The 136,399-nt window shown below is 44.7% G+C and overlaps 1 protein-coding gene across 5 annotated transcripts; it reads right to left on the bottom strand.

Annotated features, from left to right (window-relative positions):
• Positions 1-18,010: 18,010 nt before the first annotated feature.
• Positions 18,011-116,858, bottom strand: ALMS1 (ALMS1 centrosome and basal body associated protein). Of its 5 annotated transcripts, XM_089777742.1 has the most exons (21): positions 116,695-116,858; positions 99,559-99,608; positions 98,944-99,078; positions 95,397-95,592; positions 77,653-77,773; positions 69,307-71,608; positions 66,589-66,748; positions 63,994-65,247; positions 62,372-62,502; positions 50,116-51,847; positions 48,955-49,080; positions 46,885-47,055; positions 42,070-43,250; positions 35,204-35,321; positions 33,672-33,863; positions 31,898-32,142; positions 29,763-29,943; positions 29,408-29,471; positions 25,546-25,632; positions 23,081-23,180; positions 18,011-18,317 (listed from the first exon to the last, which is right to left on the bottom strand). In XM_089777742.1, the coding sequence occupies exons 4-21, from the start codon at positions 95,587-95,589 to the stop codon at positions 18,273-18,275; spliced, it is 8,403 nt and encodes a 2,800-aa protein (XP_089633868.1). In that variant the 5' UTR covers positions 95,590-95,592; positions 98,944-99,078; positions 99,559-99,608; positions 116,695-116,858; the 3' UTR covers positions 18,011-18,272. The 5 variants fall into 5 exon arrangements, with proteins under 5 accessions (XP_089633868.1, XP_075787145.2, XP_089633866.1 ...); XM_075931030.2 differs by lacking the exon at positions 99,559-99,608 and having other exon boundaries at positions 116,695-116,827; XM_089777740.1 differs by lacking the exon at positions 99,559-99,608 and having other exon boundaries at positions 31,898-32,061; positions 116,695-116,827.
• Positions 116,859-136,399: the final 19,541 nt, after the last annotated feature.

Genomic DNA, 136,399 nt, shown 5'->3' with positions numbered 1-136,399 from the left:
AGTTTGAGGTACCCAGTCGCTTTCAAAGAGAAGGTCCCATACACAATATGTAAGCAAAGGTGAACTCTCCCCGCCCCCCCAACCCCACAGGTGCTACCTCACATCCTGGATTGAAGGGATTTCCATCATAAGCCCCTATCACTTGAGCTAAAGGAAAATATTCATTAGCACTTTGCAATAGAGGGACCGTAAGAACGGCCGTACTGGGTCAGACCAAAGGTCCATCTAGCCCAGTATCCTGTCTACCGACAGTGGCCAGCACCAGGTGCCCCAGGAGGGGTGGATCGAAGACAATGATCAAGCGATTTGTCTCCTGCCATCCCTCCCCAGCCTCTGACAAACAGAGGCCAAAGACACCATTTTATCCCCCGGCTAATAGCCTTTTATGGATCTAACCTCCATGAAATTATCTAGCTTCTCTTTTATGGACCATAACCACAAAGCTGTGCAGTTCAAATCCTCCCCAATAGCGCACGCATGCACCCCCCCCCCCTCTAAAAGTTACCCTAAGCGATACACCTGTGTAAATGTCACATGGGGCGCAGGAGGAGGTGAGAGGGGCTTCACTTAGCTTGGGTGCCTCCTGAAAGTGACCGGCACACCTCGCTGGCAGCAAGCAGCTCCTTGGCCTGAGAGGACAAGGAGTTTCTTCCCTCTGCTGACACCATCCCCATAGCTCCCATTGGCTGTGCAGTTCCCAGCCAATGGGAGCTGAAGGAGTCAGTGCTCAGGGTGGGGGTAGCGCATGAAGACACACCTCTAGGGTCCCCAGAAAAGTGCTGGCCTCTTCCAAGACTGGCCCAGAGCAAGGGTGGGCAGGAAGCCTTCCTTAGCCCCACTGCACTGCCAGCAGTGGCAGCCAGGGCCCTTTTAAACACCCTGGGCAATTGCCCCCTTTGCATGCCCCGTCGGTGGGCCTGTCTGAAGACTCCCAGGACTTTTTTGTTGGCAGAAGGGGGTCGCGGTGCAATGAAGTTTGAGATCCTTTGCTCCAGGAGACCGTCACAAAGCCTCAGGAACAGCCAGCTCCCAGGAATGAACTATTTAGGAAGTGGTGAGTTTGCTAAGCGTGAGCTGTTCATGCACATCCCCTGCCAAGCCACTGTGCTACACCCGGCCCCCCCATTGCAACACACCCTCGAGTTGCAGATGTCTCCCATCTCTCAGCTTCCTTCTTACGAGCCTCTACCGCTCCTGCAACTCAACAGGCCTGATTCTCAGCGGCTCTGCTCCAGCATCTCAGGCAAAGATGTCTATACAGACAAAAACCCACGGCTGGCCCAGGTCAGCTGATTTGGGCTCACAGGCCTTGGGCGTGAGCTGAAGAAAAACTTGGTGTAGAAGTGAGGCCTCAGCTCTGCGGCCCAGTGATAATGGAAAGGCCTCCACGCTAGGACTCCAGCCTGAGTCAGCTGACCCGAGTCAGCCATGGGTCAGCTCTTGAGCTGTGCAGGGCACTGCCTGGCCCTGGTATGCATTAGACCAGGGAAACCCTCTGTACTGAGTGCATTTTCAGGGGCTATTTCCACCTACTATAAGAGCTCTTTGTGTTGCCAGAGCAGCACAAAGAGTCTTTGTGTGACTGAGAACCAGGCCCTCCACATCCATGTCCCATTAACCTCTTGGCTTTAAGCATGGGGTGACATCAGTACTATATAAACCTACAAAACCTTCTGCCACGAGGGCAGTGTGCAGCTGGCTTATGCTGCCAGGCAGCTGTGGCACAGATCTGCATTCCCATGCAGGAGCCAACAGTGGCACATGGGCAGCGGAAGAGGGATTATTTAGAAAGGCTGCACAGAGTGAGAGAGAGCAGACTCAGGGATGGGCCAAGCACTCTTCCAGCCCTCCATGTCACTCACTCTCCACTTCTCTGCTGCTCCTCGCAATAATGATGGAGGCGATTTTCGGGCAGTGATATTAGGAAGATACCATATATACTTGATCATAACTCACCCCTTCCCCTTTTTTTGGTAAAAAATGCAGTAAAGAGCACAGGTCGGCTTATGAACAAGGCATTGCGTTTTACCAATTTTTTTTAACTTGGAGGGGGGTCGACTTATGAATGAACGGGCTTATGATCGAGTATATGAGGTTACTCCTCACCCCCGCTCTGACACTTCCTTAGCCCTCTGCACATCTCCAGCAGCGCTCAGTCCTTCGGCAGCTGGTTCTGCAAAGGACAGAGAGGACGCTCTGATGGGGTATTAGGTGTATGGCGTGCTCAGTCACTTGCAACAAACCAAGTGACATTCTTACAGAACAGCTGTGCTCGCTAGTTATATTCAGAACCAGACCTGCTAATCTTGGGAACACCAAAAAAAACCATGGCTGCTTTTGACCCCCTCCATCCCGATAGCCCTGCAGGAGCCAACACAGCTACAGAGAAGGGAGCTGGATTCCGTTCCCCTTTTTCGCATAATTGAAAAATAAAGTCTATCTAGGTCCAGTCAGTTACACCCGTGCTAGCAATGGAAAGTAAAAGGGCTGCAGAGGTGTCACTCAGAACAGGATCTGAACGCACTAGGTTGTATTCTCATCCTCCCTCATCTCTGTGGTATCTAGGAGCGTACTTATCAATATGACAAGCATCTCTTGTATGGTGTTCATTCCTTTTCCCTGAGGCCCTCACCTGGCCTTTTGATTTAACTGCAGCAAATACGACAGGAAACCCGCTTGATTCTCCAAGTTTGTTTGCATTAAGGGATTGCACTTTTCCAATGTACAGCGGCTCAGCTGAATCTGCTCAGCATGCTCACGCACCACACTCTACAGTCCTACCCTACAGTGCGGGATGTGGGGAAGTAGCAGGCCGCAACTGGAGAGGCGACTGCATTATTATACATACACAACGAGGAGTTCTGTGGCACCTTAAACACTAACAGACTGATTTGGGCATCAGCTTTCGTGAGTAAACACCATTTTGCCAGATGCTTTGGAGTGGAAATTGCAGAGGGAGGGATATATATGTACTAGTATATCAAAAAAGGGAGTTACTTATTACATGGCAGACCAATGTTAATGAGGCCAATTCAGTCAGGGTGGATGTCATCCATGCCAGTGGAGTAATTTCCACTCCAATGGATGTGACAAAGTGGGTTTTTTAAACATGAAAGCTGATGTGCTAATAAATCTGTTAGTCTCTAAGGTGCCACAGGACTCTGTGTTATTCTTGCAGATACAAACTTATACAGCTACCTCCAGAGATTGTACATATAAGCATTTTTCAGTGTGTATAATAGCACTCCACTCGGTAGCACATACAAGCTGTCTAGCTTTAAACCTTAATAATGCTGCATTACACCTTGTGCAGAAAACTCATATGCCCTGAGTTACAGAAGCTAAAAACTAAGGATGTTAAGTCTTGTTGACTAGTCAGTCGACTAGTCAACTCTCCCCCGCCCCTTGCTGCCTCTATCAGATAGAGGCAGCAAAGGAGGGTAGAAGGGGGTACTTCAAAGGGGCAGCGCTGCATAACTGAGCCTGGGCACAGCTGTGCGGGGCTGTCCCTTTGAAACACCAAGCTGGAGTTTCCAAGTAGCGGTGTGGAGCCCGGGATCAGCTGGGGGCTCCCCAGCTGACCCCAGGTTCTGGGAAAATGCTGCGCGGAACCTGGGGTCAGCTGGGGAGTCCTCAGCTGACCCTAGCTCTGCGCATTTCAAACCGGCAGCACAGCATGGAGCCCAGGGTCTGCAGAGGACTCTGAGTCCCCCGCTGACCCCAGGCTCCATGCTACGCTGTGGCTTTGAAATGCATAAGAGCCCCCACTGGGGACTCTTGTGCATTTCAAAGCTGGCACCGGCAGGTAACTTGGAGTCAGGGGGACTCTTGTGCATTTCAAAGCTGGCACCGGCGGGTAACTTGGAGTCAGGGGGACTCTTGTGCATTTCAAAGCTGGCACCGGCAGGTAACTTGGAGTCAGCGGGACTTCCTGCTGGCCCCAGGCTGCATACGCTGTTCCGCAATGCTCCTTTGAAATGTACAAGAGCCCCAGTGGGGGCTCTTGTACATTTCAAAGGAGTAATGAGGAAGTGACTATCGACTAGTCGATGGAAACTCCATCAACTACTGGTCAATTAACTGATATTTAACATCCTTACTACAAACAGATCAAGCCAAGAAAGTACCCGGTACAGAAAGACACTACACCCAGTGGTCACTGACCTGAAACAGGATTCAGTCATGGCCACTGTGGCTCCAAGCTAGCGTATTTGCATCAGTGCTGACAGAATTTATGCAGTGCTAGAAGCACATCACCGGCGGATTTGAACCTAGAATTCTGGAGCTTGGTGTCGGAGCCTCTACAGGATGAGCTATTAAGCCAGCTGGCACTCAGCTTAGGTTATAGAGCTCCCTTGTTCTTATCTCTCGCTATAAGTGGTCTAAGCACTACTCCACGGGACAGTGACCCACACTAGGTTTGTGGGTTATACATGGCATACGCCTGGCAGGTGCTTGCTAGGATTACATGCCCTGTGTTAGGCATGCAAGGCTGACATGGAGAAGAGCCACTTTAGTATTCACAAATGGAGCACAGGTAATCTAGACTAAGAATCAACGTGCATGAAATCAGCCACGACCATCCTTACAATTTGTGGAGTTACCTCAGGCCGCCCCCCTCCTTCCCTAGCATAGCACCTGCCTTACACCCCCATGCTTGCTGCACGGCCCCTGCCGGCTTGGGGCTTTCTTTGCATCGGTGGCATATACCTAAGGATGGCCCTGGAATCATCATGCCATTCTTGTTGGAATCACCGTCTAGGACAGAACAGCATTTAACAGCTACAAAAGAAAGGATGCATCTAAGGTCTTGTGCAGGGCCAGATCGGCTCACGGACCCCCTGCTGGGACCCTCAGGCAGATAGCTGCTGCAATCCCTTCTGCTCTCTGCTCTGCAAGTAGGGGGAGGCTTTGTGTGGTGATCTGGCCCCCAGCCCAATCCTCAGATCCTATAAGCTGGAAACAGCCAGTCAATAGGAATTGACCCCAGGCAATCTCTCAGCTCCTATTGGCTGGTTGTTTCCAGCCAATAGGAGCTGAGAGATTGGCCTGTGGGATGGGGGCAGCACAAGCCTCTTTCCCTTTCTGAGGCTGAGCCACATGGAAGGAACAAGTCTGCAGTTCAAAGTGATCTGGGGCTGCAGCGGGCAGGGAGCCCAGCCTGCCTTGGGGGGTCCTGAGGGCTGCTGGCTTAGGTAAGTGCCTCTGAGCCAGACCCTGCCTCTGGCACCCCTGCCCCTCCCACACCCCAACTCCCTCCCTCAGTTCACCACCCAAACCCTCTGCACCCCCCTGCCCCAGGTCACAACTCCCTCCCAGACTCTGTACCCGCTCCTACACCCTCATCCAAGCCAGAATCCTCTCCTGCACCCAAACACCCTCCCAGGACCTGCACCCTAATCCTTTGCACCAGGTCACCATCCAGACCCTCCACACACCCCTGTTCCTGGTCACAACTGCCTCCCAGACTTTGCACCTCCTCCTAGAGCCCCTTCCCAGGCCAGAATTCTCTCCAGCATCCATACTCCCTCCCCGACCCTACACCCCAATCCTCTGACGTAGGTCACTACCTCCTCCTTCACCCAAACTCCCTCTCAGACCTCACACCACCTCCTGCACCCCAGTGCCTTACCCTGTGCACCCTTCTGCACCCAACCTCCACCCTAGACCCCATATCTCCTCAACAGAAAAATGCGGCCTTTGACCACTTTCCAAAATCTTGGCGTGTGTCCCCTGCCCCACCCCCACCAACAATTATTGCCCACCCCTGGTCTTATGGAAGGGCAAACTTACCTTCTCTGCGATCACGAAGATCAGCTGCTTCCGTTTCCCCTTCTTGGGCTTTCCAGTAATGGCACAGCCATATCAGCCAAGTACACTCACCTGTGCTCACCAAGTGCTGCTAGAGATGTGCCAAGGGCCAAGGAAGTGTCAGTGTGAGGCAGGAGGAAGATCTTACTACTATCACTCCCTGAACATTGCTTCTGGCATGACTACAAAATGACAGTCCAATGACACCTCAAAGAAACCCCAGGCTCTTCCAGACTGTACAGTGCGTTCACCTCCTTACTGGTCCCAATTTCCTCCCTGAAATCCAGAGCCTGCTGCCTCTGTCCCTGTCCTTCACTGTAGTAATTCCAGCCAGCACTTTCCACCTAGCTGGTGTGGAAAGCCTGCAGGTGACTAAACAGTTTCCCTCTTATGGGAAGCCTGGATTCCTAAGAATCCAGTGACCTCATTCCTAGCCTCAAACCCATCACTGGGGAGGCAGTCAACTAGGCGAAGCTGAGCCTGAATCTCTCAGAGAAGGTCTACACTGCAGTCGAACCTCCCAGCCTGGCCCATGTCAGCTGACTTGGGGTGTGGGGCTGTAACACTGCAATGCAGATGTGCATGCACAGGCTGATGCTTATGTTCTGAGACCCAGTGAGTGGCAAGGTCCCAGAGCCCAGGTGCAAATATCGACACTGCAATTTTACAACCCCAAGAACAGGCCAGCTGTGGGTGTTTAATTGTACAGTAGACTAGTGTTATAACATAAATAGGGTCAACTGTGTTATTCTGAGTTTCTTACTACCACTTTGAGCTGGTAATGTTAAAAGGCACTAAAATGATCTGCATATACTGGGTTAGATACCAGCTCCGGTGAAGTCAATGGGAGTTTAATCCACTGATCTTTTGCTCTATTCCCATCAGGCACAGTTCTTTAGGGTGTGTCTACACAACACCCTAAACGCGAAATAAGATACACAATTTGCGCTACACAAATGGTCTATCTCATCTCAAATCTATTTCAAAATAGCTTATTTTGAAATTTGGCTCGTTTATACAGTGCCAGATTTTGAAATAATGTGCTATTTCAAGCCATCCCTTATTCCTCGTGCAATGAGGTTTACCAGGATGGTGAAATAGCGTGCCCGTTATTTCAAAAAATATTTCAAAATAACGGGTGGCTTGTGTAGATGTGGGATAGTTATTTTGGGATACCTCTGGTATCCTGAAATAGCCATGCAGTGTGCATGTACCCTCCAAGAGCATATAGACAGTGTTGTGACTGAAAGAGGGTGTTAGGTGAGACACACCTGTAAGGAAAGCAGGCTGCAGGACAATTAACCTTTGGAGAAAAAACAGGGGTAGTGTTAAAAGGGTCTGGGATCTGGGGATCCCTCTAAACCTGCTTTCCACTCCTGAACAATCATTCCCTCCTTATGCACCACATCCAGTTTCCCACCACCTCTATTCCAGCCTCATACATGTTTGATCCTCCAAAGGCAGCAAATTTGGACTGGATTTGCTAGGTGTCTAAATGCAGGGTCCTAGTTCCCATACGATCCACTCAACAATGCAAATATACACTATGTGGTAATGGCAAAAGCTGGAGGCTTCTCTCTCTCAGGCTCCAGGGATGGCAAGCTGGAACAGGTGACCATGATACCCAGGATCTCAGCTACTTTTACACATATTTCCTCTCTGCACATTGATAGGCAGTTGTCGCAAGGCAGAAGAACGGCCACACTGGATCAGACCAAAGGCCCATCTAGCCCAGTATCCTCTTTTCCCGTGGTGGCCAATGCCGGGTGCCCCAGAGGGAGTGAACAGAACAGGTGATCATCAAGTGATCCCTCCCCTGTCGTCCAGTCCCAGCTTCTGGTACTCAGAGGTTTAGGGACACCCGGTGCATGGGGTTGCATCCTTGACTCTTTTGGTTAATAGCCATTGATGGACCTATCTGCCAGGAACTGACCTAATTCTTTTTTGAACCCACTGGTTGTGCATTGTTTGTGGGGACCTGTTGACAGATATTTGGCTGGGAGTTTCCTTTGTGCACCACTCCAGCCCTACAGCTGGCACAGCACATCTCAAGCGAAGCTCCCAACAACCACAAGATCCATTAAGAGACGAAGATATCAGACCTGGGTTATTGTCAAAGCACAGAAACGGTACCTGGCAGACTAGAAGGACACTAAAACATGTATGCCCGTGACAACAGAAGCAGCTGAGTGAATGGCAGGACTTACTTCTCCCCCTCTTGGCTACACAAAGATACTCCCCTGGACACATTTCTTATACCCCAATACAAACAAGTTAGTACCACCCCATGTTGTCACCTTTTTCACGTTAGTTTGATCAGAACATCTCTGTTTAATACTATCATCCTGACTGTATCTTTTCAGAGAACTCAGCATGTTCCTGTTATTCTTGGGAAATGTTTTTGTACCATCCATATCAGGGTGTTTTGGTACTCTTAAAGTTAGGATGTGTTTGTGTACACCACCACCAGGCAGATTTGAACCTGGGACCTCTGGAATTGAGTATAGGAGCTGCTACCCTCTGAGCTAAAAGCCAGCTGGCTCCCAGCCCATTCTGAAGAGGTCTCTTGGTCTTAACTGTTGCTGTGATCTAGGTACCACTTGCATTGCCTAGTAACCACCCTAGGTGCGTGGGTTACATTTGCATACATTCTCTGGGAGCAGCTCTTCTGAGGAAAGTGTATTTCTGCAATATCAGCCCTTGACACATTCCATTCACAGGTCCTGCCTCATATCAGGCTTCTTAATACAAGGGTGTATGTGTTTTAGACTCTCTCCCTACTACAGCATGAAGCACTTCCTTTAATTTGTTTTTAACCAGCTGAGTATTATTTTCATTGGGTGGCCCCTACTTCTTGGTATATGGGAAGGAGCAAAAACCACTTCCTCATATACTTTTTTCACACTGTTCATGATTTTTAAAAAAGCAGAGAGCAAAGCATCTCAAACAAAGTAAGAGATCAGAGAAATTGTGCACAGTCTTTTGGCCACTACACAAATGCCTCTGCCCTCCATAGATGTCCAGAAGTCCACAGGAATTCCTCTCACCACACAGCATAGTAGGGAGTCAAGAATATCAAGTCCCCTGCTACTCTCACAGGCATTTACAGTTTCCCTGAGGAAATGATCACGGACACTGCACAGTGAGACTCACAAGGTTTCCTGGCCCTGCAGCATTTTTCCCCTTTGATGGAAACAAGGCAGTTCATGATTATTCACTGACCGTGTTCGGTTCTGTATGAAGCTTGGGGGAGACATTATCTCTGCCCCAAGGATCTGGAAGAAGAGAGGCCAGGTGGATTCAGAAGATGCAGGGAGTTCCAGGTGTAGGAAACAGTATAGAAGAAAATACAAAGAGCAGAGGGAAGGTCCATAAGAGAGACAGGCCTGATGAAACCCTGAATTCAAATAGATCAGAGTGTTTGGAAAGTCTGGAATTGAGCTTTGCACAGTTTGGGCCCAATTCATGATCAAATTCCCTCTACTGTTCAAACCAAAGGATTTGCTCCTCTACCTCACTCAGTTATCTATAAGGGCACTGGCCTTTCCCATCAGGGGCTGTACAAACCATTAAAATAAGAGTAAAAATTTACCACGTAAATCAGACAAAATAAAAGAAAGAGGAACATGGATTTCATACAAGAACTGATAATCAAAACACATTTTCCGGAAATGCATGTGTTTTTGGTGCTGGGAGTTGTGGGTTCCACTTCTCTGTATGTGGTTACAAAATTATAACAAGACTACTGTGAAGAACTACAAATCTAAGATACTCTGCACCAACAACGAATTCCACCTTTATCTGTGACAATCTGGGATGGATTAGTGGAGTGTGTGTTGCATACTCACTGCTCTCCATGAGGAAGCAGGAAGAGAATGGATGGTCTTGTGGTTAAAGCCACAGGATTGGAGAGACAGGAGACCGATGTTCTAACTACAGACTTGCTGTGTGACTTACAAATGACCTCACACCCACTTTCCATAGGTGTTGAGAATTTGCAGTTTAGGTTAATTTCAGGTGAAGTTGTAGGTTCTCAATCTCCATGGTGCATTTTTCATCTGGAAAACAGATATTTCTCTTTCTCCCTGGAGAACTGTAACTATTAAGAAATGGTTAAGTGGCTTGAGATCTTCAATGAACGATGCTGTACAAGGACCAAGCATAAATTCCAGATGCAACACAAACTGTATTGCAGACTCTTTGAACATTAAGTATTCCCCCAGCAAAGCTGGTGTTACCAGTTGTGGTGCTATGGTTGTTTGTTGTTAAGGCTTCAAACCTGCAGGTTCTGGAAATTCAGGGACAGCCCACAGTATTTAAGAATCACACTGCGAGTGTTTCTTTCAAAAAGAGATCATGTCTAAGTCATTCATTTCTTTACAGGTAACAAGCAATTAGCTACATGTTGCGCTATCTGTATTGGGGTAGGTACCTTGGAAAGCCTCAAACCGTTTAAGGGACAGCCTCTAGTGTTCTTTTGACTTACAAAATTTGATAGCCGTTTGCCTCTTGTGTTTTCCTGGGCAGCTCAACAGGCATAATGTAGAAATCTAAATATAAGCAAACAAAGCAGAATTAACTGAAAATAGGAAGGTTCCCAAAGCTTATCACTGGGCATTAACAGTCCATGAAAGGTCAGAGGGGAAAATGTCACCCACATGTATACCATAGGAATGGATCCAATAAACAAGGCATACACTTTAGCAAGCACTTGTTGACTCTTCTGCAGTATTTGGAAGCGATCACTTGACTCCAAATGGACACTTGGGAAGTCACTGACAGCAGCTTTCATCCCAGATAAGCCCAGGTAACAAGGATTAGTTAGATGGGCAGTTAGGGATATCTTATTAACATCTTCTTTTAAAGAGGTAAAGGGCCTAAAGAGATTGATACTCACTACCTTGACCCGCCATCCTTGCCTATTTCACAGTTCGCACCCCACCCTTTGTCTATATTTTTAGGTGTAAGCTCTTCAGCCAGCATTGTCTCTCCCTATGCTCCAACTGCAGCATTTGCTGCACATTGGGTGCTACTGTGACAAACAAACACAGGAAAAGCTTTATCATCTGGCACGTTGGGAAAATGGGGGGTGATAAGCTAAAAGAAGAAGTTACTCACCTTCGTGCAGTAACGATGTTTCTTCGAGATGTGTCCCTGTGGGTGCTCTACTGTAGGTGTCGGGCTCGTCCCGGCGCTGCAGGTTGGAGATTTTCAGTAGCCGTAGTCAGCCGGACCACACATGCGTGGTCAGCGTCTCGTGTGTTACCCACCAGCTCTGTGATTCTTGGGGAACCAGAACATGGTCACCTGTCAGCCTTGTGCTCTTGGGGAGTCAGGGAGTGACATTCATGGAAAACCATCCCCCTCCCTCAGGCCTCTGCTAGAATCAAAGACAAAGCAAAGAAAAGGCCGGGGAAGACACACCTAGCTGCTTCAGACAAGGGTGATACAATTAAGGAAACACCCCAGCCTCATTTACATTAAAGATGGAACAGAGGGACATCTCATTAGCATACAGAATGGAGAGCAGCTCTTCCAAGGCAGGAACCGCAGTGAACTATGGGACACCGAAAGCAGAGAAGCACTGCCTGATGGGAAATCCCTGCTCCAGATGCTAATGAACCTAGGCCTGCTCACACCCAGATTAGTCATTATCAGACCAATTCTAGCAACGATCCTATTGACATCTAAAATACTGAAACTGCCTAGTTGCACTGTGAGCTCGTTCAAGGAACATCACCCATAACCAGGGGTGATCAATCTCTATTGTCTCTCCTCTTTCTCTTTGAACTATCCCTATAAAAACTCCTATCTTTGCCCCAAGAAAACTGTTCTGATACCTGGACTTAAACTGCATCAGTTCCATTGAGACTTCTTCATCTCCTGTCTGATCGTGCTGGTGGCTCTGTCCTGCTTTTCTCCTGCCCTCTGAACCCCCGGCTACCATCATCATCTGGGAACCCCGATCAGTGCAAGCTCCGTGGAGTGGTGAGGTCTCTCTCTCTCTTTCTCTCTCTCTCAACTATCTCTCTAAGCATAGCCTCCTGACCCTGCCCTGTGTAAACTGTTATATGGTTACCTAACATTTGTAATCAGCTTCAATTTAGATTTAATATTGTAACTGTTTGATATCTATTCACTACTCAGAAATAAATCACTTTCATTGTTAAACTGGTTGCTTCTCTCTCTTTCTTTCTCTTTTGCTCACGCTTCCTTAAGGGGTGTTGTTTTGGCTTCCCCATTCACTCTGCAACAACGCTTCTTGTACTCAAGCAAAAGATCCCTGTAGTGCCCAAAATCCTGTGGGGTTTGCTCATCGTGTGGTTTACCTGTGAATGACTGTGGTGTGAAAGTGGGGGTAGGGGGTGCTGAACCTGGGGGCTTATGAGGATGGCAGCTTAAAGTGCTGTTTAATCCAGCCCACGGAGTCCAAAGGCACATGAGGGTGCAGTGTGGCATTGCTGTGAAACCCAGCCAGCTGAGTCCAGGGACATATGAGGGCGTCAGCTTGTGAGTGCTGAGTACCCAGTCCTCTCAGACGTGCTCTGTTAGTGGGTGTGAGTGTCTGTGTGTGTTGCTAAGGTGGGAAGAACCCCATCCTGAGGAACCTAGTTCCTGCAGGAGAGCTCCAGTGGGAGGGGGAATTGGCAGCAGGGAGAATTCAGCTCCATATGAGAGCCCAAGTAAGCACCAACAGCACACTGATAGAACTGTTAACCTTCCCCCAGTCCCATAAGGGTAACCCTGATAAATGAGCATACCCCAGAGTATTGGGCAAATCTGGTAACACGTGCCATTCGTGCCCTTTGATCGTCGCACATGGTCTGGCTCCTGCCAATTCCTCTCACCACCCAGTTATCTGTAATAAGAAAGAGACAAAGCTCCAGAGCGGGGAGGAGGGCGGGCCGTGGAGCACCCACGGGGACACATCTCAAAGAAACATCGTTACTGCACAAAGGTGAGTAACTACTACTTCTTCGAGTGGCCCCAGGGCGGGGGGGCGGGCTCCACTGTAGAGGACTACACAGCAGTACTCAGAATGCTCTCCGGAGTTAAGGTTTAACCATAATCAAAAGTACTGCAGAAGTGACAGTGGAATCAGCAGCCAAGCACTGTACGATTACATAACGATGCATGAATGTAGCATTCAATGACCAGGTAACTGCTCAACAAATATCACTCAATGCGACTCCTCACATGAAGGCTGTAGAAGTAGCTACTGCTCTCGTACAGTGGGCTTTTGGTTGGGATTGGAGAGGTTTATTGCGAATGGCATGGCAGGTTGTAATGCATGTCACTATAAGCCTTGCAATGCATTGGTTGCATAAGGCGTTGCCTTTGGATCATTCTACAATTGATACTATCAACTGATCCATGTTCTACACCATTCTCGAGTCCTGTCAATATCAAAGGAAAGCGCTCAACGTTCGTCGAGTGTATGGAGCAGAGCTTCTCATGAAGAAGAATGAGGTTTCGGATAAAAAGAGGGTAACACTATGGGTTCATTGATATGAAAATTAGAACAAACTTTGGGAATAAAAGCAGGGTGTAAATGCAATATGACAGTCTTTGGTAAACTATGTGAATGGTGGTGTTGCCATTAGAGAGGCCAACTGGCTGACTCTGTGCGCAGAAGTAGGATGCTATTAAGGTGATGTTGTTTCAAATGCATCAATTCCACAATCAGACTGCTTCTGCCACAGGGAACGTGATTGTGCACCTCCCTGCTGACTGATGCAATATATCACTGCGATGTTGCTGGACAATATTTTGATGATTGTTCCGGATATGTGAACACAGAAATGGAACACACGCATGAAAGACAGCTCTGAGCTCTAGAAGATTTATGTGACAAGCCCCTTCTGAAGCTGACCACTTGTCCTGGACTTTCATGCCATTCATGTGTGTGCCCCCGCTGGTAAGGGAGGCATCTGTAGTTAGCTGATTGGTAGGTTGCCGGCGATGGAACGGGACACCTGCTATGAGGTTGTGCGGGTTGGTCCACCACAACAGGGAACTGCGGACACAGGCTGGAGGAGCTACTGACTTTTGAATGCTGTGCTTTGTGGGAACATATACCGAAGCCAGCCAATGCTAGGCAACGGAAGTGTAGTTGGGCATGATGTACTAAAAATGTGGTAGTGGCCATGTGTCATATCAGTTGCAGGCAAGTGAGTACCGATACCATAGGGGTGTATATGAGGATGGTTACCAGCTCTTGTATTGCGTGGAATCATTCTGTCAGTAAATATGCCTGTACCAATATAGAATCTAGTCTGGCGCCTATGAAGTTTATGGTCTGAGTCGGCTCCACCGTGGAGTCGGCACACCCTCACTGACGTGGCCCAGGGAGTCGAAGCAGAACATGCTGATGGTGGCGAGGGCAACGACGGCAACGATGCCATAATATTGTCGGTTTGGGCTCCCAGTGCCGCTGAGGTAATCAACTTTTTAGATTTGGCTCTTGTAGAGGTTTTTGAGACCACAGGGGCAGTGCCGGATGTATCAAGCTTATCCCCTTTACTGACTCTGCTGACAGGTTCAGCAGGTACAGATTGCATGGGGGATGCTCTGACTTTCTTCATGGCAGTCACCCTCAGAGAAGAAGCCCTACGCTTCTGCGTCAGATGGGATTGGTCCTGCCTAGAGCGGGGGGCTGGACTTGACGACCTTCTGAGGTCTCTTCCAGTTCTATGATTCTATGATAAGGGGATGGTTGGGTGAAATAACATGATCTTGGTAACTAATTGACCATTCATTATCAGTTGGAGATAGGTCAATGGAGGGATGATAGGAGTTGCTATAGGGAACTTTCTGGGTGTCTGGCTGGTGAGTCTTGCCCACATGCTCAGGGTTTAGCTGATCGCCATATTTGGGGTCAGGAAGGAATTTTCCTCCAGGGTAGATTGGCAGAGGCCCTGGAGGTTTTTCGCCTTCCTCTGTAGCATTGGGCACAGATCACAGCTGAAGGATTCTCTGCATGTTGGGGCCTTCAAAGTATTTGAAGGCTTCAATATCTGAGACATAGGTGAGAGGATTATTCTAAGAGGGGTGGGCGAGATTCTGTGGCCTGCACTGTGCAGGGGGTCAGACTAGATGATCATAATGGTCCCTTCTGACCTTAAAGTCTATGAGTCACACCCGCCTCTGAACTCGGTGGTGGAGCGAGGTTCACAGGGTAAGGCTTTATCGAACAGGATCATTTTGAGGCACATTTCTCTGTCCCTGCACGCTCTAGCAATGAGTTTAGAGCAATGCGTGCACTTCTGTGGGACCTGCGCCTCCCCGAGACAGCAAATACACACTAAATGGCTGTTGGACGCCAGCATGACCTCGCGGCATAGGGAGCACTTTTAAAAACCTGGTGAACCAGGCAGTGTCTCCAGTTAGCTTTTAGTAAGTCTACAAGTATCCTAACTAAAAGAACTCTTTTCTTTTTTGAAGTAAAAACTGAAAAAAAAAAGCTTTGTTCTCTTAAGTACAAATGAACTATAGAACTGTAAACACACTAAAACTAACAATAACAATTTCTTAACTAACTATTGACTGGAAAACTCTGACCAGATGAGAAGAACAGAGCTCCGCCTGCGACCGAGGACGGTTGAGAGGAACTGGCGGGAGCTGGACTGCGCACGACAAAGGGTGCAAATTGCAGGAGACACTGACCACACATGTGCGGTCCAGCTGACTATGGCTACTGTGGCACCAGGACGAGCCTGACATCTACAGCGGAGCACCCATGGGGACCACTCTAAGAAGAAATTCTGGGTAATTAAGAGCAAGGATGGGGAATCTTTTTTGGGTCAGGGGCCGCTGACTCTCAGAAAAATCAGTCGGGGGGGGCCACACACTAGTGAGAAGCAAAAAACCAAAACACACCCTCACTGATGTGGCCCTGACTGAGGAGAAAGACACTCCCCAGACTCCCCTCGCACACCAGAGCCTGGGGGGCCTCAGGCTAGTAGATTGTGTGATATAGCCCTACTGGGAGGCAGCAGGGGGGCTGGAATGCCAGCCCAGGATTCCCAATGCTAGGGGGGAGCTCTGAGTCTTGGGGTACTGGATGCAGGCAAGCTGGGGGCCACATCTGGGAGGGAGGGAGTTTGGATGCAGGAGGCGTCGCAGAGCAGGGGTCAGGAAATGGGACAGGTTTCAGGATGCTGACTCTGGGCGGTGCTCACCTTGAACAACTCCTGGCAAGCAGCAGCATATTCCAGAAGCTCCTATGCATAGGCATGGCTAGGCAGGTCTGCGTGCTGCCTCCGCCCCTACAGCTCCCATTGACCATGGTTCCCAGCCAATGGGAGCTGCGGAGCCAGCGCACAGGATGCCAGCAACGCATGGAGCCCCCCTCGCCATTCCTCTATCTAGGAGCAGCAGGGACGTGTTGCTACTTCCGGGGAACCATGCAGAGCCAGGCAGGGATCTTACCAGAAAATCTGGTTAATAGAGCTTTCCAGCTGATCAAGTGCCAGATAACACCGCTTTTACTGTAACAATAAAACATTCTGAACTACATAAGAAGATGCTTTCACTCTCCATTTCATCTTGACTCTGGGTTGAGCATAACAGCTACTTAACAGCACATGGTCCTACTAGTTCAGCAGAAAAAAATATTGAGCTATATCCTGATTTGTTGTAATTCAGTGCTACTCCGTTGACTTCAATGAAACTACAACAACTTACATCAGCTGTGGATCTGGTCCCCCATCTGCAATGGAAGCTTCAGAGGGAATTTAGCTAGGCAGACTGCAGCTAGTCAGAACAACACGAACTTTCATTTCTGTTATGAAAAGCACTGTGACATTTTAATGATCACAAGAGGTTAGGACTCTCATATTTCACTCTTCTAGATGAAATGGATACAGAAATATACAAAAAAGTCTTAGACCCAAGACCATTCTTTGCAATTAATAAATATTTCAGCCATAGCTATAGTGGAGCAGATAGTATTGCAAACATAACGTATGGTTTGTATGGACTTGTTTTAGTCAGATGTCTTTCCTGTTTATACATTCATACAGTCTCTTCTGTGGCAAACAACAAAAGCCTATTCTGGGTATGAAGGTTACACTGAAAACCGCACATTTACAAAATGTCTTCTATCACTAGCACATCAGTTATGTGCATAGCTAAACATCCTGCAGAGAGCACCTCGGTAACAGAAGGTGGGTAGAGACAGATAGAAGGATCACAGCAACCAGAATTGGGATAAAAATCTTGACTCTACGATTTTCTGTTCACTGAACATTTACCAAATAAGACTTCTTTATCGTTGTCATCTTCTCCTTCCTGGAACACAAGGCCAATGTACTATAGGGACAGTTTGCTGTCTTACCTCTTCTTCTGACACTTGAAAATGGACTTGCTGATCATCTCAAAATAGACCACCAAAGTAGAAGAGCAGAGCATGTTCTTCAAAGAGCATGAGGGTAAGAAATCAATCCCTACTTGGTTTGCCCCAGTGTACATCACTGGGATCCTTTCTGGTAAGGCTTAAACATTTATTCTGTATAATTTGTGCTCATTAATGCAAATTCAGTATTGTTGGAGTGGTAGGGACAGGGATTTTTTTTCCCAAGCTGGTTAGTATTATTTGTAATTGGAACTATGGCTTTTTTATTTTAGTTACAGTTGAAACATTTTATGCCTTCAGGGTTTGAGTGCCCCCCCCCCCCCAAAAAAAAAGTCTATTATTTCTCTGGATATAGTTTAGGAATGGGATAACCCTTTGGGAATGGAAAAAATGAATTCCCAACAAAATGGAGAAATACATTTTGCACTGGCCTCTACTGCTGAGTACAACAAGGTTGTATAACTATTCAATCATTATTCAAAGAAGGCTCAAAAGCTTATCCACTCCACAGAGTGATAAAATTGTCCCACCCACCTTAAAAGATATCAATTACAGTCTTCACTTATCCTACCCAATAGAAACCTTTCATGGCTGTTTAATTGTGGATGCCATACATACCAAACTGTTGAAGAATGACTACTATAAAGTGACACTGTAAATCAGTCCGAAGCTATTTAATTTTTTTCAGCAGTACAAAATAATTACAAATATTGAGCTATGAAATAAAAAGTAAAAAATCATTCTTAAAATAGTTATAAAAATAAATAGTTAAAATCTGTTATCTACAAGAGATCATTGATTCTTAAGTATTTATAAATACTTCCAAACTAAATTAATCCGGGAAAGGCATAAAAATGCTGCTGAAATCGGTCATTTAATTTAAATATTTTTAAAAGCAATCTACATAAAATCATTGATCCTTAAATAAAAATACAAACTGTCAACATGCTAAGCACATACAACATTATTGAATTACACCAAACATTCTCTGCACACTGGAAAATTTACTATGGTTTCTCACATCACAAATGAATGTACATAGGAAAGATTCTAAAAATTCACTACGTACAATACACCTTATTTAAATAGATGCTGATTTTTCCAATCAGTTCCAAGGCACTTTTCTTCCTAAGATGCGGTTGGTGATCTTCTGTGGGAAAATATGAAGACATATAACAGATTAATTAGTATTATTTTTCTAACAATGCTACTACTTCATATTAAACTGTTCAAACACTGTCACCGGTACGTAAGTAATGATAAATCCCTTAACATATCTTATACCAACTGTGCTTTTCCCTTAGAGGGATAAGGAGAAAAAAAACCGTTGAGACACTTCCCACTAGTGGGATGTCACAAGCAGAGAACCCAGACAGGGACTAAGTGTCCATTGTTATTACAGAAGCAAATTGGGGATTAATGTGTAACTATCATTTTTCCGTATAATGGCTGATATTTCAATTCCAAACTCAAAACCTGTTTTGACTGACATAGTGGACTTATTGTGTGATGAAAGTACCAGCTGCTACTCCTCTGTTTTAATTGTATTTTAGTAAACAAAAAAAAAATTAAGCATACACCTTTCTAGAAGGCCAGATCAGAACCTTAGTTGTGCATCACTGAATAAGATAAAGAGCCCTTACTCCTCTTGCCTAGCAATGCTTTATGATTGCATACACACAAAAAACACCAGGCCCCACCCCGGACAACTCTTGTGGCTCTGCAGATGTACTGTCATAATACAATAGACAAGGGCTTACAACACAGTTAACGTGTCAAGTCATTATGTGTACAAACAGGTTCTCCACTGATTATGGGGTTTTATATAATATCTATGCTGTATTATTATTCTTTCCTGATTCAGTGACAGGCTGTCCCATATTGTGAGGCTGTTTCAGACAACTGTGATCAAGTACACAGCTCCTCTTCTCCACGTTTCTGAAAATTCAGGTTTCTCTCACTCTCTTCCCCCTCACACCTTTTTCTCACTACTACATCTCTTCTCTTTGAGCATCTGGTGAGCTGTTTCTGATATTAGGTGAGCAAACTTCAGATATAAAACAACCACACCTTTGTGCTGGTTCAATCAGCAGATGTCAGTATCGCCAAAGCATGGAGAAGTCTTGATTCTGTACACTGCACTTTACAAAGCAGAGTATCTATATGATCTCCTAACAGATAACTGACATGCCTGTTAGCATATTTGACCTACTGCCCCAAAGACAGGAAGCAGATACACACAAACACATAATACTAAACATTACAGTATGGATAACAGAAGACTCTGGGAGCAACAGAACAATCATCATCCATCTCGGTATGGAACCTGCCCTAGAATACTGCACAAATACTGCCCTAGAATACTGCTCACATGCTGCCCTATTCCATCCTGCAATTTCAAAATACTTGACATTGCATGACTACTGAAGAACAGCCCTGACTGGAATAAATTATGTCTGCCATGTGCAGCTGCACAGTAAAGGCACCAGTGTCAAAGCTTGTGTCTTGCTCTTTTCTGACAGTTTTGTAGAAAATTGGCAGAATTAACAGTCTATCAGATGGTCTCAGACGACCAGAACTCAAAAAGTTGACCAAACTGAAATGAACTCTGGTCCCAAGGATGGAAGATAAGAACTTTAACCACTGCTCCTTTGATAATTGAAACAAAAGTTTAAAAGTAACTGGTGGGAGGCAACAAAGGAGTCAAAATCAGATGAACAGATTCTCTAACAGTATCAAGTGGGAATGGCAGCTCTGAGAAGTGTATTATATGCCTCTAGAAACAACATTCTTCCTTTCCAGCTCGTGTACTGACACCTAGTGGCCAATGTCTTGCTTACACCCCCCGGCCCTGCATCCTTAAAGATATTAACAACCTCAAAAAACGGTTCATTGGTTTGGATTTTGAATACATGCATGGGCACTCACGTCTTTAAAAAGGAAAAATACGTAATCAAATTAATTTTTCCAACACCTGAGTAATTTTTCTCCTATGCTATCCAAATATGACTCATCTACAGAGCACCATCCACCCTGTGCCCTGAATGAATCAGGGATCCTATGGAAAAAACAGTAAGTTATCATATAATTAAAATCTGTATCATCTCACACACACACGAGGGTCAAATTAAAGTTACACAATCAACCTGGAACTCTCTCCCTCCTACAGTCTCAGTCTCATCTACTTCAGTGTAGCCAGGATGAGTAGGAATGTCGTCTCTGGCCTCTGTCAGGGGCTGGAAATGGGCGACAGGAGAGGGATCGCTTGATGATCCCCTGTTCTGTTCACTCCCTCTGGGGCATCTGGCATTGGCCACTGTCGGCAGACAGGACACTGGGCTAGATCAGTGGTGGGCAAAAGAGCCTCTGTGGGCTGAATCTGGCCTGCCAAGTGAGTTGATCCGGCCATTGGAGGTCCTGACACTCCATCCGCCCCAATGCCAATCAGGGCCTTGGGGATGGGGGAAAGCATGTGAAGTCTCCTTCCGTCCTGCCCCTGTCCTGCAAGGAGTGTACGGTGCTTAGAAGCACCACGCGCTCCTGGCAGGGCGGGAGGAGACTGTGCACTCCCCCCACTCAAGCCCTGATTGACCTGGCCGTGGGGGGAGCGCGCTAAGTCTCCTCTCACCCTGCAAGGGGTGCGGCTCTTCTAAGTACTGCATGCTCCTTGCAGGACAGGGGCAGGGTGGGAGGAGACTTGGCACGCTCCGTTCCCATCCCTAGGCCAATCAGAACTTGGGGGCAGAGGGAGGGCAGTTGGCTCTAAGCACATGCTCCCTTGCAGAAAGGGGGCAGGAAGCGGGACACTTCACGTGCTCCCGCTCCCCAGGCCCCTCAGGTGCACATGTTCAGAACAGCTGGTAGTTCTCTGGGAGGGGTGGGGGGGAGAGCAAAGACTTTGCGCACTCCTCCACCCCCAGACCAATCAGGAGCAGCCTGTGGCCACATCAAAAATTTCTGAAGTGGCCCCTGGTCAAAAATTATTGCCCACCCCTGGGCTAGATGGACCTTTGGTCTGACCCAGTATGGCCATTCTTACATTCTTAGTGTTTCTCAAAGTGGGACGTGGACCCACTCAGAGAAAGCTGCTAATGGGCCACTCCGCTTTGTTTACTTGCCGGCCCCACAGCCATGGAGCCTCATGGCTCCCATTGGTTGCAGTTTGCCATTTCCAGCCAAGGGGAGCTGCAGGAAGCTGCCTGGGCCACACCGCTTCCCACGGCTCCCTTTGGTTGCAAATGGCGAACTGCAGCCAATGGAAGCTGCGAGGCTCCGTGGCTGCAGAACTGGTAAGTAAACAAACTGGAGAGGCCTGTTAGCAGCTGTCTCAGAGTGGGTTCATTGCCCACTTTGAAAAACACTGATCTACCTCAACTTCCACGTTCTCACCCTCCCTGAGCCAGCCTCCAGTCTCCCTCTCCACACCAATGCTCCAATCTCCTGACCCAGGAAGCCGGGCACATGTCCCTGCTGACTCACATCAGACAGCTTCTTCCTCACCTCGGCCCGGGCAGGGAGTCATCATTGATAACATGCCAGTCAGGGTCCCTATTCTCCATTACTGCACATGCAACCCAGCACGGGCAGAGTCTACAGCAGTTCAGAGCTGCAATTGCAGGTAAAAGCCTGCTTGGCCACAGGCTGGGGCATACCCAGCCAGGACAAAATCTACAGGGAATTTTAATGCTAAAATCCAAGTAATTGCTACTGAGCATGTGCAACTCAAGTTTTTCAAAGGGTTATAATTTGGCCAAATATTGGCAGATTTTCACAGCCAAATTTTGAATTCCTACTCAAACGCATGGAGGCACCACAGCTTCTTCAAAGAAAAGGTCAAGAATTTCTTATAAATGGGCCAAACAATATATTCTTTCCTAGCCTCATTCTCGGAAATGGCAGAGTCATTTTTGCTGAAACTTAAAAGGGAGATGCATTAACACAGATGTGTCTAGGGTACTTTGTGTGACGTGTCTTTTACTATAGCTGCCTCTAAGTCACAATATGACTGCATAAAGAATTTGGAGTATTAATCTTTAACACATTAGCACTGGCCAACCTGCCAGCTAAATGAACTCCTAAGAATATATGGGATTAACAAGTCATCTTTTCAAAGTCCTCTCAAACCGTGTAGTTAAAGTTATAACCAGGTCCGTGATTCCTTGTTAAACTTATCAAACATGCTTTGCAAATACAACTAGCTTAAAGTTATATATATTCTGCACAGCAGTCCACCTTTACAGAGGTGCATACTGTAAACAAAGTATAAATAGAATAGAATAATAGAAATACGGGGCCAGGGAGGGAATCTTGAGAAATCAAGTAGTCAAACCCCCTCGATGCTGACATGAAACCAACTGTATCACGTTGTTGACTCATTTATTTTGTCATCCACTTGGATGACAAAAGCGGAACCTTTTCTGCTATACTACTGCCTGCTAGTCACTACTCACTTTGTAGCTAGGCATTTAAGTTTTCCTTTCGAAGTGTAGTCCTTCACACTTGCCTTTACTGAATTTTATCTTCTTCATTTCAGACTAATTCTCCAATTTGTCAAGGTCATTTTGAATTGTAATCCTATCTTCTAAAGTACTCGCAGCTTGCTGTCATCTACAAATTTTATAAGCATACGCTCCACTTCATTAACTAGGACATTAACAAAAATATTGAATAGTATTGAACCAAGACAGACTCGTGTGAGACACCACTAGATATAACAGTCCTTTTTGATGGTGAATCATTGATAATTACTCTGAAAAATAGTTTTTCAACCACTTCTGCACTCACTTTATAATGATTTCATGTAGAGTAAATGAATCGGAACCAAACTAAGAGATCTTAGTGTAATGTGTTTACCTGCTGTTCTCTTTTCCTTATTGACCTGTGGCAGATCGGCTTGTGAAACAGAACACCTACCGTTTTGTAAAGCTGTGCTTTCAGCCGGTATGAAGAATATTCAGATTTTCTTTTTTCTTCCTCTCGTCTCTTCTGCACCTCAGGCAGCCGTTCATAGATTCTTAGTGCAAATACAAACAGAAAAAAGTTACTTGGGAGTAAAGGAATTTGTCAATGAAAAAAGCACACTGTTCTTTATCTTCAGTTCTCTTAAAAACTTCCGGTCAAATATAGTAGAGAAAGATTATCTTTTGGGGTTTCTAGTGCCATGGAGGCCAAACGTGAAATCCATGATCATTATCAGCAAAGATACTGGAAGTCCCCACATCCCGCAATGCCACTCACTGAAGTATCACCCCCCCAAAAAAAGTATTTCTGGGTGTAATGTCAATGATATAGCAGCACTGCTTCAAAGAGTGGAAACAGAAAACAGAAATAGTACCACCAGTGGATGGGCATGTTGGGATGCAAATACCAAGTTTATTCATGAATAGTAGATATTTCTGTGATAAGAAGCACTTGAAATGCCTAAAATTTGACAGAATCATCTGTGATATTTAAAGATCTAGGCCAGATTTTGCCCTCTCCTCCTGTTGAAAATTTCCCAGGCAAGGACCGGGAATAATGGGCAGCCTTGAATTTAGGAAGCATAAGGACTCAGACCTCTGCCAGGCAGCGTTGCTGCTGCCACTTCAGGCACAGTGTTCATAATCTGAATTATCAGCCCTCTGTAATACTTAAACAAGAAAAACTATATCTTGCTTCTTTACTGAGGGTATGTCTATATTACAGCATCAATTTGAGTTATCTTAATTCAAAATAGTTCATTCGAATTAAGCTAATTCGAATTAACGCATCTACTCACAAAATGCAGCTCAAATTAGCATTTTGCTAATTCGAAATACTGCATCCACACTGACTGGACACAGAATCGGATTTAAGGCCAGCCAGAACCACGTCAGGCCCGGCATCAGGTCAGGAGTGTCTGTGTGTGCCTGCTGCCTGAGGCGGATGCCTGTGCTTAAGGGGACACCGCCCCTCCCTCCCCCTCCGGGCAGCCGGTTCTCAGGTGTCCCTGCTTGCTTGCCTGCCTCGATGAGGGACAGCAAAGCATTTGTGCCTCTGCATGCTCTTGATGCCCTCTCTTGGGACACCACAGCCCCATGGCACTCTGGTGCTTCTCGTAGACATGTTGGTGCAAGCCTGGCTGCACTTTCTGCAGGCTGCCATCCTGGAGGTCCATCGGGGGACTGTCAGTATCCAGGAGGCCCTGCAGGAGAGCTTCCACTCTGAGGAGTACTAAGAGCCTCCCTGGTGTGCTCCACTGGGGGCTTGTGCCTCATTTCTCCCTCCTTACACTTACCCCTCCCTAATCCCTCTTCCTGATGTCAAATAAAAACACATTTCTTGCCAAAAACAAACTCTCTTTATTGACCGAAACTGAGGTGGGAATGAGGGTGGGAGAGGAAAGGGGGAAACCTGGGAGGAGGGAGCTGGAAGGGGGAGTTTGGCGTTACTCTTTGTAGAATGAGGTTTACCAAACTCGAATTAAGCGCCCCGCTATTTTGAATTTAATTCAAAATAGCAGTTTGCTTGTGTAGATGCTATGGAAGTTAATTCAGAATAACAGCCGAATAGTATAGACATACCCTGAGAGATTTGGGATCAAGTGTACACTGGAGAAACATTCTATAAACACGGTGTTGTACCAAAAACACATTCTTTTAGAAGATTTATTGCGTGACTCTTTATGCAGTAGATTTAATCAGATCACTGCCTACGTTTTAGAGGGAATTAGAAGCAGATTTTCTTTTAAAAAGACATTTATTCCTTCAACGGGTATTCATTAGAAAGGGCTTCAGTGGCTTGAGGATGAGGGATACTTTCAGCTACATTTGATCCCATGTAAGTGAGTACACCTCCCATGGAAGTCTCTGTGTTAACTTCAGCAGGGACAGAATATGGTAAGATAGTCAGAAAAGAAGAGCAAGTGGCAAAGTTGTGTAACTTGCACCAATTTGATATTAAGTACCTCTGTAAAACACATCATAGGGTATGAAAGCTGGAGGTGTTAGCAGGAAAAGAAGTGGGTGTGTATAAGACAAAGCAGACTTTCACTACTTAAAATTACTCTTCCACCATCCCCAGTGGTCCCTGGCAATGAATTTGACCAGTGCTGAACATGATTCCCATCAAATATCCTAAAACTCAGACTAGAATAATCCACAAACATTTGTAAGAAGCCCAGACTACCACGTATAAACATGTTAGCTAAACATGTCTGAATTAGCAATCAGTTCACTTGAGTTAAATTCTAGAACAAACATGCCCTATATAAGCGGATTCTTGTGGTAGTAGGCAGTTACACATTAAAATAGAAAGAAAGGACTCCATTATTTAAAATATATATATATAGTAAGTACAGAGGGGAACTGTTACTGCAGTGACTAAGGTAAAGCTTTGCTACTACCTTCTCAAAGACATACCTTCTCTTTTGTCCCTGTTTTCCTACTCTGTCTGTAGCTGCTCCCAGAAGCCCAACATTTCTAAAAACTTCACTAGCAGCATTACCTCTATAGAGAAGACAAAATGAATAACTTCTAGTAAGCCTTAAATTGAAGGAGGTAGGTGGTATTTGGATTAATACATTGATCTTTTGCCTCTGAAGTCACAGGTTCAGAACTGCATCAATTCACAACTGAAAAAGCTACAGGTGATTTCATTCTCTGGGTGGATGCTTCAGGCCAACCTTCCTGATGAAGTGTTGAGGGTTTTAGCCTAGTACTTGGGAGAGGTTCGATTCCCTACTCTGACACAAACTTCCCGTGTTGACCTTGGTTAAGTCACTTAGCCTCTCTGTGCCTCAGTTCATTTATGAAATGGGAACATCGGCACCAACCTCTTTGACAGAGCTGTTGAGAGGATAAATACATTAAAGATATTAAAGACTGAAGTGCTTTGAGAACCACAGAGTCATACAACGAGAAGGGACCTCGAGAGGTTACAAGGTTATTATGGGGGGGGTGGGGGGAATTGTGGTATTACTACCCTTACTTCTGGACTGCTGCTGGCGACAATACTGCCTTCTGAGCTGAGCAGCTGGAGAGTGATGTCTACTGGCCGGAATCCTCGCTTCGAAGGCAGAGCTGCCACCCTTACTTCTGCACTGTGGCTGGCGGGATACTGTCTTCAGAGCCAAGTGCCAAGTCAACAGCTGCCACTCTCCAACTTTCCAGCTCTGAAGGCAGCACAGAAGCTAGGGTGGTAATACTGCAATCTCCCTAATATAACCTTGCAACACCCCGTAATTCCCTTTTGGGATAGGACCCACAGTGTGAGAAATGCTGGTCTTCCCCATGAAATCGGTATAGTGTAGGGACAACACACATAAAAGACTAGATTTCATGGGGGAGGGGGAGGGCAGCAAAATAAGATTTCACATGTGTTTTTCATGGTTGTGAATTTGGTAGGGCCCTACTTATTATGCATTAGCACATGCGCCTTTTGGAAGTCTCTCCCTAAGGTCATACAAGTCCTCCATTGGAAATGGCATCAAATCCCCTTCGGACCTAAATTATAAGAATGGGACAGTCCACAGAACTCTTTCAGACTACTGTCCCACTTACTCTCCACAGTTCCCTCCAGCTAGGGATGGCTGGATGTGCTGCATTAACTAGAAAGTAATCTGCTGTTCAGATATTAGGCCATTGGTGTGCCTATTTATGAAGACATTTAACATATGTAGGGCATCCATAATTGTGACTAATTCAGCACCCCGTTCCATAGTGATTTTAGAATTCTAACTAGTTTATCAAGGTGTAAGGAGAAATAGAATATTCTCCTCCCTGGAATGACCAAAAAATGTGTGCTTATTAAATAGGAAGATTTTAAAAGGCAAGTGAAAGTGATAAATTACATTCCAACTTAAACGGAGAAAAGTTATGCGTGCGGAATGAACAAATAAATGGTAATAAAAATACCACAACTGGATCCAGGTTGAGTAACTCAGAGTTAACAGACATTCTGTGAATTCAGATATTTATGAATTCTGAGTTCATAAAGATGCTGCAATTAACAGCACAGATCAAGGAGTCCTACTGACCTATGGACAGAGTTTTTTCCAGAATAGTGGAGCATTTTAAGATTTTTGCATCTGCGTTCCCGGGGCCAGAAGCAACTTTCATAAGTATGATGAACTTTCCATTTATGACCTTTGAAACAACTCTGAAATAAAATTTATCATCTTATTCAGTCTCTTTTGGCCTTTATATTAAATCACAGGGTTTATTTTGTATAGTATTTATTCTTTCTGACATGTATTTGCCCTATATATAGTACTTAGCAAAGTAATCAGCCACATAGAATCACAGAATACTAGAACTGGAAGGGACCTCGAGAGGTCATCAAGTCCAGTCCCCTGCCCTCACGGCAGGACCAAACACCATCTAGATCATCCCTCATAGATATCTGTCTAACCTGCTCTTAAATATCTCCAGTGATGGAGATTCCACAATCTCCTTAGGCAATTTATTCCAGTGATTTACCATATGTTTAAATTCCATTGACTCCATATTCCTGTGGTAGCTGTTTTGATTCTTTCAATATCTTTTGTATGGAAAGTACTCCAGAAGCAAAAGACTTAAGTACTATACAAGCTACCATGCAGATGTCTAATCCCCTCTTTTCTCACCTCCTTCCTCTTGTACCATTTTCATGATCCAGCTGAAATATCAATTTTTTCATTGCTATCTTTCACTTATTGTCCCTATCTCACCATTTTTGTATCCTTAATTCATTATCTGATTATTATGAAATCCCCCCCCCAACTTCTGCCCAATTTCTATCCTATATATAAATACAGATTGGACCTCCCTGGTCCAGCTCCCCCATGGCACCTGAGCAGTCCCAGACAAGGGAGTTTGCCGGACTAGGGAAGATCTAGGAGGAGGGGCACCAGCCTCTCCGCTCAGGTCCTCTCCCCAGCTCCCTGGCACCACTGCCCTCATCCCCCTGGCTGCAGGAGCCTTGCTGGTGCTCACAGCCCCGCTAGCTGTGGGCTCTGCAGTCCCTCCCTTCCTGGCCCCACCAGCTGCAGGCTCTGTGGTTCCCCCCACCCCATGGGCTCCAGCAGCCCTGTCGACTTCAGCCCAGCGGGCTATGGGCTCTGGTGCCCTGTGGGCTCTGCTGCCCCACCAGATGGCTCTGCTCCCAGCCACTGGCAACCTCTGTAATAAAGCTCTCTGGTCCAGCAATATCCGTGGTCTGGCAGGACCATAGAGTCCCAGAGCACAAAAGTTCAATCTTTTGTCCCAAACTTTCAAGTAGTGGTATGTTAGATGTCTGCAGCACTCCACATACCTGTAAAAGTTTTAGAGCTCTAAGGGTATGTCTACACTGCATTCCTCTTTCGAGAGAGGAATGCAAATGCAGCTGAGCAAAATTGCAGATGAAGCGCGGATTTGAATTTCCCGTGCTTCATTTGCATAATCGCTTCCGGCCGCTTTTTTTAAATACCCTATTTCAAGATAAAAAACGCTGTGTAGACGTGGTTATTTTGAAAGAAACCCCTTCTTTTGAAATAACCCTTACTCCTCAAAAAATGAGGTTTAACGGTTATTTCGAAAAAAGGGGTTTCTTTCAAAATAACCGTGTCTACACAGCAATGTTTACCTTGAAATAGGGTATTTCGAAATAGTGGCTGGATGCGATTATGCAAATGAAGCACAGGAAATTCAAATCCACGCTTCATTTGCAATTTCGCTTGGCTGCATTTGCATTCCTCTCTCGAAAGAGGAATGCAGTGTAGACATACCCTAATTTACCTTTCACTATCCATGATGCTTTATTACTTTTTGCTTTTCACTCAGTTTATGCAATGGCTAGACTATTCACAAACTAAAGGTTTATTTTTCTAGTCCATTTCAGTTATAGTGCTCTCATATTTGCAGTGAAATGTTCAGATGCAGCTAAAATAAATAATTTTCCCAAATATCAAGGGGGTAGCTATGTTAGTCTGTATCTGCAAAAATAACAAGGAGTTCTGTGTCACCTTAAAGACTAACAGATTTATTTGGGCATAAGATTTCATAGGCAAAGATCCACTTCATCAGAGACAGGAATCCTCAGAATTTTCCCAACTTTTTTTTTTTAACCAAAACATTGAAACATGTCTATTAATAACAAATCATGCTCCCCTTCTAACAGCAAACTCTACATTTTGTACTAAAACCACTTGATGTATCCTAAGCAGCCAAAACCTTCACTTGAAAGAGTGAGAATAATTTTCTATCCTTAACACCCCATTCATGTCACCCGATTTAGTTTATCTGATACAAGTCTTAGCCTTACCTTTTAGATCTCTGAACCATTTCTCTCATTGGAACTGTCCTTTCCTTCTGTTTAACCAGGTAATCTAAACAGAAAGGCAAAGTTCTGAGCATAATAAAACTCTAGCGCTTACAAAAACAGTGAACAAGTTTGTTTAGATTAGCGCACTGATCTACTATTGTAATCTCAGTCATATATACAATTCATTTATATAGAATGGATAACTACCCTATTATAAGAATCTCATGATACATATAAAATAAATGTATATAAAATGAATAATTATGTTAAAGAATCTCATTAGAAATAAAGTACACTTGAAATCATGCCAAGTAAATTCAGTATTCCCTATACAGCACGCACAAACATGAGGCACCTCTGTTATAGAGCAGGTAACTAGCATTCTTATAACCCTTCTTCTCTGGGGAATTGAACAGCTCCTCTCGCTCGTTCTGCAACACACTCTGAATCTTCCTTTCTTCCATGATGAGCTTCAGGCGCTTCATACGCTCCCCAGAGCGGGAGATGAAATCAGGACGGTGCAATACAAGCGCCTCCTATGCAGAGGGAAAAACACTCTGCGGATAAAATGGCTTTAGAATATTCCTGCAAGCTGGGAGGGGATGATCAAAATTAGTGAATAGTGGAAAGCATTCCTTTCAAAAAATCACCCTCTCACAGTACAGAATGCTGTACCCATAATGCAGAGCAGCTCTCTGGGGGTCTTGTTAACAAGTACTTTGGCATTAAACAGCATGAAAGTTAACTGGCTGGGGAAAAGAATAGCTAAAATAATTTACAAAAGAGGGTGTGAAGTTCAGTTTAAACAAGCAGTCAAAGATCAGGCAGCCACACACCCAAACCAAGATAGGAGCAATCATTGACTTAAACACTTCCATCAAAATAAAACTAAAGTCTATTACAGCTATCCATTTAAGTAGTGCATATCTCAGTGTCTACAGCAGGGGCAGGCAGTCATTTTTTTTGCCAGGGACCACTTCAAAAATTTTTGAAGTGGCCATGGGCTGCACCTGAAGGGGCAGGGTCAAGATGCTTTGGGCTTCCCCACCCACAGACCATGATTGGTCCGGAAGCCCCTTTGTTCCCCCTTCCACTAAGCACCATGCACCTGGCAGTGGGAAGAGACTTTCCGTGCTGCCCCACTCCCAGGCCAATCACAGCCTGGGGGTTGGGGAGTGTGTGAAGCCTCCTCCCGCCCTGCCAGGAGCATGCAGCACCTCTAAGTGCTGCATGCTCCTCGCAGGGCAGGGGTAGGGTGGAGGAAACTTCACACATCCTCCCACCTCCAAGCCAATCAAGGCTTGGGGGCAAGGGAGCGCGCGATGTCTCCTCCCGCCCTGCCAGAAGCATGCAGCGATTTGAAGCGCCACATGCTCCTGGCAGGGCAGAGGAAACTTTGTGCACTTTCCCCTGCCCCCAGACCCTAATTGGCCTGGGGTCGGAGGAACGGCAGAGCCTCCATTGGCCGGATTAATCCGCTTGGCGGGCCAAATCCAGCCCTTTTGCCCACCCCTGATCTAGAATATGTTGGCTTCTAAAGAAAACTTTAAAGTGGGATCTCAGCATTTCACTTTCCTTTTAACCCCAATGTTTAATAGTAATAAGCAGCTTTCAAAAAATAAAGGCAACGAGTACTGTGACTTGGCTGAGACCCCTTCCTTGAACGTCACAATGTGTGCTTATGCTGACACCACCTATCTTCATCTCTATTCTACCCCATATCACAAGGCAGCAGGTAATAATGCTCTTGCTGAAGTAGGCCATCAAGGTGTGAAACTCAATGCCCCTTGACATCAACTTCTGTCCACCAGTGTTCCCTGTAAGCTGTGCAGCAGCATGGAGCACAGCTTCACAGGTGATTGATCAGGCCTGCCCAGTCATTCCGCTCCATGCATGGAGCCCTGAGCCTCTGACTGGGTGGGGCTGATTAATCACCTGTGAAGTTGTGCTGCTGGTAGGGAACACTGCTGTCCACCTCTGCTGACTTTTGATCCTCACCATAAAACTGTATTTTTCATACCTGGTTTTGAGCACCTAAATAATTTGCCATATGGATACATGAAATCCCCATTTTAGTGTCCAATACATAGATAAATGTATTATGTTTCTGTTATATTCACTGTTTTTAAAATATCACACTGTAATCTTTATTACTTAGCATTCATGAATACTTTTGCATGGCAGCAATTAAAAAAATTTATGTTGTTACTGCTGCTGCTACATTCCTTCTGAAGTCTTGAAACATGAGATTTGATCATCCTGATTATTTTAGCTTGTATAGACATAGGTATTATAAAAAGTGTAAAATTATCCAACAGTGTTGTTATACTTGTTGACTGCATACAGCAATGAAAGTAAAATGGTGAAAATCAGGGCCACAAGTTTTGTTTTTATGAGCACCTAAACATGACTTCATCTTCTCCATCTTTTTCCCCTCACTCCTCCAAAAATTACAGTAAAACAAGAACCTCTAAAGTGGAGTGTTCTTACCTGCAGTGTCATTTTCACAAATGGTCTTGGGGGCTTGTTCTCAACATCTCTTACTGGGACCACTGGTTGAGTCTTTATGCTTCTTTGCTGCTCTTGCCAATTCCTCTCTCGGAGTGGCTCTCTCCATGGCTTTGTGCTGGTCAGTGGCTCAAACCAGGATGGACCTGGACCAGAAAAGGAGCTAAATTTGTTCTCCTTCCTAGAATCGGATTTTAAATCCTCAGCAGGAACAAACCACGAAACTCCTATTGAAAATATTTTTTAGAGCCAAAAAGTACAAATTAGAGAAAAATGTTAAAGAATATATACATTTCCCTTTTGTCTTCTCTTTTCCAGACCCTCTGTATAAACAGTGCCTCCAAACACGGAGACCTGATCCTACAGCCATTGCTCATGTCAGTAGTTCCACTGACTTCAATGGGAAGTCCTTGAATCTGTCAAAGAACATAGATAAAACCCTCTGAAATGGCTCAACTAACAACATTTCTCTTTACTTGTATAATCATTTACTAATAAGTTCACATTTCTAAAACACCTATGATCCCCAAAAGTTGAATCACTCTTTACAGATGTTTCTAAGGGGCAAGTGCTTTGTATCTTCCAAACCCCTTACATGCATGTGAGTGCTTAGCCCGCCTGAATTTGCAGCCTTCTGGAATGTAAATACAATTAAAATATACACTAGGTATGTTAAATATAGAATAATCAACTAATTGAATAGTCAATAGAATTTGCATCGACTATTCAATTAGTCCATAAGGGCACCTCTGCCTTTGAAATGTAGCAAGAGCCTCAGTAGCTCTTGCTACATTTCAAAGGCAGAAGCGCTGTGGGGAGCATGGGGCGAGAGGAGGACTCAAGCAGTCCCCAACTGGCCCTGTACTCCCTGCTTTTGAAATGTACAAGAGCCCCATTCTTGCTACATTTCAAAGGCGGAAGCACCTCCAGTTCCCCACTGTGCCCCTGCCATAGACACGGTGCTGATAGAGGCAGCAAGGAGGGGAAGCGACTACTCACTAGTTGACTATCTGATAAATATATGCTTACTGGACAGTAGACTAGTTGCTTATACCTCCAACATACACTTTAGAAGTTTTCATGTGAAGCAGATACAAGACTGTGATGAGTAGGGTTATCTGTTCCTAACCAAAACATGATGAACAACTGCATACAGGAATGGAATATAACATTTTAGGACATTTCAACAGCTATGCAGCTGAGTGTTGAAGGGAAATTCAGATTAGGAGGCTGGACCCTGTATCTTCCCAAGATACAGCCACAGCTGAAGAGGGGACAAGAACACTTCCTTCCAATATCATGACCTTCTCTTCGTCTGAAATCTCACTTATTCCATGACACCCTCAATAAATGAATCACTAAAAATAATGAACTATAAATCCTTGATGAAAGTTAGTAATTCCATTGCCTTTAAAAAAACGATAGATTTGTCAATGTTAGAGACTGTTCCTATGGGGCCAGCTAGAGATCTCCTAATTACATACATTGTGTATTGGTAACAGGGGCGGATATAGGGCAGGGCGAACAGGGCAGCCACCCTGGGCCCCGCGCTTCAAAAAGCCCTGTGCATGTGCCGTGGCGCCACTGTGCATGCGCATGGCGTCACTGCGCATGCGCCATGGCAAAGGGGGGGCCCCGCAGAATTACACTGCCGGGGGCCCCACAAAACTGTCATCTGCCCCTGATTGGTAATACATGCTGGCTGATGGGAAATGTGAGCACTTTCCCATTCCAAGGTGCAATGCTTGGGGCTCACCTTGTGATAGCTGTTTCCCCTTGCCTGCTAGGTTTGGAAAATCTGAACACACACAATTCAACTGCCCAAAACCATCATTCGCATAACTCAGGGGTTTCTGTGGCCTCGCCTGGCTAGCTCTTGGGGTGGGGAAAGTCACACCAACATCTCGAGTATTTTTCTTGGTTGCACTGTTCACAATCTCCAAGTCACCTATAGTTCAAGAGAAAGAAAAAGGAACACATTACCCCACAGCAGCAATGACTAAACACACTAAAATGTTGGGAAGTCATCCCTGGTCCTTCAAACTAAGCAAGTGGCCTACTGCCATATCCCCATGTACAATGACTTTGTCAGATATCATAAGATAAGGTGGATTGAACCAGACCAGAACCTTGATGGAAGACTTCTGAGGAACACCTCAATCATCAACATGCTCTAAGCCTTTTAGAAGATGGCACTTGTGAAGGTTGACAGTTTTTTGCCATTTTACTGTAATCTTATATATGGGGCTGGTGGACTTTAAGACTCACGCCTTTTAAGTTATCACTCCAAATCCAGCTCAAATACAGTGACCAAGGGTTGTTACTATATGATGATCTTCATGAAGTTAGTTCTGTGGCATCAGTCTGGCTCCCAGGGCAAAAAGGTGTCTACATCACACCATTAATGCAATTGGCAGTTAGAGCAAAGGTCAAGCACTGAGTGGAATGAGGGAATGAACTCCTCTCTCTCTTGTAGAGGAAGATTCCTGTTTCTGGGCTGTGTCATAAAGGCCGCTTATGTTTTACTGGATAAACAAGGGAGAACTAAATATGTGTAAAACTGAAGCTGTTAACCAAGGCTTAAGAAACTATAAGCAACCTTGGAAGAATGTCACAAACATTTACCAACCCAGACACTAAGTTTATTCACACCTCCTTATCAAAGTAATCATAATGAAAAGCAGGAATTTTCTTTGTCCATCCAAACAGTCACTCATCCCTTAAAGTAGGATTGTACAGGCCTGCTTTAACAAACTGTCACTGGAGGATGTGGGGGGTGGGGAAGGGACCTGAACCCAGGAAGCATACCAGTCAATAAATAAATCCTATCTGAAGTGGGGACAAGAGATATGCAAAGGGAGAATCCTGCCAACAGGAATAAAGACTGCAGCTGGCTGGCTGACTAGACTGGTAGAATAGTGAGTGCTTATAAAGATATTCAGTAACTTGCACACAAAGGACCTCGGGACTTTTAGAACTCTTACAAGAGAAAAGTAACATGGAATCTAGTGTAATCAGTTATTTGATACTGAAACGGATTAAAGGTCTGAGATAGCAGAATTCACAGATGAACAAACACCTGGGCCAGTAGCATGGTGGGAGCCAACAAATGCAAGTGTCTGATTTTAACACTTTATTCTGAAAGGATCAAAGCAGTACAATTTGTAGGCAGCGAATGCCCAGTGTACTTTCCTGTCAGTGAAGACCTGCATTAAACTCTGAAACAGCCCTGAGATGAAAGCCAGAAGTGAATAAGAAGAGATGAAGATCAGACCTAAGGAAACTCACCTGCTTGGATGCCCTTGTTTAACATCCGTGTGTGTCGCTTGTTATTGAGGGCAGAGCTTGGTCTCCAGGAACTGCTGATTGTAGCAGAAGATTCTGATGAAATAACAGAGTCTGTCATCTAGAAAAAGCATAACAGGTTCTTGGGGATCTCTATTCAACTCAAGTCAGCCTGGGGGCAGGGGTGAGGGATCAAGCTGCAAGGGAACAATAGCCACAAGTTCAGTTCTTACTGATTCTTTTATGGGCTCAAGCCAAAGGGTTGCAGGTAACCAAAGCATATATCTCCTGGCAATGAGGAGAGTTGAGGACAGAGCATGTTTAACATGGTTCAATAGTACTATTATATGTAAGTGCACCAGGAACTGTACGTTTAGCTGAGCACTTTGTGAACAAAGTCAGAAGAAGAACCTGAGAGAGAAGGCGCTGAGCAATTTCAAGGCAGAACATCTGGACCAAGGTACCTGAACGCTGCAAGAGAAAGGGATTATGCTGGAAGGCTGCTGGGTTCCCTTTCTGCTCAGTAATGATTTCTGTTTCTACAGTACCAGAAAGAAAGCAAAGGACTTTCCAAAAGGCACCAGTAAAAAATTCTCCCACTTTTTTCATGCCCCCCAAAAATCAGTGTTCTCTACTGAGGCGAAACCTGTTGAGAAAACTGCAACTTAGAGGAGGTAAGAAACAAGGAGCTAAGTACCATGAGTGGGAGGTTATACAGGCACTTGTACCTCTTAGTTCATCATAAAAATAGAACTAGCTGTGCTCATAGATCTAATATTGAATGGAGCTGCTTTGTAAATTTGTGTAATGATCTTATTGCCCTTTAAAATTGTAGGGCATTTTGTCTGTGAATACAATGCACCTCTTTACGCAAGATTTGTATTCTGATTATGTAAATAGGGATATGTTGGTGTTTAAATAACTCAGCAGTTATTGACAATGCTTCTACAGCCCTCAATTTTGACAATGTGGCGTCAAACAGCTGCTAGAATGAAGTTAGTTGTGCTTCATTTTAATTAGGAAACAGATTTTTCACACCTATTACAGTAATCAGTATTCTATTAATACCTCATAATACTAAATCTGATGGGCGCAACAGGAGCTATATTTTATTGCTCAGGAACTATTGTACCTTCATTGTCATCAATTCAACAATGCATAATTTCAATCACCGCATTTAAAAGACCTGGCTTTTATTCTCAGAAATACAAGAATGCGTCACTTTGCGTCTTGTAAAATCAATTACAGCTCTGGCAGATTTTACATGATAGATATGGCAGACATGCACCTGCACATCTGAGAACCGAATCAAAATGCATATACACATTCTGGAAAAACAAAATCCTTATTCTATATGCAGAGAAAATTGATTTCCCTCCCTCCCAAACAAGCATTTCAGCATTCAAGCAGGTTAGATATACGCAGTCATTCAGCAATTAATATATACATACTTATTTCCATTCAAACCAACTTCAATGCAAACTCTGGTTTTGCAGCTGGTGCCAGATATAACTTCAAGAGTACCTGAGAAGTACAAATTATATTTGATAGTAAACACCTTAAAGGAAGCGTCCAGCATTTGTATACTGTTGAGCAGAAAATAAAAAAATCCAGAACAGGGTTCTGTGGAGGCAGAGCTGACAATATTACTCAGATAAACCAGAAATTTAATAAAAACTGAGTATAAAAAGGGTGCCACTTTCTTATATAGGTTGGACCTCCCTGGTCCGGCACCCTTGAGACCTGAGTGGTCCCAAACCTGGGAGTTTGCTGGGCATGGGGAGGTCAATGCTCCCCCTACTGGCTGCCCCTCTCCCATCTTTTCCTATCAACATCTTTTGTTGCAGACTACTGGGACATTTTCTGAACTTACACTCACTTACACTCCAGACTTGCCGGACACTAAATCTCCATGAAGATCTGTCAGACCTGTCAACACTCATGGTGCCACATGGTGCTGAGGGGCTGACAATGGGAATGGTTCCAAGATATCCCTCATCAATGGTGTCTGCACATTCAGTAACAGCACTGCCAATGCAGGAAGCTGCAATGCCAGTCTGTAGCACCAGACTATGGGGTACCAGGTCATTCTTCAGTAGTGCCAATGCTGAAGAGTTGGAAGTTTAAAGAACCAAGTTCCTCTACACAGGAAGTCTTGGCAGTGCTTTTTGTGAAACCTCTTCAGAGAAGCCTCTTCTTGATAAAAATGCGCTGGCACTATGAGGAGACTAAGCAGAGTGATCTCGAGGAGATACCCTTTTCTTCTTTTAGGTGATCTTAAGAGATCTGCCTCTGGAATATGTGCCCTGTATCTTTTCGGACAATGAGTGTCAAATTAGGTTGATCTTGGTGCTGAAACAGACGGAGCCAATTGGGCCAAAGAGCCAGTTCTCACATTTGTTAGTGATGGAAGATACAGGTAGGTCATATAACCCAGCGTCCAATAACTTAATGGACTTGCTCATAAGGTAGATCTGCAGCTACATTTCCCTATTCTTTACACTTACGATGGGTGAAGCACTTGCAAATGGCACAATTTCCAAGACTTTCCCCAAACAAAATAAATGTTTTAAGGGCCTATAATTAAAGAGCACAATACTCTCACAGGAGATTTGGTTGAGGCCAATCTCATAAAAGAAAAATTTTAGTTCTGGTAAAACAAAACTAATAAAATGAATACAATGCTAACAAGGCAATTACTATCACCAATTATGCTCTAAACAAGTTTGAAAAAAGGTGCTAGAAAGTTCACTAACCACCGACAGTAAACTAACCACGGACAGCAGGAGGCAATGAGAAGAACCGCAGTGGCAGGTGGTGTGACCAACTCTTTCATGTCTTCAAATCATGATACAAAGACACCATACAGCCCAGTGGGCCATCTTATCTCTATTACATTAACTGCTTTGCATTATATAATCAGGCTACAACTGAGAGGGCATGCATAGCCTATGAAAAGACCAAAAGACTCCAAATTCAAGTGTACAGCTTGCATACACATCATTAGTAGAATGCACATATGGACAATCAGTGATAGTTATTGTCTACTGCCCGTCTACCTTTAACTCCTGCATACCTTAATTACAACAAACAAATCATCTGAAGAAGTGGGTTGTGCCCTCAAAAGCTCATGATACTATACATATATTTTTGTTAGTCTCTAAGGTGCCACCAGACTACTTGGTTTTTTTTAAAAGTTGTTTATAACAAACAAAAAGCTATTGTTGGCACTACACAGACAAAGCTGTAGAAAGCCACGCTGGATTGCTATATTCTACATAAAGATTCAAAGAAACCACACCTCCATTTTTTATTATATACATGCCAAATATTACAAAATATGCATAGTACTTAAAAATAGAATAATTGAACCAACTTTCTTTTACCCTTATTTGAAGTAGAACAGCATTCTTATCCCTATTTTATACAGGGGGACACTTCATCAAAGAGATCAACTTACTTTCCCAAAAGCACAGTATCAGAGTTAGAATTAAAACTCAAGAGTTCGTAGCTCCTAGTCCCAGGCTCCTAACACTCCCCTCTCTGGGGATGGTTAATAACCAGAAAGAACAAAAAACCTGGGTGCAGTTTGCTGAGCTGGTAGTTGAGAGGGGACAAGAAGGGAATCAGTTCCTAACCTGTAAACCATGCATATTTGATCTAAAAAAGTTACTGAGTATCAGAAAATAAACAATCTGAATGTCACTTTTACAGAAGTCACTTTTCTGACTATAACTGCAACTTCAGGATCATTTGCAGTAATTTTATATATTTTAGACAAGCTAAAAATCAAGAGTCTCATTTACTCCCAAACACCTAATAACCTACTTACCCTACATTAAATGTTTTGATTTATTAACTGCTTTCATCAAAGATCAACAGTATATCTTAAAATAGAAATGTAGATGAGCACTGATACACTACCATTTTGTTCTCTCAAATATTAAACAGAGAGTACTAACATTTAAAAATACAAGAACCAGAAAGATGTACTATGCAAACACTAGAACATATCACATTCAATACTGTATCTTCATCAAACCCAAGCTCATGCCACATTTTGATAATTATCCTTCATTTATCCTCCTAACTATGGTCAAGGTCTATCATCCATTTAAATCAATAGAAAGATTTCCATTGATTTCAGTGAATTTTGAATCAGGCCTTTAGACAGTTTGAGAGAGATTTTCAGGGCAAACTTTACAGTTTAAAGTGCCATCTATAACCACATTTCTACAGATACAAATAAATCAGAAAAGTCCAGAAGTTCTCATCTAAATATAACCCCATGACTAACACAATAATTAATATTAATTACAATTGTACAAAGTAGGTTTGCTCAGACCAGCTAGAGCCAAAGTACACAGTCCCGCTTTCCCAGTTTTATCTGAAGAAATATGGAACCAGGGAATATTTAAGTGATTGCAGAGCAGGTATATTTTGAACTTATTGCTCTACAAAGTCTACAGGATCTCCGACAGACAAATTAGGAGGAAAAGGAAGGAAGTGAATGAAGGGGTGTGATGGGGCTTAATTTCTCATGGCTTGTAAGACAAGGGAAAGAACCTTGTCCTCCTGGCCAGAGGAGATGAAGCTAAACTGTACAAGAGGTTGATGCAGCTCAGTAGAGAGGAAAAGATCCAGAAGAGAGAAGGTAGAGAGAGTTCCCTCTTCCTCGGAAGAACCTGGAAGAAGGTCCAATAGGTTGGGAGTGGCTAGGGACAGGAAGCAGAGCTACAGGAGTAGGCTTAATTCCTATGGTTGGGCCCTAGAGCAGCAAAGGGCAGCCTAGTCTAATGAGTGGGTGACATAAGAAGCATTCCATCTCAGTGGACCCCAAGATTGTTGGAACCAAGACTGTCACCTGGGTGGGGTAGTTTTGCTAACTGCGCTTGTGTACCTAGAATTTGCGGAGTGTGTTGCTTGAACCATAGCAGTGCTCTGATTAGATGCAGTGGGAGCACATGGCTCTCACAGTCAATGCTCTGTGCAATCAGCACACACCTCACTTCACGTGCCCTTGCTTTACATGCGCGTCACTTTAACACTGACAGGAAAAAATCTACAGTCAACCATTCTTTACATAAGGAACAGTTACTAAGTTTTCCACTCAGTCTCATGCAGCATCAGCAAAGCTATTTAAAAAACTGTTCATTTTATGACATTATTGTATTTTTATATGAACATTGTTGCAACCACCGTTATATATTTGCATCAAATTTTGTACAAAGTGGGTTAAGTGAGATATCTATAAAAAGTTAAGCAAAATCTTAAAGACTAATAAAACATGTAGATGGTATCATGAGCTTTCGTGCATACCCCATAGTTGTACCCACGAAAGCTCATGAAACCATCTACATGTTTTATTAATCTTTTAAGGTGCTGCTAGACTATTCGTTGTTTTTTTAAGTTTTTCCAGTTACAGACTAACTTGGCTACCCCTCTGAAGCTTCAGAAAGTTTATAATTCACTGAAATGTATCATTTCTGTATCTGAAGTAATGAGTATTGGCTAAGCACTTGTATTTCAAATGTTTGCTTCTGGAAAACATTAATGAACTTGGCCAACCTGTCGTAAAAGGGTTGCTAGTCAAGTGAATAATAGTTCTTCACCGACAATGCACCTCAAGTGGTACCAATACACATCTAAAGAACTTTGCTGTGAATGTTCAGACTAGCATATAAGCAATGGCTGTTAAGGAATCGTGCATCAACAGGTGACTTGCAATGCTAATATGACAAACTTCACCTGGGGCTTATTTTCACACAAGGAGAACAATGGAATTCCCTCCACAGCTATGTCTACACTGCACAGTTACTTCAGAATAAGCTATTCTGGAATAGTTATTCCGAAATAGCTTATTTCAAAATAGCACGTCTAACACTGCAGAGAAGCCTCAAAATTAGTCCGAGGCAGGCTTCCCTAATGTAGATGTGCTATCTTGATTTAGAGCCCCAAGAGGAATAACTTAGAACGGCCCTGGTGAGGGGCTATTTCAAAATAGCAGAAGTGGAGTGTCTACACATGCCATATTTCAAAATAGCTCTTTCAGAATAGGTGTTGTTCTTCATAGAACAAGGTTTACAGAAGTCGGAACAAGCCATCCGTTTTTTCAAAATTATTTTAAAATAATGGAATTGCTCTCATAGTTATTTCAGAATAACGGCCGTTATGCCGAAATAATTTTGCTGTGAAGACACACCCCACGTGGGCAAAGGTATAAAGAGGGGGCAGGTTTAACTGATCACATTCTCCATCTTTGGTTTCATTCCAGCTCATCACTTCTGAAGCATCTTTGCTATGAATTGTGCCCAAAAGGATTGATGACCCATCCTAACAGCGGATTTATTCCAGAAACTTATAAAACAGTAGATAATCCATCACTGCTATAAGCCTGCACCAAAAACTTTGTAGTGTACATCATTTTATTCCTTTAACAATTTACTCTCAATTTTTTAAAATTAAACCTTTTGATGTCAGATTCTGAAGTACTAGCACAGTGTACTCCTTTTGGGTAAGATCTGAGGTATAAATTGACCTGGGGATGTGGCTGGTCCTTTGTAATGGGGCGAATCGGTTTGGATTTAGTGAGATTGGTTTTCATAACCTTTCATCTGTGTAAGGGGTGGCATTGGTTGTGGCACCAAAGAAGCTGGAATGTCAAAGGGCTTGTGTGACTTCTTGCTGGCCAGTGTGGCAAACTGAAGTGCTCTGTGTGACAGGTTTGGTGTGCCTTATTTTGGAGGACTCCCAGTCATGGGCTGTGAGTAGCCCTGTTTCTAAGCAATTTACCCTGTTTTGACCCTCTCAGTAGTACCCAGAAACCCTCCAATATTACAATTTGCCTCTTGGTTTAACTGATCACATACCTGGATATCTTTTCTTTTTCTATGTCGCTCAGACGCCATGTTAAGATCTTTCAGGCCCACTTTACTTCTTTCCTCGTTCCACTTCTCAGAGCGACTTTTCTGCTGACCGATGGTGCAATATAGTTTGGACAGTCTTGGTGACAAGTACACTCTTTCATGACCAAAAGCCCTGATCAGTCTGGCAGTGTCAATGGTGGAAATGGAACTGCTCACCTCAGTTTGAGAAGTTGTCTCCATCTCTGTTTGGGTCACCACGTCTGATTCAGAGGTGGTAGAATCTGTCACCACAATGTGGTCTTTAGTAGGCATGGTCTCTGAAGAGGTGTCACTCAAGGGATCTGAATATTTCTGTTTCAAGAACCTCTTCGTGTGATTGATAGCTCTTTCTCCTGCCCTTTGCTGTCTAGACTCAGCTTGGCTTTTTTTCTCACAACTGGTTTCTGATGTTTCTCCAGCATTCAATAAATTCCTATAAGAGTGTAGGTTTCTTTCATGTATCTTCTTGTCATGCAATCTTACTTTCTTCTGCTCTCGACCCCTAGTTTTCTCTCCAGTATTGCTCTTCTCATTCTCTTCAGGCATTAATGAATGCCTAATGGGATTCTGAAGGACTCTGGCCAGTCGATCAAGACGTTCAACTAGGGACAGCTCATTGCCATGCTTACGATTATGGAGATGGTGCTTCTTTTGACGCTCTAAAAACTTAGTCCAAAGCTCATCTAAACTACCAGTAGAATAGGTACTCTGTTGCAGTGGCAGATCCATCTTCTGTCTCCTGCTTAAGTCAGTCCTTTGGCTGCTTGGTAGCAGATAGTCTCTGACCTTCTTTTGGTCTTCACGTACACGCTCTTTCCCTGAAACTTCATTTTCTAAAGATGCACTAATTCTCAAGTCTTCAATCTTGCTATAATCCACTTCTGCAGTTAGTGGAGAGAATTCATCCTCCTCATGCTCTTGATGGTAAACAAAGGCATTTTGGTCTTTCTTTGTAGCTCTCCAGTTCTGGAAAAAATTTCTTGAAGAAGGTTCAGGGTGTCCAGCATCAGTGCACTTCTTTGAAGTTGCATCATTAGAGAAGAAGTAATTCTCATGTTGCAGGGGCACTGGATGGTGAAGATAAAACTGGGCCGACTTGAAAACAGAATGAGACTTTTTTACAGATTCCAAATGATTCATGGACTCTGGAACAGAAAGATAACTTTTATTTCCCCCCCCAATGATGGCTACCAGCTTCTTCAGAAATAAACGGTCTCCTATAAATGGGGCAACTCTGATTCCAAAAAATTCCCAACTACAAATATGAGTCACTTCGCATACCACTGAAATACAGCCACCTCTGCGACAGAGTCTGAAATTTTTACCTCTCTTCTAAAGGACAATATCGCTAGCCTACAGTACCATGCTACTAACTTAAAAGAATGCCACTTATAAGTGATGCTACTTCCAGTATCACCCTGTGAATATCTTAGAAGTTTCACACACAAATACTGAATAAGTCTGACCCTCTTTACCTTGTAAAATTTGATCGGATTACTCAGCCCAAAAGTAGAATGGCTGCAAGTGAGTCCCACCAAAAGATGTGTAGAATAACTTATGTTTTCAAATCACTGCACACTATATTATAAATGAGATTATAATTATTTCATAGGCATGCACTGTATTCTAATAGGAACGTGCACTTCAATCAAAAAGAGTCAATGCTTGGAGGGGAAGACTCCAGACTTGTATTACAGAGCTTGCAAAGGATTAAACAGGGGATGGCTCAGCAAAGAAAGATACAGTAAAACTCCAGTGGTCCGGCATCTAATGGTCCAGCACTCCTGATGGTCCGGCACCAACTGGAACCCGGAAGTGCTCCGGACAGCCGGACAATTGGAGCTGCTCTGCCCCGGCTTCTCCGATTCAGCCGCTGCTGAAACTGACCAGCAGCTGACTCAGGGAAGCCTAGGGCAGAGCAGTTGGGGTACTGCTGGGTTGGTCCCGTATTGCCGCCCCTCGGCGCTGCGGGACCAACCCGGCAGCACCCCAGCTGCTCTGCCCCCGACTTCCCCAAGTCTGCCACTGCTGAAACTGACCAGCGGCTGACTCCGGGAAGCCCGGGGCAGAGCCTGCTGTGCCAGGGGCTTCCCAGAGTCAACCGCTGGTCAGTTTCAGCAACGGCTGACTTGGGGAAGTCTGGGGCAGAGCAGCTGGGGTGCTGCCAGGTTGGTCCCACAGCGCCAAGGGGCGCATCCCCCCACTCCACCCCAGACCACTCATAGCCCCCCTTCCTATAGTCCAGCATATTTGATAATCCGGCACCCCCTGGGTCCTAAAGGTGCCGGATTATCGGAAGTTTACTGTACCTCTTAGAGGTCAAAAAATGCAGGGTTACCTTGAACATTTCCAAAAGTCAACCTGAGTTAGACTTTGCAAAGGAAATTAAAATAAACAGTGCAAAAGGTTCTTTAGCCATATAAATAAAAAGAAGAAGAAAAAAGAAAAAGTAACGTGTAATGAGAATGGAAAAGAAATGAGAGATAATCTAGGTACGTTTTCCCAAAACTAAATGTTTATTTTGCCGGTTTTCAATAAGATGATAATGTAGAACATGTGGGCAAAGGCAAGATGGCTAATGGGAAGGATTGTGTAAAAACAGAAATCACTATATCTGAAGTGGAAACAAAACTCAAAAAGCTTAATGTACTCAGGTCTGGAGAAATGGGGGATGTGATGTTGTACCCTTGTATTTCTTTATGGAAATATGCCTTTGAATAGGAATATGCGTAACCCAAATATGCTTTACGCAAAATGTGGCATGTAACCTGTGATTGAAAAGCTTGTAATCCACTGAATGTATATATTCTATTTGTGTTCATGTATCATTCCTGTATTTGAAGTTAAAAATCTATATTTCTAGATGTGCTAATGAAGGCCATTAGTAATACTCGAGGAATTTAATGGCCTGGTACTCATGATAATAATCTGTGAATGCTCTTGCTTTTCCTATAAACCTGGACTATGATTGGTCCTGCCAAGACATATGGTCATGTCACCTGATATTTGAACCCATTTTGGATGTGGTACTTTTCTGTGGGGGCGTGAAAGGATTGAAATTGAGCACAAAGGATTCTCACCTATAGTATAATCTACTTATAAGCAGGAAACCAAACAATTGGGACATTTGCCGGACACCAAGACACTCCCTCCTTCCCACTCAGATGACTGTTGGAAATAGCTAAGACTGAACAGGGGGAAGGATCAGGCCCAAGCTAAGAGGATGCCTAGCTTGTGAGAAAACCTTCTGCACTGCTGACTATCAGAGTGACCAAAATCTGGCCACAAGAGCATAAGAAAGATGTGACAAAGGATGGTGTTACAAAAACTGATTGCTATGTCCTGTTCAAAGGTATAAGATATTCTGTTGTAATATCTCTTCCTAAATATGCCCTAGCACAAGGATGGGGAATCATTTTTGGTGGGGGGCCACACCAAGATTTTTGAAAGTGGTTGAAAGCCGCACACTTCCATGATATTAATGGAGGAAGTGGGAGGTCTGGGATGGAGGTTGAGTGCAGAGGGAGCCTTGAATAAGGGATTGGGGTGCAAGAAGGCGAGTGGGGTCTGGGAAGGAGTTTGGGTGAAGGAGGCAGTTGTGACCTGGGGCACTAGACTGGGGTGTAGGGATGTGGGTTGGAATTGGGGTGCCAGATCTGGAAGGGGATATGGGTGCAGGAGGGGGAAGAGGGTTTGGGTATGTGGAGTTGGGGGGGGCAGGAGTGGAGGGGCAGAGGGTTGGGGAAGAGAGGGGCTGGGGTGTCAGAGGCAGGCTCTGGCCAGGAGACTTACCTCAGTGACTCGCGGACAGCAGCTCAGCACATTTCTGAAGCAACCTCCCTGCCTTTGCCTGCCCTGCCCCCACACAGGCTACAGGGCCATGTGCGTGTGTGAATAACTACGAGACGGAGGGGAGGGCACCCAGTTGCTTCTTTTGCTACCTGTTATTAAAACAGGCAGCTCTTATTGGCCAGTTTCTGGAAAGAAACCAGCCAATGGGATTGTGCTGGGGGTGGGGGCAGCGCCTGAAGTCTTCCCCCCTCCACTCCAGGCTCACAGTTTTGAAAGAGAAATGGCTAGGCAGCTCTTTTCTGAGCAGTGTGCGGGTGGGACATGGCAAGCAGGGAGCCTGCCTGGGGCTCCCTGCTGCATCCATAGGCCAGGTCTGGTGGTTTGGCGGGTCGGATCTGGCCTGGGGGCTGTATTTGTCCCATACCTAATATAAGGGTATATTTTGTGTGTGGATGCTAATGAGAAGAAAACAACACATAAAAAACTGGGCACCCCAATATTCTTGGGGAGCATAATACAGATAAGAAAAATGAGTGCTGACACCTTCATGCATATGCAACCTGGATTAGGTGTACAGAGAATCATATGACAAGTGAGGGTGCCTGTAAAACCCCAGCAGGAACCATCTCTCTCATGATGATCAATTGGCAAAGCATGCATCAAACCCTAAGAATATCACTGAGGATGTAAGAACGACTATCATTATAATTATTACATAGCTCACCATGGGATTTCTATGTGCAAAGATGACTGTAACTTTACTTATTGCTTTGATAAAACTTGTAAAACAGACATGACCTTACAGGTGTGGTCACCATCCTTGGTCTTCATGTGTTCCTAGAGGCTCTAAATCTGAAGCAAGTAGCAGAGGTAACTTTCACTCTGTTGAGCTTGAAACTGTAGCAACCAGAGCTGAACCCATGAACATCACTAAATTCACTTTAAATAGATACAGAAAAAAGAAATGCTCATGGGCAACCTACTTACCTGTAGTAGCTTTCTGAGGTGTCTTTTTTTCATTTGCCCAGGCTACCTTAGGCTCAGCCCTCTTACTGTAGATGCCCTCTTTATGTTTAACAGCTACAATGTCTAGAGGATTCTCATCCATGGAACCAAGTATCTTTGCTGGAAAATTTGGAGGAATAGCATCATTTGAGCCTACAAAGAAAGCAAACAACATGGCAAGAGTTGTTTATCATAATGAATACGAGAATAAAGTGAAACAGCATGAAGAAAGCACCTTTAAACCAAGCCGCAACCTAGAGCTGAAGCAAATCACTGAAGACCAGCTAACACAAGGAGTTTAATTTACTGCCTGAGTAAAGAATTATTAGTTGTTCATTCAGCTAATGAACAACAGAGTTCTAGTGAAATAATACCAGCAACTTACCATTACATAATTTTTCGATAACACCTCTGATCTCAAGATCAAGATACTTCCCTCTGACGTAGACAAGTATTATACCCATTTTTCTACAGATAGGAGGCATGGGGAGATCAAGGTCACATACTCAGAAGACTAGACTACCCTTTGCTGATCTTCATATTCAATTTTAGCTATTTTCACTGACGGATGCAGACAGCCATTTTCTGGGATTTGACTAAGGAAGTGAGGAAGCACGTTGGCAAACGTATGAAACAGCAGTCAGAGGGATTTATTTAGTGGTAACGAATGTTTCTTAGTTATATAACTAGGACTGCATAGCCTCTAAACAACAGCTCAAGACAACAATATCTTTTTCCTGATCAGCTGTCACAGCACTATATTTTTGTGTCTCATGAGTTTGAAAGCCTAAAGGACAGTAAACTGATTTATATTCTGTAGCAACACTATGCAATTATGTTCAGTGGCCTTATTCAACTCAATTTCTCTCAGATATTTCTCATGAACGACGAATCCTAACTACAACAGGAAATTTAAAACCATATGTTTTAAAACACTGTGAATTTACACTGCTAGCATCATGGTTCCTGTAAAGCACACATCCTCTCTTGCCTCTATCTCTTCCTTACATTACAGCAGGCAGAATGGGCAAAGATTAGGAAGCATGTGGAAATGGATTTGGAAACCTAACCTTTGCTTTTGCTCCTATAATTTTTCAGATGAAAACTGTGTGGACAGTTATAGCTATTATTATTATCCAGTGTACCTGTGCATCAGGGAGTCAAGACAACATCTTTATAACATTAGCTGTCTACAAATAACTGTGGGTGCCAGAAGGAAGACCAGGTTAAAGGAAATCTGAAAAAAAATCAAGCCTAGAATGTCTGTTATGAGCAGCATATTCTGAACATAATCATATTTAGAGAGAAGTGGGGCACAATATGTGAGGAATCATCCTCTTTCTTCCACTCCCCTAGTGTTTTCAAAAACTGCAATTATAAATCACTTTTAAAAATCCACACATTTCTAAACTGAACTCACCTAACTTGGGGTTACCCTTAAAAACTCTACATATTACACTTTATTCTGATATATGTTCCTTAACACATGATATCCCATTACACTTCAGAATGCATCCATAAAAAATTCCTTTTCTCTTGAACCTGTTAAGAGGAGATTCAAAGCAGGAAATTACATCAGGATGGATAGGAGGATCGCTGGAGAAGTGACACAGGTCCAAAAGAAGAAGGAATTTGAAATGGAAAGAAGAGAACTAAAGGTAAATCTGTCAGGTTGTGTGAAACACACACTCATTTCTCCTTTCAGTACCAACAGACAAAGGTAAAGAAGTCTCTGACTGGAAAAGTCTAGAGTACCTCTTTCAAATCCAGGATATTATATATTTATGTCACAAAGCTAGAAACATAAGAGGCATAAAAAATGTACTGGGACAAGATCCTACACAGTTACACAAAGTAAATCCAGAGTAAAAATAAGTGGAGTTACTCAAGATTTGCATGTTGTAACAGAGCTGAATTTAACTCATGGGGACATTCTGCAACTGGATTATGAATAGTTGACCCTAGTGATTACAGCAAGAGCTCAGAACTATGCATTCAAACTCAGGATAGAATCTGACTCAATTTTGTAAATATTTTGAGAAATATAAATACCTGAGTGAGAGCTCTCAATAGTGGTCTCTGACCTGACACGAGATATTTTGGGTCCTTTCATTGGATGGGGAACATAGTACATCTTGGAACTTCCAGAAGGCTTATAGGGCAACAATAGAGGCTGATCTGCAGGAATGGAGAGCAATGCAGTTAACAAAAATCAGTAACGCCTAATATGCTACTGAAGCAGAAGTCATAGATAAGAACTCAAAGAGATCCCGGAAGATATTCTGTAGAGAGTATATTCAGTTTGCTTTTCCCTAGAGAACATGCTCAATTAAAGAGAATGTTCAGAAAGAAGTCTAACTGTTGGAAAGTTGACCTGCTAATAGCGAGAAGGGGTGGCTTAATCATTTAACACATTCCTTAAAGATTAATAAAATGTGTGACTAGTCACAGCTGTAATAAATAAAAAAAAAATCTCATTTGCATACCAACACTGCCCACAGTGAACAACAGCTAATGAAATCATTTCTAATCGATTACAGAAACCTGCCTGTGCTTAGATCAGCAAACAACTTGCAATTACAGCACCACTCCACTGGAGGATTGTTTGTTGCAGGTGGCAAAAGAGCTAGCAGACTTAGTGCTTCTTAATAGTAAAGATAAACAATTGCTCAAGTAACTGAAAAGAGATCTTTGTATTGCCATTTAAACTGAGCTGGAGGTCTTCATACACAAGGGATCTGATCTCTTCTCACACCATATGCACACGACTGACTGAGGTTGCTTTACACACTCCTCAGAGAGAAATACAGAGTTTGGAACAGAGAAAATATTAGAGAAACTGAAAGTCTACATACACCAGTAGTGTGCAGCACTGTTCACTGGTGCAGAGAGATACAATTTGCATCAAAGTGAGTTAATCTGCCATATGTGTTCTAATTTTATTGGGGTGTATATCATTGCTAACACATTCCCTTTCAGCAGCTGTATAAATTATTTTGCCCACAGAGTAATTTCAGGTTGGTTACCTGCCAACTCATAAGCCCCCTAATGATTTCTAATATGCATAATTTTAAATATCAATATTAAAAATAAGTGCATTAAAAACACTTTGTGTTTTCTCACAAAGTGCACAAGAAGCAAAACATTTTACTTGATAGAATGTGCGGAAGAGGAAAGATTATAGGTTCATGGAAGGCACTTTGAGCTTCTCACCAAGTGGCCTGAGAGAAGATGAAATGTGGTTCAGAGACGAAGTAGCTAGGTTGGGGATTTCACCCGCCTTCTGGTGAGAGGACCCAAAGGTACTGGCTTCACCATCTTCTGTACTAACATATATCTCTGCTGAAAATGTTGTCTTTTCAGGACTTTCTGTTGTTATCTGAGTTATGGCATCAGATGTTGCCTTTCCAGTTTGCGCAGAAACAGTGGACTTGAAATTCTCCTGCAAATTAAGTTCACATGAAGCCTGCCTTGAAAATGGCATCCTCAGGCTACTTTCCAGAGACATATATGTAGGATGCTGTGAAGATACTGATTTTGGGAAGTATAAAGAACCTTGATCATTTGGGATAGATTCAGCAGTTAATAGCTTAGAGGCAGATTCTAATAAAATCTGGGGGGGAGAGCTTAAAAGTATTTGTTGAGCGTCAGTCTTAAGACTGTCATTAGATCTTGCTTCAGCTTCGGTGTCCAATATACTGAATGGTTCTGCATTATTACGTTTTGGAGAGAGTGTTATGCGTACACAAGACAGTGCTTTCCTGGTTGGAGATGAAGGCAATATAGGCACAGTGGTTAAAGTTTTATCTGGGGAGGAACAATTTTTCACATTGGCATATCTTGTCTCAACATTTGCCTGACTGACGGAGAACATATCAGAACAAAGTTTATCCTTTTCCAACAAATTACCATGGTCTTTAAGCAGAAGGGTTCGTAGGCTATGCACTGGATCTTCTGAGCTATCTGCAAATGGAACTTGGCTGTACTGACTCATCTTTTCCTGCTGAGGAGGACTCCTGGAAAGAGGTTGATGAAGCATATTTACTTCTTGATCAAATTTGATCAGATCATGGTCAATCCCAGAAAATCTGGCACTATGTCTGCCCAAACCAAGAGCATCGTGAGTGAAAGGTTCAGCTTCCTCAACTAGGGTCAGTCCCTGATCAGTGTAAGTGGTTTTAGAACCTTGACCTGATAAAATATCTTCTTCTCGGGAAGTTCCATGTTTGCCAATAGCAAAGGGCACATGCTGAAACCTGTCTTTATTGGCCTCAAACTTAATATCATTATCAATTAAGTCAGTGGCTGTCAGGTTTGATGAAGGACATGATTTAAGACCTTCCACCTGTTGCTTGCCAGATCTAAGCTCTTTCACGCTAATAGATCCAGTTTCAGAAGGCAGTATACCATGAAGAGTATCTTCACTGAGACTGGCACTAAGGACCACGGAAGCTGATGGAGACTGAGAACGTTTACGAGATGCAAAAGTGATGGAAGTAATTTGCTTGACAACTTCTACCGAAGGTTTTTCTGTAGATGACAACTTCTGAGCTGAAAGAAACACATCCTCCTCTGTTGGTACACTGGAGGCATTCTCCAATTCCACCGAACATTTGTCCATATCTTTATGCAAAAGTGTGCAAAGCCCACTGTCCACATCCAAAAGATTAGCTGTGAGTGTCTGCAGCTGAGGGTGGATATGTGTTTGGATGTTATTCAAAGCTTTAAACTGTACATCCCCTAGAGACGAGTAATCAGCAGGGTCACTTCTATATATTGGTGTAACCTCTCTTGTGTTTGACTGTGGAGGGTCATTTAGTTTGAAATCTTGTGTCTGGCTGTCAATTTGGAACTGTTTGACAATTGGAGATTTGAAGTGTTCTGTGTTCTGCCTCTGACTATGGCGGTGACTAGATGTAGCCTCTGCACTGTTTCCCAATGGATCCTGTAAATGCAAAACACCACAAAGATTATTGAAAAAAATAAGTTTTGTGATAAGAACTTAACAATTCAAGTAAGGACTACAGGTGACAATCTTATTTTTGCCATTACACAGAAAATACACACATTTTGGAACACAACTGCTAATATGATTATAAATATTACAACACTAGTCTTCACATGTGCCAGAAAAACAGCCAGTACAGTCCCAAAACCACAATATACACTACTACCACTATAATTTATCTTCCTAAAAGCATTCTTCAGGGTTTGGTTTTATTGTAATAAAACAGACTATAGTTTTTCTTGAGATAGGGAGAGGGTAAGTCAGTGTTGGGCAAAATATGGCTCATGGGCTAGATCCGGCCCACCAAGCCACTGGATCGGGCCCATGGGACTCTCTGCCAGGCTTCTTGCTTGCCTTGCCCCTGCTCTGCACTCAGAGGATCCCTCTGAATGCTGCAAGTCCAAGGCGGAGGAAGGGGGGGAAGCTTCATATGCTGCCCCCACCCACAGCAAAATCTTGCATCTGCCATTAACTGGTTTCCAGCCAATGGGAGCTGCCTGTTTGCTGGACAGGCAGTGCATGAAGTATCCCTCCCCACTCCAGGCTCAGAACATTCAGAATAAGCCACACATGGCCCCTGCATCTGACGCAGGGACCCTAGCTGAGGAACCTGCTTGGCTGCTGATGGGGAGCTAACCAAGTGTCTCCTGGCCAGAGCTTGCCTCCCCTCAACCCTCTGCTCCACTCCTATCCTATGTACCCAAACTCTCTTAGCCCTTGCTCCTATACCCATAACCCCTCCCAGACTCTGCACCTCCTCCTCCAGGTCACAAACCCCTCCCAGACCTTGCACTCCAAACTCCTACCACCAGTCACAACCTAAATGTCTACAACCCCTCCTGTACTTCTGCTCCAGATCACAACCCGCTCCTAGACCCTGCACTCTCTCCTCCACCAGAGTCCCCTGCCTCAGGTCTCAACCCCCTCCTTCCCCCTCAGATCCCACACCCCCTCCTGCATCCCAATCCCTTACACCATGTTCCCTTCTGCACCCAACCTCCATCCCAGGATCTGTACCTCCTCCATTAATATTATGGAAGAGTAGGGCCCTTGACCACTTACCAAATCCTTGGAGTTCCCCGCCACCACCAAAAATCATTGCACACTCCTGCTGTAAGTACTTTTTCAAACAAACCTTATTCACTTCATTCACTGGGATCTTGTTCTCCCATTTTGCACACCACCAGCTATTTGTTTCATCTATCCTGTTCCATCTTGTTATAAACCTAGATTGTAAAGTGTTGTAACAGAGATTGTCTTTTTAGTTCCGGTTTGTAGGGTTCAGATCCCCACTTGGGGACTTCAGACATTAAAGAAATGACAAATATCGATATGGTGAGGCCAATAGCTACTTGGGACCCAAATGGATACTACTGCTCCATAGACTTGTGCTACTGAAGGACTATCTCCACCACTTCAGGTGAAAAGGAAACACAACAGTCCCATCTACAATTACTCATGGCCTCTAGAGGATTACTGAATTAAAAACTGGGGTTATATGAAAACAAATACATAGAAGCACCTGGCAAGTATGCCACAGAGACCAAATTCAGAGCTATCAAACAAAAACCTTTATAAAATCAGAAGGGATAGTGCAATTTTGAAGAATATGGAACTCTACTTGTCAGACATTTTTCTTTGCCATAGCTGTCACTGTAAGAAATAAAACTGGTCACATTAAAAATTATCCCTTGCTTCACTCCAACAGAATTTAAGAAACCAAGCACACATCTGTTTCACACACAAATCAAAGAAAGCCTCAATTACTGATAAAAACAAAGCAAAAAGCTGTTCTTTATACCGATACATGACAAAAATCTTTAATTAAGTTTGTTGGTTTTAATTCTCAAATTCAATAGTTCCCTTTTTCCCCATTAGGAAACAAATCTTTCCAAGAGAGCAAACTAAGCATTAGACCTACAACAGTATTATTTCTGAAAGCCAATGTCATACTGACAAGAAAATTAAAACAGAATTAAAAAAAATCCAGAGCTTAAAAAAGCAACCATTAATTAGCAACAGCTTTTTACTCTCCAGACATACCTCATCTTTTTCCATATTAAAATATGCATAGCTATACCATGGGAGCATTCTTTTGTTTTACAAAAACTGGTAAGACTGCTTGTTATTGTACTTGAAGTAAGGGGGGGGGGGGGGTCTTATGATTTTTAAAACCAGACTAGTTACTAACCATTAAAGACATCAGGGGCGGAACAGCTTTCTTTAATGTTTTCATCACTTATAAAAGTTAGTGTTATTTGTCATAATAATCCTCCACTTACAGAACACCTTTAATCCCAAAGAATTTAAAAAAATGTAAATTAGCACTAAACTATACACAGGAAATTACTTAATCCACCTCAAACGCTGGCACCTCTGGTATGAAACATGCAATTGCACAATAATTCACAACAATGTATAAATAAAGTCTTGCCTTGGTAGGTGAATAAAACTATTCATGGTATAGCCCATCAATTAATCCGAAAATAAGTGCTGCCCTACATTCTGATGATTTTCTCTCCTGGTCTCAGAGGATATTCTGTTTGTCAGATCTTGTGTCTTTCATCTGTCTATTAGCAAGCTATCTTGCTAGCACGGGCAGCTAAAATAAATGACAGAACTCCCATTCACTTAAATGGCAGGATTTTTCCTTTCAATTGTTAACTCCTTGGGATACAGACTGCATCTTCCTCTATATTCTGCCCTTTAATTTCTAAGCAAAAAAAAGGAAGCAATTTTTTGTGACAGTTTCAAGGTCTCATGATAAACAATGTATATTTTAAGATGGCAACATCTACCCCTGTATGGTAGTCAATGTATGCGCAGACTTACTAAGAACAACAAACACCCAAAAGAAGGCTTTTTTAGCTGCATCTCTTGCAGGGTATGTTGATTCATTTAGTTTAACAGAAGAGTGGGGAAAAGGATGTTCCCAAGAATATCCTTATTAGCGAAGAAGCACCAAACAGGATCAAAGGACCGAAAGGGTCCTCGAGAGGTCGTTTAGTCCAGTCCCCTGCCCTCATACCAGGAATAAGTTATTATCTAGACACAAGAGCAGATGCTTGTCTAACCTGCTCTTAAAGATCTCCAGCGTTGGAGATTCTACAATCTCCCGTTCCATGAACAATTGTTGTTTGGAGCAGCTTACCTGACAGAGCAATAGGGGCATCTTTAAAAGAAAAACTAGAAATAAAATACACCTCTACAGAGCAGATCACACTGCAAACAAGTTGACAGATAAGTAAACAAACGCGAGACACCCAGATGCATGCAGAAAATTCTCTACTACTGTCTAAAATTCCCTCAAAGAGGTATACTAGCTAATGAGAAGTCACACTGTTTAACCCCACTGCAGACAGCACTGAAATGCATCAATCACGCTCCACACAGCATGCTAGAAAACCACTCTCTGTTACATCACTTGAGCCCATTACCTTTAGTAACAAATTAGCATCAGAGGAAGAGACATATACTGGAAATAGACAAGACATTTTTGATCAGCAAATTTTACATCAGTCTCACTAGAGACCATATTTGCTTCATAAAAATCTTAATCCCTGTCCAATTTCTTTAGAAACAGAATTCCACTGACCAAGACAAAAGTAAAAATGTAAACATCAAATAGGCTGGAAGCACTTTATAGACTAACAAAACATGTACATTGGGTATGTCAAACTGGCATTTGGCGGGCTGCATGTGGCCTGATCTAATTTTTTTGCCACCTGCCACTATATTTTTATAAAGGAATAAAGTGCGGCCTGCTGGCCGCTCAGAGCAAGTGGCCGAGTGCAGATCACAGCTGGCAGATCCCTGTCTGGGATCCTCTGCCTCCTATCCAATACCCCTTCTTCCTGCCCCCCGACCATGCTCCCTGGAGCAGCCAGACTGTCACCAACTGCAACTGCTCACGGTCAGGGCCGCTCTGCACATGACACCCAGCATGTGCTCACAGCTGGCCGGGCCGCTCTGCGCTGGGCGCTCTGCACACGCACTCACAGCCTGTCAGGCCGCTCTGTGGTGCTGGGCGCCCAGCATGCGCTCACAGCTGGCCACTGTGCTCATGCCGCCCCAGTGAGCCTGAGGAAGAAATGTGTGGCGGCGGCAACAGCAACTCTGGGTCCGAGGTATTAGGTTGGGGGAGCTGGGAGTGCCTGGCTGTGGGGGAGGGAGGAGACATTGGGTTGGGGGTGTCTGGCTCTGGGGAAGGGAGGAAACATGGGGTGGGGGACCTGCTCTGGAGGTGTGGGTTAGAATGGCAGTATGGGAGTACCTGTCTCTGGGGGAAAAGAAGGGAGCTATTTTGTTAATATTTTGTTTTTTATTTATTTATTCCCAAATAAAATCACAAAATGTATATTAATTTTATATCAATAAATGTGTCAATTTTTTGCAACTGCATGGATAATTATATGTTTATGCAATATCTCAAATTTACAAAGTATCTGAAATTTTCACAGAAGCGTGTACTATTTGATTAACCAGTCTATACCTGTTTTCATTTCAACAAAACAAGTTATGTATCATATAAAAAATTTAAAAGTACCTTAAATTTACATTTAAATTAAAAATTATTTTATATGAGCAAACAATAATTTTACTCATCAAATTATTGTATATATTAAAACAAGACCTGAAAAGTTTATAAAATATACCTAAAGCAATCTATAATAATAAATAATTATGACTTTCTGATACAGTATATTTTCTTTGGTGGCCCTGAAAGCTATCAGTTTTCCTTTGTGCGGCCCTCGGCAGGCTTCGAGTTTGACATGCCTGACGTAGATAGTATCATGAGCTTTTGTTGGCACAGCTCAATTCTTCAGATCACGTGGGCTGTATCCACAAAAACTCATGATACCATCTACATGTTTTGTTAGTCTATTAAGTGCTACCAGACTATTTGTTGTTTTTTAAGTTTATCCCATACAGACCAATTCAGCTACCCCCTGAAGCTTCAAGTGTATTTTATTTTTATCATACCAGTATTTGCAGTCCTTTAACTTAGAGTCAAAATTGACAGACTTTCCACTGATGCTGTGAAGAGCTCATGAGAAATAAATTATACTGATTTAGACATTTAGATAAGATTTTCTAGCCCAAAACTGGACTATGTAGTCTATTTATCTTCTGATTTGTACAACTAGGAAAAAATGCAATCTTACATTTCATTAGTACAAGGCTATGTGGACATGTTAATAACTACTCAACCAACAACTAGGCTACGTCTACATTGGCAAGATTTTGCGCAAATACTTTTAACCCAAGAGTTTTTGCGTTAAAGTATTTGCACAAGAGAGCGTCTACACTGGCATGTGCTTTTGTGCAAAAGCATCCGTGCCAATGTAGATGCTCTCTTGCGCAAGAAAGCTCTGATGGCCATTTTAGCCATCGGGCTTTCTTGCGCAAGACATTCATGTTGCCTGTCTACACCGGTCTCTTGTGCAACATCAGTTGCGCAAGAGGGCTTATTCCTGAGCGGGAGCACCATAGTTCTTGCACAAGAAGCCCTGATTTCACACATTAGAACATCAGTGTTCTTGCGCAAGAACTCCCCACCAGTGTAGACAGGCAGCATGTTTTTGTGCAAAAGCAGGTGCTTTTGCACAAAATCATGCCAATGTAGACACAGCCCTACAGTAAAGGAATTAGCAAATAAAGCCAGTCACAATAGAATAAGAAATGATTTTGTATAAGCCATGAGTTAAATAGATAACCCTGGACAACTGGTTTTTGACAACTCCGCCCAGGTGGAGAGGGGATAAGGGACACCTAGAAGGTAAGGTGGTGGGGTAGGCTCTGGCGTAGCCTGGGGACTAGGGTGTTCACCTGAGGTGGGGGGGTGACAGGACAGGCAACACCCAGGCGGACCTGGAGGGCAGCAGGATTTAAATCAGTTTAATCTTTACCTCTATCAATTTAGCTTAAATCAGTAACTTATCAAACCTAAATCAACTTAAGCAAGAAATAAATCAACTTAAATGGGCAATACTAAAAGCATTTGCACCAGATTAACCACAAAACATTAAAAATCTATTGAGTTAAACTGGTGCATTTTTCTACAAGAGAGATGGGCTTAGGCTAAGACTACATTGCCACTTTGCTGTACTGCAGCTTTCTAGCAAGGGGTGAGAAAAAGCAGCCCTGCACCCCAAGCGCAGCAGGTTACAGCACTGTAAAGTACCAGTGTAAATGAGCTCCCAGTGCTTGTTAGCCGGGCATCTACCACTGTTAGCCTCTGCTCCTGGAGGTAGTTTACATAGAGTGCTGAGAAAGCTCTCTTCTCCCAGAGCTCCTGCTGTGGCCAAACTTTCACTTTAAAGCACAGCTCGGCACTTTAATTTTAAAAGTGTAGACAAAGCCTTAGGAATTCCCCTTGAACAGGAATGCCAGGGTTCTCCCTCCAGCCAGTTCAGTTAACAGCTTGCAGTATTGTCTGAAGACAAACATGCTACAGCAGCAGTTCTCAAACTCTGGGCTGAGACCCCAATTGGGTTGTCACTATTTTGATGGGTCACCAGGGCTGCCTTAGACTTGCTGAGGCCCAGAGCTGAAGCCAAAGCCGAAGCCTGAGCCCCACTACCTGGAGCCGAAGCCTAAAGGTTTCAGCCCTGAGTACTGGGACTCGGGTTACAGGGCCTCTCTCCCCCCACAATGCCTGGGGCTAAAGCCCTTGGGCTTCAGTTTTGTTCTTCAATCCCCTCTCTTCTCCCCAGCAGGGTAGTTGGCTCAGTAATAATTAAAATCAGAAAGGGGCTGTAGTGCAATGAAGATTGAGAACTCCTGTAATAAAGCATGAGAACCAGAAACAAACTGACCAGCATTATAGTTTCATTGTCCAAGTTAAGCAAATTGAAAAAAAAAGTGAACAAACAGCAAAAATGGTGAAAAATAGGCACTCACATACCATGACAATTAAAGTACTACAAAAAACACACAAATCACATTTTGCAACATTTCCATTTTAGTAATTTCAAGTGCTATTAGTAACAGATATAAGGGTTTTTTAATTGTATGCTAACGATGATGATAATAATAATGATAATATGGAGATATACCATCTCAACTGGAAGGGACCTTGAGAGGTCATTGAGTCCAGTCCCCTGCCCTCACAGCAGGGCCAAGTACCATCCCTGACAGATTTGCACCAGATCCCTAATATGGCCCCCCTCAAGGATTGAATTCACAACCCTGGGTTTAACAGGCCAATGCTCAAACCACTGAACTATCCCTCCCCCCGATAGTCCTTTAAATACAATAGTCCTTTAAAAATGCAATCACCATGACAACCCAAATTAAACTAGTGACGGCAAGAAAACAGTTACAAACAAAAATACATACACTCTTCCCCATTGTGTCAAAGTATCCAAAAGTTAAATCTTAACGATCCTGTATTTTGAAAAACAAAGGAAATAGAAGCCCAGACTCAGCAAAAGGCTTAAATACATGCTTAAGTCCCACAAAAGACAATAACAATTAAGTACATTTACATACAGAATCAGGATCTCCAATCACTTTTTCAGGAGTGTTTCCTCAAACATTTTTAATGGTGACAAATTTTAAAAACTGTTTCAGACTCTCCTACTACAAACCTAAAACTGCTATATTGTTTTTTTAATTAGAACAATCCCATACACTATAAACCAGATTGGAGGTGTGCAAGGGTGATGCAGGGGAGGTATCTCTGGTGACTCAGTGACCACTGGTGCCAGCTGGCAGAGGACACAGAGAAGCAGAGTGTTTGAGGGATCATATGGGTCAGATATATGTATAATTCACCAAAGGGTGGTATGCGAGGTCTTTAATGAGCAAAGAACCCACTGGTCAACAATCGTTGTGAAATGTATGCCTGGATGATATTTAAGGAATTATGTATCTATACTAAAAGTATGTTTTGAAGGTCTAGAACAGTGTTTCTCAACTAGGGGTACTCGAGAGAACTCTGGGGGGTACGTCAACACAACTGAAAATTGGAGAAAGCTGAATTTTTGTTGTAAGTTTTACAGTGCTTGATTATTTTTGTAGGATGAAGGCATGTCTATGCCTGCTGGAAGCCAGCACCAAACTCCGAGGATTTCCCTGGAGATTCCAATCTTGGCTCCTCTGGACACACACACTATTCACAGATCTGCTACTTCCAAAGAAATGGTACACCCCAGCTTGCCATTTCCACCACAGATCAAGAAACGTATGCAGGAGTTCTCAAACTTCACTGCACTGCGATGCCCGTCTGACAATAAAAATTATGACATGACCCCAGGAGTGGGAATCAAAGCCTGGGCCCAAGGGCTTTGACCATGGACAGAGGTCCTGTAACCTGAGCCCTGCTGCCCAGGGCTGAAGCGCTTGTGGTTTGGTTCTGGGCAGTAAGGCTTGGGTTTTGGGTTTGGTCTATCAGCAAGTCTAACACCAGCCCTGGAAACCCCATTTTGAGAGCTACTGGTATAAAGTAAAATCATAAAATGCATTCTAGAGCCTAGATTTAATTAACTAGATAATCCTGTATTTAAAAAAAATATTGCTCACCAGCACTTTTTGTGAGATGCAGTATGCTGCCAACTTGCCTTCACCATCTAGGATCCCGAGTTTTATTTTTATCTTTGTTAATCAGGCTAATCCTTTGATCTTTGTCATAAACAAGATATTCTCTGCTGGTCCCTCTTGCCCCTGTTGATTTTTCTCTTATAGATTTTGCAATCTTTTGACTTGTGTCTCAGTGTGAAAATAAGTGTAATGCCGATGCACCCTGTTCATTGGCAGGCAAGATTGAACTAGGGATGTAAGTGACTAATCCACTAGTTGACTTAGAGGCAGCAAGCAGGGAGAAGGGACAGGTGCTGGGGAGAGCCGGCTTAAAAGCCGGTTCCCCCCAGCTCCAGCTCCATGGGAGGTGGCAGGGGTGCAGTGGTGGCTAACTTTGAAATGCTTCCCCTCTTGCTACCTCTGAGAAAGGCAGCCGGGGGGGGGGGGGGGGGGAAGGGGAGAGGAAGGAGCGACTAGTTGAGGAACTAGTCAACTATCCAATAAGCTTTTATCAGATGGTCGACTAGTCACTTACATCCCTAATCTGTATGATTGTGTGTTGGTTACAAAATTCTTCTCTGCTCCTGTTGCATACTTTATTTCCAATGACATGCTAGATACTCTTGGCAGTGCAAAACTCCTGAGCATTATGGATTTAACAAAACAGTATGAAATATGCCCTTAGACGGAGAAAAAATGCCTTCATGACAAATTCTGAACTCTAAAGTTCTAAGTGTTGCCTGTGGGTTAATTAGTGCAGGATCCAAATTTCAGAGATTTGTTAACCTGTTCTAGGATTTTACTTCATTACTTCTGGACAGATCATAAAAACCATTTGGGAGTGTCTGAAGAAGATCTAAGATGCAGATCTTACAATCAAAATGTAACATACGAAAGGTTCAAATCCTTTGCCTAGGTGATTTCTTCAGGTTCTCCTTACAGAGTTTATATCAAAATCAGGAAAATTCAAGAGTGTTACCAGAAAAACAGGTTAATATTCCCTGCATCATCCCTGACTGTTCAGAGTTAATGAACCATAAAAGAGACACACATATTTCTCAAGACATCCTTTAGTTTAGGACACAATCAATAATTTTGATACTAGCTGTGTGATTCCCCTTCCTCCTCACTGCTCCCTTTTCTGCTGGAGATTTCAGTCCTGGGAACACTTCTCTCAAAGTAGAATAAGGTAACCCTAGCTGTGCCTTCATGGACTATTGGAAGATATGAGCTTTTCTGGTGAAGCCAGCAAGGGACGAGGTATCAGCACAGATTAAAATTAAAGTTTCTTGTGCTCACCTCAAAGGCTGTCTCCAACTCACACCCTTTCTACTTGTCATTTATTGTCCATCCCCATATCACCCCCACCTCCTCCAATCTGCCAACAATCAAACCTCACCAAACTATTTGTTAGCTTTTCAGACAAACATCTGTATACTTTCATCCAATCTGCCCTTTTTGCTTGCAAACTCTCCAAGAAATGACCCATCAAGATCTCTGACACAGAGGAGCCACTCACAAGTTCAAGTTCCTAATGGCATGGCTAACACTAGTTCAGACAAATGCTGAAAACGAACAGAAATTCAAGAGCAGATTGGAGACAATATACTCTGTCCAGGTTACTCATAAATTCGAGCCAGGATGCAGTATACTGGAATGTATGAATCAGAAATGTTCTCAATATAATATATTGCAATGACAGTTCAGTAAATGGCAAGTTATCATCAAATTCATCACAGTATTTCAGGCTACAGGGAGAACAAGATTTTATTAAATGTCACCACTATTTATATGGTAAATCAACACCAGTGGTGAGATACCAATGAAAAATACCCTCAGTCAGTGTTTATAAGAATCACTACACCAAAATTAAAAAATCTGTTGCATCTGTCCCCTTCCAAAATTTCCTCTAGATTAGCTTTCTCATCTCCTTTATACCTTGGCTAACACCGATTTCCTGGAACTCAGAAGCAGCTCTGACTTGATCTCATCTATTCTCTGCCTGTCCTCTTCATTCAGATCTAGCAGAGAATCCTGAGGTTGGCTGGTCAGCTTCAGCTTCACCCATGCTGTGAACAGAAAACAACAGTCAATCCCTTCATGCTTGCTGCCATGTTAATTTTACAGACAGAAGTGTGCTATATCCTAAACAGGACTGGGTGGGAATAGACATTAATCAGAAATATCATACAAGATAGTATGACTAGGAATAGAACTACATTTAAATTAACTAATACGACCCCTTCCGATGACAGCTAGTGATAGCCTAGCTGAATGATGCACTGTAAAAGTGCAGGCAGTCTCTGAGCATTCCTTTGCAGGCTAATGTGATGCTGTACGTGGGCCCCATCTGTAATTTTCCCAAGTGGAGCAGCAATAGCTTTCTCTTCAATAATACATAGCAAGGAGAAGCCAACACACATTAGCCAAATGCCATGTTTCTTTTAATAAGGCTTCAGTGCATTACACAAAACCATTCTCAGTCCAGGAATCACCACTACAATACATTCATTAGGCCTCCCAAACTCACAGTCCATACCCAAGTGTCAGAATTGAGCTAAGTTTGTCTCCAGGTGCCTCGGAGACCAAGTGCCACCCAATTGAAGCCTGCCTGGCTTCCTCTCCCCTCTTTCAGACTCCAATCTATCCCTAAGGGATATTACCGTTTTTCCCACTTTAATAGACACCCATTACCTAATCCTCATATCACAACCAGCTCTAGATCCAGAGTCAAATAACATTTTCCTCCCAAATGTCTTTTAATCTGGGGCATAAAGAACACCTACACAAACAGAAAACAGGCTTGGTGAGGTAGCCTCCTGAAAAGATACACAAAATCAACGACCATGTTAAGAGTTCAGATCACAAATTATGTTAATCCATCCCAATAGGTCTAGTGGTAACAATTTGCTGCTGTCAATGAATTATTTTGGCACTAGATATTTGAGGTTAAGTATCTCAATGTCCAAGAGGAGAAAAAAGTCTCCTTTAACTTTGAATTGCATGAAAGTAATTTCAGTAGCAAATACATGACTATTTTCAACTGGCTTTGGAAGACTTTTTTCTTACTATGGCAGTTTTACCTTGCAAATCAGTGTTTTAATTACATGGAGTTTGGCATATAATTTTAAATCCATGCAGTACTATAGTTTATTGTAAGATGGGATAGAGTCCAAAGCTATTATCCTGTAAGACTGCAGGTCAACAACTCTGGACACAAGTCTGATCTAGAATGGCCTTTCTAGGGATGAAAAAGTAAGTCTTCATAGCCATTCAGTCTTTGATGCCTCTAACAAGACAGTCCACAATGATGCCAATTAGTGCAAATTTTTATAAGGACCCCTCCATCTCAGAGGTAAAGACTCAGTCACTATTACCAATGCCTAATTCAAAATGGTGACACCAAACCGAAAGGCTCCTTATATTCCATTACAAATCTGCTGTGCCCCAAAGAATATTTAAAGCAGCTTCTATTATATTCATCAACCCAGGATTCGGTACAGTATTCTCATGTCTTGCATAAAACCCGTTAGTCAGTTAGATAGGGGTTTACTTCTTACCACAAGCTTCTCTATCCTTTTCCTCTGTACTTTTTAGAATTTGTGTTGCTTGTAGCACCGGGGATTCATTTTTCAGAAGACTTTTGACACGGGCAGCTAGTGAATCTACACTGCTACTGTCATCACTCTCTCGAATGCCATCTTCCTCTTTGCTGCCAGCCACACTAGTTTTAGCCAAGGTATGCTGGAAATCCCCTAGGTCATTGGTGATGCTACCTAAGGGCTCTGTAAGATTCTGTAATTTTAAAATCTTTTCAATGCTTGATTCACTACTTGTATTACTCTTTGTAACAGTCATGAGAGGAGGCAGGTTTTTATTTATTGTTCCACTACTGCAACCCTCTGGTTCTGACCGTCCTATGGACTGTGCTACCCCACACACTTCCATAGCTCCCTGGTGTGTTGGTCCAGTCATTTCTTCCACACTTTTTTCCTTGGTTGGTAAATCAATAGCAAGACAGCTTTCCCAGTTTAAACTGCACCTGCGGGAATTCAGGGTCTTCAATAGTGAATTATCTTCTCGGATGCTTCTTCTGGCCAAGGACTCATCCCATGATAATATTCTCTGAAGTGCGGGACTGATGTCTTTCGCTAATCTAGAATCTTCAGACCCATCCTTTTCAATTGACACTGATGAAGAGTTGCTGACTTGTAAAGAGGCAATGGAAGGAGCAGGATCTAACTGAGTGACAGCTATATTTTCTGCCTCTGCTAAAAGCTTCTGGATCTCTTTCAATGTGTTGGATCCAATGAAGGAATCATTTCCTTGATCCCTATTTAAATTAACAGAGGCATCTACGTCTAAAGACACTGGTTCTCCACTGACATGCGTTTCATCTGCATTTCCAACCAAAGGACTGGAGGACAACTTCTCTAGACTGAGGTCAATATCCCTAGACTCAAATTTATCTATGAGCTTTTGAACATGTTTTGAAACAGGTATGTGACCCCTTTCAAAGTCAGAGTCAACTGGAACTGCATGCATTATCTGGCTCAGTTCAACAGATTTTGAGACAGTTGAAGATTCTGAGCTGCCTTTGGGGAGGTGTGGGACAGGTAACTCTGAATGATGGTAGGCAACATTGCATTGACTCAGTGGTTTGTCTTTGGAAGATCTTGAGAACAGAGGTGAGAGATCAGTGGGTAATGGATTAAAAGGGCCAACATCTGAATCCCTTGGTATAGACATGCTGAGAGTGGAAGCATCAGAGTTAAAGCTTATCTGTGTAGTGTCAATTGCAGACGGAGAACTTCCTACAAAAAAAAAGAAGATTAATTAAGAGTTATAGGAAATATTAATTCCAGTGTAGAATATCAGCCTTGTTCCAAAGGCCTCCTGAAAAAAAGAGTAACAGTGATTATTCTAGAAAATATGCAAGAACATATATAAGAAAATATACAAGAATGTATCTTCTGTTAAAACTGTTTGTGATTACTATTTACTAAAAGAAACGCTTTAGATAATTCTGTACAAATCTCTAGAATTTATGTACATTGGGGAAACTGTTTCAAATAACTGGACATTTAGATTCATAATATTTCTAGTGCTGAGAAATTCTGATTCAGTGTATATCCTTTGCACAGCAATAAACAAGAATACTCATCAGATTTAACATCCTAAGGATATGTAAAGAAACACGAGATACTTTAAAAAAATAAAACAATATAAAAACAGAGAGCCTGATTGATATACGCATGGGAGAGAGCTGCATCCAGCCACCATGGCTCAGAAAGACAAAACAAGTCAATGCAGAGACTCCTGAGAAAATAAGCATTAGTGACTTTCAGGGAGTTGGTCTGAAGAGTATTAGCTGTAAAGAGATTGCAAGACTGCTTTCTTGAATTGGCTACAAGATATGGAGGCCTAATAGCTGGGAATGTTGCATAAAGACTCATACAATTCTCTACCCAGTTCTCTACTCAATGTATATTTCAACAAAGAATTCACTGTGAAGGCATGTTATGGAAGTTATCTTAGATCTAGTTAAATGTGCTTTCATTTGATCCAGTGGCTGAACATCTACTAAGCCACAGAAATCAAGTATTTATTAGTCTTAGACAGTTTGTGTGTTGACATGGACTCCCACAACTCCAATATTGGGGCTCTGAATTGATTAGATCATATTTTGATAACTGGGGAGAGGGATAGCTCAGTGGTTTGAAAATTGGCCTGCTAAACCCAGGGTTGTGAGTTCAATCCTTGAGGGAGCATTTAGGGATCTGGGGCAAATCTGTCAAGGATGGTACTTGGTCCTGCTGTGAAGGCAGGGGATTGGACTTGATGACCTCTCAAGGTCTCTTCCAGCTCTAGGAGATAGTCATACTTTAAATGGAGATACACCCACCTCTACCTGTACCCCAGTCACATATTATACCAGAGAAATTAAAGAAGGGGAGAGAAAAAAAAGAGATACAAAGATATTTTCACCATGGGAAAAATGTAACATTTTTGTGAATAACTCGAACTTCAAAACTATTGGGGGCCGCAAGCCGGTAATCAGTATGGAAACACCCCTCACTAAAGAGAAATAATCAAGTATGCAAACTGTTCTGTTCTGTAAGATCCTTGCAGCATGCCTCTACCTTTTTCCATACCTTCAGATAGCTGAACATGCTTTGTTAAGGTGTCAGTGGATTCCTTCAAGGTTCTGAGCTCTGATGGGGAAAATTCAACCTCTCTGATTGGTCCTCTGGGTACAAATGGAGTCAGTATAGCTGAAGGTGACTGATCAATGCCAAGATTGCGAAGATACATCTTACGTAAAGGGGGGACATGGAACAAGGAAAGTAATAAATATACATGGTACCATTATAAAGAAACTCTGATTATAACCTACCCTCCCCCCCCCCCCAACCATCATCTCCAAACCACAATTTTTATTTTTAACATCCTCCTGCCCTTGAAAAGTTTGTTTCAACCTATTCTCCAGTGTACGTAACAACAACAAACCCAGACCACTGGTTTTATTACATATTGTGCCATCCCTCCACTTAGTCTGAATTTTAGACTCTACGTGTTTTGTCAGTCTATCAAGTGCTACCAGACCATTTGTTGTTTTTTTCTGTACAGACTAACTCAGCTACCTCCGGAAGCTTCTTTTATAGTATTTCTTTGAAATATCACTAATTGAAATCTGGAAGGAAAAAAATGAGCCTTTGGCTTAAAACTCAACATACACTTCTCCTCTCCAAAAACATCTTAACATTTGAGCTGGGCACCAAGAAAAATTCCTTAACATTTAAGGCCAGTTATACTATGGGGCAGTCTCCAAAGCACAGTGACAGAATCCTCATTGCTGGAACTGTTTAAATGTCTTATTGGACAAAGTAGTTGTGGATGCATTACATGGTACAAACCTGAACTGGCAAGGAAATGCTTTCTTTTGTTTATTTTAAACCTGCCACCTATTAAATTTTTTTGGTGACCCCTAGTACTTGTGTAATGAGCAGTAAACATTACTCCTTAGTTACTTTCTCCAGCAGTCATGACTGTATAGACCTCTGTCATATCCCCCACCTTCATTTGTCTCTTCTCCAGGTTGCGCTCCAGTTAGGACTAAATCAAGAATTGCCTCTCCCCTTGAGGGTTCCAAAACCAGCTGCTCCAAGAAGCAGCCATTTAAGGAAGCAACAAATTTTATCTCTGCATCCTATCCTGAGGTGATGTGTACCCAGTCAATATGGGGATAGTTGAAATCCCCCACTATTACCGAGCTTTTTATTCTGATAGCCCCCCCGAATCTCCCTTAGCATTCCATAGTCACTATCACGATCTTGGAACAGGTGGTCAAGAATATATCCCTATTGTTATATTCTTCTTATTAGAGCACAGAATTACTACACAGAGATTCTATGGAATATTTTGGTTCATTTAAGATTTTTACTTCATTTGAGTCTACATTTTCTTTCATGTACAGTGCCACTCCCCCACAAGCACAACCTGTTCTGTCATTCCGATATATTTTGTACCCTAGTAAATGGATATATTCCTTGAAATTTACTCTGGGAAAATTAGAGTCCAAGTTTGACTGCAAATACTACATTGTTATGATATACATTATTTTGCAAGAGGAAGAGCCACTTATTCTAAATAAAGTCCATCATTCATATACATCTGAATTTAATTTTTACTAGCACTCATCAGCTACCAACAAAGGCAAGTGTTAACATGGTTGCCGCCTATTCTGGCAGCCATCCTATTTCTAAGCCACTCTGAAAAGAGATGGAGGGGAGACTGGACTAGCAAAGTAAGATCCCATTGGTTTGTATGTAAGGAACTGTAGGCAGAATGACTCCCTTTTCTTTAATGTGTGTTTATTAATCATCTGCTGTTTAAGACATTCACACTGGGGCAAACTTGAAAGAACATTTATAGAAGAAGCCATCTGCTCTGCCAGGAATGTTCTGTGTTGCTTTTGCTATTATTGAAGACGGGTGTGGGTGTGTGAAAAGTTCGCTCTCTTGAAGCTTAGCTCCTCCCCAAACTCAGTGGTGGAGTCAAAACTTGACGTTTTGAAATCAAAACCTGCTTACATGGAAGAGATTGGAAGGTCATAAATGACTTGCCAATGTGCTGCTAACAAAAAGGCTTGCACCTTGTCCTTGCTTTCAAGGCTGTGGATCACTCAACCCCAATCTACATCACTGATCTTGTCCTCTTTTTGCCTTCATTCTTATCTCCTACAATCAGCCACTGTCACTCGTCTTTATACACCCTTATATCCTTTTCCCACTGCTGCCTCAATGCGACCCTCTAAGCAAGGAACATCTTCCTTTAACCCACTATCCAGGAACTGCAACTGCCTCACTGAAATAAACCCTAAAAGTGTGCTACTTCCACATCACAATGAGTAACTAAAATACTGATTCAACATCGTGAGATAAATTCACTGCTGCCATGAACAGGCAGCATTTCAATAGTGCCATGATAATTTAAGTCAGTAGTAATGTTTACCCCGATTGCAGAAAGAGCGTAATAAAACAGTGTAGGACAAAGTGGATTTAGAGGATTTTAACATTATATACTTTAAAGGACTTCTTCACTGAGGATAACTTTAAACTTCCTCTGTTATTTAGAATCTTTCATTATATTAGCTAACATCTAAGCTGAAGAAGTCTGTAGCTGTGGCACCCAATAGTCTTACTACACGTCAGATATTAAAGGCTTCTGTTAGCTACACTGATCTCTCCATACAATGGGCCATTCATTGTGATGTTCCAAGCGCCTTCAACTCCTACTGCTTTTAACCCAAATTGAGGCTGCTTTATCAGCAAACCTAAAGAGAAATGGCAAAATTACTAGCAATATCTTACCGGTATTCTTTCTTCAATATTTATCTCTTTTTTATCTGGAGTTTTCAAAGTAGGTGTCCAGAAAGGAATGACATTATCCCCTTCTAAACCGGTGAAAAAATCCCTGGCAACTTCTGAAGAGGAGCTTGCAGAAGACAAATCAATATGGCTACTTGCCTGTGAATTAGACAGGAGGTTTAAGCTATCTGGAGAAATGTCATTTATGTCAATGTCCATGATTTGACTAGTAGAGAGTTCTGGGTCATCTGACTGTCTGGTATTATTTTCAAGACCATTGTATTTCTCTTGCCCACCACTTGGATGGTGTTCCTCCTCTCTGAGAAGTTGAGCAACCCTTTCACTGGAAATGAAGGCATTTTGATCTGAATTTTGTCCTATGCTATATTTGTCATCATCATCATCACCACCACCACTGGACCCCGAAGGGACAAGGACAGTTGTAAACTGTTGGGTCATGGCATCTCCTAAATGCGCATCACTTTTTCTAATTTCAGGCATTTCAGAAACTCTGCTTTTGTCTTCTGTAGGCCGAACAATTTCATCTGGCTTTGATGCCTGAACAACTTCAATCTGTGAAGCCTCCCTGCTGATTATATTTACTGAGTTGTCAGACTGAGACCGGGTAAGTGGCGAAGTATGTGCTGACACTTTATCATGGGAATGCAAACTGGTCATCGAGCCTATGTCTCCAAAGGATGTAGCTAGACCACTCTTGAGTTTACTAATGCTACTGCTCTGTCTTGCTAAAATACGGTTTAAGGAATCAGCAATTGCACTATAGGCTTTCTGCCTTGGAGAAACTCCACTCACGCCACGTAAAATCAAAGCATCAGGTATCTTGTCCATTGGCTGCTTCACATTCCAAGCTCCTACCTTTTCCATGAAACTAAGGGTAGGAAGAGACTGGATTCTTTCAGTACGAGGGTGAGTCATTCTCAAGGACTCACTAGTTTCACTGTTTATTTCCTGTTCACTCTGGGATTCATGATGCTTCTCAGCAGAAGAAATTAGTGTACTTGTCGATGAGTCCCTAGAAGTTTCTTCATTTAAACAAGTAAGAGAGGCCTGAAGGTTTGATTTGATAAGAAGGGGCTTACTGGGTACTTCTTGCTTTACATTTCTGCTTACAAATATGCCTGGAGTGGACTGATAGATTGGTTGAGCTAAATGTCCAAAGAAAGAACCATCATCTACAGGAAGATTAAATGAAGGTGAAATGCCTGTATTTTTGTGTCCCCTCTCTATGCTGAAGTCTGAAAGAGTTAATTCACTTCTGTTAACGTCAGGCCGGATTTCCGCAGCAGTATTTTTCTCGATGCATGTTCCACCATATTCTACATTAGCAGTGACAGGCTGGTGAGATGCACTGTTCTTGATACTAGCTGCAGACTTAGCAGAGACAGTCTCCTCTTTCAGTTTTCCAGACATTTTAGAAAACAGTTGTTTATGCTGCATATCTAGAATGGCTCCCTGGGGCTCAATATTAACACCAGAAAACTCCAGTCTGCTGGAGTCTTTCAAATCTGAATGATGTCCCTTGGAAAACATGAACATTTCTGAAGGCTTTGCAGAACACACATCTGGGGCACTGGTATTTTTAAAGGGTTCTCTCCTTGAAACATCAGAAAACATCTTGGAAGAGCCAAGCTCAGGAACGCACTCTTCTTCTAGCTTCTGATGTGATTTTCTTATAATCACTTCTGACTCCCTATCAGAAAGCTCAACATTTCCTATTTGCTGCATTGTTTCCTTTTCCCTTTGGTCCCTTGTTGATATGCTCTTGCATGAAGAGCTCTCTGAAGATGGGAACCCACCGTGGCTTGACACCCCCACTTCTTTCTCCTGAAGCTCCAGGAGAAGAGGAGCTGGCGTATTGCTGTCTAAAAAGAAGGGATCGTTATTTACAAAACCACTAGGGGCCTCCCTAGCAACAGATACTTCTGGATGCTGTAGAGTTTCTGGCTTGTTTATAAGAATATCTCTATTTGGGTCTGTTACATTTTCATCTGTATTAGGGATTAAAGACTTGTTGCTAATATCAAGTTTACAATTTTGATCTTCAACCTTCTCCTGCCTCTCCACAGTTATCTGTCCAGAAAGAGAAATAGGGCGCTGAGACAAATAGCTGGTACAGTCAACATCACAAGGTTCTATAGTGCTGATTGCAACTGGATGCTGGGACAGGGTGAAGCAGCTAGTAACTAAGTCCGAAGATACTTCAGTGGCTGCTGGCTGCACAGCTTCACTGATCTGCAAAGGCTTTGGATACTGCTCAGAAGCATCAGAAACATCAGGGATTCCTCTGGAAGAGAAAAGACAAGTAAATGTTTCTTTGGTTACATTTTCAACACCCACATTTAAAAGAAGTGAAGCTTAAAGATAGGATAGCTACATGAGAGCAAACAACCAGTGTTCAGCATAAGGGTGAGCAATAATTTTGGAATGGGGCCATTTCAAAAATTTTCAGAGTGGGCACAGGCTGCCCCAGAAGGGGCAGGGCCTCAGGCAGAAGGGGTGGGATCTCATGTGCCTCCCAAGCAGCTCCCAGGCAACATGCTAGCCACAGGGCCGGGAGCTGCAAGCCCTTTCAACTGCTTCTATTTAAAGGGCTCACACTTTCCCCATGTGCCCTTTAAACAGAAGCAGTTGAAAGGGCTCACAGCTACCGGCCCCACCGCTAGCACGTAGCCTGGGAGCCACCAGCCCTTTCACTTGTTTCTATGTAAAAACCACGTCCCTTCCACCTTTGAAAATTTTTGAAGTGCTGCCCCCCTTCAAAAATTAGGGCCCACCCCTGCGAATGAGTTGCTTAGCAGCCGTGCGGAAGATGCAAGCTCTCTAAACAGAAGCTCATGTCTCCCAGTCAACATACTAGTGGCAGGTTTGGGGAGCCGGGAACCCTTTCAACTGCTTCTACTTAAAGGGCCACCATCCTGGTGGCTGCTACCACGTTGCCTGGCAGACATGGGGAAACACGAGCCCTTTAAATAGAAGCAGATGAAAGGGCTCACGTGTCCCTGGCTCCTAGACAGTGTGTTAGGGGGCAAGGCCAGGAACTGCCACCCGGGCTGGATAAAAGAGCTAGGCAGGTTGGATCCAGTCCACTGACAGGCTCTTGCTCAGTCCTGGTTTAGCAACACATTCATCTTAAGCCAAATAAAATCAAGAAAATATTTTAAACCTCAAAGACAGGGCAATTTACATTAAAAAATGATTTTAGATACCTATAAATAATGGTTTGGAAATATAAATACTATGGCTCTAATGAGCATGTCAATGTGTTCCACCAATTAGGACCTTCTAATTCACTTTGTATTAATAGACTCTCATTCAAAAATAACTGTATTTATTTTTTAAATTATCCAATTTAGGACTTCAAATACTTTTAACAAGAATATAAAATAGGTCAAGCCTGAAATGAACAGTAGGGATTGTAGCAGTGAAAGGTTTCTGCAGATTTCTTACATTTTTATCTGCACCCTGAATTATTAGCAGTATGGCTAGTCAAAAAACGTTACGTTTCAAAATCTTTTGTTCCATATCAGAACAAGACTTTTATACACTTTCATTTTAAAAAAATTAAGACACCTTCATTCCAGAATAGCCAGTAATCTGGTGGCCAGGACACTCCCCTGGGATATGGGGGGGACAGGCTCAAATTCTTGCATGGAACTTAGGTAAAACAGACTTCAAACTGGACACCCTACATTCCACTTTTATTTGAGACTTGAATCTGGATCGCCCACAATGCAGGTGAGTGTCCTAGTCATTAGATTATATTCTAAGGTCTCCACATGCACTTGAAACCCAATCCTGGACCCAAGAAATAGTCCCAATGAAGTATTGACCCTGGAGCTAGGATGACAGACAGCTCTCCCATGGGGGGGGCTTGTTCCTGTCTGATACCCAGCCCCACTGTAAATACTGTGGATTGATCACTTTTTATATGAGTAGAGCTGGTTGTGAATGTTTCAATAAGACATTTTTTAGAGAGAAGTGCCCCGTGCCATTCAACTATGATTTCTCTCAGATTCTGTAAGGAGACACAGAATGACTCAGAAGGGTTTTGGTCAGTTATCCTCAAAACATGGCTTAAAATGAAGGGGAAATGGAAAGACCAACAAACTGACAGGCTCTTCTCACAAACTCAAGGCTATTTAATCAGATTTTATCCAATTTCTGTCCACTATCTGTGCTGATTTTAATTTATTATGCAATTAATACAAATGAACTTCAGTAGATTCTACTTAATATCTTCCTGGATAACAACAACTTCTGGTAAAAAATCAGCATTTTTCTAGGAGCCAGTTCTGTCCCAGTGACTTTAATGTTAATGGCATTCACATATTGGCAATAACATGCTGTTTATTAAGAACACTTTGTGGAATAAAGGCCACAACTACAGGCAGATTTGCAAGGGTGCTCCCAGTAAAGGAAGTGCTGGGATGTGCCTTTCTCCCCTACAGTCTTGCAAACTTGCCAGTAGCCAGTGCCCAGAGGCACGTCTGGTGCAGCAGTGCTGCCTGGCACAAAACCACACAGGAGGCTGTGAGCTGCAAGTAGCAGCTGTGGGAGAGGTAATGGTGGGAGTAGAGCTGCAGCCCAGGTTCCAGCACAGCTCCTCTCCCTGCCCACTGCAGGTTGTGCCCTGCTGGTGGTTTGTACACAAGAAAGCAAGCATTGGAACATCTGATCCCCCAGTCACTGAAGAATTCAGGGTGGATGCCAGGTAGCCCTGTGGTAGAGGTACCAGTCAGTACCAGACAAGTGGGGAACTCCTACTCCCCTGTGAGCGGCATAGAGGACGTATGCTTGAAGGCAGAACTCTTACCTGCACAGCATCAGTGTAGAAATTAAGGATGTAAGAAGTTGTTTAAAAATGTAACCATGTAACTGCTAAAAATCCTAGAGGTTAAATCCTACGTGCACTGCAGAGCCCGCAGCAAAGCCACTCCAAGAGTGGGGCGGCAGCCCCTGCCTGCCATGCTCCCAGGGAGCCAGCACGTAGCCTGTGGGGCAGGGACAGGGCCCACCACAGACAGAGATAAATGAACCTGTAAAACAGGAATCCCACTGCAACTAAATGTTGTACTTAAGAGCCTTCTGGAAAAAAACTAACCTTTAAACAGAAGTGAAAGCAGTGCTCGCAACTCCCATGATGTTGTTATGAGCAGGGTGGATTTTAAAAAGATTTTTTTTTTACATCATTCATCAATAAAATACTAAATTTCTCATTTTAAAAAAATGGCTATAATTAAGTATTATCACAAACATGTTATTCCTACATTTACAGTCTCATAAAAATAAGTTAATGGCTCTAGTCTGTCCAGCTAAACAACCAGCTTTTGCTCCCTGAAAGGTATGGGCTTTCAGTTTCTGTTAGGCTGATGAGAAATGTGCAAAGACAGACACAGACTGGATAGGATTGTTCTTGTGCTGTGCTTATGTGGTGGTGAACCTGGTAGAGTTAGTTAAGACATTGTCTAAAGACAGAGGGATAATGCATAGGAAAAGATGAAGGCAGCATAGAAAGGAATATTGGAGTGGACTGGAAAAGAAAAGGGAAGCCATTATTCAGCACACACATAACTTCCTATATTCCTCTACACTTTTGCCACAGAAAAACTGTCATGGCTGCTGGGTGTAAGACAGACCCTCTTTGGGAATATTGTGAATATATTTCTTCGCTGGATAAAAAAGGGAAGTGTGTCAGGTATAAGCAGAGCAAGATGATGATGCAGGGCCTAGCTGCAAGAATGAAACATCGCAAGGAAAATTACTTATTGTGAGAAAATTATGTGGATGAAGACATGGATATGTCTGAAGAACAGTGTGGATCAACTCTGAAATGCTCTCTATGCCTTTTAGTATACGTGTGATGTAACAAGTAAATTCCCAAGCTGTTCGCTATGGTGGATGTTACTTTAAAAAAAGAAAGTGTAGCTTAGCTAATATTTATGGCTTGTTTAATTAGTTAACTAGATTTAGAATCTATCACCCAAATATACAGTACACAAAGCTGCAGCAAGAGAAATCTAGAGTTGCCAGTTGCCACGAAGTGTCATTTTCTTATGTTATAGTACATAATACATGCCTCTTATTTTGGAACACCCTTGTCACAGATGATAATAGGATAATAGTGATGCCACAAGTCTATTCCCTATTTTACTTCAGCATAACTCCGCTTTCCCAAAGGAACCCCCATCCTATACTTATTTTCAATGCGGCTTACTCCAAAATTAAGTACACTCTAAATCAGTGGTTCCAAAATGTTTTGGCATTACGTTCCCTTTTTGATTTTTGAGAAACCCTCATTCCCCTCCCCACCCCAGCCCCCAAAAAATTGCAGGGGACCAGTATTAAAAAAAAAAAAAAAAAAAAAGATGACGGTCCTCCAGGGTAAAAGTTGGTGACCCCCCCCAAAAGTTGCCCTTTTAAGAGCATAGCAGCCATTGCCCTTTTAAGGTGGCCATTTTGAAGTCTGCCCAACACGCTCCATCCTCCCCCCACCCCAGCTAGTCCGAGATGCACGTGTTCTGGCGGAGTCCCGAGCCAGGAAAAACAGAAAATACCGGACATTTCACATGGTATTTTCTGAATTTTTTTAGTAGAAGGACCGGGCTCTTTCTTGGGGGAGGAAGTTAACGGGGGGGGGGGGGGGGAGAGGAGGCACTGAGTCGCCTTGTGCTCCCCCCCGGAATTTCTTCACACACACCCAGTTTGGGAACCTATGCTCTAAATAGTCAGTCTTAGCTTTTTTGGTATCTTGGTATCAAGCTGCATCAAAAAGCCAGTGGGAATGGGGAAGATGAGAGCTAATTGTAGAAGTTTTAAGGATGCTGTACATTTGGTGTTCTAAGGATGTGTCTGTTAGAGTTAATAAAATTTTTAAAAAATTGAGAGAGAGCAAGCTTAAGGACAGTCATCAGCCAGCAACTCAGGAGACTATTTCAATTACAATTGTGAAACATTTTTGTTATATTTAAGATTTAGTTTAATAAAATGTAAGTGCTATTGTGTTTGTGTGCATGATTTAGTTCTTACCATTCCTAATGTACTGCTGTTGCATCTGCAGCTTGATAAAAGTAATGAGTATTATGTACTATTTCCTAAATTAATAAATATCGAGTTATCTAAAAAAAATTACACAATGCATACTGTCTTAGACGATATGAAAGGGTGTAATGAGCTGTAAATTAACATGTTTTAGTGATCAGATCTGCACTATTTGTTGAATAAATATGTGAAGAAATATCAGTGGGAAACCTGATTTAAATCAATGTAGTTTTTTGGTGATTTAAATTGTGATTTAATTCAATTATTTAAATTGTACTGATTTAAATCAACCCTCCCTGGTTACAAGTCTTATGATTATTATTTTCATTGAACCCCCAGCTTTTGGAATCAAGCGGATGTGTGATGATTTCAGCCATCACTCAAAGAAAAAATGACGTTTTTAACCCCTTGTGGTTGTGGAGAAATCTTCAAAAGGTGACCTCCAGTGCAACCAAAAGGATAGGAAAAAAACCCAGAGGGCAAATAAAAATAACACCAAATCTATTATTTTTACATAAATTCATTATTTTTGATGAGCCTGATTCATGATTTTTTAACATTTGGGGTTGGCAATAGTATGAAGGTGTCAGTTTCATCTCTGTTTATAGTCAGCTTCTAATCATTATTTGCAGTGGGTGAACACCCCTAAATCCCAGGGCAGGTGCAGTTTAGACTCATGTGGCCTTGCCCTAGAAGGATGTTTGCAAAAGGGAAATGATCTGTTGCAAGCTTGGTGAACTGCAAAAAAGTGATAGAAATTAATCGATATTTCAATTGTTGTATTCAAGAGTTAGTATAAAGTAAGAGTATACATTAAAACTTTAAACCGAACCAATGTCTCCTGAGTAAGTTGACACAAGGTATTAGAATCTAATAATTAATTTTCTTTCGTTATAGGAATTAGAGTTCTGTCGGATAATAATTTTTAAGTTATTACCTGCACACAAAAAACACAAAAAAACCCCACAGTTTTCAGGTGCCTAAGTAGCCCGGAATCATGGTTAAAGTTACACCCACCCAAAAAAAATATGAAATGGTGCCCATGTTCCATGGGGCCCCTAGCTTCCTGTAGAAAGCCCTTACATCTGGGCTGCAGCCTTTTATCCTGCTACTGCCTAGCTAGTAGGCAGGATGGCACAGCTTAGCACTTCCTTTCCTAGATGCAATCTCACAAACCTGCTGTCCACAGAGGGATTACTAATAAGCATATTCTACTGTACCTGAAAATTCACTGAATCACAGGACATACAATGTAGAGAATTCAAACAACACACAGTAACTTCATCCCACCTTAGAGGAGCAAAATCCAGCTCAGTTTGCTGAAATAAGGTATCGTCCAAAATCTTCTGATCTCGTGCTGAATAAGTCATCGATAGTGGGAGACAGGGAGAAAAGCGACTGTCCTGAATTTCTGTTAAGATTTAAAAAAAAATCATGGTGATGTGATGATAATGCAATAGTCAGGGCTTGCTAAGCAACCCCTTATTAATTCAATTGCCCGGCCATCTGGAATAGCTTGCAAAGCCAAAAAATGCCAATTATGGTAAAAAAAAATTACATAATCCAGCAATGCTAGTGACTGAAGTAGATGAATAAAAAATAATTCACATTTCCATTAAGCTGATATTGAAGGCTACCTTATGATTCCTTATACAGATATCCAATTATATTGATGATGGAATTTCAGATATCAGATGTTTACAATTTTAGAAAATAGAGCCAGAAAAACACTAATAAATCAATCACCTACCCACCCAAACTGCCAGCTTACTGATGCAACTTCAACATCCTAGGCATTTATCTGGATTGGATCTTTGACAAGCCCCCTCAACTGCCAGTGAAACAGCTTAGCACCTATGAAGGGCTGATGCCCTGCTTTACTACAAAACACAGAACAGTCAAGATCCCACTAATTTGCAGAAAAAATTTACCCATGCCTGTTTTACAATCTAAATTACAAGAGAATACCAAAAGTTTGACAAATATTTAAACTTATATTGATAGTCTTCAGTTTGAATGATTTCAAAACGCTGCACAAATTGTTCATCAAAGGATCAAAACCCTCACCCAAAACTAATATGCACCCACTTCTTGGGAAATTCTGGCTTGACAGAACAGATCACCACCACAATACATTTTTGGAAGGTGTCATAACTATGAGGGCTGGCCAGCAGCCTGGGGACTAAGAGGTTAACTATGTCACCTAAACCTAGCCAGGTATCTGGTCAAACAATAACAATGCAGGTAGGGATTTCAAACTGGGACATAGGAATTTTAAACTTTTCCCTCCTTTGTCTGGGTCATAGCGGTTTCTTCCATGTAACAGGGAGATAGGAAGGCCTGTCTCTCTCCCAAGAATGGACTTTTTAAACGTGTAAGAAAGGCAAAGTCTAGATAACCCGTCAGGTTTTATTGTTTTCTGGTTTGGGAATGTGGAATTGATGTCTAAGCTGTTCAAAGTGTATTTTTTTCTTTTCCCTTTAAAAGTGTTTTCCTTTTGTACTTAAAGTCCTGAGCTAAGAGATTCCCGAGTTTTTCCTTCACAAAAAAAACCTCCAAAAACAGGCACTAACTAGTTATAAAAGACTTGGAAGTTTGAGTTTGTGAAAAGATATGGACATTTTTTACACAAGAGGAACCATTTTGACAATGTTGACAGTTTGGGATGAGCCAGTTTTGTTTTAGAAAAGAGTCCTTTCCTGCTCCCTAAAAGGAAAAAAAACTTGTAACAATTTCACACACTCAGACATCTGGGTGCATCTTCAGCTCCCCTTAGTGCTACCGGGGAGTATAGTATGTGTGCTCCACACCTTTCAGCAGCAAGTTAACTGCAGTGTAGATCTACCCTCAGTGCACTAACTCAGCTAAAGGTTTTGTCCGTCCGTCCGTGAGCTGTAATGGACATCTCCAGCTGCAGTGTAGAGTGCCCTTGGGGTCTGTCTTGAGCCTGTGACGGAGCCAAGAATTAAGCCTGTGTATCCGAAAGTAAGAAAGAAAAAGATTCTTTTAAACAGAATTTTTTTGGAGTGTTGCAGATATCTAAAACTCTGATCTTAATGATTTTTTTTTAATCCTGTGTTACTAAAACTGTAAGATCTGCATCTTTATTTATTAATGAAGCTGCTGTAAGTAGGACTATTATTGACTTTAAAAAGTACTGATGGCATGCAGACCCATAAATAGAAGCAAATAAGTTACATCTCGACTTGCCACTTCTGAAAGGTTGCTGATTCCTGATCTATAGCATAATCCTTTGTAAAGGTGTGTGCAGAAGCTCATGTTGCTGCTCTGCAAATGTCCCTGACGGGTACATTATGTAGGAAGGCCATAGAGGTGGCCATTGCTCTAGTGGAGTGTGCCCGCTATTGGGTCAGTAGAGGCACCTTATTGATAACTAGCTGGAGTTACCCGGTGTTGCTCGGGAACCGGAGGAAGAAAATGTAGAAAAACAGTAGTCCATTATCTTTTTTGGAATGGTAGAAAAGTTGAACTGATTTCTACAGGGATTAAAATATAGGTCTGCATCATCCCCGGAAGGGGGGTGGGTGCGACTCCAGGTGGAGAGGAGGTTACACGTTGGAGGGGCACCCCAGCTCGCGCCCGGGGCTTGCGAGTGCTCAAGCTGTTGCGGGTGCTCGCGGGTGCCCAAGCTGTTGCGTGTGTGCTGGCGCGGGGGGGAAAAAGGGTCGCTTATGTAACCTCGCCAGTGGGAGGAGGTGAGTCCCAGACGGCGCTGAGGGCCACAGGCGGCGGGCACGGGACCTAGGGTGGGCAGAGAGGCCCCTGCAGCGCAGCACGGAAGGTTACTTTTTTATTTTTGCAGCTTGAGCTCGGGCCCGATCGGGTCCAAGAGTACCTTAAAACCTTCTCCTGGATGAAAGGTTATCCCATGGAAAGTTTGGTTGTGGTAGCCCTTCTAGTGTCCAAGTTATTAGCCCACAAACTTACAAACATTCTCCTTTATATATTAGATACAGCAATTTGTAATACAATTTGTTATCCACTTTGAAAGTCTCTGTTCTGAGATCGCGTGTCCTTTGAAGCGATTTGCTACGGAAATGAATAGTCTGGAAGAATGTCTCAACTGTTTTGTTCTGTCTAGGTAAAAAGCAATCGTCTGGCGAACATCCAAGGAGTGGAGTTGTGCCACACTGGTGTCCAGATGAGGCTTTTGGTGAAAAACAGGTAAGTATATAGGTTCGTTAAGGTGGAAGTGCGAGACTATTTTTTTAGGAGAAATTTTAGATGAAGCCTTAACACTACATTGTCTTTGTAGAAGATTGTGAATGGCAGATCCTCATTGAGTGCTATCAGTTCACTGACCCTCCTTGTTGTCATGATTTCTAGTTTAAAAAAAAAAAAAAAAAAAAAAAAAAAAAAGGAAAGGTGGTTCAGGGAGCATATTGCCATTGGCTCAAACAGAGGGTGGGTCAAGGTGTTGAGGATGAGGCTGAGATCCCACAGTCGAACTGTCAGTTTTATCAGGGGAAAGATATTAGGAGACCGTCTAAACATTTCTTTGTGGTCAGATGTGAGAGTACAGAGTGACCATCTACACCATCATGCTCACTCGAAATAGCCACTAAGAATCTTTATTGATGAATTGGAGATGTTCTCTTTCCTTTAATGAGAAGAGACAGTGAAAAATGATCATCAGATGTGTTGAACAAAGTTGCAGTATTCTGTGGTTTGCCCACTCAGAGAAATGGCCATTGTTGTAGGTAAGTCCTTCTTGTACTCTGTATGCGACAGTTCAGGATTAAACTGAGAACTTCCTCTCAACAGATCTGGTCTTGCCAGAGGAACCATGGCTTGAGGTGGAGCTTGAGTATGTTGGGATGAAGAACTCGGTCTTGGTCCTGAGATAGAATGTCCGGCCATGGTGGAAAAGGAATCCGAGGAGTCAGGTCTGTCCGGGCCAAGAGGGAGTTATGATGATGACCCTGGCCCCGTCCTGTTTTATCTTTTGTATGATTTTGCCAGTAAGGAGAAGAGGTGGAAAGGCATATAGAAGGTTGTGGGACCAGATGATCATCATGGCATCCCCCATGGAGCCCTTGCCCAGCCCCAATCTAAAACATTATTTGGGGCATTGTGTAATGTGGCAAATAAGTCTATTTATGCAAAGCCCCACCTGAGGAATACGGTATATAGGGCTCAGGAGCATCTCTCCCATTCGTACTCATGATGAAATATGCGGCTCAAATGGTCTGTGGTGACATTTTGCTTGCCTGGAAGGCATACTGCCGATATGGTGATCTGGTGGTGGATGCACCACTGCCACAGTTCTATCGCCTCTTTGCAGAGAAGGCATGACCTGGCTCTGCCTTGGTGATTTATGTAAAACATGCAGGCAGTGTTGTCTGAGTAGCCTCATGGACTTGCCCTGGATTCGGGGGAGAAAGTATTTGCATGCTCTTCTTACGGCACAGAGTTCCAGAACGTTGATGTGCAGGCTTGACACCGAAGGAGTCCACCTCCCCGGGCTGCTGGCATGCATACTCCAGCCCTCCAACAAAGCATCCCTAGTTAGGGAAAGATATCACCTCCCGATCAGCTGCTAGAAGTGGGCCTCATCCTCCCTGATTGAATTTACCTCGTTATCCCTAGCCTGATTCTTGCCTGCATATTTATACCTGCCTCTGGAAATTTGCACTACATGCATCTGACGAAGCCAACGAAAGCTTATGCTCCAATACATATGTTAGTCTATAAGGTGCTACAGGACTCCTTGTCGTTTTTGGCCAGAGCCTCCCTCAAGTGCAGATGGCCCTTGGTCAGAAGCCACTGCTGGGGTACGTCTAAACTACATGCCTCCATCGACAGAGGCATGTAGATTAGTTTATTCGAAAAAGGGAAACGAAGCGGCGATTTAAATAATCGCCGCTTCATTTAAATTTAAATGGCTGCCGCGCTGAGCCGACAAACAGCTGATCGGCAGAGCGGGGCAGCCATTTAAATTTAAATCAAGCCGCGATTATTTTAATCGCGGCTCCATTTCCCTCTGCCGATCTGTCTAATCTACATGCCTCCGTCGACAGAGGCATGTAGTCTGGACACACCCCTGGGGTTGGAGAGGTCTGCAATGCCGATTCCAAAGCTGGCCTCTCAACTTTCTCCATAGCAAGGAGCTTTTACTGTCACTCCCGTCCTTTCAAGAATCTCAATGAGAGCTTCTTGCAAATGGTGGCAAGTCTTTGGTGAGTGGCCCTGGCCCAGGCAGCGAATACACCGGGCATGCCCATCGGAGATAGACTGTTTGAAACCTGGTGAGCCTGGCATGCCTACTCTATGCTAATAGCTATGAACAGAGAGAAGGTTTTTTTTAAAAAAATAACAAATAACGAGGGGAAAACCGTGAACAGAAATAAGATTTAAAATCTGAACACCAAATACTACTCTAAATACACAAAGATCTATCACAGGGCGCTGCTGTTTTCCAACCAAACCAGGAGCAGTTGAGAAGGAACTGAGGGATGATTGACAGCGCGCATGCGTCAGCATGTTCAATACATCACAGTCGGTGCCACAAGTGTGCGCCGGCACCCAGGGGGATACTGCCACTAAAAAGTTTCAATCTTAAGTGCAGGAGCGCGAAGACACCTACCGTGGAGTGCCCACAGGGACACTCCTCAAAGAACTTCCTCTTCTCCTTCGAGTGCTGTCCCCAAATGCTCCACTCAGGTGACTAAAGAGCAGTACCCGCTGTCTGCGGGGATGGGCTTTGGAGTCATATAAGAGGAGGCAACAACAGCCTTACCCACAGAGGTGGATGGTATTGGTCCTTGCTGCAGTGCATAATGCGAGGTGAAGATGTGATGTGAGGACCGTGTGGCAGCTCTGCAGAGGTCAGCCAGGGGCACATTCTGCAGAAAGGCAGTCCATGCAGCCATCGTGGTGGATACTAGTTATTCCAAAGTCTGTAGCAGATGTTTATTCAATTTGATATCCACTTCAAAATATCCGTTGTGCGGAGATGGCTTTTCTCAGAGAACTGTGAGGAGACTGGGGTACTGGAAAGAAAAGGTTACTCACCTTGTGCAGTAACTTCTGTTCTTCGAGATGTGTGTCCCCGTGGGTGCTCCACTACAGGTGTCGGGCTCGTCCCGGCGCCGCAAACCGGAAACTTCTTCATAGCAGTAGCCCCCCTCCGGAGGACCGCGCGTGCGCAGTGTGTCCCACGGCGTTCGCGCCTTTTCTGCGTCGCGCAGTCCGACCCGCCAGTTCCTTCTAGCCGGAACATCTGCAAGATACAAGAGAGATCTCCGAAGCAGGGAGGAGGGCGGGTCGTGGAGCACCCACGGGGACACACATCTCGAAGAACAGAAGTTACTGCACAAGGTGAGTAACCTTTTCTTCTTCTTCGAGTGATGTCCCCGTGGGTGCTCCACTACAGGTGAGTATGAAGCAGTCACCCTTGCACTGATTGTGCTTCGGATTTACTTGTGCACGGACGAAAGGACTGCTTGAGCGACTGCTGTGTCTGCCTCCTTGAGACGGTCAAGGGCATAGTGTCTAGCGAAGGTGGATGCGGACGACCATGTCGCTGCCCTGCATATGTCTCTAAGTGATACATTTTTCATAAAAGCCGTGGAGGCAGCCATACTTCTGGTTGAATGCGCGGTTAGCGGACAGGGCAGAGATTTCCCCCGAGAGTGTAGCAACGGGTGATGCAGTTAACTATATGTTTGGAAATACGTTGGGACGACAGCTGATGACCTTTAGAGCGATTAGCGAGTGATAATAGCAAACGCGGAGACTTCCGGAATGGACGTGTTCTGTCAAGATAAAATGCCAATGCCCTTCTAATGTCCAGAGTGTGCCAGCGGGCTTCCTCCGGTGTAGCGTGTGGTTTGGGGTAGAAAGTAGGGAAGATTATAGGTTCATTGACATGAAAGGACGAGTTGACTTTTGGCAAGAAGGATGGATGACATCTCAGTGAGACTCCCTGCTGAGTGAACATCGTGTATGGAGGGTCCGCTGAAAGTGCTGCAAGCTCTGAAACTCGCCGAGCTGAGGCTATTGCCAGGAGAAAGGTAACCTTTATCGTGAGAATTTGTAACTCACAAGTCGCAAGTGGTTCAAATGGTGGGCGGGTAAGGGTGTCCAGTACAAGGCCAAGGTCCTATGGCTGCGGGATAGGCTTGTGTGGTGGACAAATATTGGAAATTCCCTTGAGAAATTTCTTCGTAAGTGGATGAGAGAAAACGGAAAATCTCTCTATGGGAGCGTGAAAAGCCGAAATAGCTGCCAAGTGTACTTTTAGCGAAGCAGCGGCCAATCCTTGGGAGTGTAAATGCAGGACGTAGTCCAGAATACGCTGGATCTGCACATTTAGGGGGTTAATGGCTTGTGGCTGGCACCAGGCTGAGAAGCGACGCCACTTATAGATGTACGATCGTTGGGTGCTGTGGCGTCTGCTTTGCACGAGTACATCCATGACCGCTTGGGAGCAGGTTAATTCTAGGCCCTGGAGCCAGTTAGGAGCCAAGCTGTCAGGTGCAAGCGGTCGACATCCGGGTGGAGAAGGTTGCCGTTTTGTTGTGAGATCAAGTTGTTGATCCGTGGAAGACGTTGAGGTCTGGACACCGACATCTGCATGAGTTGCGTGAGCCAAGTCTGGCGCGGCCAGAAGGGAGCCACCAGGATTACTGTCGCCGAGTCTGATAGTATTTTCTGTATTACCCGCGGTATCAGCGGGATTGGGGGAAAAGCGTAGAGGAGATGGTACGCCCCCCAATTGAGAAGGAAGGCATCCCCCAAGGATTGGTTGTCTATCCCCGCTCTCGAACAGTAAGAGCGGCACTTCCTGTTGTCGCGAGTGGCAAAGAGGTCGATCTCTGGGTAACCCCATGCCCGAAACAGATCGAGGGCTACAGAGTGAAGGAGCTCCCATTCGTGTTGGGAGTGGAATGATCTGCTGAGCGTGTCCGCAATTATATTGGTTTTGCCGGGGAGATAGGAAGCTATGAGCGCGATCCTGTGGCGGATCGCCCAGTTCCACAGGCGCACTGCTTCCGCACACAAAGTCCTGGACCGGGCCCCGCCTTGCCGGTTGATGTAGTAAACCGTGCATATGTTGTCGGTAAGGACTTGTATGGTGGTCCCCTGTATGTGGTGGACAAAGTGGCGGCATGCGTTGAAGACTGCCCTGAGCTCCAGGAAGTTTATATGGAGTAGGGATTCCTGATGGGACCACAGTCCCTGAGTCCGGTAGTGCAACATATGCGCCCCCCAGCCTATTAGGGACGCGTCCGTGGTCAGTTGAATGGATGGGGGCTGGATCCGGAATGGAACGCCTGCTAGAGTATTGGCAGGTAGAGTCCACCAAACGAGCGATTTCCTGACTCGGGCAGGGATGGTTATGAAAGTGTTGATATTGGTAATGCCCGGTTTGTAGGCTATGAGGAGCCAATGTTGCAGACATCGCATGCGGAGGCGAGCATGGGCTATGACGTATGTGGTAGAGGCCATGTGGCCCAATAGTTTCAGGCAGGTAAGGTAAGGGACCTTCGGGGCCGTGAGCAAGACGTTCGATAGGTCTCGAATGGTGTCGGCTCTGTCCGTAGGCAGATACGCCATAGCAGTGGTAGAGTCTAGTCTGGCCCCAATGAACACGATGGACTGGGCCGGAGTTAGAGTAGATTTTGGCAGATTGATAATTAGGCCAAGGGTCTCGAAGATGCCTTTTGTAGTGGCAACTGCCATCTCGGCTTGTTCTCTCGAAGGTGCTGAGAGGAGGTAGTCGTCGAGATAAGGGAAGATGGTGATCCCCGCTCGACGGAGGTATGCCGCTATGACTGCCATGGTCTTTGAAAATACTCTCGGAGCTGCGGATAGGCCGAAGGGAAGTACCGCATATTGGTAGTGGTCGTCTCCGACGGTGAATCGCAGAAACCTCCTGTGAGCTGGATGGATAGGAATGTGGAAGTATGCGTCCTGCAGGTCGAGAGACGCGAACCAATCCCCCTTTTGTAGTGTTGGAATGATGGAACCCAGAGTAACCATCTTGAATCTGTATCTTCGCAGGTAGCGGTTGAGACCGCGAAGGTCTAGTATCGGCCTCCATCCCCCCGACTTTTTCTCTGTGAGGAAGTATCGGGAATAGAACCCCCTGCGATGGAATTCGGGAGGAACTATTTCCACCGCACCTATGGTAAGTAGGTGTACTACTTCCTGTCGTAACAGATTTTCGTGGGAGGGGTCCCTGAAAAGGGGTGGGGAGGGAGGGTTGGTGGGAGGCAAGGTGGAGAACGGAATGGTGAGTCCTGAGGTTACAATCTCCCTGACCCAGCGGTCTGTGGTGATGGCAAACCAACGAAGAGAGTATGGATACAGACGGCGGTTGAAGAGTTTGGTTACTCTCGCGTTGGGTTCTAGTTGAGGGATGGCTTGCAGACTCTCAATCAGTCCGTCAAACTTGCTGCCTAGATTGTTGCTGGTTGTTGGCCTTGTTAGATTGCTGGCGGTGACGTTGGGGGCGCTGCCTCTGTCTATGCTGGTCGTATGGCCTAAATCGTTGGTTGGTATAGTAGGAAGCCGAAGAAGGAGGCGGCCTCTGCCTGTTATATGGCCAGGCTCTCCTGCGCCTGAAGGGCGGGGTGTACATCCCTAGCGTTCTTAACATATTTCTAGAGTCTTTTCCTGAGTGAAACACTTGGTCTGTGTTTTGAGCGAACAGGGATGCTCGGTCAAATGGGAGGTCCTCCACCTTAGGGTGTAGATCCTTTGGCACTGAAGCCAGGTGGAGCCAAGAGTCTCGTCACATGACGATGGACGTCGCGGTAGTGCGGGAGGCTGAGTCCGCAATATCGAGAGATATCTGGAGCGCATTACGGGCCACTGTGTAACCCTCTTGCACTATGGCCTTCAGTACCTCCCTTTTGGAATGTGGGAGATGCTGTATGAGCGGCACTAACTTCGAATAGTTGTCGAAGTCGTGGTTGGCAAGATGGGCGGAGTAGTTTGCCATCCTCAATGTGGCCGTTGCAGATGAATAGACCTTTCTGCCTAGCAAATCCAAGCGTTTGGCCTCTTTGTCCGCGATGGAATTTCTCGCCTGCGCGGATCTCGCCTTTTGCTGTGCTGCGTCAACCACGATAGAGTTTGGAACAGGATGGGTAAAGAGAAACTCTGCATCCTTGGCGTCGATAAAATATTTTCTGTCCGTGCGTTTGTTGGTAGGAGGCATAGACGCCGGAGTTTGCCAGATGTCATTGGCTACCTCCAATATCGCGGCATCGAAAGGAAGAGCTAGCTTGGATTTACTAGAATGTTGTAAATTTCTGAGCAGCGGATGGTGTTTTGGAGGCGCCCCCGAGGTGCGTAGGTTCTGTGAATCCGCTACCCGTGTAAAAAGCTCATGGAACTGTTTATAATCATCTGCTAGAGGGGGTTCGTCATTAAACACCGCATCGTCAGGAGAAGAGGAAGCGACATCTGTCGGGGAGGCCACTGACTGGTGTTCCGCCACTGGTGACTGAGTGGTATCGTCCTGTGGGACCGAAGTCGTGGACGCATCTCCCGTAGGCGCTGGTGGGCGTTGAGCCGGTGGAATAGAGCCTTGGGTCGTTGGCGAATATATTTGCTGTCGGCTCGGAGACAAGGGTGAGCGCCTCGATATTGATCGTGAACGCTCCGAATGCGGTGAGCGGTGACGAGACGCACGATGAGAGTATTGTGGAGAATAGGACAGAGTGCTCCTATGACGATAATAGCGGGAGCGGGTAGGTGATCGAGGGGAACGAGAACGGTACGAGTAACGGTACGGCGATCTGGAGTAGTATGATCGGTGATAGTGAGGCGGTGTGATGGACCTTCTCGGGGATCTATAGTAACGGCATGCAGGAGAGTACTCGTGATAGTGGCTCCGCCGTCTTTGAGGTGAAATCGAAGGTCCAGGCGAGAAGGCTGCCCTGTCCGAACCTGGAGAAGGGGTACGAGGGTGGTGTGTTTTCCTCTGTGCCTTCGTCGGTACCGCTCTAGAAGTATAGGGGACTGGGCTATCTGGGATCGAGATAAGAGAGGCCCCATCAGAGATTTCCCCTGGAAGGCGTGGTGATTGAGGCGCAGGAGGTGAGGAAGGCGGAAGCACTTCTTGTCCCGACACCTGAGGGTGTAAGGTCGTCGGATCCGGTGCCGAAACGGGAGACTGGGACGGCTCCTCCACTTCCAGCGATCGGTCGGTGCGGTGCGGTGCCGACGTGCCCTGAGGATGAGGAATGGCTGCGTCGCTAGGCTTTGGATGGGATCTGGGTGCCGAGTGTTTCCTCGGTGCCGTGTCCGGTGCCTTAGGTTGTTGCGGCTTAGGCTTCGGTGCCTGTTTAGGTTTCGGTGCCGGGCCAGCCACCGGTGCCGTCTTAGTCGGGGCACGGTCATGCGCCGACGGTGCCGATTGCCTCGGTGCCGAGGACCGCACCGAATCCGGCTGCGGTGCCGCTCGGAGGCTCGGTGCCGCTGATGATGGTGCCGACTCCGGACGGGTTGGCGGGGCCGATGCCACAGAGAGTGCGGGGCTCGGCGCCGATGTGCTACGGGCTTTGGAAGGCTTTTCCATCGCCTGTGGGTGGCCCGACGCGGCTCTCGAGTCTGCCGCACTTAGGCTCCTGGACGAAGCGGAGGCCTTTTCTTTGGTCTTGTGCGTACCCTCGGTCTCTCGCTCCGTTGTCGGCGGCGGCTGGAGAGCCTTGTTGAAGAGGAGCATTTTAAGGCGCATCTCTCTGTCACGCCTCGTGCGCGCCGTTAGCTTGGCGCAATGGCCACACTTCTGAGGGATATGGCCCTCCCCTAGGCAGCGAATGCAGCGGGAGTGGCCATCCGACACGGGCATAGCCTCGCCGCATGATGCGCACTTCTTGACTACGTTGGGAAGGGGCTAACTGGGAAAAACAACTGAACATATATCTAATTTTTGACTAAACGATTTCTCCTCAGGAGAGGAGCGTGTTCCAGATCCGTCTGCGGCCGTGGACGGTTAGGAGGAACTGGCGGGTCGGACCGCGTGACGCAGAAAAGGCGCGAACGCCGCGGGACACACTGCGCACGCGCGGTCCTCCGGAGGGGGGCTACTGCTATGAAGAAGTTTCCGGTTTGTGGCGCCGGGACGAGCCCGACACCTGTAGTGGAGCACCCACGGGGACATCACTCGAAGAAGAAGTGTGTCTGTCAGAATCTGTTTGGGGTAAGTCACCATCCTCCTTTTACACTTGGATAGTTGCCACAGGTACCCGTGGAAGATGGGCCAGCAATGATTGTGTGGTAGTAGGAGGAGACCGTGGTGTTGTGTGTGCTGGGGTCACTGCTGTTGATTCCCATAAGTGCTGGTGGGAGCAATGACAAAGGTACTGGTTCCATGGTGGCCAATGGGGTTGGTATTGCTGAGGTGGGTAACACTGCCGGTAGTTAAACGACAGATACTGTGGACTTTGATGAGATGGTTGGTACCTAGTTGAGCACCAAGATGCCACAGTCAGTGATGAATATTGGGAAGAGAACCTACTCTCATGACTGGTGCCGGGTCCAGTGCCCAGAGAGGATGGTATGGGCAAGAAAGATGTTCTCAGAAGAACGATGGTGCTGACTAGTCTCCATAATTATGGGAGTGCACAGGAGTGAAACATTTGTCAGCCCCAGTAGTGATGGTGCCGGTGGTTGTGGTGTTTGGTGCCACATCTCTGTCTTCTGGGTTCCAGACTTTGAGACTTTCAGTGCCTATGTATGCTTAGGTGCCAGTGTGCACTGGGAAGTGGAAGACTGTACCAGTGCCTCAGTATTCATCAGCCCTGGTGGTAACAACATATCCACCTTGGTTGGTCCCAGGTTAGAACCCATGCCAGCCAATGCAGAGGAGCTAGTTTTTTCTTTTGCTCCGACTCTGCCCTTTCTGTCAATGCCACAGCACCAGTGAATGCGTGGCAAGAGATGTCGATGGCATGACCAGTAAGGACTAAAACTACTAATTTGTCTTTTCAGTCAGAAAAAGGATTGCTCCAAAATGTTGTCTTCTGCCGAGGACAGTAGAAAAGGAACTGAGGGGACCCGTGCCATGCATGCAGCTAACAGATAAAACAGCACAAGATAGTGACTGCGCGTACGTGACATGGGAAGGCACTGCTAGGCTAAAAATCTCCTATCGCCCATGTGAGGACACATCGACACTAAGTGGAGCAGCCACAGGGACACCACTGGAAGGAGAACATAGCAATAAGGCAGCCTCAAAAGAAGGCCTAAAGCAGGGCTGTACAAAATACGGCCCGGGGGCTGGATCCAGCCTGCCAAGCCACCAGATCCGGCCCATGGAGCACCCTTCCAGGACCCTCAGGAACACAGCTGCCATGGATTAAAACACAGTCCCTGTGGCTCTCTGCTCTGCAGAGAGGGGGGAAGCTTCATGCAATCTCCCCACCCCCAGCCCAATCCTCAACTGGAAACAGCCAGCCAATTGGAGCTGAGAGATTGGCCTGAGCGACTGGGCCAGTGCAAGTCTCTTCCCCTATCCAGAATTGAGAGTCAGGTGGAGGGAGCAACCTGCATTTTCAAGAGGGCTGGAGCTGCAGCAGGCAGGGAGCCCAGCCTCCCTTGGATGTGCTGCAGCCTGCTGGCCAGAAGACACTTAGGTAAACTCCTCCCAGCCAGCACCAGCCTCTGACACCTCAATCCCTCCTACACCCAAACTCCCTCCCCCAGGTCACCATCCAAACCCTCTGCACCCTCCTGCCCCCGGTGACAACACCCTCCCATACCCTGTACCCCTTTCTACACCCCTCTCCCAGGCCAAAATCCTCTCCTGCACTCACAATCCCTCCCTGACTACACCTCAATCCTCTGACACAGGTCACAATCCCCTCCTACACCCAAACACCCTCTCAGACCTCACACCGTCTCCTGCACCCGTGTCCCTTACCCTGTGTGCCCTTCTGTACTCAATCTTCAATCTAGACTCCGCATCCCCTCCACAGAAAAGTGAGGCCCTTGACCGCTTACCAAAACCTTGGAGTGGCTGCCCACCAAAAATTATTGCCCACCCCTGGCCTAAAGGAAACAGTAAGCCTGTTGTATAACCAGCTAATCTGGTATGGGATGAAAATAAGCATAACTAAAACTAAGATAATGTGGATCAGCAGGGGTGCCACAAGGAAAGTGGATACAGAGATTACTGGAGAGACTATAAACCATACTGACTAGTTCAAATACTTTGGTGTCTGGATTATGGAAAATGGCATGCTTGAATGAGAGACAGTGTCCAAGACCAGGGAATGCTGGAAGAGCGTGGAATAAAATTTCAGTCTATTACAAGTATATGCATAGACTAAAATCCCTAATGTATAGCAACAAAGGTGCGTCCTAAAACACTATATAGTGCAGAAGCACAGAAAACAAAGAGATGGTATGATCAATCTCTTCAGGTGTTTTAGATGAGATGCCTTCATGCTGGGACAAAATTCAGGAAGTGTGACTTTCTGGTTCATACACATGCAGAAGGTGAAAGAAAAACCATGAACATATCATGGCTAAATATCATGTGCAAAGCCATTGTTTTAAGGGTTTATGGCTACTGCACTGCACTAACATCTTACATAAATACAGTCTTTTAACAGTTTTTAAAAATGTACTTGCCTTTCCTCTCAACATTTTTAAAGTTTCTAATTTTATGCAGTGTGGAACACATTTTTGATAATTTATTGCAGGAACAGAAATATCACCATCATATTCTGGCTGCTTATGATGATTTACAGGATCATTACACCAAGATGCACCCTACGTTTTGGGGGCAGAAAAGCAGATGCATGATGCTCAAAGCACAACACTCTGAGCATCTTGTGTCGAAACAGTAATTCTTTCAGCTGTCACTCTGAAGGTCAAAAGCCTTCTCTGTGTTGAATTTACAGAGCAAGCAAACCTGGGCATTCTACTTCATCTTATATTTACTGACAAATCTGAATGCCAGAGTCAAATTGCTGTTCATGGAAGATTAAAGAGGAAGGCAAAAACAGAACAGTCTTAGCTTTGGCAGTTTGCTCTATATGTAGATGTGGTGACCTCAGTACAAATTTCATAATGGAAATAAAAAAAGAAGCTGCAAAGCAGTTGCAGATTCAAAATACTTTTAACAAAGAGAAAGCCAGCATTGTAAGAATCAATATTTTGTTCTCAAAACAATTTTGAAAATTCAAGCTTGTGTGTTGAGCTATTGTTTAATACATACTATATCAATCTATACCAAGGCTACTCAACTTTGGAAGCCCTGGAGACCACAATGATACTCAAAGCATGTGCCGAGGATTGCAACTTAAGTGTGGTTGCATATACATGCAAATATATGCAAATAGCTTCTTTCATACTGACAGGCATGAATACAAAGATTAAGGCAAGACTACACAACACAGGCCCCATTTAAATCAGTTCTGCCAATATTAATAAAATGCAATATTTCCCCAATTTCTACCCATATGACAGCACTTTAAATAAGCAATGACAGTCCAGGAATTTAACTACTAATACACATCAACAGAAGACCATTATATTGACTCGCTGGTGTGGTGTGTGTTCCCAGTAGAGGCCTGTCATAATCAGGAGTGCTGACCAGCACCTGGTGACTAAGAGGTTAACTATGTCTCCTGTACCTAGCCAAGTATCAGGTGGTCAGCCAATAACAATTCAGGTAGGAATTTCAAACTGGAAAAGAGGAATTTTTCCTCTCCATTTCTTTGTTTGAAATTTTAGAGTGGTTTCTTCCAAGACTGAAGGAGATAGAAGGCCCATCTCTCTTGAAGAACAGACTTCTTACAATGCGTAAGTAGGGCAAAGTTTAGTCCGTCAGGATTTTGTTGTTTTCCTGGTTTAGGAATCTGGATTTAATGTCTGAGCTGTTAAGCTGTTAAGTTTGTTAACCAAACAAACAATGGAGGCGCCAATTGTTCTTATCAGCCTCTTGTAACTACTTGAACAATCTACTCACTGTCTCCTTCTCCCCCCCCCCCCCCTTCCACCCTCTCCCTTTTCCCTTATTTATTCTTGGACTTCTAGATACTCCAGTCATCTGAAGAAGTGAGTTGTGCACATGAAAGTTCATGATACCATCTACGTGTTTTGTTAGTCTTTAAGGTGCTACTAGACTTTTCATTGTTTTTTAAGTTTTTCCTGGTACAAACTAACTCGGCTACCCCTCTGAAACTAAGTAATTGGTAATACACTGAAGAAACAAATTACCCACAGACAATTTCTAAAGCTTTTCTCATGCCTCACCTGAAGGAGACCAAACAAAACTTTGGTTCTTTTTTCTATAAAAGACATAGATGCAGCCATCATTTTAAAAATCTGCTTTACCAGACGTGTGATAGCAACTAAACGTTAACACTGTGCTAAGTTTTGTCAAACACAGATACTCTCCAATTAATGGAAAAAGTGGATATATTGAATACCCTAAAGTTAAGCCAGACCAAATAACACAATATTAAACAAAATCATACCTGTTGACAATTAATGCTCAGTTGTACTAATCTTTGCATTATTTACCACTGCTTCTCAAGGTCATATTCTAGCAAAATGTATTTTCTCAGTGTAGACAATCTCTCGGTGCAGGCAAGGACAAGCTGAGTTTGCACCATGAGAGCTAATTTTACTGAACCAAGCATTTTTAGATGCCCGATATATCACAAAAGGAGATTCTTTAAACAGGTCATACAATTATGATAAATTTACCTCTGTGTGCTAGTGGTTAGACTGTTTTTTTTCATTGAATGTACTTGTTTACTTCCTTCATAATACCAATGTGAGAGTGTAAATGAGTAATCATTAAGCATGAGCTTATTGGTTACCCAAACTGCTACCCGCGGTTTCCAGTCCAGCTCCCGGAGAGCTGCCTGCAACCCTGCATATAATCATGGTTAATCAATTACACATATTTTAACATCCCTTTTTCATAATCACCACCTGATTTCTGATGGAATGCTTTCTCCCTAAATAGGTTTAAGTTATTCATTTGAATGTATTCTTCTATCATAGCAGCCTCTTTGAATGCATACATGCACTGACTGAGGACTTTGATCAGAGATGTAATAAATTAAATCCACATCCAGGATTGTGAATGCTCAGTAAGTAGCTAGTTAAATAAGAACATAAGAACGGCCGTACTCGGTCAGACCAAAGGTTCATTTAGCCCAGTAGCTTGTCTGCCAACAGTGGCCAGCACCAGGTGCCCCAGAGAAGGTGGACCTAAGACAATGATAAAGCAATTTGTCTCCTGCCATCCCGCTCCAGCCTCTGACAGAGGCCAAGGACACCATTTTATCCCCTGGCTAATAGCCTTTTATGGACCTAACCTCCATGAAATTATCTAGCTTCTCTTTAAACTCTATTATAGTCCTAGCCTTCACAGCCTCCTCTGGCAAGGAGTTCCACAGGCTGACTACACGCTGTGTGAAGAAGAACTTTCTTTTATTAGTTTTAAACCTGCTACCCATTAATTTCATTTGGTGTCCTCTAGTTCTTCTATTTAGGGAACTAATACATAACTTCTCTTTATCTGCCCTCTCCACACCACTCATGATTTTATAGACCTCTATCATATCCCCCCTCAGTCTCCTCTTTTCTAAACTGAAAAGTCCCAGTCGCTTTAACCTCTCCTCATATGGGACCCGTTCCAAACCCCTAATTATTTTAGTTGCCCTTTTCTGAACCCTTTCCAAGGCCAAAATATCTTTTTTGAGGTGAGGAGACCACATCTGTACACAGTACTCAAGATGTGGCGTACCATAGTTTTATACAGGGGCAGTAAGATATTCTGGGTCTTATTTTCTATCCCTTTCTTAATCATTGCTAGCATCCTATTTGCCTTTTTGACTGCCGCTGCACACTGCTTGGATGTTTTCAGAGAACTATCCATGATAACTCCAAGATCTCTTTCCTGATTTGTCGTAGGCAAATTAGCCCCCATCATACTGTACTTATAGTTGGGGTTATTTTTCCCCGATGTGCATTACTTTACACTTATCCACATTAAATTTCATTTGTCAATAAATGATTAGTCAATATACCTAATTGTGGAGTGTCTGCTATGTCGCCTGTACGCCGCCTTCCAAGCTCTTCTCTCAGAGTCAACAAGCCTTCCTCCAGAGTAGGGAACTCCGTCAAGTCACTTCCATCACCAGTCAAGCCCAACCTCATCCCTGATGTTGCCGCAAGATGGCTGACGTCCATTTCTGCTGGCAGTTGATACCATGACTCCATTCGCTTTAAAAAAAAAAAAAAAATCTTCAACATGTAACTAGTTGTACTTATATTTCCAAAATCAAAAGTGTAACAGTAAGCTATTTATATTTTTATTGCATTAAAATATATTTTACAATAAAAACAGTTCTTCTATTTAAATGTCTTGAATATATTCCGATCTATTCAGGTATAAATAAAGGCTACAACCAAAGTAGGACAGTTAAATTCAAATTTGGTAAGCATAAGCTTGCAATATCACTGGTACATTAAAAACAGACTTCACTTGGCTGTAAACTGTGAATGCAACTTAACAGAATTACATAGATATGGCCATTGACTGGTACAAAGGCCATAAGCGAAGGAAAGCCCTTTGGGGATGTTACATTTTCAAAAGGATCTCCCAATTACCCAATCAAGGATTATAAACTGAATGTCCTACCCTCCAAGTGTGGATAAAAGAAGGCACCAGAAACCTTTGTCTAAAAATCACCAACAATGTACATTTGTAATTGCTGAAGTGTACAATGAGCATTGTACTACGTAGAAGGCAGATCCCTTCATAAAGCAAAGATAGAAAGCAGCATGAATTGCAGGCGAGGGAAAGGGTTACTACTGGGTCCACTGTTTAAGAAAAGGCATGAGGGGCAAGTGGAGGGAGCAAAATATTGAATGCTCACTCAACTTGAGGATACAAGGGAGCGAGAAATAAGGAGTTTTCTTAATGTCTTTCACCTGAATTAAAGCCTCCAATCCTATCCAAAGTCCAGCATCCCCATGTTCCACTAAGGTTCAACTCCCTCCACCAAAAGACCTCCTCCAGATCTGCAAACATCTAGAGGACAGCAGTCCTGTTTTGGTGAGCTACATATAACCTGCTCAAGCAAAGGACCCCTCCAGAAAATCATATATGCCAATCCAAATTTTTAAAAATTGTCACTTTTTTATTTGAAGCATACATGGGAACATGAAAACAAAAAACTTTTGCTAAAAAAATTAAAGGCTGAAAATGTGCTCAAAAGGAGCCCAGCTAATTATCTCCCCAAAATACACTTTTACACAAAAATATTTTCAAAAAGATACAAAATCTTTAAACGAACAGTTGAAGTATCCAGTCATTTCCCTACAACCACAAGTCTCTCCTCACTCCCTCACTCCACCCCCCCAAACTCAACTCTGCCTCCAAATAAAATCTGAAAATAAATATATGCAAAAGGTCAAAATAAGTTACATGGGGATTATAAATCTTAGTTCTTATTTAGAGATCAATTTCCAATAATTGGTTATTTGATCTTTGCGTATTGTTTTGGACATATTTTATTGGAAGGCAATGTTAAGTTTGAAGGTTAAAGCTTCTTTGAAGTCTGTTCTGGTGCTGTGCTACTGTGTGTAGTTTGCGGCTTTGGTAGAGGCAATGCTGAGGCATGAAGTGTTGATTTCCCCTTAGCGCCTCTGTCAGAGCTAGTACAGACTTTGGCTCGAGCAGTACCGAGTAATCCTGCTGTGTCAGCTTATTGGTGCTGACAGCAGAATCAGTTCCACTGCTGACTGTCCGCTCATGGAATGGCATTCTCAGCCAATTCCTGCATGGAGGACATAGGTGTCTGCCTTTCTGACAGTTTTTTGGCAGGCTGATCAGACGCCTGGGTTGAGGACAAACCCATGTCAGAAGCTGCAGTCAGTGAAGTTTGTCAGAGTGGAAGCGGGGTGGGGTTCAGGCTGTGCGCTCAGGTCTGAGAGACTTCTTCATGAAGAGGAGCTTAGCTGCAAATCTCTCACCTTTCTTGTCCAGAAATGACCTTGAGGCAGTGCAGACACTTCTGTGTTGTGTGTGTTTCACATATATAATGAACACGTCTGTCCAAGACAGGTATAGCAAACTTGCAGGTAAAACCGCATTTAAAGCATGGGAAACAGGGCAATTCTGTTAGGGGGCATTCACCCTCACAGTGGCTGTGTATGGAAAGGTTCAACTAAAACATCTCCTTAGCTGTAATGTAACCTTAAACTTTAAAAGGAAGTAAAAGAAAAGGGTTTTTTTAATTATTTTGTTTTAAACAAGGTGAGGAGGAGAAAGGAAACCGATTAACTGTTATCAAGGTAACTAAATAACTGTTAAACTTATTAAATACTAAGTAGCTAGGTGGCGTTAGTACCAAGGACAATAGGGCAGGAATTGAAGGGAGATTGGTCACACCCCTATGTCATTACCTCACAGACACTTACCTTCCCCCCTCACCCCCACTCTGTTCTAAAATTTGATTTGTCAATTTCACATGTGTTCATTTTTTTGATTGTATCACTTTGGTATATATGGTTGTGCCGATTTTCTTCCACATATTGATTTGAGGAAGTGGGTCTGGCCCACGAAAGCTCATCACCTAATAAACCATCTTGTTAGTCTTTAAAGTGCTACATAGTTCTGTCTTTTGTTTCAGCTACACCAGACTAACACGGCTGCATCTCTATCACTATTCTACAATGTCTCTCAGATATGTCAGTTGATGACCAGCTGGCACAACTGACTTCTCTGAAACTCCAAAGCCACTGTTGACATCCCTCACAAACCAATTCAGTAGAAAACAATATTTTTGTATGACTGACTATAGCAGGGATGAGATTTTGGTAAGTGGTCAAGGGCCACACTTCTATGAAGGGGTGCAGGGTCTGGGACGGAAGCAGCATGCAGAAGGGAGCATGGGGTAGTGGACTGGGGTGCAGGAGAGGGTGTGAGGTCTGACAGAGTTTAGGTGAAGAAGGGGGTTATGATCTGGGGTAGAAACTTAGGGTACAGGATCCAGCAGGGGATATGGGTGCAAGAGAGGATTCTGGCCTAGGGGAGGGGTATAGGAAGGGATGCATGGTTTGGGAGGGAGTTGTGACCTGGAGGAGGTGGAGAGAGGGGATACAGAGGGTTTGGGTAGTGGCCTGGGGTAGGTAGTTGGGAGGGCAGTGGAGGTGAGGTGCCAGAGATGGCAAGTTGGGAGGTGCTTACCTAGGTGGCTCCCAGCCAGCAGCCCTGCAGGAACCTGAGGCAGGCTCCCTCCCGGCCTGCTGCAATGCTAAGCTAGTCACAACTGCAGAAACTGGCTAATGGGAGCTGAGAGATTTTGCTGGGGGCAGGGGCGGTGCACAAAACCTCCCTTCTCTCTCCCCAGCGGCATAAGCTGCTCTATGTCTAGGGGTTATTGCAAAGCGACCGCAAGCTAGATCTAGTGGCTTGGTGGGCCGCATCTGGTCCACAAGCTGCATCTTACCCAACCCTGATCTAAAGCATACCTCTAAAGGCCAATACTAGAAAATTTCAAGTAAGTGAACTCCTTTTCCGATTCTAATCGGATAAATAAGGATCTATTAAAGGTTTATTCGAAATACCTGATTAACAGTAGACCTCTGTCGGATTGCTTCTCCCAAGGAGATCCCACTGGCAACTGAAATCTGGGTCCCACTGCTGCTTTGGCTTAACAACTCTTCCTTCCATGCAGGACGTGGTGGTGTTGTAGCAATAGGCTAAATAGGGTGTTTTTTTAAGAGGGAAGTAAAAATTAATTTTCAGGATTCTTCAATGTAATAGCCATTTAAGTTGTAATGTACTACGAAATATCAGTAAAAGCAGCTAGTTGCTGTCCCAAATTAATGAGCCAACAATCATATACTATAGCTGGAGATGCAAAAAGGACAAGTTAATTTGTGTGTAATATTTCTAGACTCATATGTTAAAATGACAGTAATGAAATATGTTCTGTGCATAAGATGATCACTTGCATGAGTCAGGAGTTTGCCTTCCTCCATCAGCTAAAAGGCCTGGCTAGTGATAGCATAACAGATATGCCAGATCAACTGTTTACTCTGGCACAGGAAACTGTTTTGATGTTAATTGTTATTCCTTAGATTTATACCGATGTTATAAATCAAATTTTAAAAATGTAAAGAAAAGCGCTATATAAATCTGTCAAAGTGACTGCACTTTAAATATGTAATTTGAGTTACCTGACAAATATTTAGGATATATCTTGAGGGAGGGGGAGCTTGACTTGCACCTGCAAAAACAGTTATCACAAGCTTTAGCCCTGAGGAGGCATCAGAAGCTATTTTATGTTCTAAGTGACCTTTCTTCTCTATAGTATACCAAGCATAATCTGTGTAGCTGCCTTAGCTCCTAGTGAATTCTGCAACCAACTTCACAGTTCCAATCATGCTAGCAACAAAGTGTAAAATGGAAGCTGTCATGTATTATACAGAGATTCAAATGAAAAAATAATGGTTCCCTAAAACAAGCTAAGTACTAATCCAGAAGAGAAGCATCAAACCACAGCAGATGCAGACACAGTGTACTGGTGTGCTGAAGAGGGGTATGGAGAGTACATTTGGGATTGCTGAGGAACACATCTGCTGTCTAGGTTTTGCTTGGTTCTTTTGGGCTGGAAAGGGACAGATGTCTGGGAGAGCTAATATAGGTGGGTAGAAACCATCAGGGAAGGGAGCTAGTCTGTCTGGGAGTCAATGATCTTCTTGGAGGGCTGCTCTTTGGATCCAGCAGGGATCTCTTTGAAAGACCAGAGATTGGAAGGAGACAGTTCCAGTGGAGGAGCAGGGCATGTCTCTGGGGTTTCGGGTCTGGCTGAGGTCTCACTGGGACTAAGATAATACATCTGAAGTTCAGATGGGAGACAAACTTGGGACTGGTACTGAAAACCCTTGTCCTCTTGACACTACCAGCATTTCTTTTTGCTATTGCTGCTTCAAGTCCATCAGTGGCATATGCTCAAATCTATTCAAAAGTGCCCAAAAGCTATATGCCACAGTAGTCTCTAGTTTCCAGAACATTACCACAGCTCCTCCCCATTGCTTAGCCAAATGTGTGACATTGCTGAGCCAGGGCTTGTGTAATCGGGCTGCCAGATGAGTGACAACTGGAACCTAGGGCTACAAAGAGGCTGGAAAATGCAAAGGTTGGTCATTTCATGGCTCAGCAGTTAAAAAAAATCATCCCATCCTCAGGAGCAGTAAAAACTGTCCACCAACGGCACCATGCCAAGAAATGTCTGGCACTAGCTGAATAAACCTGAGCAATGCATCAATAGGACTGAGCTCCCCTGAAAAGATGCAACATGAATGGCTCCTGATGCAGCACACCATGTAGACTACATTCCCAGAACCAAACAAGAAATAGCACTGTTTGAATCTGAGCCATCTAGGGAGAGAATCAGTCTTAAAGTAAGAGTTCTGGCTGACCCGAGTCCTGAAAAAGGTAATGCAGACATGCTAAACTGCTCTAGGAATAAGTGTATTTACATTAAACATCTGTGAAACCATTTTCAAAACTATGTTAATTTAGAACTATTGGTGCTATGGACAGGGATGGCTTATATATGCTTTTGTGGCTTCAATTTCTCTTTCAATATCCAAAGTGATCTTCCTTGCTTCTGAAGCCATAAGTGAGTTTGCCACATCATACTTCAGGTGAAAGGTAGGGTGGGATAGTAAAGCTCTATTGTAGCATATACAAATTATTCAGGATTGAGCAGGGCTGATTTTTCTATGAAACCATAGGGAAAAAAAGGAGTCTACATGAAATGAATTAGGACGGGGTAGCCAACTCATTTAACAAAGAGAACCAAAATAGCAGTGGAAGAGAACTGTCAAGCCAAAAAGGGCCCCCAGAACAGAGTTGTCGAGAAAAAGAATTCAAAACTTTTTTTTTTAGAAAGGAGGCTGCCCCTTTAAGACAGCTGCCATCTTGGGCACCATTTTTAAAACCCTGCAGCTCCCACCCAGTAAGCACAGGGAAGCTGGAGGAGGCAGGGGCCATTTGAGGGAGGGATGCAGGAGCGGTTTCATGAGCTACACTTTTGGGGGGCAAGAGCCGTATGCAGCTCACGAGCCATGGATTGGCCACGGCTGAATTAGGATCTCAGATTAGTTCCTAATGGAGAGAGGTCTATATCACAAAAGCCACCAACACATCATTACATTGTTGGCTGTAATTTCAACTGACACAATGAGTCTGAATGGACCACAAAGAGTGAATTCCCCTCACACCTTTAATGGTCAGGTTAGTGTTGGAACAAAATGACAAAGTATGACTGGGAAACTTGCTCAGCTACCCTCCACCCTCAGCCTGTGCATAAATGGAAGAGTTCAATCTCCTGAGCTGTAAATCGCAACCCATGTCATTTTTTAAAGTGGCAGATTTTAATTTGTGGCTGTAAGTGCTCAAAGGCCCCCTTTAACAAAAGCCAACTTGTCCAAATGGCTGATTTTAAAAAGAGATGTCAACACCACCACACCCCCATATTTCTTCACTATCTGTTAAAGGAAAGCCATTTCATGAATTTATTTCAAAAATCTTAGGTCTCAAAGGCGTAAGAGTTGAGGGAAATTTTCAGCACAGTTTGCCTTCTTGGAAATCAAATCACTGAAATATTATGTACATGACGTAGCTGTTATTTGGTACTGAACTGTGGGTGTAAAACACAGGGGTCTCTTTGAAAATAGCTGTTCCAAAGCTGTTGACTGAAATCAGTTTAAAGCATCAGTATCTGTAAAAGGCGAAATGGAATCATTTTGAAAACCAGTGCTGGACTACCTATGGCTTGCGCATGGAACAATGTTGCAAAATAAAGGCAAACAACTTCTCAAAAAATTATTGATGTCATTCAAAACAAGATCAAAATGTGTATTTAAACTTTTAGTATTCATAAACATTTTTATTATGGAACAATTTTTTAAATCAAACTTGCATATGCTCAATTGACAGCAGGCAATTTATGCAATAAAATCATTTTCTAACACATTACTACAGCATGGATGAAATTTACCCATAATAGGGACCATTTAATTCTCTTAACACCAGAACAGCTGTTGCACAACGCCTGTTTTGCTGAAGAGGGGAAGGGGCAGCTACAATGTTGGCAAACAGGGTGATTCTCTACCTCTGAAACCAGTGGAGTGATCATTCTGTGTCACCCATGCATAGGGACATCAGGGGGTAAGCTAAGACAATGCCACTGAATCTGCAATTAAATGGACCAGTAGCCATGAACCTCTGCACAGCAGTCTGTCCAAAAGCCATATCTCCTGTATAGTCCAGATGCCAGAAGCACAGCATCATATACAACAAGAAGCTGCTTCCTGATTTGGCTACTGGTTGCCTGAAGACCATTCCAAAAACCACTTACACATCAATTTGCTTGGGATTTGAGCTGAAGCAGGGGTAACTAGTTTCTTCCTGTATGCATATGTTCCATTATTCAATACTTATCAGTCATTAGAAGAATTAACACTGAAAGGTACTTGACAATGGCTTTGAGTAAAAACACATTGCAGAATCTGTATGATAATTAAATAAGGGACTTTTTATATAAAATTTAGATTTTGAAAACATTATTATAAAACCCAAATTGTATACATCTTCAGTACAGGGGGATTTTATTAATCCCACTTAAGCAGGGATAGGCAAAATCAGGCCCACTGGGCGCATCTAACCCAATTTCTCTCGGGCCAGCCCAGTTAGTTAACAGAGAGTGCATACCTACAGCCCGAAAAATGCCAACCTATGACCACGTACCAAAATTCATAAAATGGCCCCCTTGTGAAAATTATTGCCCACCCCTGGTCTAGCGTATAGAACACATACTGACCTTAGGAGGCTAAACAAAAAAGTGACTAATGAGATACAAGCAAAATAGTACAGATAATTAATGAAGGATTAAATGTGATAATTATCTAAATAAAAATCAATATCTAAGTATAGTATTAGCTTCCCTCTACCTGAGTTCTGATGGGCTCAGTTCTCAAATTATGAATATTTCTGATTCTGCGCACGAGGTAAACTGACACTCCAGATCAAGCTAGAAGGGGTTGCAAATGCTTTGAAGGATAGGGCTATAATTCAAAATGATCTGGACAAATTGGAGAAATGGTCTGAGGGAAATAGGATGAAGTTTAATAAAGACAAATGCAAAGTGCTCCATTTGGGAAGGAACAATCTGTTATACACATATAGAATGGGAAATGACGGTCTAAGAAGGAGTACTACAGAAAGGGATCATAGGGGACCACAAGCTAAATGAGTCAACAGTGTGACACTGTTGCAAAAAAAAAAAGCAACCCTGATTCTGGGATGCATTAACGGAAGTGTTGTGAGCAAGACACGAGAAGTCATTATTCCACTCTACTCTGCACTTATTAGGCCTCAATTGGAGTATTGTGTTCAGTTCTGGGCACCACATTTCAAGAAAGATGTGGAGAAATTGGAGAGGGTCCAGAGAAGAGCAACAAGAATGATGAAAGGTCTAGAGAACATGAGCTATGAAGGAAGACTGAAAGAATTGGGCTTGTTTAGTTTGGAAAGGGGAAGACTGAGGGGGGACATGATAGCAGTTTTCAAGTATCTAAAAGGGTGTCACAAGGAGGAGGGAGAAAAATTCTTCTCCTTGGCCTCCGATGATAGGACAAGAAGCAATGAGCTTAAATTGCAGAAAATGAGGCTTAGGTTGGACATTAGGAAAAACTTCCTGTCAGGGTGGTCAAACACTGGAATAAATTGCCTGCAGAGGTTGTGGAATCTCCATTTCTGAGATATTTAAAAGCAGGGTAGATAGACATCTATCAGGGATGGTCTAGTCTGTGCTTGGTCCTGCCACGAGGGCAGGAGACTGGACTCGATGAACTCTCAAGGTCCCTTCCAGTTCTATTGTTCTATGAGTCTACCACAGAAAAACACTGATTAACTCAGTAACTATCAGCTTGTACTTGTCGATGGCCATGGCTCCTCCATGCAAATGACCTTGCTCTTGTCTACTTGCATGTACACTCAGCGATACAAACAGAAATCCATTAATTTCCCAATAAACTCCCTTTCTGTCTCTCAACACATAAAATACTGCAGTGCAAAAGGTATGTGGGTTACACAAGCAGAAGTCTTTGATTATTGTTAGTACTGAAGATGTTAAGATGTAGTTAACTGGCTAATCGAGTAGTCAATAAAAATGCTATTGACTACTCGATTAATTGATAAGGGAAGGCAGCCCAGCTCAGTCCTGGTTCACGCTGGGTCCAGGACCTACCCCCGCTGTGGCTCTGCAGTTTAAATGTACCAAGACCCGGGTGGGGCAGGTAGACTGGCTCAGTTCCGGATCACACCGGGTCCAGGACCTAACCCAGTTGGGGCTCTGCATTTAAAATGTAGTTAGAACAGTTCTTACTACATTTAAAATGCAGAGCCGCAGCAGGGGTAGGTCCCAGACCCAGTGCAAGCCGGGACTGAGACAGGTTGCCTGCCCGGCCAGAGCAACCCCTATCCATGGGCAGACCGGGCTGCTGCGGACAGGAGCTGTATCATAGCAATAGCCTCCTCTGTTTCCGTGACACTACCTGTTAAGCCAGCTCTGATAAAGAGGCAGCAAGGAGGGGGGAAGCAAGTAGGCGACTAGATTAACCGATAAGCCTATGTTTATCAGTTAATCAGCTAGTCAACTTACATCCCTAGATATTGTTCACGTTTTTCTGGGGGCAGAATTTGGTGGGGGAGTTATATAACAAGGGAAAAGGACAAGACTGTACAAGCAAAAAGGAGCAACACTGGTGTCATAGCAGGACACTTTGGGGATAAAAGGAAGGGGCAACTTTCTTCAGAATGCAGTCTCTGTTAACACCTGGGAACTGGAAGGAAAAACAACCATGGCTCCAGGTCATAAAAAAGACCCTATTTGGAAATATTTTCAAGAAATTCCCATTCTTCTGGGTAAAAAGGAAACACATGCCAAATGAAAGCAGTGCAACAAACAGAGGTGAGATCTGGTTGTTACATTTACATTATGAAAAACGCTCCACAGAAGATAGTGACTTTGAAGTTATAATGGGATATGTCTGAACAATCTTGATTAACTGAATAATAAACATATCTCTTCCCCATTCCTATGGGCTGCCTACTATGTCTTATTATTAAGGCTACAATTAAGCCACATATTCCATGACATTCCAGTACCCCTATGTCTACTCCTGAGGGCAGGAATGGAAGCAACCTCAGTTTGTTACAGGAGTATTTATCAATTACTTATTGACTGTTTTAGTAGACATCTGCTCAGTAAAATCAAACATCCTAGATCACTATTTCCTGTTTAAAAAATAAAGTTTCATTAGGCATTTATAAATATTAACCATTAAATGATTTTTCAAGCTATTTGGAATGTTGCAAGAGATAAGAGTTTAAATAGATTTAAACAATCCTTATGATATATATTTTCTCTATAAAAGTGGGTCTAGAATAAATCATATAATTTAAAACAGGCCTGGGCAATAAATTTTGACCAGGGGCGACTACAGAAATTTTTGAAGTGGCCCCGAGCCACCCCAGAAGGGGCAGGACCAGAACACTTCTGTGCTTCCCCACTCACAGACCCTGATTGGTCTGGGAGGGTGGGGGAGTGCACAAAGAGAGAACTGCCAGCTGTTCTGAACAGCTGGCGGTCCCTGTAGGTACCCATGCCCCTAGCAGTGGGAGGAGACTTCGCATATTCACCCCTGCATCTGGCAGTTGACTTTAAGTGCTGAGCCCCTTGCAGGACAAGAGGAGACTTCATGCACTCCCCCTGCCCCCAAGCCCTTTCATCTTGTTCAGAACAAACATTTCGTTGATACAGTTCAATCACAACAACCAGGCCACTCTACCTGACAGAGCAAACACTGTTGCAAGAGTGCTGGATACAGGAAACTGAACAGTGAGCATATGATGGGGCATAACTCCTGCTGAACCAGTGCAGGGTAGGTATCACAAGCTTTGCAGACAGAGGAGGCCATATCTTCTCGTCCCTACTTGACATACTCCAGATAGAATCAGGATATGGTTCAGCTTAGTCTGGACTGACAGCTGAAAAGAGCAAAGGCCAGGCTGCAACTCTTACCCCTAGCCACAGGATACCACAGACAGGGGAGAGACCGCAGAACCCCCAAGACCACCAGCTGCAGAAAAAGGAGTAGGAAGTAACCCAGGGGAACTAAGCACTGCTCCGGTTGAGGTACCAGACTCCGGCTCTGTGTGTTTCGGAAGGATCCCTGTTGCAGACATGGTTCTTGAGCTGGGATACTCTGGAATAGGGAAGGTGGGGGTTCCTATACCTTGGCTGTCACCCATCCCTGGGTGATGGACCACCCCACTCTAGCCACTAGGACACACTGCTCTACCTAAAAGGGTAGCCCTGGCAACTTGGCCATCAGCCCATGAACCGTCACCAAAGGGCTACTACACTGACTGACATGAGGCCACACTGCTTTATGAACCAGGGCTGCTGTGGTGGCGGGGAAGTCTAGGCCATTTGGGCCACTTCAGTTCTACTTCAATTGCCCCACAATTCAACACCATTCCCCACCCCCACAAGGAATACCTACCCCACCACAGTGGAAAAAACGCTGACGGGAAAATCATTACGGGTGGAGCAACATATACAATGATCCAGTCCAGTAACAGATGCTTGTGTAACAAGCAATGATGGGATTGTCAATCACATGGAAACAACTGAAAATCAGAAAATGTCCATACCTCAAAATACTTAAAAGTAGTAACAGAAAAAAGCTCTAATAAATTCAAGTGTAAAGTGTATAGTTTTGTCAGAGACAATGCAGCAAACACAACAAAGAAAGAAGCAATCTAGAAGATAATAGAGGGAAATCATATGTATACAGTACTCATTTAATGTATCCTTTAGCTAAAAGCTTAAGCAAAACTCCAGGAATCAAGGAAAACAGTGAAATTGTTAACATTTCCGTAAACAACCACTTTGCCTCAGTGCCACTGAAGAAAGCAGAAAGATCCAAAATATTTTCCCCCCAAGATGTATGATGGAATTCAGTGGTTGACTGTTTTAATATTTATGAGGAACTGGCCTGTTCGGATGACAATTTTTTAAGAAAGCCATGACAAAAAACAGATTAATTAACACAGCCAAAGTAGTCAACATGGGACTAAAGAGTAGCGTAGACAATATGCTAAATATACTGAAACTTATTTCCACAGCCTTAGACAAACTGCAGAAAGACTGCTGCCATACTGCTGATGCATCCAAAATTTGGAAAGAACTTCAAAAGATACTGGGGGCATGTTCATCAACCCCCCTCACTCTGGCCACTTTCGCTTTCATTCTTTCACGCAGCAGGAAAAACCTTTTTCTCTATAGCGAAATTAAAAGAACAAAATGCCCCCAAAACAAAGTTAAATTGCAGGCAGAAGAGAAGCAGATAGAGTAAGCATTTACACCACCTCATATTTTTACCAATATTTCCAACCCAAACTATCAGGGTCGATGACCAGCTGTGGAAGCTATAACAATGGAACCGGCCAATGGGATTGTGCTGGGGGTGGAAGCAGCACCTGAAGCCTTCTCCTCTTCCCTTCAGGATCCCAGTTTTTAAAGAGAAAAGCCCAGCAGCCGCTTTTCTGACTTGCGTGCGGGTGGGGCAAGGCAATCAGGGATCCTGCCTGGGAATCCTCTCAGCATCCATGGGTTGGAGTCAGTGGCTTGGCAGGCTGGATCTGACTTGTGGGCCATATTTTGCCCAGGACTGCATTAGAGCCTTAAAGGCTAGCAACTGGAGCAATGAAAGAAACAAGCAAGATAACATTCGGGGTGTTTCAAAAAATACCAGATACCAGAAAGCAACACTAAAGGAATATAAATGGTCAAGAAGCTCTACCATTTGATACTAGTAATGTGTAAAGGTAATGCAGGGGTGGGCAACAATGAATTTTAGCATGTGGTCATGGAACAGCTCCACTCCAGAAGGTGTGGGAGCTAGGGTGGAAAGGGCAGGGCTGGGACTAGCCTCTCCCCCTCCTCCACCCCCCTCCACCCCCGCAGAATTGTCTGGGACCAGTGGCTTTGAATTAAAAACACAGCAAAGGGCTCCCAGCTCCCAGCACCACTGCCACTGTTTTGCTTGGCAGCTACCTGAGGTCACTGTGGATATTTAAAGGGCTCCCAGCGCCAGCCCCTGCCAGGGCAGTGCCACAACCAGGAGCTGTGAACCATTTAAAATAGGATTCTACTGCCTGAACCACCACTTGGAAATTCAGTGGCACGAGTAGCTGGTTATAAATATAAAGAGGCCAGATGCAGCCTGCAGGCCGGATCAAAGTATAAGGTGGGCCGGATCCAGTCCCTGGGCCACATCTTACCCAGCCCTAAGCTAATGTCATCTTAGCTGAGATGCACAAAACAGTTACAAATAGAAAATAAATTTAGCCCAGAAAAATTGTCTGAGGGTTTGTTCAGATAAAGTATAGAGCAGAAAAAGTCAGGTTTTCATAAATTCCTGTTCTCTCCACTAAATATACATTGAGAAAAAAATGGCTGAGTAACTGAACCAGCATATCACATCTATGATGATGAATTTTTTGCTAGGGAGAGTAACTTCAGTTTGAAGTCTCTAGTGTTCCCTATATTTTGTAAAAGGAAAAATGGCATTAGGGTGGAAATCTCTATTTCATTAGGCAATAAAACATAGTGTATACGTCCTTGTTCTGAACCAGAGTCTTCTGAATGTATCACAAACAGAATAGAGCATAACAAAGAAAGCTAGAGGGACCTAGCCAGAATGCAGTCCCCAGTTGAAGAGTTCAATCTTCAAACAGTAAACAAGTGCTTGTCCCAGAACACCAAAAATCAGAATAGACACAAAGAATTCTATTTAGTTTGTCTTTATGAAATGCATAATGCTATGGCTGGTTTTAAAATATTGTATTACTGCACGTGGAATTAATATTATACCTTATTACAATCAAATACTGAACTAATGTAACTTTTTGTATTTTATTTCTTTAGATTTGGGGGAGGGAGAAAAGAATGAATTAACTCATACAATCATATTCAGCTAAATGCAAATTTCGAGCATGTATTGCAAATATATGCATGTGGAAGATAAATTAAACACAGATAAAGGGCGGAACCAATCCTACAAGCCCTAAACATCAGGGCTGGGGCCCGCTTAACACTTTGATCCGACCCACAACCTGCATCTGTCTACTTTCTATTTATATCCTGCTACCTGAGCTACCAAATTTCCAGGTGGTAGCTCAGGCAGTAGGATCCTATTTAAATGGATCATGGCTCTCGGGGGTCATTGGTGCTACCCTTGCAGGAGGCAGAGTCATAAGCCCTTTAAATAGCTGCAGCAACCCTGGGCTGCTGCCAGGCAATACAGAAGTGGCAGGGGTCAGAGCTGCGAACCCTTTACTGTATTTTCAATTCAAAGTCTCTAGCCCCAGACAACTCTGGGGTGAGGCTAGTCCCCTACCTCGCCCTTTCTTGAGGTGGGGACCAGATGGGGCCAGCCTGTGACCACATACCAAAATTCATTAAGTGGCCCCTCTGCAAAAATTATTGCCCACCCCTGCTATACATGCACATCTTTTCATAAGTAATACAATTCAAATAGACATACAGCATGTACATTATCGCACATCTGATCACTGAATGTGAATCATCTCAATTTACAATACACAGACACTTGTCCTCGGTGAGTACTAAACCTATCATAAGTCTGAAGTTTTAAAAGCCTATTTAGATTTTAACATAAAACAGAACATTTCTTAACGTCTCACTATATTTGTGCTTTTAAAAAAAATCAAAAATTGCCATAATAAAGAATTTTATTAAACTTTGTAAATATGCTTCATGTAGGCTATAGAACATCCTACTGAATAGAGAAGATCTGAAAAGGCAGAGTTTACTAGAACACTACCTATACATTGTACAGCAATACAGCTCTCACAACACTTGGAATCAGTGCGTAGGTCACTCTACACTATAACCAGTACAGCAGTGCATCTGATATACCACAGTGCCATACTGCAACTACTTCTTATATTAACAAAAGGGATTTTTCTGTCGCTTTAGCAAATTAACTTCTCCAAGAGGCAATAGCTAGATCGACAAAAGTTGCAACTACACCGGGAGATAGATTGATTTAATCACAGCACTCAAGACGTGAATGTTTTCAAACTCCTCAGAGTGGATCTAATTTATAAGCAGTAGGCTAGGTAAGAATCCCACTGCTGTAGGAAAAAGATCTTTGTGGATGGAGGAACAATCCTTTTTTGAAGAATTAAACTTGAAGGAGCAGGCAGCTGTTAATTCAAGAAAATTTAGGGCTGGCAAACAGGTGTAAAAAACTGAGGAAAGATGAGGGACTTCATCAGATTGCAGGAAACCCCTCAGGACTCATCCCTCCTCTTCAATAAGATTACAAACCTCATCTTTCCCTTACCCTTATTTAGCAGTCTCTCAGATGCAAGGCCATCCCCAGGAGGCCCAGGGCTCAGGGCAAACTCTCTCCCCAGTGTCCCAGGCTGTGGCACTGCAGGCCCTGCCCCACTCCTTCCCACAGTCCCCGTCCTTGCTCTGTCCACATCCCACCTCTTCTGGCCTGTGCTCCACGCTCTCACTCCCCCATAGCATCCCTTACTCCAGACTCCCTCTTCACATGACACAACTTGGGATATTACCGGGAGGTGGGGGGGGGGGGGGGCAGTCTAGGGCAGCAGTAGAGGTTGCCGCACACACACTCATCGCTGTGGAAGGAGCCAGAGCTATGCAGCACCCTGCCCTGCTCCACCGCATCACTTTCTTCCCCACCTGCTGCGCTAAGCTTCACCATGGCCACAGGAAGTGGAGCACCCCAGCCCTGGCCTGCTTGCCAAAGCCCTTCCTGCCTCTGCAGTGAAGAGGAGCACAGTGGGCTGGGAGTAGATGGCGAGGCAGGCTGCCGGATAGCTCCAGTTCCTGCAGTGAGTGCAGGAATGGGGGGAAAACCCTGCTGCCACCCCATAGTAGGAGCCTCCCCCAGGTAATCCACTGGGTCCCACAGTTCCATCGACAGGACACTTGATCTGACCTTTGCAGGGCCCCCAAAGTATGGGGCCTGAGGTGACTGACCCAAACAGTTATATGGATGGGATGGCTCTGCTTAGATGGTATGAAAGATGGGAATAGTTTTATTTTGAGGTAAAAGAAGCTAGTTAAACTTTTTTATACTATTTATAATTGAAAATAGCTTGATTTATTTAAATGTATTATAGATTATTATAATATTTTATGAATTTACATATATTTGTAATTACAGTTAACATTTTTAAATCTAATTGACAACAATGCTTTACCTATCCTGCTTTAGTTATACATGCTAAATACCTGCTAGCATTCAGCTTCCTGTTATAGTACAGTATCTTTTCATTCATCCAAAACATTATGCAGATTATGATACACACACACACAGAAATCACTTGCTTCCACCTAAACAGCTACACTTAGCTTAGTGCAACACAGAAATAAGGGTGGCAATGCGAAAAGTGACATGCCTCAGTAACACTTTACATGGAATACTTAGCACCCCATTGCCACCCTTACTTTTATGCTGCTGCTGCCACAGTAGGGGCTAAAAGCCAGAGGCTGGTCAACTCCAGGTGAGGGATGGGGAAGTGGTGGCTAGCTGGGTATGGGGACAGTGACTATAGCTCCAGGATAGTAGAGCTCTGGCAGCCCCCTTTTCCTTCACCTCCCATATGTGCATCACCCTTCTGCGGCACTCCAGACAACAGGGCTGGCAACCAGAGTTCTTTACTACAATAAATAACAGCAGATATTTTCTATCTCCCTTGACACATTCCTACTCCTCCTTGCGAGGCCTACCCCATAATTTGAGAACCGCTGCTCTAGATCAGTGTGAATTGATACTTGTTTATGACCTTAGAGATTAACAAAAATATATAGTAGCATGAGCTTTCATGGGCAAAACCCACTTCTTCACATGAGCCTGAGTGGAGAAAAAAAGGGAACTATCAGAATTTATAACAGAAAAAGAAGGGAGAGGGGAAAAAAGTGTATCTGCCAATAGTAGTGCTAATGAGGCTAACGGAGGGTATGCCTACACAGCAGCATTATTTCAGAATAACTGACATTTTTCCAAAACAAAGACCAAGCCATTATTTCGAAATAATGGTGAGCTGAAAGACTTCTTACTCTGACTCCTGTAACCCTCATTTCACAAGAAGTAAGGGAAGTCGAAGGAAGTGTGTTCTTCCTTAAACTTCTTGCTGAGGAGACAGAGCCAAAAGCCAAATTAAGCTATTTCAACTTCAACTATGCAATTGAAGTAGCTTAATTTGAGTTTTGCCCTGCTGTGTAGATGTACCCTGAGTGGGATGGAAGTGTCCCATGCTTAGCTTTTCATGTCAATGACATGTTACATGTAAGGAATACTGGTTTTAGTTATTCAATATACTTGTAAAAGCATAATTTCAGATTTTAAAAGAAAATATGCAGAAGCAGTAGCTTCTACAGTTAAGATTACAACCCACCATTTCAATAGGAATAGCTTAAGAAAAGCTCCCAAAGTAACAGGTGAAAAGTTGCATATTTCTGCCTCCACAACAATTTTACCCATCTTTATTGACCTCTGCTCTCTCCCAGACCCATGGTCATCTTCATGCTATGGTTTTCTATGGCCAACTGCTCAGCATATGATCCAGAGATTTATTCAGTGCTCCAGTGATTTCAAAACACACTTGTGATGTTGCATCCAATATTCTTTATGGAAATATGCTCATGAATATGAAACAATCTGAATAAGCTTTATACAAAATACTACATTTCTATCACTATTCATGTACTGTAACATCATTAGAAAAGTTATCTGCTGATTGTGTATATTCTATTTGTGTATATTCTATTTGTGTGCATGTACCATTCTTATATCTGAAGTTAGAAATATGAAGTAAAATCTGTTTTACTAATTTAGACATGCTAAATGAGGGCCATTATTAGTACACAAGGAACTTAACGGCCCTGAACCCTAGACAAAGATCTATGAATAGCCTTGTTTTTCCTTGTAAGCCTGGACTATGGTTGATCCCGCAAAGATATGTGGCTAGGTCACCTGATGCTGGAACCCATTTTGGATGCTACAATTTTCTAATGAAGGTGAGAAAAGTTTGAACTGGACACAAAGGATCCCCACCAGGGGCAGAATCTATATAACGGTGGAAAAATCAAACGATATGCAGCAGCCAAGATACCTGCTTACCACCCAAGATGGATGCTGGAAACAACTATGACTAAACAGGGGAAAGGATTGAGCCCAGATTGGGAGGCATTCCAGTCTGTGAAATAGGATGATTAGAAGTCCATGTGGAGCCCCACTGGGGCTCTTGTGCATTTCAAAGCAGAAGCGCCCACATGGAGCCTGGGGTCAGCAGGGGACTCAGAATCCCGCACTGGCCCCCGACTCCATGTTGCGCTTCCTCTCTGAAATGCACAAGAGCCCCCACTGAGGACTCTTGTACATTTCAAAGCTGGTACTCCATATGGAACCCAGGGTTAGCTGGGGATTCTGCAGCTGACGCCGGGCTCTACGCGGCAGTGCCACTTTGAAATGCTGCACCAAAGCCCGAAGTCCCCACCTGATCCCCGGCATTCCAAAGGGGCAGCACCACACAGAGCCCAGGACCCATGCAGTGCTGCTGCTTTGAAGTACTCCCGCCCACTTCTGCCCCTGACAGAGGCAGCATGGGGGGGGGAAGCAATTAGTCAACTATCCTGTTGACTATCTGATAAGCATTTGCTTATCAGATAGTTGACTAGTCCTTAACATTCCTAATTAGAACTACTGCTTGATAGGGTGCCCCAAAAAGCAAGCAGATAGGTAGGTTCAGTGGTATTTCAACAAGATCAAGTGACAGTCTCAAAGGAACCTCTATGACCAATTACATTACAGCAGTGACTTCAAAAACAGTTTTGACTGAATAAGAAATTTTGAATAAATGGACCCAGCATTTCACCCCAGGTGATTAACATTGTGCTCTCATTCTAGAGAGTGGATTGCTGCTGTTATTAATCCAAGTCCAAATATTCTGAGCTTCACTTTTAGATCTATTACAGTTTTCTTTTTTACTGCTTATCACTGGCATAACTGCCACAATCCTACAGTATAGTAGTGGGTAACCAGAACTATCCATTCATCTATTTGTCCTCTGCTTGTTCCAGATATAAGCAAACTTCATAAAAGAAACTGCAAAAGACTAAATGTTACCTATTTCAGACAGCTATAGTTAGTTATTTTGACTCGCACTCAAATACCCTCTAACAGCTTGTCTTTCATATTGTGACTCCAACGACAAATGCTTACATACTTGGGGTACACTGTCCTTGTTTACAACTGAAACAAACCTATTTCAGTTTTTTTTTGTAATATCACACTTAAAACTAAAGAAAAATGCTTGTCATCATACCCAAGTTGTCCTTATCCTTTGGGTTAATGCTCAATTTCCCCACCCCCCTAAATTTACACTGGGATTAAAATTAAAAGAACTTGGATCAGATCCCTAGACACAAATTTAGAATTTTTTTTTTTACACTACAAAGTCTAACACTAAGATAAAATGTTCAAATCCTAAAGAAAACATCACCCTGAAGAATCTGCAGCCCACTCAGAGTTTTGACCCTGCAAAAGCATGCAACAACTCAGGCACTTAAATGTTTGAAACCTTTACAGAACAGGGCCCTATGTGATTCTCTTCAGGGCATGAGAGACAGAAAGTGAAATCCACCTATCTATTTTCACTGGCAAAGTTGAAAGGAAAACCTAAGTAAAAAAACACCATGACAATGAAAAGTAAATTAGACTTTTAAAACTTCTTTGGATTGTAGCAGCCATGCGATACCAATCCCATATTACAGTAAGAAACATGGGTGTCCATCCACATATACACGTTTCTAACAGCAGCATATTTATTATGGGAGCCCAATTTGAGACAGTGAGGTTCTATTTGCTGCAGTTCTGAACCCCATTGATTTCAGTTGTAGCCTTGAGTGCTGCACTAGGGATGTGAAAGGCTAGCCAATTAACCGCTAAGTATCACCCTTAATGGGTGATGCTTACCAGCAGTATTCCCTGTAAACTGAGTGCTTGAGTGGCTGCCAGGACAGATTCTGATGCCACCCAGCAGCTTAGCAGTGTGCCCACAGCTGCCAGCAGCATGTGTTTCTATTGGTGGTGCACATCAGCACATGCCCTGATGCACGTAACAAAACTCAATTTGCACATGGATGGAAAAAATTTAAAAAAACATCCCTTACCAGTTCCCAATCAGCAGGGGCTGGAGCCGCTCCCCGGAGCAGCCCCCACCTTAATCGGTTTCCTGGTTATATGCCACATAAAGGTCACATTTTACCAGTTAACCCATGACATGGCATTTTACATCCCTACTCTCTGCAGCTCTGGACAGCAGGCAGCAGAGGTCTCACGCTGCGCACCCCCAGGGAGGGAGGTGCCCCAAACCAGTGGGGTTGCGCTTTGGCCAAGCCGTAGCCAGCGATGTAATGATGCCCCAGGCCAACCCAACAACCCACCTGCCTGAAGCCTGCAGAGGGGGGGCTCTAACCACAGGCCCACCATCACGGCGTCTGGGCACTGTCAGGGTGCTCGCCACCCACTTTGGGCCAGGCAGCTCCAAGCCCCTGCCCCCAACCCTCCTAGGTGGCTCCAACCCCCCCCCCCCCAGTCCTCCAAGCAGCTCCAAGCCCCCCCAACCCTCCTAGGTGGCTCCAGCCCCCCAGCCCTCCCCCCTGTCCCCCAGGGCCCCCCAACTCCAAAGCCCCCCCCCCCCCTCCTAGTCCCCCAGGCAGCTCCAAGCCCCCCCAACCCCCCCCACCCCTCCTCCAAGCCCCCCCCACCCCTCCAGGCCCCTCCCAGCCCCCCCAGTCCCCCAGGCAGCTCCAAGCCCCCCCCCCCAGGCCCCCCCAGCTCCAAGCCCCCCCCCCCCCCCAACCCTCCTAGGCGACTCCAAGCCCCCCCCCCCCCCCCCCCAGTCCCCCAGGCGGCTCCAAGCCCCCCCCCCCCGAGCCCCCCCAGACCCCCCCCCCCCCAGCGGCCCAGGCAGCCCCCCCCCCACCCCTCCTAGGCGCCCCCCCAGCTCCAAGCCCCCCCCCCCAGGCGCATGGGACCCAGCAGCCTCACTGGGCGGGGGAGGGGCAGCCTGGGGCCAGGGATGTCCTGCTACACAGGAGCGCCCCCACCCATAACTATCCCGCCCCCCAGCCCAGCGTGGCCGAGCCGGGCCCCCCAGATACTCACAGGCGCCTGGCCCGACCGCTCCGTCCCCCCCTCCTTGTCCAGCTCCATGCTCCCGCCACCCCGGCTTCTCTGAGGTAGCGGCACCCACTCGGGCCGCACAGGCCAGCTGCGCATGCGCGGCCACCTCCACGCCCGTTGTTAGGGACTCTCGCTCCGGACAAAAGGAGGGCGGGGCCTCGAGACGGCGGGAGCCGTTGGGGAAGGGGGAGGGGCAGAGGGCGGGGCCGGGGGCAGAGCGCGCGACTCTATCAGCAGCGCGAGGAACAGCGGTTGGGCGCGCGCGCCGCGGAGGGGAGCGGCGCCTGGCGCGGCTAGTGGAGGCTTGAAATGCCCGGATGTCAGTTCTGCGTTCCTCGCCCGCTGCTGCCGCAGGGCGCCCCCTGCAGCTGTTAGCCGTGCACTGCACCGCCCTTTGCACAGCCCCATACCCAGCACAGCCCTAGCAGTGGTACCATGTCTGCCCACACCCAACAGGGTGGCCTGGCACCCCCTGTTCACCTGGCACGACTCCAAGGGGGCCAGCCAGAGGTGACCATGGTGCGCAGCTCTGGCAAGACCTGGCTGAGCTGCTGCAAAAGCCAGCAGGGAGCCAGTGAAAGAGCTGGCAGGGACCCAGTTTGCAATAGGACAGTACCTGCGACACATTTAAGTGCCTTTCCCCGAGGAAGGTCACCGTTTGCCACCTGGGAGGCATTGCCAATATGAAGCTGCTGCGTGGTACCCGCTGGTTTATGGTTCTTGATGCCACGGATGCAATCCAGGTTGAACCTCCCAAATCTGGGATGCGCTGGTCCGGCATCATCCGTGGTCCAGCAGGAGGACTTCCCATCCGATCAATGCTGATAAATGCAAAGTAATGCATATTAGAAAACATAATCCCAGAAATGCATATAAAATGATGGGGATTAAATTAGCCATTGCCACTGAAGAGAGAGATCTTGTTGTCATTGCAGATTGTTCTCTGAAAACATCCACTCAATGTGCAGCAGCACTCAAAAAAGCATGTTAGGAATCATTGAAAAAGGGATAGCGAATAAAGCAAAGAATATCTTAGTGCCGCTATATAAATCCATGGTACGCCCACATCTTGAATACTGTATGGAGATGTGGTTGCCTCATCTCAAAAATGATATATTAGCATTGGAAAAAGTTCAGAAAAGGGCAACAGAAATGATTAGGGGTTTGGAATGGCTGCATATGAGGCAGGACTAAGAAAACTGGGACTTTTCAACTTAGAAAATAGGAAACTAAGGGGGGGTGATAGAGGTCTATAAAATCATGGCAAGTGGGGAGAAAGTGAATAAAGAAAAGTTGTTTACTTGTTCCCATAACACAAGAACTAAGGGTCACCCAATTAAATTAATAGCAGGTTTAAAACAAACAAAAGGATATATTTCTTCACACATCACACAGTCAACCTGTGGAACTCCTTGCCAGAGGACGTTGTGAAGACCAGGACTTTGGCAGGCTTCAAAAAAAGAAATAAATAATGGAGGATAGGTCCCTCAATGGCTATTAGCCAGGATGGGTACGAATGGTGTCCCTGGCTCCTGTTTGTCAGAAGCTGAGAATGGTGACAGGGGAGGGGTCGCTTGATGAATCCCTGTTCTGTTCATTCCCTCTGGAGCACCTGGCATTAGCCACTCAGGAAGCTGGACACTGGGCTAGCTGGACCTTTGGTCTGACCCAGTATGGCCGTTCTTATATTCTTAGTTGTGAGAATGAAACAGCATTATGAAAAATGCTCCTCAGAAGAAGTGACTTTGTAGATGATACAGACATGTCTGAATAATCCAGATCAGTGTGTTAGTAAACTTATTTTTGCCCCATTTTGATGGGCTGCCTACTGTATATTACTATGCGAGTAAATTATACTTTAGATATTTGTTGGAAATTTGTGTTTTGTGGGGATTATTTTACTGATTTATGCATTTCAAAAAGTGTGTATTCCAAATATGCATAGTGCATTAGTTTGTTGGAAGAGCATCAATTACATTTTTGCTGTTACTCTTGGACTTTTGAAATGATTTTTATTTCTCAGTACAATCAAACATCCAAGGGGAAGATTTGCTGTTTAAAAATACAATTTTATTAGGCATTTATCATAATAATTTCCAAACTGTTTTGTATGATGCTGAGATAAGTGTTTAAATTGATTTAAGCAATCCTTATGATTCATTAAATTACTTTCCCTTTAAAACTGAGTTTAGAATAAATGATATCATTTAAACAGTGGAGTGAACAGCTGTAATAGGAAAAATCTTGAATTTACAATCTCGGTTTTGTAATGCAGCGCGTTGAGTAATATTCAGTGAGTGAGTGACTTTGCTATTTTACCGCAGCTCTGAAGTGCCCCCTTCTGGACAGTGTCTACCTGCAGTTACCTGCCTCTTCTTCTCTATCACCTGTCAGAATCCACGTCCCTTCCAGACTGCAGTGCCCTTTCCCCTGGGTACTGCTCCACAGGGGACCCGAGTTACCTCTAAACCCATCACTTTCCTCAGTGACCCACTGCTGTTCTTCATCTAGCCCCTTCCCCCTCAAGTACAAACTGCACTCTGAACTGGCTATTTATCATTGTCCAGGTGCGTTTATACCTGCTGCCTATTTCTACCCTGGCTGCCCCTCTGCAGCCCTACAACCATTTCAGGCCCCTGTAGCAGAGCCTCTGTCTGGGCCTTGGTTAAGCCACGGATTCCCCTGACCTCCTGACCGTTCCCTACACAGCTCTGTTCCAGGTACCTTCCTAGTAAGCAGCTTGGTCCCTGCCCTCCAAAGCTAGAGAAGAGACTAAGCTCTTGCTGGGTAGCCACCTATTTATACAGCCCAGCTAGGTCCCGATTGGTTATCTCAAGCCCTTTTCCGATTGTTGCTGCCTCCATGAGGTGTTTAACCCTTTATTACCCAGGATGAGACAACCACTTTGTCAGAAGCACAAAATTTATGACTATCTTCATCTGTTATCTCTACAACTTCAGCGTCTTCTGCTGGTACCACCAGCAGGGCTGCAACGAATATACATCAGCCAGTAAGCTATCTGTACCAATAAAATAAAAAAAAGACTTTCTTCATCATCCAATGAAATCACGGGTAATTTCAGAGTCAGGACGAGCAACTTCCGGCAAGACTCCATAGACGAAAACATAACTTAGTTCATTTATGAAACAAATACTCCCATTCATCTTCACAACAAATGTGTCATTAGCATGGGTCAGTCATTATGACAAAGCTACATTCCACTCAGCAGAGTAGACACTGCTGGCAGGTTATTGTGTATGTGAGATGGAAATGGAACAGTGCGCAAAAAGCATTGAGGGGAAGTTAATTTGTAAGATTCTTATGGTTCATGCTGGATTTGCAATCACTGACCATTTACAAATCAAGACTGACTGTCTGTCTAAAAGATCTGCTCTAGGAATTATTTGGGAGGGGGGTCTATGGATTGTCTTGTATAGCAGATCAGGTTCCACAATGGCTTTGGAAGCTACGAAAGATGGAGCTCAAAGAGCAAGATTTTTTTTCTAAGGTTGCCAGACTCAAAGCTGCTAAGAATGGGCAGTAGGTGATCCCCTTAGCTTGGGGAGGCAAGTCCCCTCCCTCCCAGCCCCGTGCACCAGAGTCCAGGCCTCCCCCCTGTAGACACTGCTGGCCCCAGCCCAGCCTAACCCCTATCACCTCTCCCTCCCTCCTTCAATGTGGCTGCTGTCTTTTGCCCCTCCCTGCCGCACAGTAATGTCCCCCGCCAGCCCTGGCCCGGTGCAGCCAAAGTCTGCCCCTGTCCTGGTCTGCTGGCGGGCAGCACAGCTGAAGCCTTCCCCTAGCCACCAGAACCGGTGGGTGGCACGTCTGCAGCCTGCCCTGACCCCAGTGAGCAGCATGGCCACAGCCTGGCCCAGGTCTGAAGAGCTGGCCAGGGGCTGGGTTTGTACTGTGCCCTGACTGGCAAGGCCCCACCCTGCAGCCGAGCCACCAGCCCTAGCGCTGAGCCAGGTGAGGCTGTTCGGATACCCTCTGCCCATGCCCCGATGGGGCTCAATAGGGCAATGTCAGCACCTTAACTTTAAAAAGGCAACCACATAACCACTAAAAATCTTAGTCTCATTACAGTGCCTTCAATCAAGCCTCCCCGAGAGCTGGGCTGGCACAGCAAAGCCGCCTCTCGGGATGGAGGATTAACTGAGGCGTCAATGCAGGCACTGTGTAACGACTACGATTTCCGCTCCCAGGGAGCCACAGAGTGTAACCTATTGTGGAGGGAGGGGATAGGCTGGGCCTGCCATGGATGGGGGTTGTGGTGGGCTGGAGCAAGCAGGGTGGTGCTTCAGCCCCTAACGGTTAACTGCAACGTAAGAACGGCCACACTGGGTCAGACCAACGGTCCATCCAGCCCAGTATCCTGTCTGCCGACCATGGCCAATACCAGATGCCCCAGAGGGAGGGAACACAACAGGTTATCCTCACATGATCTCACCCCTGTCACCTACCTCCAGAGAAACAGGGGCTAGGGACACCATTCCTACCCATCCTGGCTAATAGCCATTGATGGACCTGACCTCATGAATCTATCTAGATCTTTTTTGAACCCTGGTAAAACCTTTTTTGAACCCTGGCCTTCACCACATCCTCTGGCAAGGAGTTCCACAGGTTGACTATGCGCTGAATGAAGAAAAACTTTCTTTTGTTGGTTTTAAACCCACTGCCCATTAATTTCATTTGGAGACCCCTAGTTCTTATATTGTGGGAATAAGTAAATCACTTTTCCTACACCAGTCATGATTTTATAGACCTCCCCCATATCCCCTCCCACCTCAGTCTCCTCTTTTCTAAAATGAAAAGTCCAAGTCTTTTTAAACTCTCTTCAGATGGGACCCGTTCCAACCTCTCATCATTTTTGTTGCCCTTTTCTGGAACCAGTAAGTCAGATAACCTTTTACATCCCTACTAAGCAGACAACTTTAGTCACACAAGCTGAAATGTTTTGAGTGATCTTGAGCACATTGCAGAGGCCGTGTTAATTCAAGTGAGGCAGGCATCCAAGAGGCAATTTGGTTTGGGATATTACCTTAGAGCAGGGCAGGGGAACCTTTTTTGGGGTTGGGGCCGCTAACCCACAGAAAAATCAGTCAGGAGCCACACACAAGCAAGACAAAAAAACCCACCAAACCCTCACAGACGTGGCTCCCGACTGAGAAGGAAAGAGACATTCCCCATATTCCCCTTGCACAGCAGAACCTTGGGGGGCTGGAGCACCATTGCGGCTCCCCAATACTGAGGGAGAGCCTTGAGCCTCCAGGTCCGGATCCAGGCAACTTGGGGGCCGCTATCCATCCCCTGGGCCTGAGGTTACCCACCGCTGCCTTAGAATATTGACCTACTATTTTAATGGTGATCAAAGACACCTGACAAGACAAAAGGGAGGATTTGGATGGCAGATATTTGATTCTCAGATATTTTCTTCCTTTTACTGTGCTCATAATAAACTCAAAATCTTAGACAGGAATTTAGCAGAATTTCTGACAAGTAAAGTCACCTTCCATCTCAAAGTCAAATTTGTCAATGCATCGAATTATTACAATTTGCCCTCTGAAGTGTTTTCCTTTATTCTCCGACATATAAAAAAAGCATTGTCCAGAAAAATGAAAATGTACTGCCATAGCGTAATCTAGAGAGCACAGGGCAGGGGCCAAAGCGCCTTGTTCTATTCTGAGTTTTATTAATGATTCATTATGGGGAATTAAGCAATTCATTTCATTATTCTGTGTCTCAGTTCTCTGTATGAAGGGAGGACTAATCTCTTCATATTGTGAGAATTAACATTTGCAAAGCTTTGGATTTCTTCTAGGATAAAAGGTGGTATAAAACAACAAAATATTGGATTTTATGGCTAGAAATCAGGCGAGGCCTCATGTAAGCACTAGGAATGAAAAACATTGACCCCTCCGATTGCAGGCAAAAGAGAATTCTATAGAGAATTTTTCCCAGTGACCAAGGGTGCATGCTGATATCCTGGCTCCAAAGCCTTTCTATTTCTTTATTGGTATTCTACCCAACATCTGATAATACAGCTCCAGTGAGTGTTTCAGTGACAGATTCGAGCCAGATATCTTGAGTCACACATTATGCAATCCTTATCCTCAGCAGGATGCTAGTAAGAGCCTATTAAATCTGCCCACACAACATTTCTAACGCGTGAGCAAAAAAGTGAGGAAATTATGATAGACTTATAGAGCTTTTCTCCAGATTTCACACGAATCGGAGAAAGTTCCTTATGGAAAATGTAAAACTAATTGTGGATTTTCCTGCTGAGATAACGTTTGAAGGTATAAGCTTTTCCTTAATGAAATCAAAAGTTCACAACTCAAAGGTAACATTTCTGGCAAGTATCTGTAGGGAATAGCCTTTGAATTGGTAAATTAGCTGCCTTAATATACCTCCTGTCAAGCTAAAACATGGCATTTTTGGGGCTATGTACTAAGTTTAAAAAAAGAAAAAATAAGTGAATTTAATGGAGGGGAAAGGCATCTGACTGGCAGGTCTGGAAGACAAACTCATTCCTTTAGTCTGGGTATGTCTACTCTACAGTGCTAATTCGAACTAACTTAGTTAATTCGAACTAAGCTAATTCGAACTAGCGCATCTAGAACTAAAAACTAGTTCGAATTAGCGTTTTGCTAATTCGAACTAGTGCGTCCACACTGATTGGACGCTGGGTCGCATTTAAGGGTGGCTGAAACCGGTTCTGGCAGGGCATCAGGTCAGTAGTTGGTTTGTGTGGCTGCTGTCTGAGGCTATCTGAGGCTCGTGCTTAAAGGGACCCCCCTGGACAGCCGGTTCTCAGCTTTTCCGCTTGCTTGCCTACCTCGCCGAGGGACAGCAAAGCGTTTTTCTCTGCACCCATCTGTGTTGGTGCTTCTCTTCTGGTACGCCGCTGCAGGTGGCAACATGGAGCCAGAGCTCGCCCTGCACTTTCTGGTGCAGTTTATGGACTTGCTGCTGCAAGCCTGCCAGCAATGGCTGGAGGCTGCCTGGTTCCACCTGGTGCACATCAGCCCCCTGCCTCTCCGCCTGGCCACCCCGGGGGCCACGGCACAGCTGCGGTGACGCCCAGGCTCCGGCGTGCCCCGCCGCATCTGGCGTCTGGACACCAGCACCGACTGGTGGGACCGCATCGTCCTGGAGCGCTGGGAAGACCGACAGTGGACCCAGAACTTCAGGATGAAGAGGGACACCTTCCTGGAGCTCTGCGAGTGGCTCGCCCCTGCTCTGCGCAGAAGGGACACTCGCATGAGGCCCGCCATCCTCCTCCAGAAGCGTGTGGCCATCGCTCTCTGGAAGCTCTCCACGCCGGACAGCTACCGATCCATCGGGAACCAGTTCGGTGTGGGGAGATCCACCATCGGAGCGGTGCTCATGCAGGTACGGCACTCGCCGGCCACTGGGCCGGAGGTGAGGGGGGTTGCAAGGAGGGGATGGGCCACCCCAAGGAAAACGGGAGGACGGGGGGAAGGAGGCAAAAGTGCCCCGCACCGGAGGGGCCGGTCTCTCCCGGCCGTACTACATGCTGCCCAAGGGGTTGCTCCTGGGAGTGGGGTGCGGGGCACTGCCAGGGCACAAGCACTCCCAGCCACCCGGGTGCCCCACTGATTCGCGCTTTGCTGTGTCTCTCCGCAGGTGGTCAAGGCCATCAACCGGGTGCTGCTCCGCAGGGTGGTCCACCTTGCCGACTTGGACGCCGTCATCCGGGGGTTCGGTGCCCTCGGCTTCCCCAACTGCGGGGGGGCCATCGACGGGATGCACATCCCCATCCATGCCCCAGAACACCAGGCCTCCCAGTACGTGAACCGCAAGGGGTACTTCTCCGTCCTCCTGCAGGCCGTGTGTGACCCCCGGGGACAGTTCACGGACATTAATGTGAGCTGGTCTGGCAAGGCACACGATGCCAGGGTGTACCGGAACTCCTCCGTGTGCCAGAGGCTGCACGCCGGGACCTTCTTCCCCGACCGCCACATCAGGGTCGGGGATGTGGACATGCCCATGTGCCTGGTGGGGGATGCGGCCTATCCCCTACAGCCCTGGCTCATGAAGCCCTACACGGGGCACCTCAACCCCTCCCGCCAGGCCTTCAATGCGAGGCTGACCAGGGCCCGCATCATCATTGAGGGGGCCTTTGGGTGACTGAAAGCCCGATTTAGGTGCCTCCTCACCTGCCTCGACCTTGCAGAGCACAACATCCCTCCCGTGGTGGCAGCATGTTGTGTGCTGCACAATTTGTGCGAGAGAAAGGGGGAGGCTTTCCTGCCAGCCTGGATGGCTGAGGCTGACCGCATGGCTGGCCAGTACGCTCAGCCCCGCACCGCCGCCGTCCGGGAAGCCCAGCGGGGGACCGTCCGGATCCGGGAAGCCCTGCAGGAGAGCTTCCAGGTGGAGGAGGAGGACTGAACTCTCCCTGCATGCCCCACTGGGGCCTTCTTCCACCCTCCCCACTTCCCCTTTCCCCTCCCTAACTTTCCTTCCTAATGTCAAATAAAGACACCTGTTTTGGAAAAAAAAACCTCTCTTTAGTTTACATAACTGGGGTGGGGGGAGGGAGGAGTGAGGGTAGGAGAGGAGAGGGGGAAATCCGGGAGGAGGGAGCTGGAAGGGGATGGAAGGGGAGGAAGGGAAAGCTCAGGCTTGGGGGTCCGGCTGGCTCTCCCGTCTCGCAACACTGCGGGTGCGGGGGCTTCGGGGGGGCGCGGGTGTGGAGGGTGGGGCAGGAGGGACGGGGGGTGCGGAGGAAGTGGGAGAGGGAGCAGGGGCAGCAGAGGGAGCAGGGGCAGTAGGAGGAGCGAGAGCTGGGGCAGCCACAGGAGCCGGAGCAGGAGGAGGCAGGAACCGGTCCACCAGGGTCTGGAGGTGGCCTCTGAGGCCACAGCCCTGCTCCTCCAGCGCATCCATACTCCACTGGCGCAGCCGAAGGTCCTCCCGGACCCAGTGCTCCTGGTTGCGGAGCAGCTGCTCCATGAACCGGAGGTGTCGCCGCTGGTAGTCCTCCTCATTCCTGGCATGCCTGCTGGCCCGGGCGCGGGCGCGGGTGGCTGTTGCAGGCGGGGTGGTGCGCCCTGCAGTCCCAGGTGCTGCGGCTGTGGTGAAACAAGAGCAGCGGTCAGTTCTCCCTGGGGACAAGGTGGGTGAAACCCAGCCCCCCTCTGCAAGGCCAAGGCCCCTGCATGACACCCAGCTGCTGCTCCATGGTGGGCAAGGCCCAGGCACATGGTCCCTGGGCTCCCTCTCCCCCCCACCCCTCCGTATACATAAGGGGAGCATGATGGTACTCACAGGTGGAGGCCTCCCCGGCCTCGGACGACACAGCTGATGTGGTCTGTGGGGTTCCTTGGGGGTCCTGGGTCCTGGGCAGGCTCCCGGCAGGCTCCTGACTCGCGGCGTCCTCCGGCTCCTCCTCCTCGGTGTCCAGGATGGGTCCCTCTGCCCCGGGGTCGATGACCACCTGGGGGGCATGGACGGCGTGAGCCCCCAGGATGCGGTCCAGGGCGTGAAAGTGGGGGCAGGCCTCCGGGTCGGCCCCTGGCAGGCAGGCCCGGGAGTAGGCCTGCCGCAGGTCCTTTATTTTACAGTGGACCTGCTCCCAGGTCTGCTGGTGGCCTCTGGCGGCCAGGCTGTCAGCCATGCAGCCGTAGATAGCCGTGTTCCTGTGGCTAGTGCGGAGATTGTGGACTCGATGAGGTCCACGATCTCCGCACCTGACCAAGCGGGCGCCCGCCTCTTGCAGCCCCGAGCAGGCTCCTGGGAGCCGCCAGGCTGGTCCCGGGAAGAGGCGGAGGGCTGGGTGGCAGCGGGTGGCTGGCTCGTGCCATGCCAGGTGCAGGGTCTGCTGGCTGGGTGCTGGCAGGCTTGCAACTGGCACAAACTGTGTAGCCAGCCCGTGCCCCTTTAAGGGCTCCGGGGCCGGGAGGGGGGCAGACAAGTTTCCCTGGTGTTGGCCAGAGTGGCCAGCAGGGCAAGCTGGGGAGGGCTAGCCTCCCACTAGTTCGAATTAAGTGGCTACACAGCCCTTAATTTGAACTAGCTAATTCGAACTAGGCGTTCGTTAGTCCTCGTAGAATGAGGTTTACCTAGTTCGAATTAAGCGCTCCGCTAGTTCGAATTAAGTTCGAACTAGCGGAGCGCTAGTGTAGCGCCTATCAAAGTTAATTCGAACTAACGTCTGTTAGTTCGAATTAACTTTGTAATGTAGACATACCCTCAGACAATAAGGATAGTAACAGCAGTGCAAGCATCTGCCATGATTCCAGTCAATAACCTTTAACTCTTACCTGCAGTCACTTCTAAAGGTTAAGAGGGTTGTTTGGTCTCCATAACCCATTAGATCTTCAGTTTCTGTGCTGAATAAGACTGCCAGCAAGGACCTGGTTTGTGCCAACTGTGCTGGTGGGTTTTGAACACACAGGGCCTGATTGTGCTGGGATGATCTAACTGTCTGTGAAATGACTGTTTGCGAAAGTCTTTCTGCCAAACAATTGATACAGAGATGAATTCTCAGGCTATGACCATGGCTGTTGGTATACTATTTATCCTTTCAATTTGGCATTCTTTATACTTGCCTAGAGATCAATGTTCCAGAGATCGATCTTCCAGGGTTCAATTTAGTAGGTCTAGTAAAGACCCACTAAATCAACTGTCAACTCTGGTGCTCCACATGGTCGTGAGGAGTAAGGGAAGTCAACGAGAGAATTTCTCTTGTCGACCTCCCGCTGTCAAGATACCACAGAAATTTGACTTAACGAGTTATAAATTCTCGTAGCTGGAGTTATATATCGTAAGTTGACTTTCTCCCACTGTGTAGACCTGAACTTTTTTGTGTTCTGCAATGGCATGCTCCAACCCACGACACCAAATGCATCATCAGGCACTGCCATCCAAGCTCTGTGAAATAAAGACCAAATATCCTACCCTCAACTCCAATTGGTATCACCCTGCAGAACTCATCCTTTTATTAGTTAGGACCTGATCTTCAGAGGATCCATATAGACTAACCCTTTGCAGGCCCTTGAAGCATGATGGATAAAAAAATTAAAATCAAAACTTAGATTTTTCTTTAAATTGGATTTTTAAAAACTGTAAATGAAAGACTTTTTCTTTTTTAAAATGTCACATTTAATTTTAAATAGGTGTATGGCAACCTATGTTAATGCCTAAACTTAATTTGAATTAAATAAAAAAAATAGTATTAAGCAGTAAATGTTTGTGGCTGAAGTTTTAAAGAAAGTCAAACCACTGACCTGCTGGAAGTCACTAGCTAAGCAACTGCAACCAGAAGTTGTTGAAGTATTAAGTCTGCAGGTTCACTTCAGCTTTTTCAACTAGTTCAGTTCAATGACTAGTTCAAAGTTAAGTAATCGACTGGGAGTAGAAAAGGCAGAAAAGCGTGTTTTCATGGGTGCTGAGTGGAGTTCTCCTTTGAGAAGGCTAGTTATGGTTCCTCCCCTTATCCTCTCACCCCCATGGAGGCCCGAGTGTCCCCCCCAAACCCTGAGTCCCCCCCAGCCTATCTGAAGGAGCCCCAGGTCGAGCAAAGCCCCAAGACCCCCACCTACCTGGAGGGGTCTCGAGTCAGCTGCAGCCATGCCACTCCTTCTCTCACCCAGACCAAGCCACCCAGGGAAAAGTATCTCTGAGACTCAGGTCCAGAAGACACTTTTTATATACCCCATACAGCAGGGGTGAGGAACCTCAGGCCCGGGGGCCGGATGCCATCCCCAGCTTGCCTGGATCAAGCCCATGGAGGTTTACGGATCCCGCCCTGCGTTGGGAAGCCCATGCTGGTACTCCAGCCTCCTGCCACCCACCCACAGGGCTGGAGCACACAAAATCTACCAGCCTGGGGCCCTGTAGGCTCTGGCATGTGAGGGGAATGTGGGGAGCGTCTTCTCAGTCGGGGCCTTCTCACATTGCTCCTTACTTGTGTGTGGCCCCTGACTGATTTTTCTGTGGGTCAGTGGCCCCTGAACCAAAAAAGATTCCCCGCCCCTGCCATACAGTTTCTGAGCTAGTGGCATTTGCTACTCAGCTGCACCAGAAGCTGCATGGGGCATAATAAAGCAAAACCATCCCTGCCCGACTCCTCACCTGAGAGTCAGAAGGCAAAGCCTTCTCTGGCCAATTATACCTGCTGCCCATGCTTCTTCTAATCTAGCAATAAAACAAGATGGAAAAGACCACGATGTACAAGTTCTAAAACCTTGACGCACCTGGCGACCAGAAACAACAGTTCAATTCACTAGCTATAGTTACACCTTTCTGTGTTTGATCAATGAGTTTGTTTGAAATGCAAGACAGTGTCGGGCAACTTTTTTCCTTGTGCTTTCTAGCACATTTCATGTCGCGTTAGTTAACTATTTTAACAATTTTAAAACACTGGCTTTGTGCAGTTTTGATTGAATTCCAGTTTCCATCCAAACAATCTGACACAAATCATGAGTAAAAAATTAATCACCTAGTAAATAAGAAATGCATCATTCAAAATATAATACACAATGTGGAAAACAGTCTGAATAAGTATATGTTAAGCTATATCATTGCTTAAATTGATGTGTATAGTGTGACAAAACTCCTCCTCAACCTTGGTAGATCCCATGTTTTCAGGTGGATTACACACCTTAGAGGTTCATAGCAGCCCTCAATTTAGACACCACCTCACTGTTTGTGGAGCTACTCTCATTATTGGCCAGCATGGGGAAAAGAGGGGCAATTAAATGTCATAGTCTCTGTGGCATGTCCCAGTGATACAGGGTAGAATAAACCCTTGGTACCAGGATAGGTCTCTTTCTACTACTGGAATGGGGAACTGGTCATGGTGGGAACCCGGGCCTGCCTCTACTCTGGGTTCCAGCCCACAGACCCTGTGATAGCAGCTGTCTGTAATGTCTCTGATAACCACTGCATGACAGCTACAAATTCCTGGGACACTTCTCCACAGCCTTCCCCAGCACCTTCCTCCTGGTACCTGCTTTCACTTTCTCCTCTATGACTCTCCACAGCTTCTTCTCTCTTTAAACTCCCCCCACACTCTGACTACGTCTACACTGGCATGATTTTCCGCAAATGCTTTTAACGGAGAAGTTTTCCGTTAAAAGCATTTTCGGAAAAGCACGTCTAGATTGGCAAGATGCTTTTCCGCAAAAGTACTTTTTGCGGAAAAGCGTCCGTGGCCAATCTAGACGCGCTTTCCGCAAAAAAGCCCCGATCGCCATTTTCGCGATCGGGGCTTTTTTGCGGAAAACAAATCTCTGCTGTCTACACTGGCCCTTTTGCGCAAAAGTTTTTTGGAAAAAGACTTTTGCCCGAAAAGGAGCAGCATAGTATTTCCGCAAAAGCACTGACAATCTTACATGAGATCGTCAGTGCTTTAGTGGAAATTCAAGCGGCCATTGTAGACAGCTGGCAAGTTTTTCCGGAAAAGCAGCTGCTTTTCCAGAAAAAGTGGCCAGTCTAGACACAGCCTCTGAGCAAATAAAAGAGGAGCCCTTTTAACCAGTTTCAACTGGCTCTGAATTGGATCCAGGTGTTCTGATTAATCTGATTCACTTGCTTTCTAAAAACTTCCTCCTTGGCTCCAAATGCTTTAATTGGCCTGATTGCCCTGATTGATTCTAGTGGGTTCCTGCCGGTTCTGGGTTAGCCCTTGCCAGTTTACCCTGGGAACAGGAACCTATTTAATCTGGGGCTAATATATTTCCCCTCAACTCTTTCCTGTAGCCCTCTAGCCCAACTCTGTCACAATACGTATAATGAATCCTGCTGCTTAGCAAAAAGAACCAACTATAGTGTAAAGCCTGTATTTACTTGCAAATCAACATATTTTAATGGTTACCAAGCAATGAGTGTCAACCTTTCTTTGGAGAAATAGCTAAAAAGTACAAATGCAAAACAAGATTCAACACAATTATTTAAAGAAAGCTTTTCTTCTAGCTGATTTAAACCATGATTAAAATCATTTTGATTAAATCAGTCCAGCCTGCATTGACCTGGTTTTGAGACAAAGAGATAGCACCCATAAAAATAATATCTATAACAACTGGAAGAAAGGGAAAGTTGATTGGAATTGTAGAAAATTGGTAAGAGAAGAAAAGGGACACAAGGAGAAACCTATGAGTTAAGAAAGCAGCAGAAAAAACTTAAAAAACAACAAATAGTCTGGTAGTACTTTAAAGACTAACAAAACATGTAGATAAAACAAAAGGAAAAACTATGTAGCACTTTAAAGACTAACAAGATAGTTTATTAGGTGATGAGCTTTTGTGGGCCAGACCCACTTCATCAGATCATATTCTGAAAGAGAATTGGCATGACCATATATACTAAAGGAATACAATGAAGAATGTGAACACATTATCAACTAACAATCAAATTTTAGAACAGAAGGTGGGGTGAGAGAGAGGGAAGGAGGAAATATCTTATTGTAAGTCAATGAGGGTATGTCTACACTACAGCGCTAATTCGAACTAACTTAGTTCAAATTAATTAATTCGAACTAAGCTAATTCAAACTAACGCATCCAGACTAAAAAACTAGTTCGAATTAGCGTTTTGCTAATTCGAACTAGCATGTCCACACAGAGTGGACCCTGAACCGGGGTTAAGGATGGCCGGAAGCAGTGCCGGCAGGGCATCAGATGAGGACTTAGAGCATGGAGCTGCTGTCTCAGGCTAGCCGAGGGCTGTGCTTAAAGGGACTCGACCCCCACCCTGGACAGACAGTTCTCAGGGGTGCCCCGCTTGCAAACCAGTCCTGGCTTGGAGTGCCTGGACTACCCACACTGGGCACATCACAGCACTCGGCCATCAAACTGGCTGCACTTGCCGCAGGCTGCCATCTTGGGAGAGGGGGCAATTGGGGGGCTGTAGGAGAGGTTCCACCCCCAGAAGCCTGCAGAGCCAGCCCAGTCCTCCCCATCGGAGGCTCGTACCCCATTCCTCCCTCACCTCCTTCCACTTACCCCTCCCTAGCCCCCCTTTCTGATGTACAAAATAAAGGACAATTGTGTTCAAAAATAGAATCTCTCTTTATTGAACAAAACTGGGGGAGACTGGGAAAAGGAGGTGGGAGAGGGGAAGAGAGAGGGTGGGAGAGGGGAGGGCAACTACAATGATAAAGGGTTTGGAACAGGTCCCATATGAAGAGAGGCTAAAGAGACTGGGACTTTTCATCTTAGAAAAGAGAAGATGGAGGGGGGATATGATAGAGGTCTATAAAAGCATGAGTGGGGTGGAGAGGGTGCATACAGAAAAGTTCTTCATTAGTTCCCATAATAGAAGGACTAGAGGACACCAAAGGAAAGGAATGGGTAGCAGGCTTCAAACTAATAACAGAAAGTTCTTCTTCACAAAGCAAATAGTCAACTTGTGGAACTCCTTGCTGCAGGAGGCTGTGAAGGCTAGAACTAGAACAGAGTTTAAAGAGAAGTTAGATAAAGTGATGGAGGTTGGGTCCATGGAGTGGTATTAGCCAGGGGGTAGGAGTGGTGTCCCTGCCCGAAGTTTGTGGATGGCTGGAGAGGGATGGCACGAGACAAATGGGTTGGTCACTGTCTTTGGTCCATCCCCTCCAGGGTCCCTAGGGTTGGCCGCTGTCAGCAGACAGGCTACTGGGCTAGATGGACCTTTGGTCTGACCCAGTACGGCCATTCTAAGCTCAGGGCTCAGGGTCTGGGGTCTCAGTGGACCACCTTGATTTTCATGCAAACCTGCTCCTGGGTGGCCAGGCTGGCAGCTCTCCTGCCCTAGACGGCCGCTTTCCTGTGCCTAGTGCGGAGGTCGTGGACGAGGTCCACGATGTCTGCACTGGACCAGGCGGGTGCCTGCCTCTTGCGGTCCTGGGCAAGCTCCCGGGAGCCGCCAGCCTGGTCCCGGGAAGAGGGGGAGGGCTGGGGGGCATCGGGTGGCTGGCTCGAGCCGTGCCAGGTGCAGGGTCTTCTGGCTGGGTGCTGGCAGGCTTGCACCTGGCACGGGCACCGTAGCCAGCCCGTGCCCCTTTAAGGGGTCCTGGGCCGGGAGGGGGGCATACGAGTTTCCCTGGTGTTGGCCAGAGTGGCCACCAGGGAAAGCTGGGGAGGGCTAGCCTCCCACTAGTTCGAATTAAGGGGCTACACACCCCTTAATTCGAACTAGTAAGTTCGAACTAGGCTTAGTCCTCGTACAATGAAGTTTACCTAGTTCGAACTAAGCGCTCCGCTAGTTCGAATTAAGTTCAAACTAGCGGAGCGCTAGTGTAGCGCCTATCAAAGTTAATTCGAACTAACATCCGTTAGTTCGAATTAACTTTGTAGTGTAGACATACCCTGAGTGGCTAATCCGGAGTTACTAATCAATAGGTGGGGAAACTGTCTTTGTAATGTGTAAGGTAATTAGCATCTTTATTAAGGCCCATTCATGACATGTCGAATTTAAGCATGAATGAAAGTTCTGAAGTTTTTCTCTGTAATCTGGTGTTAAAGTCTCTTTGAAGTAAGACACACCTTGTCAGGTTTTCAAGGGAATGCCCAGATAGATTAAAATGTAGACTAACAGGTTTTTCTTTGTGAAGATGTTGGATTTGTAGGCATTGATTCTTTGGTGAAGTGACTGAGCAGTCTGTCCAATATACATTGCAGAGGGACATTGCTGGCACCTGATGGCATAAATCATACTGCTGGCACTTGCTTCCAGAACTCAATTGTACACCGTGACTTATGCATCTTTAGAGCCTGGTCTTTCTAGAGTTCCAGTAGTTCCATTTTTACAGTAGTTTTTTCTGTAACCACAGTTTTGGGAATCAGACAGCCGTTGCTGATCACGTCAAATACAAATGGGTTGATGAGAAAGGTGAAGCAGGATTTCAGCTTCTGCAAGTCTTCAACCCTGATCTGAAAGTCATCAAGCAGTCTTTGTAATGTACCTTTGTATTCCTTGAGTTTGTGATCGTCTACTTTGATTTCAGGGAATGTGTTTAAGAGATGGGTAAAGTGGTTGAAGTCTCTTGACAACATGTCTCTTTGCAGAAATGTTGGCCTTTTCTCAGTAAGGACCAAAACAATCTTATCCTTACCTGGAGATGCCGTATTGAGTCTTCAGATGTTGCATAATATGAGTGAAAAACATCTGATCCTGCTAAGATTATTCATCTTTCAGTTGTGGGGCAAATTTTCCCTTTTCTTCGAGGAAAACATTGATAGGCTCCCACCGTTCCACAAACTTACCTAAGACATTCCAGGTTGATAACCACCTCACAAAACAATAGAAAGCAATGTTGTCAGCTTTGTCTTCAAGATCTAGCTCTTCAATTACACTGTTGAACTGTCAATGAGTCTTTTTCTTCCAATGGACGAAATTGACATTTTCCAGGACTGTTTTTGTAACATTCTCATACTTGAAATATCTGCCCATGAGATGTTCATGATGGATGATGCAATGAACAGGGAGAAACCCTGGAAATTTGGGATCATTTTTCAAAAGTCCGAGAAGGCCCAATTTTTTCCCCCACAATTGCAGGTGCTCTACCTGTTGCAACACTGATAAGTTAAGCCAGCCGTACATTGGCATTTGTCAGTGCTTTGTCAAGTTTTTTCTTTATGTCAATAACATGGGTTGTTTCTTTTAGCACTACTAAGTCCAATATTTCTTCCTTCACAATTACATTTGTGGAGAGGGCCGTGCCGAGGGGAGGCATGGGACCTGAGTAACCCCCCATCAGTGCTCCAGGCACGGGGCACAGGGCAACCCCTCCACCCACCATAGGCCTTACCTCACTTCCGCTCCACCTCCACCCCAGTTCTACCCCTCCCCACTCCGCCTTTTCCTCAAGCCCCATCCCTACTCTGCTCCACCCCTGCTTGCCTCCTTGCTGAAGCCACCCTCCCCAGGCAACATGAGCCAGGGGATTACTAGGGGGGCTGGTGCAGGATGGCATCAGGAGTCAACCCCTCTCTCCTGTACTCACCGTGGTGGTGTGAGCCACAGTGGCCCAGAAGCTTGCTCCACTCCACTCCATCTCATCACCCTCTCCCACTCCACTGCACCGCTCTTCTCAGCAGTGGTGGGAAGCAGAGCAGAGCAGGATGCTGGGTCATTCTGTCTCCTGCTGTGGTGAGTGCAAGAGGGAAGGCTAAGCTTTGACCCCAACCTTCTCTGCTCCACTGCCATCTCCCAGCCCACTGCACTCCACTTCACCATGGCGGTAGCAAGAGGAGCAACCCAGCCCTCACCCGCTCCACTCCCCTGAGTGATGCTGGGCTCAGGGGAGCAGGCTGGTGCCAGGGTGCTTTGCTTCCTGTCACCATGGGGACGTGGAGTGACCTGGCTCCGTCACTCCAGATCCTGCCACCATGTGTGAGTGGGGAGAGCGACCCTTGCTGCCACCCCACACCAGGTGCTTGGGACTCCCTCCTAGCTCTGGGAGCTCTCGGTGCTGAGGAATGTCAAGGCAGCACAGCCATCTCTTCAGCTCTCTCCCTGCAGCCGCCATCTGCCTGCTGCTGTGTTCCTAGCCGGGCAGAACAGGAGCACTCCATTGATTTGCTCTTTGTTCCCCAAACGGAGCAGCTCACTCAGCTGTCCACTACTTCACAGAGCTTTGAGAGGGGAGAGGTTCATGCCTGCAAGGCATCAGAAACTACAAAACACTGAGCACAGCCATCAGGGAAGGCGTTGTGTAATACTGGTGGAACAAACAAACAACAGAGTCTATCCTGATTCTTTGTCGACAATAAAGGGAAGAGAAAAGGCAAAAGTCTCTCATGGGATGGAATTTTGTTGTCGCCAAAACTGGGTGTTTTTCCCAACAAAAGTTACATTGCCGTTTGTACGCTCTCGCTGTTTTGTTGACAAAAGGCAGTTTTTGGTGACAAAACGTGCCAGTGTAGATAAGGCCTTATTAATCTATAAAGCACTCTGAAGATGTTAACCACTACACCCAATCCTGTGCCACTGACATCACTGAAGTCTGGTCATTGACATCAAAGAGAGCATGAATAGGCCTTATGCAAGTGTTAATCATGATCATTATTCTAAAACCATTTGCAAAGCCTTTTTCATTAGGCGGTGGGTGGTTTGAAATCCATACAGGTAACCTCAATTATAATTGGGTGAACATCCTTATGTGATTTATAGGTACAATTAAAAAGTTCCAAACTTAGATTAACAGCACAGCACGATTGCCCATTTGCAGAGTTGGCTAGGTAACTATGTTAATTGGACTGAGCAATTTTTGTATTTTAAGAAAGGAAAGATCTAAACTTAGTAATATAAGTTTAGCATATAAGCAAAATCCTACTCATCATAACCATCACTCATGTTTATTGTATGATCCTCCATAGTCTGATATTACATAGAATCCTTGTCATTTGGCTTCTGAACCATCTCAGTTCATCACAGATACATTAGTCATGCAATGAATGTCTATGAATTTGCATTTCTTACATTCTGGTTCTTCATTTTATGGAAGGGTTTTTTATGAACATTTCTATATTTGGATGTTTTTTTAATGATCTGTGTTTTAATGCTTTGTAAAAATCACACATACAGGAGAAACTGTCTATTTAAAAGCGACGAGGAGTCCTGTGGCACCTTATAGACTAACTGAAGTGTAGGAGCATAAGCTTTCGTGGGCAAAGACCCACTTCGTCAGATGCAGAGTGGGTCTTTGCCCACGAAAGCTTATGCTCCTACACTTC

Source organism: Pelodiscus sinensis, chromosome 4 (assembly GCF_052426305.1).
Source record: "Pelodiscus sinensis isolate ZL-2025 chromosome 4, ASM5242630v1, whole genome shotgun sequence".
Lineage (NCBI taxonomy): Eukaryota > Metazoa > Chordata > Testudines > Trionychidae > Pelodiscus > Pelodiscus sinensis.
This window is presented reverse-complemented; position numbering and strand designations above follow the sequence as displayed.

Coding starts and splice junctions, on each gene's coding strand:
- ALMS1 (XM_075931030.2), bottom strand. CDS start 116,808: ATGCGCAGCTGGCCTGTGCGGCCCGAGTGGGTGCCGCTACCTCAGAGA. Junction 65,248..66,588: donor GCATGTTCAGCTATCTGAAG/GTATGGAAAAAG, acceptor TTTTTTTTGTAG/GAAGTTCTCCGTCTGCAATT. Junction 49,081..50,115: donor ATCTTCTCTCAGGCCACTTG/GTGAGAAGCTCA, acceptor CCATTCCTGCAG/ATCAGCCTCTATTGTTGCCC.